We start from the raw sequence: 143282 nt of genomic DNA on the forward strand, positions 1-143282 counted from the left end.
TTTCTATTTGAGGGATTATGGGGCAAGTAGTAGGTTGAGGAAGCAAAAAGAATTATGGCAGCCTCTAAAAGAATTTTGGTAGTTTTGGTACTTCCAGCAGGGTAGTGAAGGGGATCGGGATATGCTACTCCAAAATATGCCACTTTGACCTAAGGATTTTTGGGGTTGAAGGCACCTGAGCACCAAGCCAACTGGGGGTGGGGTGGGGTGGGGTGGGCAACTCTAAAACCAGAGTATAAATTCCCCTTTTGTAAAGGTTGTTTACATTTATAAAGGCTTACATTTATTTTATTTACATTTATTACATTATAAAGGTTTACATTTATTTTCATTTGTAAAGGTGTCTTCCTCTCCCTTTCTAGAAAGAGAATCGCTGCCTAGATAGCCTTTATCACCGGAGACAACTTGAATCTGCTTAACAAACCTCACTGATGAGCCCTCATTTACCATACATTTCCTAGGAACTTCCCTAAAACCCACTCCCCCAAGGTCCAAATCTATCTCCACCCTGATCTGAGGCTATACTAGCTCCTGGTCAATCTGCCTTTTTGGGGCTCTCCTCCTTTTCTGTGAAGCTTCCATAGGCCTGTGCAACAATAGACTCTCTCCTCCTGTTAACCTTTTTGTCAATTCAGTGTGTAGGGCTCCAGATCCTGGACCTTAAGAGGGTGGAGGAAAAAAGGCCTTGCTTTCTCGTCAAGGCCCATATTCCTTGAATGTTAGGAGTTTAGCGGAAATTGAATTTCGCTTCATTGTTTTCAACAGCAGTGACAGCAAAGTTCAAGGATTTGGAGTCGTTTCCCAACACCCCACCAGCCCTCAACCTCTGTGCTGTGCGAGTCCCTCAGAAAACCACAGGAAGTTTCACAAGAGATGGGCAAGCTTGTTTGTCTGCTGCTCCGGGGGTGGGTTACAACACAGCTCCCCCCACCCGGCCCCCTGCCCCAGCTCCCTCTTCTCCAGGTCACCTCACTGGTAGTTCCCCAATTCCTTGCAGATAAAGTCTTAACTCCTCAGCTTCTCTTTCAACACCTTGGCCCTCACCTCTCTGGTCAGATTTTCTCTGACCCGTGTTTGCTTCAGCCCGAGAACTGGCTGTGCCTACTAAGTTTTTGCCGGAGGCCTTACCTCTCATCTCCGAACTTCATAGTCTCTTCCTGTCGGCCCGTCTTTTTCACGACTCCCCAAATCTCTTCACACTTTCTCATCTCTGGTTTGCATTTTGATGCATTTTTCATCAATGTATTGATTGCCTGATTCCAGCGTGTAATTTTTTTTTTAAGATTTTATTTATTTATTCATGAGAGACACAGAGAGGGAGGCAGAAGGAGAAGCAGGCCCCATGCAGGGAGCCCGATGTGGGACTCGATCCTGGGGCCCCGGGGTCACGCCCTGAGCAGAAGGCAGATGCTCAACCTCTGAGCCATCCCTAGAGTGGGTACTTAAAGTAGTAGGAAGGACTGATCAAAATAAATATTGGAAATTCCGTGTCCTGGTCAATTGAATAAAACCAGTCATGTTTCATTTCAAAGCTTCAAGTAGCAAGTATCTCTCACACAAAGACGCTATTAAAATTAATTCACTGCTAAGTATTTTTGACTGACAGAAAGCTGGTTTTTCTCCGGGATGGTCTGACGCTACTCCCCTTCTAGACTGGTTGAGCTTCACAGGCAGTGTTGGCCAAGGGTTGGGTGGGCGAATTTAGGAGCTAAGGCAGCTTCGTAATGTGGTCGCGGTAAGGGGTACTCTCTTTCATCAAGGGAAAATGAAAGCTGTCGTGAGGTCAGTTAATACTTCAATACTTTAATACCAAGGACTCAGAATCTAGCACACAGCAAGGGCTCAGTAAATGTTCAATAGATGTATGAATTTTTTCTTTATGGAGAGATCCTCTTTCAGAATAATGTCTTCGAAATGAAAAACCACAACACCATTCGCTTCCGTTTTTGGCCTATAGGATTTCTTTCACTGGACACGAACAAACTAGAACTTTAACAGACGCCAACAAAGTGTGTTTACTCAGTAAAATTCCCAATTATTTGAGGAAGAGCCCACTAAATTAAGTTTCAGTTTCAAATGCTCTTTGAAAGTCCTGTATGTTTGCCAAAATGATTCAATGTTAGTGTTTTCTTTGGGAGGGGGGGTTGTTATTCTATTGTTTTTGCTCATTTGAGGAAAGCTAGAATTCTCCACAGTGTACATTCAACGTGTGTGCATCCGTCCTGTTAGCCTGGCTGTGACGTACCCCTAACCGACCTACGTGGAGTTAATAGTAAGTGCAAATTGCCAATGAACATCTGAGACCCAAGTGCTTTTGTGTGGTTCTTTCTGGATTTTCTTAAAATTATGAAGCCATAACTTGGAGAAGTTTTATTGCTAGTATATTTGGTTTCTCAATTTTTATTTTTATTTATTTATTTTTTAAAAGCATCAGCACTTTATTTTTTTTTATTATTTATTTATGATAGTCATACAGAGGGAGAGAGAGGCAGAGACATAGGCAGAGGAGAAGCAGGCTCCATGCACCGGGAGCCTGACGTGGGATTCGATCCCGGGTCTCCAGGATCGCGCCCTGGGCCAAAGGCAGGCGCCAAACCGCTGCGCCACCCAGGGATCCCTGGTTTCTCGATTTTTAAAAACCTTTTTTAAAAAAATTTTTATTTATTTATTTGAGAGAGAGCAAGTGCACTTGTGAGAGAGCATGAGTAGGAGAAAGTCAGAGGGAGAAGGAGAAGCAGACTCCCCGCCAAGCAGGAACCGGATGTGGGGCTCAATCTCAGGACCCTGAGATCATGACCGGAGCTGAAGTCAGATGCTTAACCAACTGAGCCACCTGGCACCCCTAAGATTTTATTTTTTACTAACCTCTACATCCAGCCTGGAGCCTGAACATACAACCCCAAGATCAGGTCGCATGCTCCACTGACTGGGCCACCAGGCACCCCTTCTTCTTTTAACACCACTGCAAACCCTCACGGTGCCTATAACGAGGACCATATTAGATTTTTACCCATCTAGGCCTTATTAAAACTATTCTAGTAGTTATTGTGATTTTGAAATAAGATAATTTTCATGGTGCCTATTTGGCTTAGTCAGTTGAACATGCTACTCTTGATCTAGTGGTGGTGAGTTCAAGCCACATGTTGGGGAGAGAGATCACTTAAAAAAAATAGTTTCTTGGGATCCCTGGGTGGCGCAGCGGTTTGGCGCCTGCCTTTGGCCCAGGGCGCGATCCTGGAGACCCGGGATCGAATCCCACGTCGGGCTCCCGGTGCATGGAGCCTGCTTCTCCCTCTGCCTGTGTCTCTGCCTCTCTGTCTCTCTCTCTCTCTCTCTGTGTGACTATCATAAATAAATAAAGAAAAAAATTTAAAAAAATTGTTTCTTTTCACAAAATGTAAGAGAATCTTATGTTTTCAGATGTTTTAGGACTGAGGCCCCTACTTTGTTTCCATGATCTATGTGTGAAATTCCATGAAGCGGTAAAATGTAATTATTATTATTTTTAAAGATTTTGTTCCTTTATTTTAGAGAGAGAGAGAGAGAGAGAGCATGATTGAGGGGAGGGATAGAGGGAGAAGAAAAGAGAGAATCCCAAGCCAACTCTCTGCTGAGCTCAGAGCCTGGTCCTGGACCAATCCAGGACCCTGAGATCATGACCTGGGCTGAGATCATGACCTGAGCCAAAATCAAGAATTAGTTGCCTTTTTTTTTTTTTTTTTTTAAAGGAATTAGTTGCTTAACTGACTGAGCCACCCAAGCACCTCAAAATATAATTATTCTAAAAAATGTATTTGTTTAGAAAACTGGTATTTTGGGTATCTGGGTGGTTCAGTGATTGAGCATCTGCCTTCGGTTCAGGTCAGGATCCCAGGGTCCTGGGATGGAGTCCTGCATTGGGCTCCCTGCAGGGAGCCTGCTTCTCCCTCTGCCTGTGTCTCTGCCTCTCTCTCTGGGTCTCTCATGAATGAGTAAATGAAATCTTAAAAAAAATAATAAAGGATGAAAAGAAGTATAGCAAAATGTTAATGTGTATTTTATTTTATTTTATTTTATTTTATTTTATTTTATTTATTTTTTGTTAATGTGTATTTTATTTTATATGGGCACTGGAAACATTTTTTTTTTTTTTTTTGCAGTGTTGTTGGTATTTTCTATATGCTTCAGATGTTCCTTCATTTTGTAATAGTAAAAGGAAACCAAAGGACACATAAAAATTGCAATTTTCAGGCAGCCCGGGTGGCTCAGCGGTTTAGTGCCACCTTCAGCCCGGGGTGTCATCCTGGATACCTGGGATCAAGTCCCACGTCGGGCTCCCTGCATGGGGCCTGCTTCTCCCTCTGCCTGTGTCTCTGCCTCTCTCTCTATGTCTCTCATGAATAAATGAATAAAATCTTTAAAAAAAATTGCAATTTTCTTTTTTAGACTTTACTTATTTATTTATAAATAAGGGAGCCCGATGCTTGATCCCAGAACCTGGGATCACGCCCTGGGCCCAAGGCAGACACTCAGCTGCTGAGCCACCCAGGCGTCCCTCATCCTTTGTTTTTTTTTTTTTTTTTTTTTTTCAGATTAAAAAAAAAATAAAATAAAATAAAAGATTTTATTTATTTGACAGAAAGCACACAAGTACGAGGAGGGACAGAGGGACAAGCAGGCTTTTCGCTGAGCAGGGAGCCCTATGCAGGGCTCCATCCCAGGACCCTGAGATCATGACCAGAGCTAAAGGCAGACACTTAACTGACTGAGCCACCCGGGCTCCCCCAACCTTTTTTTTTTTTTTTTTTTTTTTTAAGATTTTATTCATTTATTCATGAGAGATACAGAGAGAGAGAGAGGCACAGACACAGGCAGAGGGAGAAGTAGGCTCCATGCAGGGAGCCTGACGTGGGACTTGATCCCGGGTCTCCAGGATCACACCCTGGACTGAAGAAGGCACTAAACCTCTGAGCCACTGGGGCTGCCCACCTTTTTTTTTTCTTTTCTTTTTTTCCTTTTTCTTTTTAACAAAATAAAATGCCACAGCTCCAATTAGCAGTTGCTCCCCATTCTTCTTCCCGGTCTCTCCTAAATTTGAGGTGTGGTCTTCCCATCTTTGTCTTTTATCTTTGAATGGAAACAGGCAATTATCATTTAATGATAAGATCAAGGGCTTTGAGGGTCTGAGATAGAAGGAAACATGATTAAGTATCAGAAGGATGAAGGACTTTTTCACCAGGTAGGTGCTTTCTCTTGGCCAGTTCTTATCAGAGTAATGAGGGGATGCAGAAGCCTGAGATGAAATCTTCTTGGACACAGACATCAAACGTGTGGTTACCCCTCACTCTCTAAATGTGGAACTGAGGCTCAAGCAGGTTAGACAATTTGCTGTGGGTCACACTGTGTTAGTCTGCATTTCATCATAGGGGTCTGATATTTATTTATTTATTTATTTATTTATTTATTTATTTATTTATTTATTTATTTATTTATTTGAGAGAGAGCGCATGAGCAAGGGGAGGGGCAGAGGCAGAAGGAGATGTGGATCCCCACTAAGCAGGGAGCCCTACCTGGGGTCCCGGGATCGAGTCCCCTGTCGGGCTCCCTGCAGGGAGCCTGCTTGTCTCTCTGCCTGTGTCTCTGCCTCTCTGTCTGTCATGAATAAATGAATAAAATCTTAAAAATAAATAAATAAATAAATAAATAAATAAATAAACCCCTTTAAAGACCGACCTTTTGCAATGGGTTTGTTGGTTGAAATGTTGAGAGAATGAACTTTCTAAATTATTTTCAGGCGAATAATTTAGCTATAATTTCAAAATCTTTTTTTTCCATTTTGAAAAATCTTATTTCTGATTCTCTCTGTGCCTCCATTGATTCTACCCAGTGTTGATAGAGAAGAATAGAACTTGGCTGGTGTATGATGAGAGGGACATTTCCAGCAGTAAAAATAAAGAAATGATAGGAACATAAAAGAATGACATAGGCTGACAATAAAGAAAATTCATTATAACAAGGAGTCCTGGGATGCCTGGGTGTCTCCTGTTAAAAACAAATCTTAAAAAATCTTAATTTTTAAAAATTTATTATTTATGATAGTCACAGAGAGAGAGAGAGAGAGGCAGAGACACAGGCTCCATGCACCGGGAGCCGGACGTGGGATTCGATCCCGGGTCTCCAGGATCACGCCCTGGGCCAAAGGCAGACGCCAAACCAATGCGCCACCCAGAGATCCCAAAAAAAATCTTAAAAAACAAAAACAAAAAACCCCAAGGAGTCCTAATTAGGGGAGCTTCAGGGTTGAGTAATTCAAGGACCCATGTCAGGTGACTCCATCATCCTGCATTGAACCTGTCAGTTTTGTCCATAAAATCGCTACAGAATTCCCAGGTACCACATTTAGGCATGACATCGTCTCGTGCAAGAAGAGAAAGTGTTTGGGTTGGGTTTTTTTTCTTTTTGGTGGTTGTTATTTATTTATTTATTTTTTGGTCTTTCTTTTTTTTTTATTTATTTTTTATTTTTTTTTATTTATTTATGATAGGCACACAGTGAGAGAGAGAGAGGCAGAGACACAGGCAGAGGGAGAAGCAGGCTCCATGCACCGGGAGCCCGATGTGGGATTCGATCCCGGGTCTCCAGGATCGCGCCCTGGGCCAAAGGCAGGCGCCAAACCGCTGCGCCACCCAGGGATCCCCTCTTTTTTTTTTTTTTTTAGATTTTATTTATTCATTCATTCATGAGAGACACACAGAGAAGAGGCACAAGTGTCCTTGTTTTTGTTTTTTTTTTTTTGTCTCTTTTCAAGGTGAGGAAACTTTTTCCAAAAGCCACCAGCCACCTTTGCATCAGAGCTCAATGTCCCAACAGCTGTGAGACCTCCTCACACCTAAAGCAATCCCCAGCAGGTGTCATGGGACCACTGGGACTGAGTGAACTCCGGCCTTACTCCTGAGCTGGGATTGGACCTCCTTCCCTGAGAGGAGAGGATTTCTGACCCTGGGGTCCCAAGATCTAGTCCCACATAGGGCTCCCTGCTGGGAGCCTGCTTCTCTCTCTGCCTGTGTCTCTGCCTCTCTGTGTGTGTCTCTCATGATTTAAATCCTTAAACTAACAGCATAAAATGGAAATTGTTATTCTCATTAACTCATGATGAACCTGAGGCCCAGATAAGCTAATTAAATTGTTAAAGGTCAAACAAGGGATCCCTGGGTGGCGCAGCGGTTTAGCGCCTGCCTTTGGCCCAGGGCGCGATCCTGGAGACCCGGGATTGAATCCCACGTCGGGCTCCCGGTGCATGGAGCCTGCTTCTCCCTCTGCCTGTGTCTCTGCCTTCTCTCTCTCTCTCTGTGACTATCATAAATAAAAAAAAAAAAAAAATTAAAGGTCAAACAAGACTTACGTTACAGTGTTATCATTCACATTCAGGTTGGCCTGACCTCCAAGGCCTCCATGGTCACACTTTTCCAGATGATATAAGTATCAAAGTGACAGTTTCTGTCACTGAGAACTTTGTGATAAATCTCCCTGAAAAATTAGTTCTTCTTCCCAGCACATCTTAAGAATATTATCTACAATTACAGTTATACAAATGTAATCATTACACATGTTGTTTCATGATCTGCTTTATTTTTTTATTTTTTATTTTTTATTTTTCATGATCTGCTTTAAAAATCACTTGCTGGGACACCTGGGTGGCTCAGTTTGGTTAAGTGTCTCTGACTTCAGGGTGGGTCATGAATTTGGGGTCCTGGGACTGAGCTCTGCATTGGGCTCCTGCTCAATGGGGAGTCTGCTTTTCCCTCTCCCTTTGTCCCTCGTGCTTGCTCATTCTCTCTTCTCCTTTTAAGAATAAATAAAATCCTTTAAAAAAAACCTGCCAATTTCAGGGGCACCTGGCTGGCTCAGTGGGCAGAACAAGTGACTCTTGATCTCAGGGTCCTGAGTCATGAATTCAAGCACCACATGGGGCATAGATCTTACTTAAAATAGAAAATGAAAAATACCAAAAAACCCCAAACCTTACCAATTTCATGGGTGGAAAATGTACTTTGTTGTTTTCATTTGCTTGAGTTATCATAAGTTTTTTTTTTTTTTAAGATTTTATTTATTCATGAGAGAGAGAGAGCATGAGCAGGGGGAGGGGCAGAGGGAGAAGCAGACTCCTTCCTCCCTGAACAGGAAGCCAGACATGGGGCTTAATCCCAGGACCCTGGGATCATGACCTGAGCTGAAGGCAGGCACTTAATGGACTGAACCACCCAGGTGTCCCGAGTTTTCATAAGTCTTAGTAGTCTATTTTCAACCCAGCAACCAAAGGAGTCCTTTAGAAAAGTAAGTCAAGGGGCACCTGGGTGGCTCAGTCGGTTAAGGGTGGCTCAGTGGGTTAAGCATCTGCCTCAGGCTTGGGTTGTGATCCCAGGGTCCTGGGGTGGAGCCTCGCATGGGGCTCCCTGCTCAATGGAGAGTCTCCCTCTCCCTCTCCCTTTACTACCCCTGCCCTTATTCTCTCTCTGTCAAATAAATAAATAAATAAATAAATAAATAAATAAATAAATAAATAAATAAATAAATGTTTTTTGGGGGCAGCCCAGGTGGCTCAGTGGTTTAGCACCAGCCCAGGTGGCTCAGTGGTTTAGTGCCACTCTCTCATGAATAAATAAATAAAATATTTTTAAAAATGGTTTTTTAAAAAATAAAATAATATAAAATAATTAAAAAGTAAGTCAAATCATGCTGTTTGTTTGCTCAGAATCTCCAGTGGTTATTCACCTCAAAGTAGAAACAAAAGCAAAACCCCTGTAAGTGTTCTCATGGCATTATAGAAACAGTAAGCTTTCTATCCCTGTTGCCTTTTTTTTTTAAAGATTTTATTTTATTTATTTATTTATGAGAGACAGAGAGAGAGAGAGAGAGAGAGAGAGAGAGAGAGAGGCAGAGACACAGACAGAGGGAGAAGCAGGCTCCATGCAGGGAGCCTGATGTGGGACTCCATCCGGATCTCCAGGATCAGGCCCTGGGCTGAAGGCGGCGCTAAACCACTGAGCCACCGGGGCTGCCCCCTGTTGCCTTTTGTACCGAAATTCCTATGACTTTATCCTCCAATCACTCACCCAGACACACTGGCTTCTTTGCTCTTATTCAAATATGCCAGCACACTCCTTCTCAGTGCCTTTGCACTTGCAGTTCTCTCTGCATGAAATACTTTCCCCAAGGATATCTGCATGGCCAGCTCCCTTAACTCCCATATGGCTTTGCTGAAAGGTGACTTTCTCAGCGAGAGCTTAGACAACAAGTCTCTATAAAACATTCTTTATCTTTTGTCCATGATTTATGCAAGACTACTTATTACCTTTGAACATACTATGTAATTGTCTTCTTTTGTTTTGCCAGTCTCCTAACCCACGCTAAAGCATATGCACTACTAGGACAAAAATTTTTGTCTGTTTTATCCAGTGATGTAGCCTTTGTGTTGAGGTCAGTGTTTAGTAGATAGTATGTGCTCATTAAATATTTGTTGACTGAGTGAAAATTTTATTATGATTATTATTTAAAGATTTTACAGGGATCCCTGGGTGGCGCAGTGGTTTGGCGCCTGCCTTTGGCCCAGGGTGCAATCCTGGAGACCCGGGATGGAGTCCCACGTCGGGCTCCGGGTGCATGGAGCCTGCTTCTCCCTCTGCCTGTGTCTCTGCCCCCCTCTCTCTCTCTGTGTGACTATCATAAATAAATAAAAATTAAAAAAAAGGAAGGTCTTCCTTTTAAAAAAAAAGATTTTATTTATTTAGGGGGTACCTGGGTGGCTCAGTCAGTTGGGCATCTGCTTTGGGGTCAGATCATGATCCCAGGGTCACTTGTGCTCTTTCTCTCTTTCTCTCTCTCAAATAAACAAAATCGAGGCCCACGCAGAGGGAGAGCGAGCGAGCGAGCATGATTGTGGTCGGGGGGAGTAGGGGGAGAGGGAGAAGCAGACTCCCTACCAAGCAGTTTACACAAATCTAGAAATCTTTTCCTTTATGATCTTGTGTTTTATTAGGACAAGTTAACAAAAGAAGAGTTTTACTTTTAAATATATTTTAGTTAAAGGGTGAGCAGTGCCAAAAACTTTTTTTTCTACATTGATTATATGTATTTGAGTTTCTACTATTTGTGGATATACAGTGCTTAAAGAATCTGAATAATGATTTGAACTTATTTAATCACTTTTATAGGATTATTTTTCACCTGTTTCTTGTTTTTTTTTTTTTTTTTGTTAAGTTCTAACCCAAGTGTGGGGCTTAAACTCACAACCCTTGAGATCAAGAGTCACATGCTCTTCCTCTCCTGGAGGGATTTACTGCGTGAACAAGAAGGGTTAAACCGTTACTAAAGCCTCTCCTTTTACGTTGATTGAAGGAAAATGATTTGATGTACAGGATGATTAAAATTGCAAAGCATTTGTGTATTTTTTGCATATACTTATTCTGTTTAAAATATATTCCCCCATTGAACATGGAAATAAAAGTTTACTAGTCTATAAATTTAAATCATCAGGCTCTCATAATATTACTGGAACATTTATGATAATGGAGTCCCCTTAGAAGTCCTGTTGTGTTTGACAGTAACTTCTTTCAAAACTGAACTTGGTTGTATACATTTTATTTATTCCACCCCCTTCCTTGAATTCTAAATGGTAAAAATGTCTAGTTGTTTAATGTGACATTTTGAATTTTTACAAATTCTAATTTTATGAACCAAATTTCAATAAATTCTTTAATCAAGAATACCATCAGAAATATTTAGAAATATGGGATCCCTGGGTGGCGCAGCGGTTTGGCGCCTGCCTTTGGCCTAGGGCGCGATCCTGGAGACCCGGGATCGAATTCCACGTCGGGCTCCCGGTGCATGGAGCCTGCTTCTCCTTCTGCCTGTGTCTCTGCCTCTCTCTCTCTCTCTGTGTGACTATCATAAATAAATAAAAATTAAAAAAAAAAGAAATATTTAGAAATATGATTATTATGCTTTTGGGAATCAGAATGCCAATTCTTTCTTCCTTCCTTCGTTTTTTACTTTTTGTTGCCTGAAAGTAGGGCTTCTACTTCATTATTCAGTTATGCCTCTTTGTTATAACTGATACTGATGGTGTGCTGACAGATCTAGTCCTTTGGGACTTAAAAATGACACCATGAAAAAAATCCTTTTTATGGTATTGTGGATCAGAAAACACTTCATTTTTAAAAAGATTTTATTTATTTATTTGAGAGAGAGAGCGCAAGCAGGGAGAGTTGCAGATGGAGAGGAAGAAGCATGCTCCTCTCTGAGCAGGGAGTCTGATGCTGGGCTGTCCCAGGACCTTGGGCTCATGACCTGAGCTGAAGGCAGCCGCTTAACCCACTGAGCCATCCACGTGCCCCAATCTTAAAACACTTTAACGCATTTTTCCTTTTAATACTTTTCTGCCAAGTATTCAGAAACTTTAATTAGCCCAGGTTGGGTTATTTCCCTGTCCCCATCCACCATAAAATAAGTGACTTAAAATCTTTAACCTACACATTAGTCTTATATTGGAGGTATTTATTTATTTTATTATTTTTTTAAATTGGAGGTATTTAATAAAGATTATGTGAATGTAGTAACAAAAACCAAAAATCTATCATAAAGTAATTAAAACATTGGGTTATGTGCATGGCACCAGGAATCAGTTTAGACTGGGTAAGAAGATACGGAGTTAGAATTCCTGGTCTCTAATTATTCAGTAGCTGTGTGGCTGGGAAGAGGGCATTAAGGTTGCAGCATCTTCAAAATGGGCGGTAACTCCGAGGCCAGCCTCTCGCAGCAGCCGTGAATCACTCGGGGGTAGTGCACAGCTTTGCTAGCTGGGTGTGTAAGCCTGAAGGTGAGCAGGTTTGCAAGGCTTAGTTCCGCCTGCGGTAGGTTGACTCAGGAGCCAGCTCTCCCGTCACTGGTGCATCAACAGGCACAGCCCACTGGAGGCCACGCTGAGGACCTGGAAGGGGCGCTGCAGACTTCAGACAAACAGCAAATCAGGGTGGCCCTCAGCCCTACCACCTGCAGCTGCTTTCCTCTTTATTTTTTTTTTTTTTAAGATTTTATTTATTTATTCATGAGAGACACAGAGAGAGGAGAAGCAGGTTCCATGCAGGGAGGCCCACGCGGGACTCGATCTGGGGACCCCGGGATCACGCCCTGAGCCAAAGGCAAATGCCCCAGCCGCTGAGCCACCTCGGCGTCCCTACTTTCCTCTTAAAAACCTCAGCTGCTCTGGGTGTAAAATGAGCAGAAATTAGTCCTACTTTTTTTTTTTTTTTTTAGTTCTAACTATTTTATTTTTTTAAAGATTTCATTTATTTATTCATGAGAGAGAGAGGCAGAGATACAGACGGAGGGAGAAGCAGGGAGCCCGACGCAGGACTCGATCCCAGGACCCCAGGGTCACGCCCTGGGCCTAAGGCAGGCGCTCAACTGCCGAGCCACCCAGGGATCCCTAGTCCTAATTACTTTAGAGTTGTTTTGAGGACGAAAGGAAATATGCATAGAAAGTTCCAGGATAATGGCCGAATATTCTCTTTGGCAGCCCTTCTCTTCCTCTTTTAATGACACTTCTAAAAAAGTAAAAAATAAAAAAGAAAGAAGCTTCTAAATTTAGGCAGCTCACCGCAGCAGCGGTGGTGAAACTTCAAGACCGCCTCCTTTCGGGCAGGATCTCCGCTAGGAAACTAGCAGGATTGAAATCAGTTCAATAACCCCAAGGTGTAGATGGTCCCCACAGGTGGCTAGGAAGAAAATGTTGCATTCTAAAAGAGGATTTAAAAAAATAAAAGGATTAACCTCCCGGTAGGATTTCAGAAAATATGGCTTTTTTGGGGAATAGAGTGCCCTGAACCCATCACCCCATCACAGCAACCCTGACACTGAAAACGCACATTTACTTAATAGATACCGGAACCGTAGGACGAACCCCCGCCCCCCGCCGCCTCCACCGGGGGCCGCCGAGATCCCGGCGACCTGGGGCGTCCGTTCTCTGACCCGGGGCCGCGGCGGGGGAGGCCGCAGGAGCCGCCCCTCCGCCCGGCGCCCAGAAAGGAAGTTTTCTTTTGAATAAAGTCTACCGGGTGTCACCTCGCCGAGGCTGCGGCCCGGGCGCGGCGGGGCGGGGCGGGGCTCCCCAAGGCGCCCCAAGGCTCCCCAGACCCGGGGGTCACCGCGGACTGCGCGGGAGGTTGGGGGCGACCCGGGGCACGGCCCGGCCACACGCGGGCGTCCCGAGTGCGCGTTCCGGCTGCGCCCCCACACCTGCGGCCGCGTGGTGGGAGGGGACGGGCACCCCGGGGGGCAGGGGGGCACCGGGGGGAGAAGGGGTGCCTGGGGGGAGGGGCACCCGGGGAGCGGAGGGGGCACCCGGGGGGAGAAGTGGGCACCGGGGGGAGAAGGGGCACCCGGGGAGGGGAGGGGCACCCGGGGGGGAGAAGGGGGTGCCTGGGGGGAGAAGGGGCACTCGGGGAGGAGAGGGGCACCCCAGGGGCAGAGGAGCGCCCCCGGGGGAGGGGCCCCCGCGGAGGGGAGGGGCGCAGCGGCGGGGGCGGGCCCCGGGGCGGGGCCGGGGCGGGTGGCCGGGGCCGGTGCCGGGGCGGGCGGCGGAGTGAGCGGCGGCCGCAGCTGCAGCGGGACGGCGGCCCGGGGGTGGCGGCGGGCGGGCGGGCGCGGCACCCCCTGCCTTGGCCGCCTGCGCCCCGGGGCGGCGGGCGGCGCGCGGCGGCGGCAGCAGCATGAGCAGCGGCTACAGCAGCCTGGAGGAGGACGCCGAGGACTTCTTCTTCACCGCCAGGACCTCCTTCTTCCGCAGGGCGCCCCAGGGCAAGCCCCGCGCCGGCCAGCAAGTGAGTGGCCCGCGCGGCGGGGACCGCGCTCCCGGGGGCCGCCGGGGCTGCCGCGGGCAGGGCGGGGCGGGGCGGGGCGGGGGCGGCCGCCGGGGGCCCGGGGTCGCGCCCGGAGGCCGCGCACGTGGGGGGCCGGGGCGGGGGCCGGGGCGGGGGTCGGGGCCGGGGGCCACCGGCGGCGGGAGCGCGGCGCGAGGCCGGCGTCTTCCTTTTTTGGAGGCAGCGCGGCTCGGAGGGGCCGGGGCGGGAGGCTGGCGGCGGCGGCCCCGCCGGGCCCGGAGCCTCCCCCGGGCGCCCCCACGCGCGCCCCAGCCCTGCCCGCGGACGTGCTCCCGGGACCGGAGCGGGGGCCTGGGGCCGCGGGGCGGAGTAGCGCCGGGGCTTCCTCGCCACTCCTTTGAACCCTAGCCGCTCTCTTGCTTTTTAAAAAATATTTTATTTATTTATTCATGAGAGACACCGAGAGAGAGAAGCAGGCCCCTGCACGGAGCCCGGCGGGGGACTCCATCCCGCGTCTGCAGGGTCACGCCCTGGGCCGGGGGCAGACGCTCAACCGCTGAGCCCCCCGGGCGTTCCCAAATTGGGAGACTTCAGAAAGTTTTTTTTTTTTTAAGATTTCTTTTTATTTATTCATTCATGAGAGACGCAGGAAGAGAGAAGCAGGCCCCCTGCAGGGAGCCCGGCGTGGGACTCGATGCCGGGACCCCAGGATCCTGCCCTGGGCCGGGGGCAGACGCTCAACCGCTGAGCCACCCCGGGATTCCCCGCCCGCCACCCCCCAACCGCTTTCTGAGGTCAAGTTTCTTTTCTTAGGATTCGGAAATGCTAGTCTTTTCACCCTCTTCAGTCCCAAAGCCGGAGGCGGGGGCGCGGCCCAGGGCGCGGGTGCTGTGGCCCTGGTCCCGGGGCGCTGGGGCGCTGGGCCGCCGGGCCGCCCCCTGCGGTCGCTACGTTAGGGCTGCGGGCCCGTAGCCGGGCGCTGTGACCCGCCGCAGGCCCGGGGGCTGCAGCACTGGCCCTGGCGGCTGCAGATGGTCCGGGGGCCCGGCCGGCTGCTGGGGTCTGGGCGAGGGCCCCTTCCTGCCTGGGCTTCCTGCTTGGAGGCGGCTGCTGCTGGCGGTGAAGCAAGGGCTGGCCCGTGGGGAGAGAGCCAGCCTCTTCCTCTTAGAAGGACGCCGATAGGGACGCCCGGGTGGCTCCGAGGTCGAGCCCCTGCCTTTGGCCCAGGGCCTGATCCTGGAGTCCAGGGATCGAGTCCCACGTCGGGCTCCCTCTAGGGAGCCTGCTTCTCCCTCTGCCTGTGTCTCTGCCTCTCTCTCTTTCTCTGGGTCTCTCTTGAATAAATAAAAAACAAAATCTTAAAAAGAATGCCTGAAAATTAAAAAAAACAAAAAAAAAAAACAAAAAAACACTGATCCCATCGTGGGAGGCCACCCTCGTGGCCTTTTATTCTGCCCAAAGGTGCCGCTTCCAAGTCCTTTTGCTTTTAGGGTTTCATCATTTGAATTTTACAAGGAGGATCTGCAAACATTCGGTTCATAGCTGATTCTTGATTTTTCAGTAGGGCGTCTTTTAACAGCGTGAGTTCGCTCTGAGGCTTAGAAGGCAGAAATACTGTTTCGTGTCTGTTGGTTAGGGAAGAATTGCTTTTCCTTGTGTGTCTTTCACTTGGCTTTTTCTTTCTTGGCCTCCTCCCCTGTCTTGCTCTCCTCTCTTTTTTTTTTTTTTTTTTTCCCCTCTCCTCTCCTTTGTATTTTCTCCTGCCGGTTACACTACTGTCACCTTTTGACTAGAACTTGATCGAGGTGGTTGTGCTAGTTTGAAGTGGATTCCAGAGGTGGCTCTCCTCCAGAAAACTTGCTAGTTCTCAGATTCTCCAGGTATGGGGTGTTCCATTAAAAAAAAAAAAAAAAATTGAGAATGTTGTAGTGCTTTGAAAAGTAAAAACATCTCTTTTTTTGCATTTACATATACAGTGTTTCTGCTCACTAATCTAGCATCTTTATTAAATAATGTTACCTGTTTAGCTTTTAGAATAGGTCTAACAGTAATAATATTTTCTCAAGGGTTGTGGTGAAAATCAGGACAGCAAGACCTAGTTCTTGGCTTAAAGGGCTTGTTCCGTATATTCCAAAGCTTTATGGCCTGTGTATTACCCCTCCTAACATAATAACGCAAAGTACTGAGTTACAGGACTTAATTGCCAGGTGGCAGAAGTATTTGAAACTGAATTTTTGTGGGCTCTTTGGTTAAAGTGACTGAATGAGCGCATTAAATTCTTGATAAGATTTGTGAGTTAAAGAAGTATAAAACTTGCAAATTTAAAAGCAGGCATCCTAAGTATAGAACACTTCTCTTACCTAAGCTAATAGATATGCCTGTTTTATTTCTTTTTATGATTATTTTAAGTAATCTCTACCCCCAGTGGGGCTTGAACTTGTGACCCTTAGATCATGAGCCAGCCAGGTGCCCTGCCTTATTCATTTTATTATGCTGGTGATTATAAGAATAAGATAAGCATTTCTGACAGCATAAGGTGAAATTTATCCTTTCTCTCTTTTTTTTTTTTTTTTAAAGATTTTATTTATGCATTCACGATAGAGAGAGAGAGGCAGAAGCAGTCTCCATGCAGGGAGCCTGACACGGGACTCGATCCTGGGACTCCAGGATCACGCCCCGGGCCAAAGGCAGGCGCTAAACTGCTGAGCCACCCAAGGGATCCCCTCTCCTTTCTCTAGAGAGGTGGAGATGTCATAAGGTCTATTATTGATCATAGTAATTTTTTGGGGGGTGCTTACCACCTGGTGAAAAAGCCAGGAAGGGATCCCTGGGTGGCGCAGCGGTTTGACGCCTGCCTTTGGCCCAGGGCGCGATCCTGGAGACCCGGGATCGAATCCCACATCGGGCTCCCGGTGCATGGAGCCTGCTTTTCCCTCTGCCTGTGTCTCTGCCTCTCTCTCTCTCACTGTGTGCCTATCATAAATAAGTAAAAAAAAAAAAAAAAAAAAAAAGCCAGGAAAATTCAGTTTCTAGGACTTCTGAAAGTATCCAGAGAAAGCAAGATGTTTGTGGTAAATGTAGGATAGAGAAAAAAGGGGTGGGGGATGAGGAATTTCTTTTCTTCTCTTGCCAGGCAAAGGAACTTAGCCCAATTTTTGTCTCCAACAAAAACAAAAATCATGAATATAAAGAAAATGTTATTGTTATCTCCCTTATGTTGGTACCCTCTTAAAAAAAAAAAAAAAGGAAAAGGCCTAAAAACCTGTCTGGAGGATATAAACAGGAATGAGAGGTGGTCTTTTTGTGGCAGTTTGGAAGTCCTGTTTATTGCTGTACCTTGGGCCTCCACTGGTACCAGACACACAGTGACTGCTCAGTGATTATTAGTTGTATGAATGCATGCTTTCCTGGTTTGATAATAATTGGCACATTACAGGTTTTCAGATGCACCCTGTCTTGTGATTCTTCCAAGAACCCCCTGGAAAATTAACTTACTGAAAGGTGAGGCCTTGTTAAGTGATTCACCAAAGGGCCCACACACTTTTCCTTTTTAATTCTCAGCCACGTGTTTTTTTTTTTTTTTTTGAGAGAAAACACGTGTGTGTGTGTGTGCACGCGCGCCCATGTGTGCAGATGTGTGTGCAAACAGAGGGGGGCTGAGGGATAGAGAGAATCTTAAGCAGGCTCCTTGCCCAGAGGGGAGGCCCCCAGGGACTCTATCTCCCAGCCCTGAGCCCAAATCAAGGAGTCAGACGCTTAACCAACTGAGCTACCCAGGCAGCCCCCCACCCCCAAATTTTAAAATTTGATTTTCTCTTTGCAAATATGGACATTTCTAATTCAGGAGTTCCTTAAAATGCTGACCCCCCCTAATCTGCACATATATTCTTTTTTTTTTTGCATATATATTCATTACAGTGTCCATAATTCACGCTTGTGAATTCACTGCTGCTGTTTTATGCGGGACCAAGAATGTGTGTGGTTCTGTAACTCATAATTCTCCTTTTCTACACATTCAGACTTCCAAGAGTAGAAATGGGCCAAAATTATTTAATGTCGTCTATTGGGGCATAATCTTACCCCAAAGCTATGGTAAACACTTTTCTTCCTGAGTCTTGGGTAGTTAAGTAATGGCACCATGAGTTAATAGGAATAAGGAAATGAGACACTTTTTGCTTTAGCAGAATAGTCAAGAAGTCTTAAAATTGTCTCTGAGCCACTCACACTTCTAACAAAGTTATACTGAAGAATTGTTTAATAAGGCAGGCCTGTGAGACTTCACATAGCAGGTCTCCAGTTTGCCCTGTGATTACTCTCCTTATAATTTAAATATTTTTCTAACTTGCTGTTTGGTTCTGCTAGAATCAACAGTAATGAGTTGCACTGTTTTATTCCGGGTGTCCATTAGAGGCTTTGGTGATAAGTCACAGGTGTGGGTTTGTGTGTGTAGAAGAATAATGGTTTACAACCTCAAAGATTTTTGGCTGTACTAACTCTTGCACTAATTTTTAATCCCTATATTGTCAAATACAAACATTCCCACCAGTCCTTTTGCTTGGTGCCCAGTGATCTGCCCATTTCATCTCCATGTCTGATAAATTCTGTTCTTACACGGTACATATTAATCCACTGGAATTTTGTGTTTGCGCAGGACTCACAAAGACATTCCTTTAACTCAATTTCAAGAGAAAATTAGTCCCTTCTTCTATGAACAATACATGCTCTACCCCATTTCTTCTTCTGGCCAACTTGCAAGATTTGGAATTATTTAGAAAGCAGTGACACAAAACATTTATGAAAAGAAAAGCTAAAAATATCCAATAATGTGCTTATTCTTTTTAGACTTCCTTTGGCAGACAGTGCATGTCATACTTGTAAACATTCATTTTCTGGGAGAAAAAAACCGAGGCAGACTGAGTGCTTTGTACTGTGGCGTGGTCCCCAACTCAGCCCTGCGCACCAGCTCTTGCCTACCCCCAGCCGCCCACATAGGTAGCTGTCTTTTGGTGATAAAGTCCCTGGTTTTTGTTTTTAAAGATTTTATTTATTTACGAGTGACATTGAGAGATTGGCAGAGACACAGGCAGAGGGAGAAGCAGGCTCCCTGTGGGGTGGGACTTGATCCCAAAACCCTGGGATCATGCTCTGGGCCCAAGGCAGATGCTCAACCACTGAGCCACCCAGGAGCTCCTGCTCTCTCTTTTCATAGTAAAAATTATAATATGTTTGGTTCAATGGGGACAGAGACTGCCATATTCACTGAGCTCATAAAAGAAATGTTCGATGTAAGCATCGAGGTAGGTGCCTGAAGGAATGAAAGCCTGCTGATTTTGGTTGGAAGTCACAGTACTTGGTACCATGAGTTTTCCTTTATACACAAATGTACACAATTTTTCCCTCTCTCCCAACTAGACCATAGCTTCCACAGTATCTTACACATTAGTAGTCCTTTAAAAAAACAGATGCTATTGTTAATAAATGTTATTAATTTAGGCAAAATGCACTTCATATATTTTCCCCCTTATTTTAAGAAAGCCTATCATTCATTCAATAATTTATTGAATATATTTTACAAACATTTTTGCTATGGAGGGAAAGTGCAATTTATTTTTTAAGATTTTATTTATTTTTAAAGATTTTTATTTATTTGAGAAAGCGAGCACATAAGTCGGGGGTGGGGGAAGGAGGTAGCAGAGAGAGAGGAAGAGGCAGACTGGATCCTGGGACCTTGAGATCAGGACCTGAGCTGAAGGCAGGCATTTAACCTACTGAGCCACCCGGGTGCCCCAAGAACAGAGGGTTTTAGGAGGGGAGGGATGCCTACTTTATTTTTTTTTAAGATTTTATTTTTAAGTAATAAAAAATACTATACTGTAGTATACTATACCCAACTAATACTACACCCAATGTGGGGCTCGAATTCAAAATCCTTTTTTTTTTTTTTTTAATATTTTATTTATTCATCCCAAATCATCGAGAGACACACAGAGAGAGAGTTGGGGCAGAGACACAGGCAGGGGGAGAAGCAGGCTCCACGCAGGGAGCCCGATATAGGACTCGATCCCAGGTCCCCAGGACCGTGCCCCTGGCCAAAGGCAGGAGCTAAACTGCTGAGCCACCCAGGGATCCCCTCGAACTCAAAATCCTGAGATCAAGAGTCGCATGCTCCACCGACTGAGCCAGCCAGGTGCCCCCAATTTAGTAATATTTTTAAAAAGCTAGCAAATAGAATATCTCCTTTTTTTTCCCCACAGAGCTGCTCCTTTAGTGCAAAGGAAACTCTTGCTGTTGACAGTTTTTCAGGGAACACCTCTATTGTGTAAAATGTGGTAAAGCTGTACATCTGTTTAGATGGAAAGGTTTACTGAGAAGTGTATCCCTGTAAAACAAGTCATTTTCCTGTTGACAACTGTCCAGAAACTATAGATGATTGTGTTCCAACAGAAACCTCGTCATCCATGAGGATATGAAGTGCATTAAAGAGAGTTAATATGAATACCACTAACCAGGGTTTACCAAACTTTCTCAAATGAGGTTTATTTTCCAGGTTTTTCTTAATACTTCTGGTTTGGCTATCAGTGGCTAGTCAAATGGTTTTTGGTTACTTGGTAATTTTTTTTTTTTTTTTTTTAATGGAGAGGGCCAGATATGCAGTAGGAAAGATGCCTGAGCTCATAAAAAATGATTGACATGTGATAGCGTGTAAAAATATTAGGAATAGAAGAGCCCACCATTCTAGATTTATTTATTTATTTTAGAGAGCGGTGTGTGAGAGCCCATGTGCAAGTGGGTGAGGGGTAGGGGAGAGGATCTTCAAGCAGACTCCCTGCTGAGAATGCGGCTGGATCTCAGGACCCATGAAATCATGACCTGAGCTGAAAGCAAGAGTAGGATGCTTAACTGCGCCGCTCGCGCAGCCCTAGAAGTGACCATCATTCCAAAACTGGACTGTCCAGTATGGTAGTAACTGGCCTCCTGCGGCTGTTGAGCACTTAAAATGTGGCTGCCCGAATTGAGAGGTGCTGTAAGTATGAACTACACTGGATTTCCAAGAGAAAGAAAAAGAGAATATAAATATATCACAGTGAGGGCCCTGGAATCAGGCTCCCCGCTCTGCTGTGGGGTGAGGCGGGGGGAAGCGGGGTGGATCCTGCTTCTCTCTCTCCACCTGTCTGCCACTACCCCTGCTTTTGTTCTCTCTGTCTCTGCAAATAGATAAAATCTTAAAAGAAAAATCATAGTGATTGTTTAATATTGCTTACGTGTTGAAGTAATATTTGGGATATTCTGAGTTAAATAAAATTAATTTTTACCTGTTTGTTTTTTAACATGGCTACTGGAAAATTTAAACTTTATCTCTGTGGCCCACTTTCTCTTTTCTGCTGGACAGTGCTTTTTGCTAAAGCGGAGCAGCTAATTCTTGCCAGGGGTTTCGATCTCCATCCTCCAGTGGCTGCAGATGGGTTTGCACTCTGGGAAGATTTCTCTGCATGAAGGGGAACTTGCCCTTTACTGTTGGGAATAGTTTTTCACCCTATCTTGGGTCATGCGTACCAGCATTTTGAGGTTGTGAAACCTGTGTGTGGGGAAGTTCCCTTTTTTCTGATACATGAGCTGATAGGATAAAACTGTCCTAATGGTATTTCAGACTGCAACTCTGCCTTGAGTTTACGGAGGGTGGGGGTCATTACTTCATAGAATATTAAAACAGCAAGAGTGATCCACATTTTATGGACTGTAATTGCTAACTGCTGCTACATGATTCAGTGAGCTAAGAATAATTTACTAATTATATATTGCAGCGCTCAGTTCTTTTCCCAGATGCTGAACAGTGCGATAATTAGAGGAGGAAAGATGAATTTGGGAATTGGAGACTAGAAGGATAGATTGAGAAGATCTGGGTTTGAGAGGTTGAGAAAGCAATCAGCAAGGTGTTTTTCATGAAATTAATGTGGGTTAGGCAAAGTGTGTGTTAAAATCGCGAAGGTGGTTTTTCTAAATTCATTTCCATGTATATGGTATATTCTCAATATGCTAGGCTGGTGCTGGGGTTTTGGTGAACAAAACAGAAACCTGCTGTTTACTTTGTAAGTCTCGGGGCACCTGGTGGGCTATGTCAGTGGAGCATGTGACTCTTGATCCTTGGGGTTGTAAGTTTGAGCCCCATGTTAGGTGTAGAGGTTACTAAAAATTAAATCTTTAAAAAAGATTTAGGGGCACTGGATGGCTCAGTCAGGTTAGTGTCTGCCTTCAGCTCAGGTCATGATCCCAGGTGCTGGGATTGAGTCCCTGCTCAGCAGGGAGTTTGCTTCTGCCTCTGCCCCTCCCATTGCTCATTCTCTCTCTCTCTCTCTCTCTCTCTCTCTCTCTCTCTCTCTCTCGTAGTCTGTATAGGTCATTTCTCATCCATGTAAAGAACAAGATCTTAGTCCAAAATTTGGCTCCCATCTTTGTTTTGTATATGCCAAAACAAGGAAAAATGGGACACTCGGTGGCTCAGCAGTTGAGCATCTGCCTTTGGCCCAGGACGTGAACCCGGGGTCTGGGGATCGTGTCCCACGTCGGGCTCCCTGCATGGAGCCTGCTTCTCCCTCTGCCTGTGTCTCTGCCTCTCTCTCTTTGTCTCTCATGAATAAATAAAATTCTTTTTTAAAAATAATTTTTCATAAGCATGTCATTTTTGCTGGAAATGTGTTAAGATTTTATGGGTCCCTAGAGCAGTATGCTTGTTTTTTTGATAATAAGAGTACTATAAAAATTGCATCATATAATTTTGAGGAAAATGGTCCAATATCTTACTGTCCTATTCCAAATACTATTTTGTAGAATTGTTTCCTAGTTTTTTCATTTGTCTTTTTTTTTTTAAGATTCTATTTATTTACTCATGAGAGACACAGAGAGAGGCAGAGACACAGGCGGAGGGAGAAGCAGGCTCCATGCAGGGAGCCTGACGTGGGACTCAGTCCCGGGTCCCCAGGATCACGCCCTGGGCTGAAGGCAGGCGCTAAACCACTGAGCCACCAGGGCTGCCCTATTTGTCTATTTTTTAGAGTAATTTCTACACCCAATGTGGGGCTTAGACTCACGACCCCAAGATAAGGAGTCGCATGCTATATAGATGGAGCCAGCCAGGTGCCCCTCTCTTGTCTTTTTATGTGCATATAATCATACTGAGTTTTTAAATCCCACTTGAAAAATTGTGTTAAAATACACCTAACCTAAAATTTGTCATTAAACAGTTTTTGTTGACAATTTTAAGCGTTCAGTAGTGTTAAGTACCTTTACATTGTTATGTCTCCAATTGCCAGAACTTTTTCATCTTGGAAACTGAAACTGTCTCCAGTAAACTGGGATCCCCTCCCCTGCAAATACTCTTGGAAATCAGCATTTTGTTTTCTGTTTCTATGCTTATGATTATTCTAGATCTCTCATATAAGGGAAATCATACAGTGTATTGATCTTTTTGTGACCGGCTACTTCACTTAGTGCAAGATCCTTAAGGTTCATGCTGTAGCATGTGATAGATACTTCCCTGAGTAGAATATTCCACTGTATGCGTGTATATGCCACATTTTGCTCATCCATTCATCAGTCAGCAGATATTTGGGTGCGTCCACCTCCTGGCTGTTGTGAATAAAGCTGCGATGAACATGGGTATGCAGGTAACTCTTAAAGACCCTGCTTTCAGCTCTTCCAGGTATAAACCCACAGGTGGCATTGCTGAATCATATGGTAATTATATTTTTAGTTTTTTAAGAAATTCAGCCCCAGCAAATTTGAATCTTGCTATTTAAACTTAGAATTATGAGCTCTTGGGACGCCTGGGTGGCTCAGCGGTTGAGTGTCACCCTTCAGCTAAGGGCATGATCCTGGGGTTCTGGGATCAAGTCCCCACGTTGGGCTCCCTGTGTGGAGCCTGCTTTTCCCACTGCCTGTGTCTCTGCCTCTCTCTCTCTCTCTCTCTCTGTGTCTCTCATGAATAAATAAGTGAAATCTTTAAAAAAAATTATGAGCTCTTGCTGAATGATTTCAGCTAGCACAGCTATCCTTTTCATGCCTGCCTTGTATTTTATCAAACGGGCATTATTTTCCAAATATTGGAAAACTGAAATGTTGCTGGTTTTTTTTTGTTGTTTGTTTTTTTTTTTTTTTTTTGCTCCTATACATAACAATTTGGTGAACATTATGAACGAGAAACCTTTTCCATCCTTTCCTGAAATTTTAGCTTTTCAGGATAGATGTACAAAATGGAATTTTGCTTGGCAGTGATGGCATGGCCATTTTTTTTTAAGATTTTTTTTTAAGATTTTATTTATTTATTCATGACAGAGAGAGAGAGGCAGAGGGAGAAGCAGGCTCCAGGCAGGGAGCCCGACGTGGGACACAATCCTGGGTCTCCGGGATCACGTCCTGCTGAAGGCAGCATAACTAGTTTTGTTGTGCCCTTAGCTCCACTGAGTATAGTCATTAAAATAGAGGGAACGCTGGGGCGCCTGGCCGGCTCAGTCCAGAGAGCATGCCACTCTTGGTTCATGAGTTCAAGCCTCACAGTGGGCCTACAGTATACTTAAAACATAGAGGAAAAATTTTGTAAAGGCACCTTATTTTTATTTAATTTGTATTCCTTTAACAGTAAATTTAATGTCTTTCTGTACTTCTGAGTGGCTCTTCCTCTTGCTCTGAGCATTGTTCATGGCCTTTGACCACTCGAGGTGGGCAGGAAGTCTCCAGAGAACACAGTTCTTGAGCCCTGTGCATATTTAGCTGGGTAGCTGGTTCTCCTTTTTTTGCGGTCAGCTAAACTTCAGGTTATTTTTGACTTGCCCTGTTTGTTCCAAAGGGACATTACATATTCTGGCATTTTGAAATACTTTAGAGTGTGTCTCAGGCTGACATCACTGAAACTTGGAGCAAAGAAAACTTGCCTTACTCCTGTAATTATGACACAGGAAAGGCATTACTAAGAAAGCATCAGTGTCCTAAGAATACACCGTGGAATACAGAGGGTGGGAGCTGGATGATATGTTTTGTTACTAACCATGTTAAAAAAAAAAAAAAAAAGTGCCGGAACATGCCTGCTTATCTTTGAATTTCAGTAAATTTAGTGCCAGTTTTCCAGCCACTCGATAGAATTCAGAGGAACCTGTTTTATAAACAGACTAGGTATTGAAAAAAGGGTTGTAGGACAAACTAAAAACTCCACCTACAAAGAGGATTTTTATACTGTTTACTTACAAGCTTACTGTCTTTTGTTGAAACCTTGCAATTAGATGGAATCTGGCATTGCTGTCTACTTTAAGCCTTGCCTGTGTTGAAAATTTTTTGTTTAATCTTTTATAATCTGATTAACTCCTGGTTTGCCCTCATTTAATTTTTTCTCTTGTTAATATTTTATTTTTTTAAATTTTTATTTATTTTTTTGAGAGGGAGGGAAGGGGAGAGGAGCAGACTCCCTGCTGAGGACTGCGGCTCCACTCCAGGACCCTGGATCACTACCTGAGCCTAAGGCAGCCAGTAACCACTTAATGGACTGAGCCACCCAGATGCCCCTTGTTCAGAATATTTTAATTAAATTAATCTTTTAAAGAGATGTAAAGCATTATTTCTGACTTTAGATTATGAGCCATCCTTAATCCTCATATTCTTTTTTTTGTTTTAAAGATTTAGATTTATTTATTTAAGACACCACAAGCAGTGGGGGGTGGGGAGCAAAGGGTAAAGCAGGCTCCTCACTGAGCAGGGAGCCCATAGGGAGGGGGCTCCATCCCAGGACCCCGAGATCATGACCTGAGCCAAAGGTAGATGCTTAACCCACTGAGAGCCACCCAGGGGCCCCAGTCCTCATATTTGTAGGCAACTCAAACAAATACACTCAAATTTCTTATACATTTTTGTTTCAAGGAATATTTTTTGATATTTTGCCAGTGAAGTCCTAGAAATTTATGTGTATCTGATCACAGTTCTCAAGCAGCAAACCAAAACCCAAAAAAGTTGTATGAAAATAGAAAACAGAATAGCTGTATGCATTTCATAGGAGGAAACAAATACCAATACTAAAAATGAAGTTTAGCATTCCACGGTATTTTACAGTTGATGGAGCTTTCCAAGGAAGGGAATTAAAATGCAGTTGGTTTATTTGAATTCTAATTTTTTTTTTTTAAGATTTTATTTATTCATGAGAGACACACAGAGAGGAAGAGACACAGGCAGGGGGAGAAGCAGGCTCCATGCAGGGGGCCGATGTGGAACTTGATCCCCAGACCCCCGGGGTCATGCCCTGGGCCACATGCAGATGCTCAACCACTGAGCCACCCGGGGATCCCCTATTTGGATTCTAATCTCAGAATTTGGAGAGGAGAAATTAAACCAATTACAGTTTTATTGGTTTAGACCTTCAGATTTCAGGTTTTAATGGCATTGCAGAGGTGAATTCAGGGATCCTTGACTAGTCAGTGACTTCCCAGCTATGGGAAAATGTACATATTATGTAGGTGGTTTAAAGCAACAGTGATATTTTTGTCCATTTAAGGTCTGTTTCTGTTTGTTTAAACAGGCTTGTGGATAGCTTTTTCTTGCCAGTTTTCCTTTGGGGGCAAGTTACTGCCCTTTCAGATCTTTCTGAAGTTTGAAAATTGCTTTCTCTAATGACCAGCATTGGCCCCGTGGTGCAGGCCTTTGGAGGGAGTGTGGTGGTGGGGCTGCTGCTGCTGCTGCGCTCCGATGGGGTTTGATCCTTGGCTGTCCTGTTGGTCTCTGTCTGGCAGGGGAAATGTGTTCTAGGAACTGTACTCAAAGCATAATTATTCCTGCTATTTGGTGCAGAGGAGTGGAGGTAGGTCATGTAGGGCAAAGTAGTACCTTTCAAAAAGGCAAACATAGCGCCAGTATCAGCAAATCAACTTAAAATTCATTTTCCCTGGAGGTGGTTCTGTAGCATTTTAATTAACAGTGGATCTTGGTCTTTTGAGGCGAGGCCTATTGAAAACAAAAAGGGGAACTGGATTTTGTTACGGGCTACGAGGGGGTGTGTTCTTGATTGATGACAAGCAGCTGTGTAAGGCAGCCTGGGTTTAAATCCGGGCAGGCTGGTGTTCTGGGCAAGTCCAGCAATGCCTGGCACATAATCTGTGATAAATATTAGCAAATTAAAAAAAAAATTAGCTATTTATTTTTAAAAGGTTCTTTCCTATGTGGTCACAGACTTCATTTGAGTTTTGATCCGAGTGGAGAACTGAATGACCATGGATGGGAGATGTGAAGCCAAAGAATGACCGGTAGCGCGAAGTTAGGTGTGTCTCTGGTTTTATTGACCACAGTGTCCTCTTCAGGAAGAAGCTTCATTCCTGGAGGCTGCATCCCCCGCCCCCCCCTTTTTTAAAAGCCGCTTTGATTCTCTCTGTAGTTCCTTTGTTTTCTAGTAAAGGGGTAGTTGTCTCCTGACCAAGCCTGAGGCCACCTATCAACATCTTAACCAACTTCTTTTTCCCCTTAAAGCAGGCCAGCCCAGCAGGAAGAGGATGATCCGGCCTGTGCAAGTGCTGCCCTTTTACTTAAAAGAGTTTATGTACAGGTTAAGAAACTAGTGAAGTGTTTGCTGTTTTTAAATTTTTATTTTTATTTTTAAAATATTTTATTTATTTATTCATAGAAAGAGGCAGAAAGAAAAGCAGGCTCCATGCAGGGAGCCCGACGTGGGACTCGATCCTGGGTCTCCAGGATCAGACCCCGGGCTGCAGGCGGCATTAAGCTGCTGCGCCACCGGGGCTGCCCTTAGATTTTTATTTTTTTAAAAATATTTTATTTATTTATTCATTAGAGACAGAGAGAGAGAGGGAGAGACACAGGCAGAGGGAGAAGTAGGCTCCTTAAGGGGAGCCTGATGGGGGACTTGATCCTGGGACCTCAGGACCACGCCCTGAGCCAAAGGCAGCCGCTCAACCAACTGAGCCACTCAGGCGTCTCTTATTTTTTAATTTTTTAAAAATAAGATTTTATTTGAGAGAGTGAGAGGGAGAGTCAGAGAGAGAAGTAGGCTCCCCGCTGAGCTTGGAGCCTAATGTGGGCTGGATCCTAGGAACCCCGGGATCATGACCTGAGCAGAAGGCAGATGCTCAACCACTGAGCCACCCAGGTGTCCAAATTGTTGGTTTTTTTTTTTTTCTTTTTCTTTTTCTTTTTTTCTTTTTCTTTGAACTTCCTCTGTTCTCCCCTCTTACCTGCCTGCAGGACTGGCTGCTGGCTTGGCCTGGTGACAATTTTGCTTCTTCCTGGGGGCTTTTCCTTTTTCCTCCAGAAAGTGTAAATCGCCCTGTGCTCATTGTTTAGGGACTTAGTCACTGTTTTGTTTCTGGTTTTGATGAGATCAGATCAAATGAGGTAATGCGTGTGAACTGTGTCACTCACTGCGAGGGAGGGCTGTCTGGCTGTCCACTGCAGTGGCTGGGGTCCCAGCGCCCCAGTACCCCCCACCCGGACCCCGTGTCAGCACTGCTGCCAAGGCCACAATTTGGAAACAAGCCCACTTCTGTACAGTGTGAGCACAGGCATTGTCATGTGATCTGTTTGGCCAACTCTTCAGAGATCATGTATGCTCTATAAAACTGGCATGAGTGTTGGAATCTGGTGGGAAACCTCTTCCTTCGGACCACGTGAGCCTCTTGGGGTTTGCTGTTCCCTCTCTGTCCCCAGTCTCCCCTTCCTTTTGGTTGTGTTTCTTACAATAAATTGATTGTCTAAAACTGGCTTTATATTCTGAACGCTGCTGTATTTTTAATCGCTTGAATTGTAAATTAGCTGAACTGTAAATTTTACTGATACACTTTATGTAAATATCCTCACTCGTATAAAAAACTTGGGACTTTAATCCCACATGTGAGTGCATGCTCAATAAATGTTAACTATGGCTTCTAATAGTCTTCCCCTGCATTATTAATTAAAAACAATTTGGCAGGAGCTTTTACTAAGATAGTGTGGATTGGGAAATCATCTTGGATTCGAATCTGTCATTTGCCAGATCTGGGAGCTTTGGACAGGTTCCTTGAGTATCAGCTTGTTAATCTTTAAAACAGTTATTCTAGAGGAGTTAAGTAAAATAATGTGTGTGGAAATATTCCTAGATTATAATTGCAAATATGACTACATCACCAGTGTGTTTAAAGAGTACTATAAAATTGTTTTCTTAATATATATTGTCTTATAAATTCTCAACCTATGGTATTGGAGATGACACTTGATAGTTACTGAAAAATGAATGTATTCCCCTGGCTCATTCCACATAGGTCTATTTTTAGTTGCGAGGTAGTGATTTGTATTTGGGGACCTGAACATTTTACATCTAAGCAGCAAGTTTAAGTTACCTTATGAATGGTGTTTATGAAGCACTCTGATGCTTTGGAGAAGGATGATTTTCTAGCTCATTATGGAACAAATGCGTTGGGGGCTTCAAGTAAATGTGGTCCTTAAGCCTTCCTGTTATCCTGTGAGCTTCACAAGCGCAGACGTGTCTCTCTTGTTCACCACTATACGTTCATTGTAGAGTGGTACTTGTCACAGGGCATAGAGTGAGGTCTGTTCTGTAAAAAAAAAATTAGTTTTTTAAAAGATTTCATTAGAATGAGCAGGGCAGAGGGAGAGGGAGAGGGAGAAGCAGACTAAGCAGGGAGTCTGGTGTGGGCTCAGTCTCTTTGATCTTGGGGCTGCAGGATCATGACCTGAGCCACCCAGGGAGGGGCCCCATTTGATTTTTTTTTTTTTAAGTTTTTATTTTTAAGTAATTTCTGCACCCACTGTGGGACTCGAATTCACAACTCCCCATGCTCCAGAGTCACATGCTCCGCCAACTGAGCCAGCCAGGCACTCCTGGTTGGTTGTTTGTTTTAAAGTAGGTTCCATGTCTGATGTGGGGCTCTGACTCAGGGCCCAGAGATCCAAGAGTCACATGCTCCCCTGAGCCAGCCAGGTGCCCTGTCGTCGTTGTTAATTGATCACCTAGTTTTCATTTGATCAGATGTGTATCAGAATCCTAATCAAGAAAAAGAAGTTGGGTGAAGGCAATGGAACATGTTTATTTCAGGGGATATAATTATAATTATAATTATAAACCAATGGTAATAAATTCTGTGTCATGTGAAATGGAAAATACACTGGGCTGGGGATGGGGAGACCTGGGTCCTAGGCCTGTACTTTGTTCCAAAGGAAGTAACTCTGGAAGTTAATGGTTAATGGATTCTAGAGCTGAATTCCTGATTGGAGGAAAAGTAAGTCTTAAAAGGGATAAAAGTCTTGAAAGGGATTCCATGAAATGTATTGAGATGCCAAATGAATGAGTTTGGAAACGGCTGCATTAGGTCATATCTGGTTGGGTGGGGTTGAACTTAAGTGAATTGGTTAGTCATGGGTGTTTGAGAAATGAGTGGAATATGTAGAATTTTTTTTTTAAAGGAGTATTTTTATTCATTTGAGAGCGAGTGAACAAGAGTATGAGCAGCCTGGATGGTTAGAGGGAGAGGGAGCAGCTGACTCCCCACTTTGTAGGGGGTCTGCCCTACTTGGGGCTCAATCCCAGGACCCTGGGATCATGACCTGAGCCAAAAACAGATGCTTAACCGACTGAGCCACCCAGGCGCCTCAAGATAAAATCTTTTTTAAGATTTTATTTATTTATTCATGAGAGGCACAGAGAGAGAGGCAGAGACACAGGCAGAGGGAGAAGCAGGCTCCATGCAGGGAGCCCGACGTGGGACTCGATCCCGGGACTCCAGGATCACACCCCTGGCGGAACCAAGGCAGGTGCTAAACCGCTGAGCCACCCAGGGATCCCCAGAATTATTTCTTTTCCTAAAGAGGGAAAATGTCTTGGGAAAGAAATCAAGGGAGTCCTGGCTGGTTTATCAAATCCGTCCCTGTATAGTGCCAGCCAAGAATGGGTTTCATGTAAGCCAAAGGAAACACTTAAATGTTCTGAACTTCTAGATTGCAGGAGCTTTAAACAGTGTCAAGAACTATTTAAGAAAGCCCACCAGCAATGCCACATTCCTCAAAATAGGACAGGATGAATTTGTGAGAGTCCTGTTCTGAGGGAGAATGCTAGGGCAGTGGGGGCAGTTTCCTGAAGAATGAGTGCTTGTGGGCAGGTGTGCATTCCTACTTGGGGGTGAGGAAGTATATTCATTTCCTTTGGAAGATTAAATTTTGTCTTTTGTTTCCAGTGTCTCTTTTATTCCAGTTGGTCTGCATTACTGTTGCTAGGTAAATGTTCCAGATTTCTTTTAGCAAGTTAAATTCTATTACAAAACATCAGAGTTGGGCAGCCCGGGGGTGGCTCGGCGGTTTAGCACCGCCTTCAGCCCAGGGCCTGGTCCTGGAGACCCGGGATCGAGTCCCACATCATCAGGTCTCCTGCATGGAGCCTGCTTCTCCCTCTGCCTGTGTCTCTGCATCTCTCTCTCTCTCTCTCTCTCTCTCTTTCTCTCATAAATAAATAAAATCTTTAAAAAACAAAACAAAAAAACATCAGAGTCTCTTGTCTAATACAATACATCCAAATGTGAGGCTTCCAGAGGCTTCTGTCCCCTTGCCCGCACCCTGTATAGAGTGCCTCGCTCAGCCTCTCCATTCATCGATCCATGGATGGCCAGTTCAAGGCTCATTTCTTTCCTACAGTGTCTTGTCCTCTGATTGCTACAGGTAATCTTGAAGTATCACCTTCCTGACAAGAATGAAAACTCCTGAGGGTTAGGGGTCTTTGCTTTAGAGAGGCCGTATGGAATGATTTGTGAGTGGGATGGTTAACTGGATTCATTATTGTCTTTACTGAGAAGAGTTATTTTTAATCTGAGCAATTCATTTAGAACATTCATCTGTTTCTAATTTCATACAGACTTTAGGAGATACTTCAGCAAGACCCTATAGGGAAAGATATTCTTTTAACATTGGACTTTTATTTTTTTATTTTTTTTAAAGATTTTATTTATTTATTCATGATAGAGAGGGGCAGAGACACAGGCAGAGGGAGAAGCAGGCTCCATGCAGGGAGCCTGATGTGGGACTCGATCCCAGGTCTCCAGGATCCTGCCCTGGGCCAACGGCAGGGGCTAAACCGCTGAGCCACCCAGGGAACCCCTTATTTTTTTTATTTTTTAAAAAGATTTTATTCATTCATGAGAGAGAGAGAGGGAGAGCGAGAGACATGGGGACACAGGCAGAGGGAGGAGCAGGCTCCATGCAGGGAGCCCGACGTGGGACTCGATCCCGGGTCTGCAGGATCATGCGCTGGGCCGAAGGCAGGCACTAAACCGCTGAGCCACCCAAGGACCCCTAAAATTGGACTTTTAAATACTTGAGGGATTTCTGATAATTTAGGAAGACTCACTGTAACTCTAAAGGTATGTACTGGGTGGAATGGTTCCTTTTAATGTGAAGAGTGAGGTTTTCTGCTATTAGTTAGAAGGATCATGCTTCAGTGTGCAATTTTAGGAAGTTTTGTTTTGTTTTTTAAATTTCTTTTTTTTTTTTTTTTAAGATTTTATTTATTTATTCATGAGAGACAGAGAGAGAGAGAGAGGGGCAGAGATACAGGCAGAGGGAGAAGCAGGCTCCATGCAGGGAGCCCGATGTGGGACTCCATCCTGGGACTCCAGGATCACACCCTGGGCCGAAGGCAGGCACCAAACCACTGAGCCACCCAGGGATCCCCCGGAAGTTTTGTTTTTTAAAAAAAAGTATTTTTCTAGTGACTCCTGTTCTTTTCATTAAGCACGTCCTCATGTCCCTGAAATTCTGTGGTGCGTTTTAGATTTGGAAAATGTGTGATGTGATAATACACATGGCAGGGTTAATTTATTTTTTAAGATTTTATTTATTTATTCATGATAGACACAGAGAGAGAGAGAGAGAGAGAGGGGCAGAGACACAGGCAGAGGGAGGAGCAGGCTCCATGCAGGGAGCCTGATGCTTGACTCAATCCTGGGACTCCAGGATCACCCCCTGGCCGGAAGGCAGGCGCTTAAACCACTGAGCCACCCAGGCTGCCCACATGGCAGGTTTAGTAGCTGCTCACATTTTGTGTTCATTTTATTTTTTTGTTTTATTTTATTTTATTTTTTTTGTGTGTGTTCATTTTAATTTGAAATGCTGGCTGTATGAAAAGGAGTATTGTATTAGAATGGCTTATATGAACTAAAATGTTATATTAGCATTTTGTGGCATAGTAGGATACCAAGACTCGTTAATGTTATGTTTTTAAACATTATTTGAAGTATCTCTGAATTTATATATAGGCCTTACATTCATTTAGGCACTGATTTTTTTTTCTTTCTTTTTTTTTTTTAATAAAGTTTTATTTATTTATGATAGTCTCACAGAGAGAGAGAGAGAGAGAGGCAGAGACACAGGCAGAGGGAGAAGCAGGCTCCATGCACTGGGAGCCCGATGTGGGATTCGATCCCGGGTCTCCAGGATCGCGCCCTGGGCCAAAGGCAGGCGCCAAACCGCTGCGCCACCCAGGGATCCCTGATTTTTTTTTTCTTAACGATTTTAGTGATCAAAAGGGAAAATGTGGGCTGAACTATAAAGTAGTAGATTCCCCCCAGCTGTATAATGTATGTCACCGAAAAAGGTTAACACGTGGAGTTAAAAAGCTGCTTCAAAATACTGACCTGTGCTTTGTGGCCATCAGGGCTCGCGGAAGCGAGTTCTGGCCAGGCTCAGCAGCTGTCCAGTTACTGAGGTGGGATAAAGTGAAGAGGCCCAGGCTGCAGATACTGGTGAACTGTGGGGGGGGCTTTGGTAGCTCTGGATGTGTGGGTGTTGGGGTGGTGAGAAAGGACACGGATGAGTCGTGGGTTTCTTTTTTTTTTTTTTTTTTTTTTAAGATTTTATTTATTCATTTGTGAGAGACACAGAGAGAGGCAGAGACACAGGCAGAGGGAGAAGCAGGCTCCATGCAGGGAGCCCAACGTGGGACTCGATCCCAGGACCCGAGGATCACACCCTGGGCCGAAGGCAGGTGCTAAACCCCTGAGCCACCCAGGGATCCCCCGAGTCCTGGGTTTCTTGGCTTGGGTGACTCAGGAGGTGATAGAGAAGGGAAGAAAGGGAATAGAGAAGAAAGGGAACAGAAGAAAACTCCGATCTGGGAGTGCGATGCGTTCAGTGTGCCGACTCCAGCGGCCAATGAATGAGCGAGGGGACCGGGTGTAGTGCTCTGAGCTGCCCGTGGGGCATCGGAGTTTGTTGAGAGGAGAGGAGGAGGGCCCGATCTGGGGAGACGGCTGCGGCCTGTGCTGGAGGGGGGGGGGACCAGGCGAGGGGCCACCCCGGCAGTGCCGGTAGGCCGCGCAGGGTGTGCCCCAGAGATAACCTTGAGCCGGGCTGGAGGGTTGGGCGGGCGGGGCAGTGCCTTCGGGGAGCCCAGGGACGGCCCGTCCTGAGCTGGGCCTTGGTCAGTAGGACGAGTGCAGCGTGCACAGAAGCCAGGCACTGAAGGGGAGCCAGGGGGCCCTGGGGGCGCCTCTCGGGTGGGGGACACGGGCTGCCTCGCTTCGGAGCCTCCGATGAGGGAGGCGGTGGCTCGCTGGCATCCTTTTTAGATGAGACCCTTGAGTAGAAGGAAAGTGGCTGGGGACTGGAGGACACGGGAGGTGGGGGTCCTTGAAGCAGTCGGCTGCCTCGGCAGCAGCGGAAGGGATGATGCTGTGATGCGTGGACCCAGGAGGACAGGGGACTGCTTGGAAAGGAGGTGGCTGGTGGGGGGGGAGGGTCAGGCTGGAATGATGTGGGACTCCCTGGGCCAACGGCAGGGGCTAAACCGCTGAGCCACCCAGGGATCCCCTTATTTTTTTTATTTTTTAAAAAGATTTTATTTATTCATTCATGAGAGAGAGAGAGAGGGAGAGAGAGGCAGAGACATGGGGACACAGGCAGAGGGAGGAGCAGGCTTGATACAGGTGGTGGTGACGAGCAGCTTGAGTCGAGGCAGGTGTGTGCAGAGAAGGCGGGGGCGCGGAGGCAGAGGCGGGGCGCACAGCTCCCCAGGGCCGGGTCGCGCCCAGGGTGGAGCAGGGGGAAGGGCTCCTGAGGGTGTGGTGCGAGGCAGGAGGGAGGCGGGCTCTAGAGGCCTTGCTTGCCGGCCCAGGACTCTGGACTTTCTTTTCTGGATAAGGAGGAAGCATTTAGGGAGAAGTAGTGAGGTGCGACCCACGATCCCGCCGATAGCTGCGGGCAGGGCCACCGTCTGGGGGGCTGTCATGGGGGGGGCCGTCGCGGTAACCCGGGGAAGGTCAGTAGGGCTTGATGGGCCAGTTGCAGTGGGAGGGCTCTGAGGGTCCCGACGGCGGCAGGTGGGTTGGCACCTGGTGGAGCAGGTGGGGAGGGAGGGGAGGGGGAAGGCCTGTGTGGGGCGGCGAGGCTGGGACTGCCCTCGTGGGACCGGGGGCCAGAGGCCAGGCCGGGCAGGTGGTGGGCAGCTCCGATCCAGGCACGTTCTCAGAACACTGGTGTAGCGTCCCGCTGGCAGCTAGAGTCCCGGCCGGAAGCTCAGGGTGGAGGTCTCTGCAAGAAACGGATTTGTTGACGGATTTGTTTTTTTTTTTTTTAAAGATTTTATTTATTTGAGACACAGACAGCTGCAGAGACACAGGCAGAGGAGGAGCAGGCTCCAGGCAGGGAGCCCGATGTGGGACTCGATCCCAGGTCTCCAGGATCAGGCCCTGGGCTGAAGGCAGGCACCAAACCGCTAAGCCACGCAGGGATCCCCTAAGAGACGGATTTGGAAGCATGAGATCATTGTCCTTGGATTGGAAGTGGTTGAGATTTATTTGAAGGAACAAGAGGAAGATAAATCTTGATGTGGATATAGACTGTAAAACGTCAACTTCTCAGGCCGTTTCAGTATATTATTCGCTTTCTTAGAATAAAATCTTTGACGACCACAATGTGGATGTGTTCCCCAAATAGCTCAAAATTAATGAACCAAAAGATGTCAGGAAATAAATTCAAGAAGGTTTTGATAGGAAAAACAATTTTTTAAAAAATATTTCATTCATTCATTCATTCATTCATTCATTCATTCATTCATTCATGAGAGACCCAGAGAGAAAGAGAGGCAGAGACACAGGCAGATGGAGCAGGCTCCATGCGGGGGACCCCGACGTGGGACTAGATCCCGGGACCCCAGGATCAGGCCCTGGGCTGAAGGCGGCGCTAAACTGCTGGGCCACCCAGGGATCCCTATAGAAATGTTTTAATCTATCTATCTATCTATCTATATATTTTTTTCTATTAGGTTGAAATCCCTTTGTTAATATATATATACATATATATATATTTTTTTATGAGAGATTTGAGAAAACTGGGGACTAGTTGTATTTTAAAAATATCTTTGAAGGGACGCCTAAGGGGCTCAGTGGTTGAGCATCTGCCTTCCAGTCATGGTTGTGATCCCGGGGTCCCGGCTGCATCAGGTTTCCCGCAGGGAGCCTGCTTCTCCCTCTGCCTATGTCTGCCTCTCTGTGTCTCTCATGAATAAATAAATGAAATCTTTAAAAAAAATCTTTGAAGATGAAATACACTGTCTTGAGTTGTGGTATCACCATGTTTTATTGCCCAGGTTTGGCAGCAGTGGATACCTAATAATTAGATATTCTAATGCAATGTCCAGAGATGGATTATATATATATATATATATTTTTTTTTTTTTACTTATATGTATAAACAATATATTTATATATATATATATTTTAAGATTTTGCTGACAGAGCACAAGCAGGTGGAGTGGCAGACAGACGGAGAGGGAGAAGCAGGCTCCCTGCTGGGGAGAGAGACCCCAAGGTGGGACTCAATCCCAGGTCCTGGAATCGTGACCTGAGCTGAAGGCAGATGCTTAGCTGACTGAGCCACCCAGGTGTACCCCCAGAGATAGATTAAAAAAATAACAATAACATACTAAAGTGGTTTTCAGGAAATAGACTGATTATAGTTTGTATTTAGCTAAATACTGGTTTGCAGACCCTTACTTTGGATCTGCCATAAAATAGGCATTTTTCTGTTTGTCTTCCCAAAATGTAGAAGCAAGTAATATTGCTGATCTGTGGAAATGTTAACAACTAAACAGAAGTTAAGGGCAGCCCGGGTGGCGCAGCGGTTTAGCGCCGCCTTCAGCCCTGGGCATGATCCTGGAGCGCTGGGATCGAGTCCCACGTCGGGCTTCCGGCATGGAGCCTGCTTCTCCCTCTGCCTGTGTCTCTGCCTCTGTTTCTCAAATAAATAAATAAAATCTTAAAAAAATAAACAGAAGTTAAGTCTTTATTATTATTTTTAAGTTTTATTAATTTTTTAAGTTACATTTTTTTTTAAATTTTTATTTATTTATGATAGTCACACACACAGAGAGAGAGAGAGGCAGAGACATAGGCAGAGGGAGAAGCAGGCTCCATGCACCGGGAGCCCGACGTGGGATTCGATCCCGGGTCTCCAGGATCGTGCCCTGGGCCAAAGGCAGGCGCTAAACCGCTGCGCCACCCAGGGATCCCTTAAGTTACATTTTTATTTAATCTCTATACCCATCTTGAGGTGCAAAGTCATGACCTGGAAGTCAAGAGTCACTATCTCTTCCAACTGAGCCAGCCAGGCACCACCCACCCCCTTGGTCCCTCCCCCGTTTGGGGGGAAATCAGTCTTAGGATCCTTTGGAAGTTCCAGCAGTGTGGTGGGTGCTCTAGAATTTGTATAGACATGTGGGTGATTGAGGTTATTCTTACCCCCAGCCTCTAGACTCTTCTGAACTGTCTGTACTACTTTTTGATTTAATGCTATAGAAGAGAGAAATCCTGCTTTTATGGTATCAACAGGCATTTATTTTTTCATAGATTTTATTTTTTTTTAAAGATTGGATTTATTCATTTGAGAGAGACCGAGATAGTGACAGAGAGAGAGGAGTGGGAGGAGAGGGAGAGAAGCAGATTCCCTGCTGAGCAGGGAGCCAGACACTGGGTTTGATCCCAGGACCCCGGAATGGGATCCAGGCCCCGGGGATCGTGACCTGAGCCCAAGGCAGATGTTTAACTGAGACACCCAGGCGCCAGGGGAAGGGGCAGAGGGCCAGGGAGAGAAACCCAAGTGGCCTCCAGGCTGAGTACTCAGCCTGACACATATGCAGTGAATTGGTGACACAGTAATGATGTAAAAGCAGCATGAATATCTTTATAGCTGTCATCCAGCTTTATTTATTTTTTAGATTTTATTTGAGAATGAGTGGGCGGGTTATGCACCTGCACATGTATAGGGGGTGGGGCGGGGTGGGGGAGAGGAGAGAGAAAAGCCCAAGCAGGCTCTGCACTGAGTGCCCAGTTTGTCTGGAGGCTCAGTCTCCTCACATTGAGCTCGTGACTTGAGGGGAAACCAAGAGTGGGACACAACCCAACAGAGCCACCCAGGCGCCCCGAGCACCCAGCGTTAGAGAACACCTTGAAGACGGAGTTAAAGCCCCTGGGTCTTCCTGGCCCCATGTTCTCTCCCCTTTCTCTCTCCAGTTCTTTTCTTACCATTGCTGTCCGTGTCTTTAATACTTTGATTACTGGTGTCTATGTAAATATTAATCATCAGAGTTAGTGTTCCTTTGCTTTTTTTTTTTTTTTTTTTGTGGCTGTGGTGTCATATTCCATGTTTTCTTCTGTGGCTCACTTCCATTGTTCAACTTTGTTTTTGAGATTCTTGCCACTCCAGTTCATTCTTTTGACTTGCTGAACACGATAGTGTGTCCATTTTTCTGTTGATGGACATTTAATTATTATTTCCTCCCATTTTTCTCTATTATAAATGACCTTGCAATACGTTACGTGTCTCCTTTCACGTGGGCGCGAGACTTTCTGTAGGTTATAATCCCAGGAGTGGACTTGCTTTAGTCATGGGGAAGGGAGTGTGTGTCTTCATGAGTTTGTTGGGTAGGTTCTTCGGTTCCGTCTTTGCATTGGGAAGCTCGAGGACTTAATTATTTCTTTTTAATTTGTATGTTAATATTTTCTTGAAACTGTCATGGACCTATGGAAATACGTGTTTTGAGGAAATTTTGCAATACAGAATAGGTAATATTTATTATGTGCTAATGATATCTAATGTTGGTGATTTGCATAAAGTTCCATTTAATTGGATACTGTGTGGGCAGCCCTGGTGGCCCAGCAGTTTAGAGCCTGCCTGCAGCCCAGGGACACCCGGGATCGAGTCCCGTGTCGGGCTCCCTGTGTGGAGCCTGCTTCTCCCTCTGCCTCTGTGTGTTTCTCATGAATAAATAAAATCTTAAAAAAAAAATGGATACTGTGTGATTGCATATATTCACCTAGGATTACAATGAAAGACTATAAAGAAATTCCTAAGCTGTATTTCTTTGGTTATCTGTGCTCACCTGAAGTGACATGGCGTGTGGCTTGGTGGGGCAAGAGAGACTTTGGATTAGATAATATTTTCTGTGGTGTTTAAATTTTCTTTTTTTTTTTTTTATTTTATTTTATTTTTATTTTTTTTTATTTTTTATTTTTTATTTTTTGTGTTTAAATTTTCTATAATTTATTTGAAATTGTCTTTTTTTTTAAAGATTTATTTTTTTTTATTCATGATAGACAGAGAGAGGCAGAGACACAGGCAGAGGGAGAAGCAGGCTCCATGCAGGGAGCCCGACGCGGGACTCGATCCCGGGTCTCCAGGATCGTGCCCCGGGCCAAAGGCAGGCGCAAAACCGCTGAGCCACCCAGGGATCCCCTGCCCCCCCCCCCTTTTTTTTTTAAAGATTTTTATATATCCATTCATGAGAGACAGAGAGACAGAGACACAGGCAGAGGGAGAAGCAGGCCCCCTGCAGAGAGCCCCATGTGGGATTCCATCCTGGGTCTCCAGGATCACGCCCTGGGCTGCAGGCAGCGCCAAACCCACTGAGCCACCGGGGCTGCCCCTCTTTCTTTTCTTTTTTAAAGGCTTTATTTATTTAACATAGGGAACAAGTGTGGAGGGAGGCAGAGGGAGAGGGAGAAGCAGGCTCTCCACTGAGCAGGGGGCCCAGCAGGGGGCCCAGCAGGGGGCCCAGCAGGGGACCCAGCAGGGGACCCAGCAGGGGACTCAATCCCAGGACCCTGGAATCATGTCCCAAGCCAAAGGCAGACGCTCAACCCCTGAGCCACCCAGGTGTCCCTGAGATGGTCTTTTAAATTAAACAGTTTATATTGGGGCGCCTGGTGGCTCAGTCGGGTAAGCATCTACTTTCAGCTCAGTTCATGATCCTGGGGTCCTGGGATGGAGGGGCTCTGCGTCCTGCTCCCTGCTCAGTGGAGAGCCTGCTTCTCCTCTCCCTCTGTGTGTTCACACATACTCTCCATCTCGCTCTCTATCTCTCCCTCTCCCTCTCTCTCTCTCTCTCTCTCTCTCTCTTTGTAATAAATAAATACTAAAACATTTTTATTGAGGTATAATTGACATGTATTTGTTTCAGGTGTAGACCTAATGATGCAGTGTCTGTACATGTTACAAAATGATCATCAAATCACTTTACCTTGTTACAGAATGATTTTTCTTGACCTGAGAACCTAAGGGCTTAAGTACCTTGGCTGCTACTCTCTGAGCCACTTTCAAACATGTGCCACAGTGTTAGTGACTTCAGTGTCCAAGCTGTACTGCAAATCTCTTCTGTCCTCCTCCTATCTCTGATCAAGCAGAATGGAATGAATCCTGATGGGATCTTTTTGAAGTAACCTAGCACGCTCCCTTTGGGTGAAAGAGGGTTCTCTTTTCTTATCATAGTCTTCCTCAGGCTGCCTAGGTTTAGTTTGTGGTTTCCAGGAGACCTGTTGGACTGGCTTTAGGCTGATTCTAATCAGTTCTTTGATATTTCCGCCAAGACTTTTTTTTTTTTTTTTTAAATAGAGGTACAGGGAAGGGTAGAGGCAGAGAGAGAGAATCCCAAGTGGGCTCCATGCCCAATGTGGAGCCCGACACGGGCTCAGTCTCATAACCCTGAGGTCATGACCTGAGCTGAAATCAGGAGTTGGACACTTAACCAACTAAGCTTCCCAGGCACTCCTTCCCCCACAACTATTTATTTATTTATTAAATTTTATTTATTTATTCATGAGAGAGAGAGAAAGAGAGAGAGAGACCCAGAGAGAGAGGCAGAGACATAGGCAGGGGGAGAAGCAGGCTTCCTGCAGGGAGCCTGATGTGGGACTGATCCCAGGACCCCAGGATCACGCCCTGAGCTGACAGCAGACGCTCAACCACTGAGCCACCCAGGCGTTTCCTTCCCCCCGCCCCCCACAACTTTTTAAAGAACTTCTATGCAGCTCTCTTTTCAGTCACATCCAAAAACCATTTGCTATTATGGTTTAGTGGTTTCTCCAAACCTTTATTTCCTTCTGGCAGGAATCAGAGAGCTACTTCTCATGAATCCTGTCATGACAAGACAAGACCTTGGCTACAAGTCCTGCAGTGAATCTTGTCATTGTTGACAGAGGCTTTGTGCAGGAATACAGAATGAAGGGTCTCCTTGCCATTGTATGAGGAGATGAGGGGTGAGCTTTGCGTTCCTGCGGATTTAATGTCGGTCACTGACTGATCATCTGAGGCTTCGTGGGCCTCTTACAGATTCTCCACTCTCCTGCTAGTTTATACTACAAACTTTAAAGCAGGTGATGGTCAAAATAGAGAACAAATGGGAAATCCTGTGGATGTGGGGTCCAACGAGTGCACAGTTGTCAAGACTGGGCTTGAGAAGTGATATATTTTTTTTAAATAAAATTTTTATGGATCCCTGGGTGGCGCAGCGGTTTAGCGCCTGCCTTTGGCCCAGGGCACGATCCTGGAGACCCGGGATCAAATCCCATGTTGGGTTCCCGGTGCATGGAACCTGCTTCTCCTTCTCCCTGTGTTTCTGCCTCTCTCTCTCTCTCTCTCTCTCTGTGTGACTATCATAAATAAATAAAAATTTAAAAAAAAAATCTTAAAAAAATAGAATATTTATTTATTTATTTATTCATATGAGAGAGAGAGAGGGAGAAGCAGGCTCCATGCAGGGAGCCCTACGTGGGACTCGATCCCGGGTCTCCAGGATCACACCCTGGGCTGAAGGCGGCCCGGCTGCCCGACACAAGGGGATTTAATGGGCAGGTAATGTGTTGTGAACAGCATTTCCTTCATCCTCTTTAGCCTCCTTTGATTCCCTGAAGTACATAGTGACTTTTAGTCCAATACTTGGAGCCATCAAATTGCAGTTATTTGTTGCAAATGATCTTTTCTCTACTGTATTAGGCTTCCTGTAAGCTGGTAAAATAAGCTCAGGTTGATAAATCACCTGCTTATATATTTATTTTTTAAATTTTTACTTGAAGTAGGTTCTGTGCCCAGCATGGGGCTTGACCTGACAGTGCTGAGATGAAGTCCCATGCTTTACCCAGTGGGGCAGGCAGGCACCCCTTACCTGGTTTCTTAAGTGGTTTGCTTTCTCCTCTGACCTAGCAATTCTACTTCTCAAAATTTATCCTTCAATTAAAAGAAAAAACAACAAAACCCACCAAAACCCATGGATATATGAAAAGATTTGTCATATAAAGGCTCATCAAGCATTTTTTTAAAAAGATTAAACAACTCTTATTTTTATTTATTTATTTTTTTAAATTTTTTTAAAATTTTTATTTATTTATGATAGTTACAGAGAGAAAGAGAGGCAGAGACACAGGCAGAGGGAGAAGCAGGCTCCATGCACCGGGAGCCCGATGTGGGATTCGATCCCGGGTCTCCAGGATCGCGCCCTGGGCCAAAGGCAGGCGCCAAACCGCTGCGCCACCCAGGGATCCCTAAACAACTCTTTTAAAAGATTTTATTTATTCATGAGAGAGACACAGAGAGAGGCAGAGACACAGGCAGAGGGAAAAGCAGGCTCCCTGCAGGGAACGGAACGAGGGACTGGATCCCTGGTCTCCAGGATTAGGCCCTGGCCTGAAGGCAGGTGCTAAACCGTTGAGCCACCCAGGATCCCCATGTGGGCAAGTTTCTTAATGGCTCTGATAATTGTAATCACAGCTTTCTTTAGGTCATTTTGAATGTGACCAAAGTTAATGAATGTAAAAAACAGACAGGGCCTCGTCCAAAATAACATTCACATATTATCTATTACATTTTTTTTTTTTTTAAGATTTTATTTATTTATGAGAGACACAGGCAGAGGGAGCAGCAGGCTCCATGCAGGTAGCCGGATGTGGGACTCGATCCCAGGTCTCCAGGATCACACCCTTGGCTGAAGGTGGCACTAAACCACTGAGCCATCAGGGCTGCCCTATTACATGTTTTTTTATTTTAATAAAAATTTTATGGGGCACTTGGGTGGCTTGGTCAGTTAAGCATCTGCCTTCAACTCAGGCCATGATCCCAGGTCCTGGGATGGAGCCCCGCATCAGCCTCCCTGGTCAGGGGGGAGCCTGCTTCCCCCTGCTTGTACTCACTCTCTTGCTCTCTCTCTCTCAAATCCTTAAAAATCAACAAATAAAAATTTTATATATTTAAGATCTACAACATGACTAGGTATCCACAGTGTACGGATTATTACAGTCAGGCTAATTCTTATTTATTTATTTATTTATTTATTTATTTATTTAACAGGCTAATTAACGTGTCATCTCACATTGACCTTTTTTTTTGTGGGATGAGAGCAACCGTGGTAACATGTTTCCTGTGTGCAGTAGAACATTAACTATAGTTATCCTGCCTGGACATTCTCTAGACTCCCTCATTCTACAGAATAGAAACTCTGTACCCTTTCACCAACAGACATTAGAGATTGTTAAAGTATTCAGTACACAGATACTACAAAACTTTTTAACCGGAAAAGATTTTAAAAACAGCATGTATAATTTAAATACAAGACTAGGGAAAATAAAAAAACCCCAAAAATTTTACCTCTTCGGATGATAGGTTAATCTCATTTGGCTTCTGTTTTTTTTTTTTTTTTTTTTTTTCCTCCTGTAATTGTCTTGTTTTTCTTTTGTAATAGAAAAAATTTGCATATGATTTTATTTTGGTGCCTGTGGGTAAAAATTACCCAGAGGTTCCTGGCAGTTTAGTCCTAAACAAGGACTATTTAATTTTTTCACTTTATCAGAGTTTCATTTGTTCCCCTTGATTGACTAATCATTTAAATGAAGTTAAGATTCATTGTGGCATGCAAACAGTTGTGTCCAAAATATGCTTTCACACAAAGGCAACTTCCTAAAGGTGTCCTTAAAATTGCATATAGTTTGTTAATCTTATTGTGGTATTTTGTTTTTCTTAACTGTAGTTTCCTGTTCTTTGGATTTTTTGCATGTCGACATTACTGAATATAAATATTTTGCTTTGCAGGGTCAGTAAGCCATAGAGAGTGGTGTTGATAATTCAAGGAAATAGCCTAAACCATCATCAGTTAAAATTGCCTACAAAGCCATGAGTACCTTGATAAGAGCTTTCTAAGGTAGAGAGCCAGGAATATTCTAAATTCCTGGTGCTCATGCTATTAAAACTGTTCTAGAAATGAAGGTGGGGAGAGCAAGAGTACAAGAGTGGGTCTGGAGGAGTGAGGGCCAGTGAACCACACTCGCAGTGCCTGCAGCTGGGAGCTTACGACTTCTCAGCAGTGCTGTGTGTTAGCAAACGTAGTCTTAAGGTCAGCTTAAATATAAATGGGTTTTCTTCTGAGTTGTAAGTAAGCCTGCCTCAGGTTTATATGCCAGCTTTATCCCAACGACCTCTGGTACACCTGGGCGTGCCCAGAGGATTTTATAGACCCAGGTATGATAAGTGTGGCCTAGACAGCTTGGGTATCCTGGAATCAGGTGGGGATTGTTTATGGCTTGCATGGTTTCAGAGAGCTTCTGAGTTTATTCTCCCCCTATCAGATGCCTGCTAGGCTGAGAACTTTTGAGGGCTGGGCTGAAAGAGATTGAAGGACATGGACAGATGATTCCTGCAAGCTGATAAAGTGATGAGTAGATACTGTACTGACCAGTAGGCACTGTATTCAGTGCTTTATTATGTTATCTCTGTTGATTAGCATCACAGCAACCCTGTGAGAATTGGCATTGTTACCCACTGTCCTTTACAGGACAGGACGTTACAGATGAAGTTATCCTTTCTGTACAAATATTTTCATTTTGAACGACACCCCGTGGCTTAGCGGTTGAGCGTCTGCCTTTGGCTCAGGGTGTGATCCCTGGGTCCTGAGATCGAGACCCGCTTTGGGGTGGAGCCTGCTTCTCCCTCTGCCTGTGTCTCTCCCTTTCTCCCTGTGTCTCTCATGAATAAGTAAATTAAAAAAATCTTAAATTTATTTTTATTTTTTATTTTTTTTAATTTATTAAAATTTTTTTTTTTAATTTTTAAAGTTTTTGGGTGCTTTTAGGTATAGGTTTTATAAAGTAAAACTCTTACTAGCCTTCTAGCCTGCCTTCTCTTACCAAAAAAAGAAAAAAGAGAAGAAAAAAAACCCCACGTTGTTTCTGAGGTTAAGAATGGAGCTTGTTTTATCTTCAGACACAGAATCTTCATTTATGTATTTGAATTTTGAAATTTGAGGTATAACTAATATAAAGTAAAATGTGCAAATCTCCATCACAGCTTCATGAGGGTCTCTTTCTCTCCACCTTCCCCTACCAACTACCCCCCAGCTCAAAATACAGTACATTTCTGACACCCCAGAAGGTTCTTTTGTGTCCATTCCTTTTTTTAAATTTATTTATTTTTAAAAGTTTATGTGCTTCTGAAGCAAACACTTTCATGTCTATTCCTAATCAGTAATCCTTTCACCCCTTGGCTAGAACCACTATTCTGACTTCTGTTACTATGAGTTAACTTTGCTTCATCCCAAACTTTTTATATAAATGAAATAATTCAGTATTCTTTCTGCAGCTGCCGTCTTTTGCCCAGTGCTATGTCATGTGATCTATTATTCATCAAAAGTAAATGAGGCCTATATTTGTTTTATTCACAGGGTTGTTCTTTTTCTGGGGGTGGGGGGGTCCTTCTAGGAGTATAAAACAGAGTAATTGGGAAATAGGTCCAGTTTTCAAGAGTGCTGTATGAGGTACCCAAAAAAAGAAATGCACTTGGCTGACCATGACACAGGAAGTGTGGAGGAAAGGGCCTGATGGTGTGCTGTGCTGTCCTGGTACCAGGCTCTGTATAGAAGGAGGAATGAGGCCTGTACTTTGAAAGGCAGCTGGACCTCAGACATGGGGGCACTAGAGGTTGGGCTAGGGGGTGGGGTCTGTGCTCCCAACGGATTCTTGTGTTTGATGCACACATGAGATATGTGGCAGGTGTAAACCTGGCCCCCAGTCCTGGACTAGGTCCTGGAGGTGCTTTCTTGATTCTGTGGCCACGAAGCCTTTGAGATATTTCCCTCTTCAGAAAGATGCATGGGGCAGTGGTAAGGACATTGCAGTAGAGCTGAAGGTCAGAAGGGTTGTGGCCAGCCACTGGCTGTGGCTGTGAGAGTGGACCAGGGCTCCTGGCTAGAGCTCTGGAGAAGTAGAGTTCACCAAGGGTGGGCGTCTGAATTGCTCCTAAAAGCTCTTGGAAGTGTACTGGGTGGGTCTGCCCAGGAGCTTTGATTGGTGGCTCTGGGGCCCAGGAGCCTCTTGGATTTTTAAAAATGCCTCCGTTGGGGATCCCTGGGTGGCTCAGTGGTTTAGCGCCTGCCTTTGGTCCAGGGCGCGATCCTGGAGTCCCGGGATCGAGTCCCACGTTGGGCTCCCGGCATGGAGCCTGCTTCTCCCTCCTCCTGTGTCTCTGCCTCCCTCTCTCTCTCTCTCTATGTCCAACATAAATAAATAAATAAATCTTTAAAAAAAAAAAAATGCCTCCGTTGATTCTAACGTACTTGTTCTCCCCCTGCTGTAGGTTGGAGTCAGTGAGGAAAGTGGGTCTTGTGACCTCTAGGACACACTCACATCCTACGGGCAGGAGAGTGAGAAGACAGGAAATTTTTTTTTTTTTAAAGATTTGTTTTTACTCATTCATGAGAGACAGAGAGGCAGAGACACAGGCAGAGGGAGAAGTAGGCTCCCTGCGGGGAACCCAGTGCAGGACTCGATCCCAGAACCCTGGAACCATGACCCTGAGCTAAAAGGCAGACAGACGCTCAACCACTGAACAAACCCATGTGCCCCAACGTGTTTTTTAAAATATTTTAAAGGTTTTAGTTTTTTTTTTAAGATTTTATTTATTTATTCATGATAGACATAGAGAGAGGAGCAGAGACACAGGCAGAGGGAGAAGCAGGCTCCATGCAGGGGGTCCGACGTGGGACTCGATCCCGGGACCCCAGGATCACGCCCAGGGCCAAAGGCAGGCGCTAAACCGCTGAGCCACCCAGGGATTCCCCCTAAAGGTTTTAGTTTTAAGTAACCTCTACACACCCAATGTGGGGCTCAAACTCACAACCCTGAGACCAAGAGTCACATGTGTCACCCCCTGTGCCAGCCCTGCGCCCCCAGACAGTCTTTTTGAATTACTGGAAGTGCTAAGGCAGCGGCTTGAAATGTACAGTAGACCAGTTGGTGATAACCGTGCTTTTCGGTGTATCAGCAATTTCCTTTGTGCAGAGGGATGGAGGAGGGTGGAATAGAAGCTACAAGGTAAAGAGCTGAGGTGCTAATCACAAATAAACGTGGTCATCTGAAGGTTTCTTGAGTAGTGTAGCTTTCTGAGAAGACGACATACGGAAATATGACCATATGTTTTGCTTTGTAGACCCAGATCTGTGACTCCTTCCAAGGCATTGTTTTTAAACCTTCTGTATTGTTCAGTGTACACTGTGGTACGGTGCTCGCTTCATGCCAGGCCTCAGGCTTTTTTTTTTTTTTTTTAAAGATTTTATTTATTGATTCATGAGAGACGCAGAGAGAGGCAGAGACCCAGGCAGAGGGAGAAGCAGGGTCCCTGCGGGAGCCCAACGTGGGACTCGATCCCGGGACCTCAGGATCCCTCCCTGGGCCAAAGGTAGATGCCCAACCGCTGAGCCACCCAGGGGCCCATGTTTTTGTTTTTAACACACTTTAGGACCAGGGCTTTATGGGCACTAAGTCTTTTGTAGAAGAAAGATGATTTTCCCAGCCAGCACTTGCACAGCCCCCAGACTTGGGGACTTCTTTTGACTTACGGAGGATTGTCTTTTGCTTCCTCTTAACTCCAGGAGAGTTTATGAATATGTGGTCACCTTATGTCAGGTTTACCACAGAAATCACATACTTATTGCTTCATGATTTCGTTACTTAGAAAGCTGATTGTTTCAGTATATAATTCTCAGCATAATTCTCCTTAAAGTCTCGGGATCGTCAGGAACCAATCAGCAGCATGTCTATGGAAGGATGTCTAAGGGTGATGACCATGGATTCCCAGCTCAGGTTTACCCTCAGGCATCACCAGGTTGGTAGCGGGCAGTTGTTAGTGGAGCTTCTCTAAGTCAAGAGCAAATTTATTTCGGAAAGTGGTGTTGTTATTGTTCACTGTCAGAATGCCAGTTCTCCCTCTGTTTTCTCCATTCTAAAACCCAATAAAATCAATTTAGCAGCAGTGGGAGGAGTAATTTCTAGCTTGGCACAATAATCTGGCCACTAGTCTGACTAATATATATTTTTAGTTTTATTTAGAGCTAGAGAGAGAGAGAGGGAGAAAATGCATGCACATGTGGGGGGAGAGGGAGAGAGAGGGTGAATCTCCAAGCAGACTCTGCTGAGCATGGAGCCTGATATAGGGCTCAATCCCACCGCCCTGAGATTATGATCCGAGTTGAAGCCATGAGTCGGATGCCCAACCGTCTCAGCCACCCGGGTGCCCCAAGATTTCAAAGTAATCTCAACACCCGGTGTGGGGCTTGAACCCACAACCCCAAGATCAAGAGTCACTGTGCTCTACTCACATAGCCAGCCTGGTGTTCCTGGAATGTAAGACTATTAGATAGAAACTCTGGAGTGGCATAATGGGAAGGAGTGGGGTCCACGTACTAATGGGGACAGGGTTTCTTTTTTTAAAAAATTATTATTCATGAGAGACACACACAGAGAGAGGCAGAGACACAGGCAGAGGGAGAAGCAGGCTCCGTGCAGGGAGCCCGATGTGGGACTCGATTCTAGGACCCCAGGATCAGGCCCTGGGCCAAAGGCAGACGCTCAACTGCTTAGCCACCCAGGCTGCCCCTGGGGACAGGGTTTCTTTCTGGGTCTGAGAATATTGTGAACTTAGATCTTGGGGGTGTTGGTACATATTGTGAGAATACTAAAACTACTGACTTGTATGCTTCACATGGGTGAATTTTATGGTGTGGGACTTTTTTTTTTTTTTAAAAAGATTTTATTTATTCATGAGAGACACAGAGAGAGAGAGAGAGACAGAGACATAGACATAGACATAGACGGAGGGAGAAGCAGGCTCCCTGCAGGGAGCCCTATGTGGGACTTGATCTCAGATCCCGGGATCACGACCTGAGCCAAACAAAGGCAGATGGTCAACCGCTGAGCCACCCAGGTGCCCCTGGTATGGGACTCTTATCTAAGTAACTCTAAGAAAGAGATCTTATTAATGAATTTTTAGTGCAAAGAAGAGTGCAGAATTGCTTGTGCTTTCCTGCTTTCCTTTTTCTATGCCCCAGACCTTCCAAAGTAGTTGAAATGAAAGATAAAGAACATTAAACACTCTTATCTACTGGTGGTGGGGAAATGCTGAATGGGGGTGAATTTGTGCAGTGAAAGCTGTTTACACAAGCCTGCGTCTGTAAGCCCGGTGATAAGAAAAATCAGGCTGAAGGCTCATTCAGGCAAGAAGTGATCAGAGAATCGGGCCTGTCTGCCCCATGGAAAATCTGGGATTTCCTGATACTGGTCCTTTTAATTTATGGACCATTCATTGCAGGCTGTCAACAAAGTAATTGTCTAAAGTAAAATTCTGACACTTGCCTCATTGTGGAGGAACCTTAGACATTAAGCTTAGTCAGAAGAAGACTGCGATTCCACTGACTTGCGCTGCCTCGAGTAGTCAGATTCCACGAGTAGTCAGATTCCACGTGGTAAAGTAGGATGGTGGTTGTCAGGCTGAGGGAGAGGAAGAGGGGGAGATAAGAAAACATTCTGGAGGTGGGTGTTGGTGATCACATTAAGTAGGGTTTACAACTGTGAACCGTGCTCAAGGCCACTGAACTTAAAAATGGGTAGCGTGTGGGACACCTGGCAGGTTCAGAGCGTGCGACCCTTGATCTCGGGGTCATGAGATTGAGCCCCACGTCGGGCTCCATACTCAGCGAGGTGTCTGCTTGAGATTCTCTTCTTTTCCTCTGCCCCTCCCACTCATGCTCTCTCTCTCTCTCAAATACATACATCTTGAAAGAATTTAAAAATGGGTAAAAGGTTAAATTCTATGTCATGTGTATTTGACCACACATAAAAGGAACTCAAGAGTACGATCACTTGAGGGGGTTCTGGGTGGCTCAGTTGGTTGTGCCTCCATCTTTTGATTTCTACTCTGGTTTTGATCTCAGGGTCCTGAGTTCAAGCCCAGTGTTGGGCTCCACGCTGGGGCATAGAGCTTACTTTTTTTTAATATTTATTTATTCATGAGAGACACAGAGAAAGGCAGAGACCCAGGCAGAGGGAGAAGCAGGCTTCCTGCAAGGAGCCTGACATGGGACTCGATCCCGGGACTCCAGGATCAGGAGCTGGGCTGAAGGCAGGTGCTTAACCACTGAGCCACTCGGGCGTCCCAAGAGCTTACTTTTTTTTTTTTTTTAAATTAATTAATTTATTTATGATAGTCACAGAGACAGAGAGAGAGAGGCAGAGACACAGGCAGAGGGAGAAGCAGGCTCCATGCACCGGGAGCCCGATGTGGGACTCGATCCCGGGTCTCCAGGATCGTGCCCTGGGCCAAAGGCAGGCGCCAAACCGCTGCGCCACCCAGGGATCCCCCCCCCCCTTTTTTTTTAAAGTAAATTCACTTTAGGAGCAGAGAGGGTGGGACATGGTGTCCAGGTTCCCTACCGGACTGGGCACCGGTTCCAGTGGCTCAGCCTCCGCTCCTGCCCTGAGTGTGTGTGAGGGACCAGCCAGATGCTCAGTGAGGCCTCCACCTGCTGTAATCTTGCTTTTGATCCTTCCACCTGTCATTTGTGGAGCGTCTCCCGTGTCCCCGAAATTGAGCTCTGCACTGGAGAAAGATGAAAGTGTGCTCCAAGGCATTGATAATCCTAAGGGAGCTTGGGAGAGATGCATTTGCTTTTTAAAAAGTGTCACGTTGCATAGTGCTCATCTGTGGTGCAAGTGTGGGTGGCACTATTTATTTAGGTAGTATTTGGGGGCTGACTGCGAAGTGTCTGGAAATCTAATTTAAAGTAGTAAAATCAATACATGGCTGAAATTTGATACCCACAGATGCACTCTTTAAAAAGACCGTGTCTATAAAAGAATAAGAGTTTGCAGCCTGAAAATTCTTAGGGGGGGTAAAAATCCTCTGGTGCCAGAAGAGCAATGAATTTTTTTGTGGGAGTCCCCAGGATGAGGACGAGGCGAGCTATCTGGTGGCTCCTATTCCTGAGGCAGCAGGAGGCAAACCCAGGCAGCTCCTTGAGGAACTGATGGGCCGGGCAGTGGAGGGCAGCGAAATGCCCACCTGAGGCAGCACATGCTTACAGAGGGTCCTGTAACCATGGGCAAGGTGGCATGTAACCACAGGAGCTTATTTCTCACAGTTCTAGAGTCTTGGAAGTCGGAGACCAGGGGCCTGGCAGATGGGGTGTCTGGGGGGGCGGGTGTTGCTTCTGGCTCACAGCTTGCTGTGTCCTCACTGGGTGGTTGGGGGCGAGGGAACTCTCTGGAGTCTCTTCTCTGAGGGTTCTATCCCTTTAGGCCCTATCACCTCCCAAAGGCCTCACCCCCTAATGCCATCTCCCTGGGGATTAGCACTTCAACGTACACATTTTGGGGAGGATGCGAACAACCCCGTCTGTAGCACAGAGCAAAATAGAATTATTTGAAAATTGATAAGAACAAATTATGGGAGGGAGGCATGAGGGGCCGATGGGTCAGCGACCATGAGCTTGGACAGTCTAGTTTCAAAACACATTTTTTATGCCGTTAATGTTTTTAGGGAGAGCTCATTCTCAGAGGCAGTCCATCTGTTAAATAAATTCTTCTCCCCAGGGAGGAGGAGGTGAGGGAGGTGGCAGAGAGGTGAAGCGAGGCAGGGGTGAGATATTTTTGGAACAGTTTGAAATACAAAGCAATTTCCTGATAAGATTAGTTCCTCCTAAATTAAACCCCAACTGGTGGTTGCTCTCTGAGTAATGAAGAAGTCAAAGCACAGTGGCCAAGCCTAGAGAGACCGGGTCCCTAGCTCTTGGGCTGAATGCCAAGGCTGTCCTAAGCCCCCGTGCAGTTCACTTTAGGATCCGGGAGGGATCGGTTTTTGTGGAGTACTTTATCCTGATTTGATCTGTTTGCGAATTTTATAATAAAAGTAAATGAGTCTGTTTCCCTGTCACTTTTCCAAGGGGTGGGGGGAGATGGGGGGTGTACCTTTTCAACATACAGCAAATCTTGCTTGTCTTTTAAAGATTTATTCAGTTATTTACTTGACGGAGACAGAGCACCAGCTGGTGGAGCTGCAGGCCAGGGGAGAGGAAGAAGCAGGCCCCCTGCTGAGCAAGGAGCCCAATATGGGGCTCGATCCCAGGACCCCGAGATCGTGACCGGAGCCGAAGGCAGATGCCTAACAGACTGAGCCACCCAGCGCCCCTTGTGTTTTTAATATAGCAAAATTTGAAAGAAAGTATAGATAAATCAAATGCTAAGGGTTAAGAATTATTAGCAATGTTTCTTTTTTAAATTTTTTAAATTTTTTAGTTTTTAAAATTAAAAAAAAATTTTTTTAAAATTTTTTTAAATTTATTTATGAGAGTCATACACACAGAGAGAGAGAGAGAGGCAGAGACATAGGCAGAGGGAGAAGCAGGCTCCATGCACCAGGAGCCTGACGGGGGACTCGATTCCGGGTCTCCAGGATCGCACCCTGGGCCAAAGGCAGGCGCTAAACCGCTGCGCCACCCAGGGATCCCCAGTTTTTAAAAATTTTATTAGCAATGTTTCTGGAAGCAAATCCTGTCCTCCGCCCCAAGGGACACTAGAAAATAATTCCACGGGCAGCCCAGGTGGCTCAGCGGTTTAGCGCCGCCCAGGTTCCCTGCATGGAGCCTGCTTCTCCCTCTGCCTGTGTCTCTGCCCCCCGCCCTATCTCTCATGAATAAATAAATTATTTAAAAAAGGAAAATAATTCCACTAAAAGCAATACCTCTCTTTGCTAATTCCATTATCCTTCACCAGTGACCTTACGAGCTGTTGTAATAGGCATTTAAAAGGAAATTATTTTAAAGAACTAGCTCATTGTGTTTAAGGGTATGAATCCTGAGAGGTTTATGTTGGCTTGTCTTGTAAGACAACTGCTGCCCAAACCTGGAGAGGTGCTATTAGGGACAAGCGCAGCTTCGTATTTCCTGAGTAAAGTTACCAGTAGGTCATTAATCTGATTTCTTGACCTTTAAGGAGGAGGCCAACATCAGATCTTAATTTTAAGTAGGTGATGGTGCTGTCATTTGTTTTATCTTTGAAACGCAGGGAAATTTCTTTTTTTAAAATTGATGCAGTGACTAAGATAACACATACTCAATGCACAATACTTGGAAGTTAGAAAAAAAAAGCTGGAGAAGTTTCTGGAAACTCTCTTCCTTTCAGGCAGTCTGTTTCAGGATAACTGTTGGTTGTGTTTTGAGGAAGCATCGTCCCTGCTGGTCTGCTTTAATCCAGACTAGCCGTCCTTTCTGCTTCGGATGATGCATTTGCGCGGAGGGCCCGTCAGGGACACCACTGTCCTTTCCCTGCCTGCTCTCTGGCCTCTTGAATGCGGAGGATTTGGGAGGCAGTCCCGGAGCCTCACCCCATCTCCCCCCTGTCTCCATGGATGCACAAGAAGCTTTACTTTGCATTTGTTAAACATTAAAGTCAGCGGGCACCTGGGTGGCTCAGTGGGTGGAACATGCGACTCTTGGTCCGGGCGGGGCGGGGGGGGGGGGGGGGGGGGGGGGGGGGCGGGGGGTGGGGTGAGGTGGGCGGGGGGGGGGGGTTGTGAGTTTGAGCCCCACTCTGGGGGTAGAGGTTACTTAAAATAAAATGTCAACTAAAGAAGTCAGCAGAACCTACTGCCCCAGCCCTGTACTTGGGAAGGTCTGTTCTCAGGGTTTGTCTCTGGGGCTTTCTGTACAGGGGAAGAGCCCTCCGGTGGGAGGCTTTGGGTTCAGATTCTGCTCCTGCCAAGTGGAGCTGTGTCTGTGACCCACAGGTTGGCCTTGGCTTCTCGTGTGGAAGGGCACTAATGTTTCTTAGGTAAAGTTCTAGCGTTTGCTCGATGCATAGCAGGCTTTCAGAAAGTGTTCTCTCCTTTGAGGTTATGCCCAGCAAAACCTGTTCGTTTCTTTCGTTCAGAAATGCGTATGGAGGGGCGCTTGGGCGGCTCAGTGGTTGAGCATCTGCCTTCAGCTCAGGGCGTGATCCTGGGGTGCCGAGATCGGGTCTCCCATCGACTCCTGCCTTGAGCTCCCCCTGGGCAGCCTGCTTCTCCCTCTGCTTCTGTCTCTGCCTCTCTCTGTGTGTCTCTCATGAATCAATTAATCTTTTTTTTTTTTTTTTTTTAAATGTGTATTGAGCACCATCTGTATGCCAGGCTTTGCTCTAGGTCTTGGACACCAAAACCGGGACAAAAAATACCTGTGTCCCCCAGAAACTCAGATGCTTGTGGGGAAGCCTGTAATAAGATAAATGCCTAAATTATATATTAAATAGTGGTAGTGGTAAGGAGAAGAGAGTAAAACAGCATGGAGCGTGTGTATGTGTGTTGGGGTGGGGGAAGGAGGAAATACTGAGTTATTTAACCCGTAATGTAGCTGCCTGGTGTTGCCCTGTGTAATGGGTCTTTATGCTTCGGTTGGAGGCCAAAACTTGCCTCTTTGTTGAAGCGGAACTCTGCTGTCCTGGATGTTTCTGGGAGGGCGTGGGCCTGGTGCTGGCAGGCTGGGAATGCAGGCTCCAGGAACAAAGGGTTTGAGAGGTACATGTTTGTGGTGTCTTTGGGTATACCCTGGAAAGTTCAAGCATTTAGTAAGTTTTAGCTATTCTAGGTTAAAGCTGCGTAGCTAATTCTGTGTCTTCTGTGGGAAAACTCAAAAGTTTTAAATAGAAACCACAGGGGCTGCTTTCTTGGAGGAGTTGCCCAGTGCTGGAAGCAGGAATGACCTAAGTGTGAGATTTGGAGCCCAGACATAACTGTGGACCCTCCTCCCGCCAGTTCCCCGCACTGGTCACTTCTTTCCCTAAATCTCTCCTCTCCCCTTTCTTCCCTTTTGAAATGACCCTGTGGGCATCTGGAGGAATAGATTTTGAGGCGGGAACCATGTACATAACGAAGACCATCTTGTGTTGCTCTCTGTTGAGTCCGCAGGCAGAAGGAAGAAACACGTTTTCAGAGCCGTCAGGTTTCTAACAAAATGTGCTTGGATAAAGAGAAGAGGATAACAGCCCTAGGGAAGGTGTGGTGCCTGCTGATTGGTGGAACAGCAAAAGCAGTGCTTTCCCTCGACTTGAGCCCTACCTTACGACACAGCTACATGCGAGTTTTGGGAATTAGCAGGAATCCATTCGGGGATGGGAGCTTGCTCTGTGCGATTTACACCTTCAGTTTCTCATTATTCCTCAGTGGTGGTTTTCTTAGTTCAAGGAATATGGGTTCTATTACTGGTATTAAAAAAAAAAAAAAAAAACTGGGCAGCCTGGGTGGCTCAGCGGTTTTAGCGCTACCTTCAGCCCAGGGTGTGATCCTGGGGTCCCGGGATCGAGTCCCACGTCGGGCTCTCTGCACGGAGCCTGCTTCTCCCTCTGCCTGTGTCTCTGCCTCTCTCTCTCTGTCTCTCTGCCTCTCTCATAAATAAATAAAATCTTTTTAAAAAATTAAACTTTATTGAAGGCCACTGCTAATTTTTTCAGTTCTCTATACATTATGTCTGCCCCAGTTTAATAGTTGTCACTAAGTCAGTTTTTGTTTTTTGCTTTTTAAAGAATTTATTGTAGAACATGCGTGAGCTGGACGGGCAGAGGGAGAGGAAGAGCTCAAGCAGATTCCCTGCTGAGCTCAGAGACCCGGGCAGGGCTGCATCCCAGGCCCCTGAGATCAGGACCAGAGCTGAGACCGACAGTCCCGATGCTTATACCAACTGTGCCCCCAGGTGCGCTGTCAGTAAGTTAGACTGATTGATTGATTGATTTATCTATTTTTTAAAGATTTTGTTTATTCATGAGAGACATGAGTGGAGCACACAGCTCTTGATGTTGGGGTTGTAAATTCAATCCCCGCGTTAGGTGCAGAGATTGCTTAAAGAAGTAATATAATTTTTTTAAAAAAGGTGCCAGTAGCAGTGGTAAGGATGACGGTAGGCCCTGACACTGGAAAGGGCTTCATGTGTGTTACCTCCCTTACTCTCAACAAGGACCCTCTGAGGGCAGGTATTTTTATGATGATCCTTTTTGCTGACAAGCAGGTGAAGAGACTTAGAAGGTAATGAAAGAGGAATGTTAAGCGATCACTTTTTGTTGGTCAAGAGTACGTGAGTTAAAAAGTCACGGGAGGTTGCTGATAATAGTCGGCAGCGGGAACTTTCTTCTGGAAGCATTTCAGTGTTTTGCAGGACAGAAGCCGGGCCTTGCTCTGCCCGCCACGTGGACACCCATGGTATTGGGGTCTTTGAAGGCCGATTGAATGGCATCCCGAAGGTCTGGTGTGGTTGCAGAGTCTCGCTGAAGGTTCCCAGAAAGTGTCTAATTTTGCTTTCTTCACAGCTGATCTGTCCACCTGGGAAATCACTGGCTTTACCACTGGTTATTATTAGTTCCCACAGGGTTGAGAGGCCAGCCTGTAATCTCTGCGCAGGGAAGGGAGTAGGCCGGAACAGCGCAGCAGACAGTTGGGTCGCCAGATGCTCTGGGCAGGCCGGAGACGCTCATGGTGCGGATGGTCCTTCGGGATGCCTGACGTTCGCTCGGGTTCTCTGGGCTGCTGGGGGCTTGGGGTGCATCGGCAATTGGCTGTCCTTACACTTAGCAATCTAGAACTTTTGATACACCTGATACCCTGGTTACCTGGGAATGAAAATTCTGAGTTCTAGAATGCAGCAGTATTTTTTCTCTTTATGTTTGTGCCTATTTCATCTTTGAACGCTGACATTTTAGTGAAAACAGAAGTGGATTGAACCGTGGTTTAAAATAAGACCAAAGAGACCTAACAGATCAATAGGAGCACCTTGATTGGATCAAACACAGCTATAAAAGGTATTTCTGGAACAGATGGGGAACTTTTAATACGGAATGGAGATTAAGCTCTTCCCAGTTTTCTCAGGTATGATAAAGGGGTTTTTTTTTTTTTTTTAAAGATTTTATTTATTTATTCATGATAGTCACAGAGAGAGAGAGAGAGAGAGAGAGAGAGGCAGAGACACAGGCAGAGGGAAAAGCAGGCTCCATGCACCGGGAGCCCGATGTGGGATTCGATCCCGGGTCTCCAGGATCGCGCCCTGGGCCAAAGGCAGGCGCCAAACCGCTGCGCCACCCAGGGATCCCTGATAAAGGGGTTTTGATGATGTAGGAGAACAGCTTTATTCAGAGATTCATGCTTAAGGATGTGGAGTGTCATCATGTCGTCAGTTTGGAAAAGGTTCTACAAAAATAAATGGATGAGGCCCCCCCCACCTCCCCCATGCAGGGGGTGCACTTCAGTGCACTGGGGCCAGGACGGTGTCTGCACTAGTACCTGACACGTGGCAGCGTGCACAGTATTTGCTGAGAGGGAAGCCGTTCCCAAGAAACCACCTGCTTCTCTCCCTTCCCTGAGCTCCTCAAGGGCAGGGTCTATATCTGGGAAGTGCCCTGGCACAGGGCTGGGCACTCGTTAACCTGTTGAATGAATGGGACTAATATGAATAGCACAACCATTTGAGGGTCTTAGCAGCGAGCATTTCAGAGTGAGCTTGTTGTGTTTTCCTTGCAGGCTTCCTGGCTGGCAGGAATCCAAGACCCAGGGGCAGTCTGCTTGGTGCCTCATGGGTATTTTCAGGAAATTAGGCTGAGATTGTAACATCTGAAAAAGGAGTGGCAGGGCCTTGGGTGGTCCAGTCCAAATCTCCAAGACTGATGTATTTTTTGCAGAAAATAAGCAGGTGCCACTGTGCGCAGTGGAAGCTGAACTTTCTGGAACTTCTTATCCTAAACTTCAGAGTTTGATTTGTTCTCAGGCTGAGCCAGTAGTCAGGTTTTAAGAGCCTAGTGGATAGGCTTGGCGTTGCTCTCTGCTTATGAAGTGTTGTTTAAACTGTGTTTGGGTGGTTTGGGAAGGGAGGGAAAACTTAGCATTTTGTGCTAATTTATTGCCTGTTGCTCATATGTGCTTCATCGTTCAGTGTTTCCTTTTTTTTTTTTTTTAAGATTTTTATTTATTTATTTATGAGAGAGAGACAGAAGGAGAAGAGGGCTCCATGCAGGGAGCCCCAGTGCAGGACTCGATCCCAGGACCCCAGGATCAGGCCCTGGGCCAAAGGCAGACGCCACACCGCTGAGCCACCCAGGGATCCCCTGTTCAGTGTTTCCTTAAGAAATACAGTAAGAAAGAACAGCTAGAGTCAACTTTGTTCCCTAAGTGCTTAGCAGGTACTTAGAGTGTTTAGGCATAGAATGGAATTAGTTGCAGAATGCCGATTGTTTATTTTCTGTTTAGGATGAAAGCCATGAGGCACAAAGGAAGCCGTTAACTTGCTTTGTAAATTTGAAATTTTGTTTTTTTTTTTTTTTCCTGATGAGATGTTCAGAGTGGTTAACTGAAACAGCCTTCTAAAAATACCCTGTAGCAGCACAGAAAGTATTTTCTCTTTGTCTAAAATTAGCTGATTTGAGGTCTGTCGTCTGGTTTTCTAAATCCTTCCATTAGGAGCTCTGGCCGCTTCTCTCTCTAGTTTTATGGGCTCTGGGTAACTTGTTTGATGGGGAAGCAAACCAGGAATGACTTTTATCTTTGACAGAAGAATTTATAAACACCTGAGGCTGGATCCAGTTAAGATCTCACCTCTCCCAGGAAGCCTTCCCAAGCTGTTTCTCTCCTTTGCTTTCCTTTCTGTCCCCCGTCTTCCCCGATGATACCTCTTTCCATGTCCCACCCCGACCCCCAAGCACATAGAACCTGTGCTCTGCTCCCTGCTCCACCCCAGGCCTCGCGCGGCTATTTGCTAAATATTAGGCGCTTGGCAAATATTTGTCAACTGTCAGAATTGATGCATTTACCGAGCAGAAAGGGAAAAACATGATTTGGTGGTGGTGTTGACAGAGACCTGCAAATTCAGGAAGTGGGAACTGAAGAAAAAGCTAGAGAGAGAGAGAGAGAGAAATACTAGTTGAGGTTGGGAGCGGCTCCCAGGTGGTGGGAGGTCAGGGTGCGGGGCTCGAGGCAGAGGCCTGTGCCTGGGGGCTGAGCACACGCCCCGAGCTCCCTTTCCTCCGCCAGCCCTAGATGGTACTGGACATTTTTTTTTTCTAAGATTTTATTTATTTATTCATGAGAGACACACAGAGAGAGACAGAGACAGGGAGAGGGAGAAGCAGGCTCCACGCAGGGAGCCCCACGTGGGACTCGATCCCGGGACCCCAGGATCACGCCCTGGGCCGAAGGTGGTGCTAAACCGAAGGTGGTGCTAAACCGCTGAGCCACCTGGGCTGCCCAGCACTGGACACTTCTAAGGTGTGTTTATGTTTTGAAAATACCACGAGGTTTTGAAAAATGTGGCTTATCTGCCTCAGGTGGGAAACCACAGTGATTTTGTGAAAGGCGCACCCAGGTTACGGTTTGTATTTGTCAGTTTCTGAAACCGTTTTTTCAGTTGCTTGGAGTGTGTGTGCTTTCTCTTCAAATCCCTTGACAGAAGGGGGGGTCCTAGGGGCACCCGGGGGGCTCAGGGGTTGAGCATCTGCCTTTGGCCTGGGGCGTGACCCCAGGGTCCTGGGATCGAGTCCTGCGTCGGGCTCCCTGTGTGGAGCCTGCTTCTCCCTCTGCCTGTGTCCCTGCCTCTCTTTGGGTCTCTGATGAATAAATAAATAAGATCTTGAAAGAAAGAAAGAGAGAGAGAGAGAGAGAGAGAGAGAGAGAGAGAAAGAAAGAAGAAAAGAAAAAAAAGAAAAAGAAAAGAAAAAGAAAGAAAAGGGCAGCCCAGGTGGCTCAGTGGCTTAGCACCACCTTTGGTCCAGGGCAAGATCCTGGAGACCCGGGATCAAGTCCCACGTCGTGCTCCCTGCATGGAGCCTGCTTCTCCCTCTGCCTGTGTCTCTGATGAATAAATAAATAAAATCTTAAAAAAAAAGAAAAAAAAAGGGGTCTTTCATTGTCTGAGACTAACAGAATTTCTCTATCTTAGAAATAGTCCCATTTCGTACCAGCTGGGATAGTCCGGGAGGATCCCCTGTCATCCCGGTGCCCCCCCTGAGTTCTGGATCCGGTGGTGGGGAAGGAAGATGGGGACCAAAGTTTGCTTTAACTTTCTTTGCCAACAGCGGAGGAGGCTGACAGGGAGCTGGTGGCCTGTGTCTGTGGGCAGGTCCCTTCCCGGGGTGACCTCCCGGGCTGGGCTGAGGTGGCCCCCCTCCGCGTTCAGAGCAGAGTGGTGGCTCTGAGTGAGGGCGGAGGGAGGGGCAGAGGTCTGCGCACCCGATTTCCCCTCCAGCCCCGCCCACAGGTGGCCCTCGGGTGGCCCATGGGTGGCCCACGGGTGGACGGACGAAGCCTCCTTTCTTAAGTCGCACACAAAGCTGGTTGGCAACTGATTTTCCTCCCAGGCCCTGGAGGAGCATGCTGCCCCGGTGACCTTTGCATTGGCCTCTGCATCCTCATCAGGGGTCAACAGCCTTCCCAGGTCAGGGCCCTCTGGGGAGGGCGACACATGTAACCCATGTTTGGACCTGGCCCAGAACTCCGTGTCCTAAGGAGCAGTGCAGAGCTTACCCAGCATGTACCAGTCCCTGTGTCCTTTCTTCTTAATCCTGCCTCAGGGCCTTAGGAGACCCGGTGATCGGAAGGGGGTTCCCGGCAGAGTGGGACTTGGAAATGGAGTATTTCAATTTTGATATTTTTGGGAAGGGAAACCGTTCCTAAGGAAGGAAAGTGCTAAATTGGAAGACTCTCACATGTCACACGCACCATAGGACTGGCCTGGAATTGGTCGTGTAGTCGGGCCTGGACAGTGTGGCCCTTGGGGATCAGATGCTGTTCAACACCAAGTGTTCTTTTCTAGAGCATTCTGGAAGTGGTGGTTTTAAAAGGTGTGTTAGACATGTTAGAGGACTGTGAAAACCTTCCCTGGTTTTCCTCCCTGAGAGGAGTGGAGTGGTGGCTGGGAGAAAGGACGAGAGAGGGAACCTTGACATCTGTGTGCTGGGGACCTGGGGTCCACCGTGCAAGATGAAGCCCCACATCTGCGTTTCTCAGGAGGTCCCTTTCCCGGCCCCCAGGGACCCCGCAGCGTGCATTGCTGCGTGTGCTGACCTCCCCCTGCAGGTCTTCAGGTTAGAGACGCGCGGCTGGAGGATTGCCCCAAACCCTAATGCTAATAAGCCTCCTTTGGCCTCTCTTCTTTCCACTTCAAGGCTGCCTGGGGCTCTCTGCGCCTGTGTGCATCTCCCCCTTGCAGGCAGCTCCCCCTGCACCGCCCTGGGCTGGTGTGGGGGGGTAGGCAGTGTGGGGGTAGGCGATCTCCAGCCTTGAGGAAAGGTGGGGCAGGAAGGCACTTCCTCGCAGCCTGGGACTTCCTGTGCAGGCCCGAGAGGGTGTGCAAATCCTCAGGGTTGCACCAGCAGCGCCCTGCCCCCCTCCTGCTGCCCCCCCCCCCCATGCTGGCAGCTGGATTTCCGGGCCAGTTTTTGGGAGGGTAGCTTGTTTTTTGGGGATGGGGAGGGGAGGGGAGGGGAGCTTTTTGATTTTATAAATTGAAATTGGTTGCCTTGATGGGGTGATGTTAAAGACCTGGCTTTTCCCTTTGACAGCCTTTGGCAACAGTTTGGCTTTTGTTTTTTACGCAGAGAGGCTCCCTCACTCCCCGGCCCTCCGAGGGCCTGTTCTCACCTGGCACCTCTGGGTGCCGACCCTGGCAGCCTCCCAGGCGGGGGTGTGGGTGCGGCGGGCTGTGCATGGGTCACGGGGAGCCTCGCGGTGCTGTGCTGCAGCCTCTGCACCTCCTCTTGAACTTGTTTCTCTCTCTCTCTCTCTCTCTCTCTTTTAAAGTAATTTATTCACTTGTTCATGAGAGACACACAGTGAGGCCAGGACACAGGTGGAGGGAGAGGCAGGCTCCCTGCAGGAGCCGATGGGGGCCTCGATCCTGGACCCCGGGATCACGCCCTGAGCCCCCCAGGGGCCCCCGAATATCTCGAGGTGGCCCCTCCGCCGAGGAGCAGAGTGTCCATTTATGCTGACATACGTGCTGAATTGCTTGTTTGTTTTTACTCGTTTTTAAGGATCTAATTTTTTAATGCGTGGAAGTCTTTTTATTTTCCCGATCAACAGTCCTACAGACTTCCAGAGAAGCTCTTGAAAATTTTGTGGGAAGTTTTGTGTAGAAAGAAAACCCACCTCCAATCTCAGCAGACTGGCGTAAGCACGGTTCTAACATCTTGGCTTGTTTCTCTCTTGTCCGTGGGCACGTTGACACCTTAAAAGACAAAATTCAGCCGAGTCAATCTTCCATGATCTCACTGGCTCTGGTCCGTGATTCAGGAATTGAGTGAGCTGCATCCCATCTGGCCCATCGGAACTCTGAAGAGCTGTAACAAGAGGAAAAGATTTTGGGGTGGTGGGCACAGTGGCGGTGGCACTTGCAGGGAGAGGCACATGGAACTGTGGCGAGAGAGAAAAAGCAAAAGGGGCAGATTGTGGCAAGGTCACCCTCCTTTAGGGGACAGCAGGGATCTCTCAGGCTGATGACCTCACTAGTGCTGACCCGGTGTAATCGGGTCGACTGGTGTAAGGTTCCACTCCTGGGGGGAGGCTGCAACTGTAAGTTCGGTATTTGATCTTAGTTTGGGGACTTGGGCTTAGCACAAGTGACTCCACTTTGGGCTTGGTGTCCAGCTAGGCACGTAGTTTGTCTTACGGTTTCTCTTCCAATTTTTTTTTTTCTCCTCCCATTAAAAAGTCTTCTGTAGGGTTCCCATTAACAGCTCCTGTATGGCCCCTCTTGAGATTTGGAAGTATTATTTAGCTATTTCCTTAATGCGGGGAAACAATTTCTGATTTTTTTCTTTTTTCAGTTTCTGATTTTTAATTCTCTGTGGTCCTGGCCAGATTACTAAGTCTCTCTCTCTCTCTCTTCCTCTTTCCAACACAGGGGCTTGAACTAATGACCCTGAGATCAAGAGTTGAGCTGGCGGGGGGGGGGGGGGGAAGAGTTAAGCTGAGGTCAAGAGTCTGATGGTGACCTGACCAAGCTACCCAGGTGCTCTCATATGACTCTCTAATAAACTGCTAGTTGTATTAGGTTTTCACTCTTCCAAATTTTAGGTTGGACACAGTGTTATCAGAACAGCCTTTGGAAGCCAGCAGTGCATAGACCCGAGGGTCTCTCCTCTTATTTTCATCATCTGAAGTTCATGGTTGGTTCTTTCCTCCTCCTGCTTTCTTGGCTTCATGGGCTTTGAATCGGACGGACCCACTATGAACCTTACTTGCTAGTTTCTGCACTAACTGCACGTCCTTGTAAGCCTCCATTTCCTTATCTGCAAAATAGGGCTAATAGTGGCGTACCCAGTTATAGGGTTATTAGAAGACTTCAGAGTCTGGTTGTGAAGGGGGTGGCACAGAGTCTGGAGTTTGGTGATCAGATTCACTAAGGGCAGCTCTCAGAGGGGAGGCAGTAGGTCTGGGCTGGGGGTGGGTGGGCGCGGTGGGCGCCGTGCACCAGGCCCTTGGGCATCCTTCTGGCAGGGGCTTCTCCCAGCTTCTCTCCTTCTGATCATCTCTGGGTGTCACCTAATTCACCCAAGCCTCTGACTGTGGCCAGCCTTGTATCCCTGACACACTGCTGGTGACTTAAAAAAAATTTCTTTTTTAAGATTTTATTTATTCACGAGAGACCCATGGAGAGAGGCAAAGAAAGACCTAGGCAGAGGGAGAAGCAGGCTCCCTGCGGGGACTGGATCCCAGGATCACAGCCCCTCTTCTGGTGACTTCTGTATTTCTCACCCCCTCTGCAACTAAGCAGGAGGGCAGGGGAGGATTTCTGTAGAAAAAACGGTCTCTACCGACTGCTTATGTCAAACGCTTTTAAGGTGATAATTCGCCTGAGTCGTTATTTGAATTGATCTAACCTTTTAGTGACTCCAGAGTACTTTTAACTCCTTGGTCGGAAGACAAAAGGTGACTCCTCACCTGGGGCAGCATTTGTAAAAATGGGGGGCTCTCTCTTTGTCCTTCATCCCGAGTTGCCTGTGGTGTAGAAGAACCAGTCCTCAAACACTTCAGTGGAGCCTTTTAAGAGCTCTGAACAGACTTACTCAAAAGAGCAGCCTGGAGTGGTGGGGAGGCTGCTGGGAGAGGGAGTGGATGGGAACTGGAGGGATAGAAAGCAGCTTTAACCCTTGCGGCCCCCTTCGGACTTTCAAGTTTGTCTAATTAAAATCTTTCTTCATCCGGACATCTGGCCTGAAAGGACTGACGATTCTCTCCCTTCCTCTCGTGGTGCCAGTTGCTTTCACATCTTTTTATGGGGTGTTAACCTAGACTCCAGACTATAATTGGCAAGGAAGATCGCCAGGTATCTTTTGGAGAAGCTTGCTGCTGATAATTTTTCTTGGAGTGCTGACCTATAGACATTTCTAATTTTTTTAAATTACATAATTAAAAAAAAAGACCATTTATTTGAGAGCACAAGCAGTGGGAGGGGCAGGCAGAGGGAGACTGGGAAGCAGGCTCCCCAGTTGGCCAGGGAGCGTGACCTGGGGCTGGATCCCAGGACCCTGGGATCATGACCTGAGCCAAAGGCACACATTTAACCGGCTGAGCCACCCAGGCGCCCACATTTCTGGTTTACTTGAGACACTCCGTTCTCCATCCAAATTAGGTGATGGCTCCTATTTGCTGGGAAGCCACTGCCCTGGATTTTCAGATTCCTGCTGTTGGTGGAGCTGGAGCAACCCGGCGCCTGCGCAGCTTCCCTGGGCTCCACCTGCCTCCCCCTGGTTGTTGCAGCCTTCGGTCCCTCACGCTTCCTGTCTGGCTCCCCTCCAAATGAGCCTGCTCATTTCCTTTCTCTGGAACCTCCCTCCCCTTGTAGCCAAGGTTCAAAGGTTCCATAACCAATCAAAGGATGTGAAGGTCACAGACCTGACTGGCAAACTCTGACCTTTGTAAGAGCCTCTAGTGTCCCTGGGCTAAGCTGAACTAGGACTGTGGCTCTGGAGCTAGTTTTTTTTTTAAAGATTTTATTTATTTATTCATGAGAGACAGAGAGGCAGAGACACAGGCAGAGGGAGAAGCAGGCTCCATGCAGGAGGCCGACAAGGGACTCAATTCCAGGACCTCGGGATCAGGCCCTGAGCCGAAGGCAGGCGCTCAACCACTGAGCCACCCAGGCATCTCCGGAGCTACAGTTTTAATTGCTCTTAGCCAAAGGCAGTGCCCAGATGACCCTCGGATCCTTGAGCAGTGAGCTGTTTTATTTTATTTTATTTTTAAAAAATTAATTAGTTTATTTATTCACGAGCAACACAGAGAGACAGAGACACAGGCAGAGGGAGAAGCAGGCTCCATGCAGGGAGCCCGACGTGGGACAATCCTGGGTCTCCTGGATCATGCCCCGGGCTGCAGGCGGCGCCAAATCGCTGCGCCACCGGGGCTCCCCCAGTGAGCTGTTTTAATCTAGAACTTAGTGTCACTTAGGGTCGACACCGTGTCACCACTTACCAATGTGGTGCCTTTGCCTTTCTCACTTCCTTCCTGGCTTCTCAGTGATTCCTTATATTACTTTTCCAGTTAATTTTCCTAATACCCTTACTTTGTAGGTACTTGATTAGGGCAGTGGTGTATATAATATAGAACATTAGAAAACTGGGGTGCCGGGCTGGCTCAGTCAGAAGAGCATGTGTGGGTCTTGGTCTTGGGCTCATGAGTTTGAGCCCCACAGTAGGTGTGCAGATTTCTTAAATAAATTAAAAAATATATATTAGAGAACTCAGTGCGGAAAAGGACAGGAACCATAGTCCAATGGTGTTTTAATAATCAGGGAAGCTGTCCTTCGAGGAGGATGCACCTTTCTTTGGAAACCCCCAAGAGTCCACTGCGTCTCCCATTCTGCCCCAAACCTCAGGGGGGTGCTGACTCCCCAGGGGCCTCATTCTAATGATCTAATGATCACAGCTGAGTGGCTGGATTTGGATGTGCTTATCTCTGAGGCTGCTAATACTCTGTCACCGAGCTCACCCAGAATTTGAGAGCCCTAAAACCAGTTGTGAAAGTGTATCCCCTCTGAGCCTGGGGTTTCTGAGTCCGAGTGCGGTCGGGCATGCCTGGAGGTTGGGCTCTCCAGCTGGGGCACTCCGAGGAGACTGGTCCACCTCCAAGTTTGTTTTCTGGCTCCAGACAAACGAGTGGCTGTTTGACGATTGGCACACGACCCGGTTTTGAAAGTACAACCATATAGGGTATTGCGGACTGGTAACCAGGGGGGTTTAAGAAGTGAGGTCATGGGAGGCCCAGATGGGACGCTTCGGGTGGCTCACAACTGCAGTTAATCTTATTAACACCCTGGGCCCGTGCTTGCTCTCCTGCCCCGAGCGTGTGGGGGTGGCCAGGGGCTCCCCCTTCGGTGGTGCAGACAGGGAACAGAAGCATAGAAGACTTTCTGTCTGGTGTCATAAAGGCCTTTTGTGTGCCCTTGCAGATCCGTTTAGTTTTGAGAAGCCAACAAAAAACCTCATGCAGATTGATAAGAATGTATACAAGCGGGGTTGGATTGCAAATGCAGTCTTGTAGATGTGGGCTCCGGACCCGCTGGATTCCGGTTGAAAAGGAATGTGTGGCAGCCACTTTGGGGCATCGAGCCCGTCCCAGGACAGGATCCCCGAGTGCAAAATTCAAAGATGCTGTCGGGTTCCTTGGAGGCAGGAGGGAGCACCGCAAGCAGCCCACCCACCGCGGAGGGCCCGGGATGCATGGATGGGGTTGCCTGGGGGCTCCCGGGATAGAGCAGTGGGGGCTCCTGTGGTTAGGACAGCTTCCTAGTGGGGTGGACCCCGAGAAGGGGGGTCCCAGGGGAGGCGCGGGGTGGTGCAGTGCTCTTGGACAAGTGGAAGGGGCGAGGCTGGGGGGGGGGCGGCTGGGAGACTTGAAAGGCAGTAGATGGCACACGTGCGTGCAAGAGAGGCCTACTACACTGTTCCATCCTTATAAGGTTGCTGCCTGCTTCTATTTTCAAAGTCCCTTTGAAAGAAAAAAAAAAGTCCTCTAAAACACCCACCTAGACTCCCTTCTGCTGTTCTCTTTGTTATTTCACAAGTAGCCTTGAGACAAAGGTGGTTTAAAGCGGTCAAGTTCAACAGGTGCGGGTCGGGTGCGCTAATATCCCCGAACGGATACAGAATCCGCTCACGAGGTGAATAATTGATAAGAGAAATGTCCGTTGTTATGTAATGTTCCATCTGCTCATAATTAATGAGCTCACACCTCCAACAGTGGCGCCGGTCTGTTTTCTTAGTTTCCTGCCGGGTGCTGATACCGGTTGGTTTTAACCTGCTGGTCTTCCCGGATCCTATAGCATCCTAATGTGCTTTGGGGCCTCTGAGGGCGGAGGCAGAGGAGGAGGAAGGCGCCCTTCTGGCTTGGGGAGCAGTGTCCCCTCAGCCACCCCCCTCCTCTTCCCTCTGCCTTTCCTTGCCCTGAGCTAGCAGTGGTGCAGGTCTCCCGACCCCGAGGCCGAGTGGGGGGAGAATCGTTCCCTTTTTCTTGCTGTTGGAGACGTGAACGGCCTACGTCCTTCCTGGCTGCGCAGAGGCTACAAGCTGAAGTCGGGCAGGATGGTTCCTGAGCCCTCAGCCCCAGCCCTATAGCCAATATTTATAAAAGATCTTCCCAACTGGCAGGGGGAGCAACTGGACTGGCCAGAGTGAATCCGCGTGCCATGGCCGTGCCCCAAGATAAGCGTGAGCTTCTGGACGTGGCATCTGGCCGACTGTCCGCGCTGGTGCCCTGAGACCATGGCAGCAAGCAGCACCCTGTACTTTTAAGGTCAAGAACAGCAGCACCGAGCACCCCAGAAAAAGTGTTCCTATTCTTTTTTCAGGAATAGAATTCCGTTTGCTCCAGAATGGTTCTTTTTTACATTGACCTATTATTTTACATTGCTGTCTTTTAGGGTTTCCCTGTCTTGCTCTTCGTTGGCAGCCGTGCACGTTATAGTCCAGATTCACATTGTCCAGTCGAGTCCCCCAGGCCACACATCAGTATTTACATTTAGATTATTTAAAAATAATAAAAATGGGAGAAGGGGTCCAGGGGACTCTGGGGTAAGCATCTGCCTTCAGCTCAGGTCACGGTCGTGGGGTCTGGGGATGGATCGAGCCCCGCATGGGGTTCCGTGCTCCGCAGTTTAGCGCCACCTTCAGCCCAGAGCCTGATCCTGGAGTCCCGGGATCGAGTCCCACGTCGGGCTCCCTGCATGGAGCCTGCTTCTCCCTCTGCCTGTGTCTCTGCCTCTCTCTCTGTCTCTGTGTCTCTCATGAATTAAAAAAAAAAAAAAAGTCATTAATCAAGACTCCATTCCACTCGAGCTGTCTGTGCATCCTGTTTGCAGCAGGGGCCCATTGCTCCGAGACCGGGCACGGGTCGGATGCCGGGTGCCTGATTTCTGTTCTGTACCCAAGACTGGCACCTGTTCCGTAGCTGGTGCCCCTGGGTATCCCAGTCCGTTTGGGACCACAGTAGGTGACTGCCCTGTTTCCACATCTGGAGGGTGACATTCAAAGTAGGGATTTGTGAATTTGGAATCTCACCTCACTTGGAGTGAGCACCTGTTGGCCAGGTAAATACACACTTTTCCACTGGCACGGGCTGAGCTGCAGCCCGGCCAGGAGCCCGAGCGGCCCCACACGGAGCTGTAGGACCAGCGACAGAGAGGTGGTGACAGAGAGGTTTACCTGGCGTCTGTCCGTCCGTTGTCAGGTGCTGTGCCTCTGTTGTTCCCCACCCAGTCAGAGACACTATGCTAGTGGTGGTTTATAAAGGGTCAGTGGTTTTTTATTTTTTTATTTTAAAGAAAACAGGGGGGGTGGGGCAGGAGTAAGACCAACTGCATCAGGCTGTCCGGAAAGGAGGGAGAGGCCGCGGCCCCAAGACTGTGCTGTAGCTTTAGGCGCTTGGCCCAGAGCCGGGCGCCAGGGGCACTCAGTAGAATTGTTGAATAATGAGTTGTGTTATATTTTCTTTTTCTTTATTTTTTCTTTTTTTTAAAATGATTTTATTTATTTATTCATGAGAAATCCAGAGAGAGGCAGAGACGTAGGCAGAGGGGGCCCGATGCGGGACTCGATCCCGGGGCTCCTGGATCGCGCTCTGGGCCAAAGGCAGGTGCCAAACCGCTGAGTCCCTGGGCGTCCTGGTGTTCTCTGTGCTGTTGCAGCTCTGGCCTGCTCGTCGTACGGGGGGTGGAACAGAGGGGTTGAAAGGCCTGCCTTCGGTCACACAGCAAGGACGGGGCCAAGAGGTGATAGGACCTAGCTCATCCCAGGCGGCGGCAGCGCAGCGGGTCCTCCGGGTGCTTTAGCTTCTGGTTGTTGTTAGCTCTTTAGCTCAAACCTGTAAGTTGAGCTAAAATTTCGAGTTACAGAGGAGTTAGCAGGAAGGGCATTAACAGCCCTCAGACCCTGGGCCCAGGCTGTAGGAGGGGTAGGTTCTGGGGCGGTGTGTGGCTCTAACCCGGGGATAGGGACGCAGGCAGGGCGCGGCCCTGGGGAAGTCCATGGGGGAGCCCAGCTCTGTGACCCCCAGGAGCCAGCAAACCCCAGAGCGGCCCCCGGGCTTGCTGGAGGCAAACACTAGCGAGGCTGGGGTTTATGCCCCCCTCCCCGCCCCCCCCCCCCCCCCCCGCCGCCGGGGGGGCGGGGAATGGGTGTACCGGAGGGTATAGTGGGGAGACTGGGAAAGCAAAGCAGCTGGGAAAAGAGAGGACCCGGGCAGCCCGTGCAGCCCCAGTGGCTCAGCGGTTTGGCGCCACCTTTGGCCCAGGGTGTGACCCTGGAGACCCGGGATCGAGTCCCTCGTCGGGCTCCCTGCATGGAAACTGCTTCTCTCTCTGCCTATGTCTCTGCCTCTCTCTCTGTGTGTGTCTCATGAATAAAAAAGGACCCGTGGCTGCTGGAGCACCTGGGCGTGGCCGGGACAACAATAGGGACGCTGCCCGGGCGTTTCCTGCCCTCCCAGGTCAAGGTCAGTGTCTGTACTGTTTTATCTCTTCTGCACTCCCATTTTTTTAAATTTTTTTAAAATGTTTTTAAATTTTTTATTTATGATAATCACACAGAGAGAGAGAGAGAGGCAGAGAGAGAAGCAGGCTTCATGCACCGGGAGCCCGACGTGGGATTCGATCCCGGGTCTTCAGGATCGCGCCCTGGGCCAAAGGCAGGCGCCAAACCGCTGCGCCACCCAGGGATCCCCCCATGCAGGTTTTTAAAGACCCCCTCCTCCTTTGCACCTTTGCACCCTTGTGCCCAGCTCTGGTCTCCTGGGCTGCTGCATGCCGCTTCCCAAAGGCATTGTGCCCGCAGGAGGAGGGGCAGGAGGCTTCTTCCTGGTGTGTGTGGGGGGTGCAGTCTCTTTTAAAGGGGTAAAGATTTGGAAGTTCTCCAGCTCTAGAGACTTCCTTCAGTCCTGACACTGAAAGAAACCAGTGTTCTCCACTCCAGGGCCTGAGCTTGGGACTCATGTGCCTGTCCCTCCGCTTCCAGAAGCTTCCGCCCCACCTTTCCTCCCTCCCCTTGTACTCCACTGTGCTGGACCCACTGTGCTGGACGGTAAGCACCGTGCAGGTGGACGTGCCGTGCCTGACATCCCCACGCTTGGGCGAGGGCCTGGCGCCCAGCAGAAGCTCAGCAAATATTTGCTCAGGGCAGCAGGCCTTGCTCTGTGGCCGTGCTGGGCGACATCAGTGGACTTGAACAGTGCAGGGTCCCAGCAGACGGTGGATCTTGAACATTCTCATGGCAGGGATAAAGAATTGTAATCACGTGAGGCGAGGATGCCTGTTACTTGTGGCAGTCGCTGCAGTACATACGCCTGTCCGGTCCTTTCGCAGGGCACCTAAAACACGTGCAGTGTCCTATGTCAGTTCTGTCTTCATAATAAAAAAAAAAAATCAGGGTCGCAGCCTTTTAGGTGTCAGCTGCTTCTCTGGGATCTGCTTTCCAGCTGACCCTTTAACGAGAGGGGTCTGCCTTGAAAGGCTCTAGGAGGTCCCTTGGGTCACCTCTTTCCTGGCCTTTTGATCTCTGAGAGGGAAGGAGAGTTGGGGCACCAGCGTGTCTCATTCACGCCTGTGTGGGTGATCCAGGGGGAGTTTCTCTTTCCCAGCCAGCTCGCTCCTTCAGTCTTCCTCAGGCTCCTGGGAGGCCTGGGTGCTGAGCTCAGCACCTGCAGTTAAAAACTCCCCAGGGTGGTGGCGCAGCGGTTTGGTGCCTGCCTTTGGCCCAGGGCACAATCCTGGAGACCCGGGATCGAATCCCACATCGGGTTCCCTGCAGGGAGCCTGCTTCTCCCTCTGCCTGTGTCTCTGCCTCTCTCTCTCTCTGTGTGACTATCATAAATAAATAAAAATAAAAAATAAAAAAGAACTCCCCAGGGATGCCTGGCTGGCTCCTTGGCCAGTAGAGCACACTGCCCTTGATCTTGGGGTTGTGAGTTTGAGCCCACACTGGGTGTAGAAATTGCTTTAGAAAAAAAAAATCTTAAAAACAAAACAAAGAAACAATTTACTGAATTGTCTTGACCCTGCCTCTTCACTCTTAACCACTCTTCTCCCTCCTCTTCATTCTTTTTTTTTCTTTTTTTTTTGAGTTTATTTATTCATGAGAGACACAGAGAGACAGAGACACAGGCAGAGGGAGAAGCAGGCTCCACGCAGGGAGCCTGATGTGGGACTTGATCCGGGTCTCCAGGATCACGCCCTGTGCGGAAGGCAGGTGCTAAACCCCTGAGCCACCCAGAGATCCCCCCCTTCCTTTTCATTTTTAGGATCATCTCTTATTTAGGCAGCAAGCCTCGAGACTGGACATATGCTCCAGTATTTGTGCAGTTAGCTATTTTGTTCATTTTTATTTATTTGTTTAAAAAATTTTTGGGGGGGGAGGTGGAGTGAAGGGAGAAGGGTGAGAGAGAATCACAAGCAGGCTCCATGCTCGATCCCCTGACCCTGAGATCATGACCTGAGCCGATACCAGGAGTCGGATGTTTAACTGACTGAGCCACCCAGGTGCCCTTATTTTCATACCTTTTTTTTTTTTTTAAGATTTTATTTATTTATTTATTTATTTATGAGAGAGGCACAGAGAGAAGCAGAGACACAGGAGGAGGGAGAAGCAGGCTCCCTGCAGGGAGCCCGATGTGGGATTCCATCCAGGACCCCAGGATCACGCCCTGGGCGGAGGGCAGATGCTAAACCGCCAAGCCACCCAGGAGTCCCTATTTTTGTACATTAAAAAAATTTTTTTATACATCTTTAATGATGGGCCTTTGGTTGCCTTGATTCCTTAAATGGCACCATCCTGCTCTACAGGTCACACATGAGTGAGAGCAGCCTCAGATCTCTGCAAAATTCTCCTGTTAGGCCAGGAAGCACTTTCGAGATGATTCACTCTGGTACCTTTATTTGAACGGAAATGAGGGAGTGGACTCAGGTCACTGAGCTGAGGGCATGGGATTAGTTGGCGACAGACTTGGGATCGGAGCCCTGGCCTTGCTGGTATTGGGCATACTTTTCATAACACCCTCGTGCCCCATCTCACTGTCTACTTTTTAGTATTGGCTTTGAAGAGTCTTTGGACTGTCTGGACTGAAAAATAAATGTCGGAACAAAGCCTCATTATTTTTTTCAGCTATGGCTCGTGGCCTGCTAATTGTGGATTGGAAAAAGCCGGACAAGCAGAAAGGTGCAATATTTTTGAATTTCTTTAGAAATAGTCATTGAAGGGACACCTGAGTGGCTCAGTGGTTGAGTGCCTGCCTTCGGCCCAGGACATGACCCCGGGGTCCGGATCAAGTCCCACATCGGGTTCCCAGCACGGAGCCTGCTTCTCCGTCTGCCTGTGTCTCTCTGCCTCTCTCCCTGTGTCTCTCAGGAATAAATAAATAAAAGGGGATCCCTGGGTGGCGCAGCGGTTTGGCGCCTGCCTTTGGCCCAGGGCGCGATCCTGGAGACCCGGGATCGAATCCCACATCGGGCTCCCGCTGCATGGAGCCTGCTTCTCCCTCTGCCTGTGTCTCTGCCTCATTCTCTCTCTCTCTGTGACTATCACAAATAAATAAAAATTAAAAAAAAAAAAAAAGGAATAAATAAATAAAATCTTAAAAAAAAATCATTGAAGCTTCTGAAAAATTCAATCTATAGCTTTTTTTTTTTTCTTTCCTAATAACCCTTGACACCAAAAATAGGATTGCTTTGGGGTTTTATGTTGGCAGACAGAATGGTCCCCAAGGGATTTGGGGCTCACTCCTCATGCTAGGGAACGAGCAGGTGTCTCGTGCTAGTTCCCCAGCATTGTCACCACTGACCCCTGGGACACCTGGACTTGGATGCCACTGAACTTGAGAAGTTACCGACATACTTTATAGTCCGCACACCTCAGCCAGTTCAGGGTGTGAATTCAAGAAACTCACGACCTGAATGGTCAAGAGCCATTTTATGTTCTTTTTTCTCTTTTATTTTTTAAAGATTTTATTTATTTATGAGACAGAGAGAGGCAGAGACACAGGCAGAGGGAGAAGCAGGCTCCATGCAGGGAGTCCGATGTGGGACTCGATCCCGGGACCCCAGGATCACGCCATGGGCCCAAGGCAGGCACTCAACCCCTGAGCCACCCAGGGATCCTCCCCCCACCCTTTTTTTTCTTTTTTCCTTTTAAAGATTGTATGTATTTGAGAGTGAGCACGCGCATGTGCACCTGCAAGCAGGGGGCATGGGCAGAGCGAGAGGGATGAGGAGCTCCATCCCATGACGTGAGATCATGACCTGAGCTGGGATCCAGAGCCAGACAGCTAACCCATGGAGCCACCCCGGCGCCCCTAGAGTCATTTTAGGTTCTTTTGTAACGTGTTCCTACAGGTTCCTTGGTAGCCACTCCGTGGGGCCTGTGGCACCAGCTCCTGGGGACGGTGGGCACAGACTGGCGTGGATAGCTTCCGGCTGTGAGGATGATCCAAAAAGAGACACCTGCCTGGGGGTTTTGTGGGCGATATATCAGTCCATATTAGTTACTCTTCCTCTTCTTGCCTTGAAGGTTGTTAGGATGCTTCGTCCTTTGGGTGCTACTCAGGGTTGAGTATGATCCATAGCCTTTTTGCAGGTTTTCAGACACCCATGGGGGAACAGTGGGGACCTATTCGTGTTCGTGGAAACAGCCCCTAGAGGACCTGGATTAAAATTGGATTTGGTGTGTTAACTAGTGGGGTTGGCCCCGGCAAGCCACGTCACCTCAGGAACGGGAGTGACTGAGGGTTGGTGGGCTTTGGGACCAGGCTTCAGGTAAGTTCCATCACTGCCACAGAACAGCTAAGTTTCTCTTAGCAGGTGAATTCACTTAGGACTTGATCTCCTTTGGAAACTGGAACAATGTCGTCTTGGTTAGGTTGGTGGGAGACTTAAATGCAGTACACGCCAGGTGTCTTGTCCACCTGGCTCCGGGGGGGTTGTAGCACACAAGCTTGGGCCCTGTGACTGCATATTAGCCATTGCACAACGTCCCACACCGGTTGAGCTCTTGAGACCGTACACCACTGGCGAATCCTTCAGTGGTAAGAGGGTTCAACCAATACCGTCCTGCCCGCAGTGTAGAGAGAGGTTGGGGCCTGTGAGAATGGGCGGTTAGGGGAAATCCGGACACGAGGATTTGTTTGGAACGGAAGTGACCCTCTGGTGGGTGTCCTTAACCAGGTCCTTGCTTCGTGCCAGGTCACGTCATTAAGTCCCATACTGGGGGACGGTAGGTCCCCTTCTGCTTTGTAATGGGACTTGTGCTTTGTTTTGCTTTGTAAATGGGATGAAGCTGTAAAGAACATAAAGTTGGTAGAATGTGCTAGAGAAGCTTTCGGTAGGTGTCCTTAAATGTCGTTTCAAATGAAAATAGCCAGTCTTGCAGGTGCTCGCAGCGAATGGTGCTTGTGCAGAAGGGAAATTCAGCAAAGACGGTCTGACCAAAGGACCACGTTGAGGGAAGTGTTGCTTTTAGCTGCTGACAGATTAGTTTTATTGGCTCTACAGCCCTCGGGGAGACTTGGCCTGAGGAATGAAAGCTGTATTTGGTGTGTGACCCTGAGAGTTGAAGGGGGGGGGGGGCATGTGTGTTAGTGTCTGTGGATTTCAAGGTCAAGTGCTCCGAGCCCTTGTGTGGGATGAGAAAAGAATCCCGGCTTATCTGCATCTCTTTCTGTGCCTGTTCATGTGCAGCATGGCCTATTTTTCTTCTAGGATGTGGAGAAAGAGAAGGAGACGCACAATTACCTCAGCAAAGAGGAAATCCAAGAGAAAGTTCACAAATACAACCTAGCAGTCACAGACAAGTTGAAGATGACCTTGGTAAGCACCCATAGTATTCTTTACGCTGACACATGTCAAAAGACAAACCTCAGTCGTCGGTGTTCCCATCTGTATGTTTTAAAAATATCTGAATGGGGCAGCCCGGGTAGCTAAGTGGTTTAGCGCCGCCTTTGGCCCGGGGCGTGATCCTGGGGCCCTGGGATCGAGTCCCACGTCGGGCTCCTTGGGTGGAGCCTGCTTCTCCCGCTGCTTGTATCTCTGTGCTTCTCTCTTTCTCTCTCTCTGTCTCTCTGCCTCTGTCTCTCATGAATAAATCTTAAAAAATCTATGAACAGCATCTGCAGAAGTTTAATGGTCAAGGCACGCGGGACAGTAACGTGGGAGTATCTCTGCAGCGCTCAGATTAAAACTGTTCTTGAAGTAGCTTTCTCTCTACATCAGTTAACACTGGCAAGATTTATTGTAAAAGTTGTGTGACCCCTCCAGAGGATTTTTGGCGTTGAGTATAGCCGTTGCCCGTTGACCACACAGGAGGTAACTCCTTCTGGTAAGGCTTAGATAAGTTTTATCTTGGGCAAATACATTTGCAAGTGGCGGCAAGAGGACTTCATGGCCCTGGATTAGAATACAGTTGAGCTAAGACTCCTCGGGGCTGGTTGTCCTGGAAGATGGCAGAGGTAACCCTCAGCTGCTACCCACCGTTGTTCCGAGGGCCGTGGGGAGTGAGGGTACGGGGGAAGAAGGCCCAGGCCTTAGTGCCCTGGACGGAGAGCCCGCAGCGAGGCCGGAGTATCCCGGGCCTCCCCCTGGCCTGGCGTCTGCCTCGGCCTCTGGCTGCACCTGCCAGCCCTCGGTGCGTCCCCGGGGCCCTTGGGCTCCTGCCTCTCAGGCCGTTGACTGTGAACTGACCGTTCAGCAGAGGACCGGGCGACTCGCTTAGACAGGCCTTTGGGAAGGAGCATGACCTATAAAGCCTCGTGAGAAAGCATCCCTCCCCAGGGGGACTCCCCCGAAAGCGGGGAGCCGGACACACGATCCCAAGATTAGTCTTCATTACTCTGGCAGTGATGCTTCTCTGGTTTCAAATGCATTTTGCATCGAAGGAGACCTATTCTGCTTGCCACGGGTTCTTCTTCCCTCCCCCGTGGAGATTAAAACACGCAAGGTCGCATCTCATTACAAACCTAGAAGACTGGGTTTTTTTTAGATTTTATTTATGTATTCATGAAAGAGAGAGGCAGAGACACAGGGAGAGGGAGAAGTAGGGTTCCCTGCAGGGAGCCTGAAGCGGGACTGGATCCCGGGACCCCAGGATCGCACCCTGGGCCAAAGGCAGGTGCTAAACCACTGGGCCACCCAGGGATCCCCAAACCTAGAAGTTTTAAGTGTTGTGTGATACTTTGCACAAGAACGAGCAAGTCAATCAGTGTTGTAAATTGATCTTGTGGAAAGGAAGAAAAATAAATGGGCTTAAAAGGAGGTTTTTTAAAGTTTTAGTTTAACTGTCCCATTTCTATATGACACCTGATGATTTGTTTTAATAAAAAAAAATAAAACATTAGAATACTTTTTCCCCCCTAAATACACTGGATGTGTATTTAGAAATAGTTTTAGAAAAAAGTGAAGACTAGGCCATCGTTATTATTTTTGGCAACTAAGAGACCGTAAGTCTACCATCATTTAGGACAAATACTAATAAACTCAGCAAGTCGTGTATATTAAATATGTGCAGTTTTCCTGTATAAAAAGCATCCCTCAATAAAACAGAAAATAGTATCCAGAAGGGAGGTATAAATACAGGGTAAGACAAAAAGGACAAGGGCTTAGAATATCCACAGGTCACACTAGCTTCTACTTGTTTTACACTTGCTGCTGGAGGCACCCGAGATGCATCATCCCGCGCCCCACGCTGTAGGGGACAAATGCTGTGCCTGGACATTTCAGTGAAATTGATTTAGGACACCCATTATTGCCACCAGGAATGACACCGTGTGCGGTGCCTGGGGGGCTCAGCGGTTGAGCGCCTGCCTTCAGCTCAGGGCGTGATCCTGGGGGCCAGGGATCGAGTCCCACATCGGGCTCCCCAAGGGAGCCTGCTTCTCCCTCTGCCTGGGTCTCTGTCTCTGTCTCTGTCTCTGTGTCTCTGTGTCTCTCATGAATAAATAAATAAAATCTTAAAAAAAAGGAGGGGGGATGAGCTAGCTTGTTTGCATATTGTCCCCTCCAGCTTTGCTTGGCTGTTTCCAGGTACCCTAGCGACCTTCTCTTCTTTCTCTTTTCCCTTTCCCCTTCTTTTCTTTTTCCTTTTCTTTTCTAGAGAGCTGAGCAGGGGGAGAGAGAGAAGCAGGCTCCCCACTGAGCAAGGACACCCCCGCCCCCAGCCATGAGGGGCTCCATCCAGGACCCCGGGATCGGGACCTGAGCCTAAGGCAGGTGCTTAGCTGACCGAGCCAGCCAGGCGCCCCGTGACCTTCCTTTTCTGGGTGATAGCTGGCCCCCAGCTGCAGATGTTTGCTCTAAGCAGCTTGCCCCGACGTGTCCCCCACGCACAAGTGCCCCTTGGGAGTCTCTGGCCCCTGCTCCAGGCCCCTGCTCTGGGGGACGGGAACCCTTCCGGCCACCCCCACCTTCCACCGGTGGCCGCAGAGGCGTCAGTCTCTGCTTGGTCCCCGCAGCACCAGGAAGCGTCTGTCGCCGCATCTGTCCTGCAGACCCCTTCCGTCCGTCCCTGGAAGCACTGCCTGCTGCCCGGTGGTGCTGACCTCCCGCCCAGATCCTGCCCTTAGGGGCAATCTTTAGTGAAGCTCTGCGGCTGTAGGAGCTCAGATTGAGAGGAAGGGGGTCTCCTAGTCTTCCGTCCTGCTAGGCTCCTTCTCTAGAAGGCCACGGGCGGCCCAACCAACGTGCGCTTTTTCTTCCTGCTTCAGAATTCAAATGGGATTTACACTGGCTTCATTAAAGTCCAGATGGAGCTCTGCAGCCCCCCCCAGACTTCTGGAAAGCTCGCTCCCAGCAGCAACGGCTGCATGAACACGCTTCACATCAGCAGCACGAACACCGTCGGGGAAGTGATCGAGGCCCTGCTCAAGAAGTTTCTCGTGACCGAGAGCCCTGCCAAGTTTGCACTTTATAAGCGTTGTCATAGGGAAGACCAAGGTACGCTGCCAGGCCTGGGATGAAGTGGCCTCTGCTTTCAGGTCTTTGTCCTCCTCAGCAGAGGGAACACGGCTGGGTGTGTGGATCCCAGAGCCCAGGGACAGATTCGGGAAGCCACGGTGACTGGGGCGTACCCTGGCAGTGCTTCCCGGCCTTCCGTAGTCTCGAGCCGGGCAGTTGTGGCTCCGGGGAGCTCCGAGGTGTCCACACATGATGGGCATTTGCGGCGGGTTTTGTGATGTGTTCACGGGGTGGGGGGCATAGCTTAGAGTTTTTTTAAGCCTTAACTTTAATGCCCTTCAGGACAAAAAAAGAATGCCTCTGTGCTTGGAGGTTGCACGAGCGCACTCCAGCAGGAGTGGCTTGGGGCCTTGCCCCGGGGGCCTCCAGGATGGGGAGGCGCACGCGCGTCCCCGCAGGCCTCAGACTTGCTGCGCAGAGGCAGCCGCGTTCTCTCTCCCGGGCTGGGCAGCGGCATCGGGCTCCCCAGGGGCACGTCCGGGGGATGCAGGACGCTCGGCTGCCGTCGGCCTCTGACCTCATACCGCGCTCAGCGGGCAGGCCGAGACGGTTAAGCGAACCAACACTGGAAGAGGCGCTGAGCGGCGGCTGTCCCCCGCGGTGGAGGCCCGGTCCGCTGGTCACCAGGGGCTCCCTTGAGTGTGTCCGTGTGTGCGGCGGTCAGCTACCTGGGCTGTTGCGGGAGGAAGAGCTGCTGGGGTGACACGCTCGAGGTGTCCTCCATTTGCCCGGGGACGAGCGCAGCTGGATGCCGAGCGTGCACCTCGCCCCAGCTGCGGCCTGGGCCCTGCAGCACGCAAAGAGCCACAGGCCCAGGCTTCAAGCGAGGGGATTTACACCTGCAGGGAAGCCCGCAGCTCTGAGGCCCTTCCCTCCAGGAGCGCTGGACTAACGTGCACGAGCTCGGGTGGCATCGCGTCCTGCCGGCTGCGCTGCCTGCCCGCCTGGACTTGAGCTGCACAGACGGACAGCAGGAGCATCCTGTGGAAATACTGCCCTCCTGGACGGCAGCTTCTTTCAGCAGTGCAGGCGGTGCTGGGTCCCTCGTGTGTGTGTGTCTGTCTCTCTCACAGGAGACACGCACAGCTGTGCCTAAAGCCATCAGAGCTTGCGTTCTGACTGCTTGGTTTGTTTGCAGCTGCTAATAATTCTAAATTAATCTACAGAGAGAGTTGCTCTGATTTTGTGTTCTTTGGATGGTATATTTTTACTGTTTTATTTATTTATTATTTATTTTTCTATCTATTTATTTATTACTGTTTCTTAAAGGGGTTGCAGGTGCTTGCGTAAAGCGTATTGCTTTCTAAATGGAGCAGCAGAATGCGTTCTGAGCCCATCTTGGGACTAACTAATACCTGTTTGAATTCACTCCTGAGAATCATTTCCTTTCTAATTAAGACATAGCATATACTGTGCAGCTGGAACGTAAATAGCATAGATTTCATTCCACTGCCGGCCGTTCAAGGGGATAAGATGAGGAGGAGGGCGACCTGGGGGCTGGGTGTCGTGCGCTGTGGCCTGGGTCGGGAGGAGGGGATAGAGAGCTGGGTGTGGGGTCCAGGGAAGGGCGCGATGCTGTGTAACGGGCTGCTTGCTTCCTTACGCAGTCTATGCCTGCAAGCTCTCAGACCGGGAACATCCGCTCTACCTGCGTTTGGTAGCTGGGCCCAGGACAGACACACTGAGTTTCGTTCTTCGTGAACATGAAATCGGAGAGGTAAGTGATTGTTCGTTCTTCCTTTAAACCACATAGAGCAGCTGGCTCTGTTTTACTGCTGTATTCCCAGTGGGGGGTGGGGATGAGGGGGAACAGGAGGAGAGAGAATGTGCACGCACGTCTGGCCGTCTGTCTGTATCTCTTGGGATGGGGAGAGCTGGTCTGCAGAGGACCATTTTCTGTGTGTTTTTGAATTGCCAGAAATGAACCCAAAGTTAGCCTACAATGTATCTACAAAATACAGATATCTAGGTCTGTACGTTTTTTGCAATATCTATTGTCTTGGTTTGTAATTCTCAGAAGTGGGAAGAGAGCGAGTAAGAAACTTTCCTCCCACCCAAAGAGCCCTTTTCACTCTTTCTACCTCCAAATTAGCCTAATCCAGCTAAACCATGAAAGTTGATACTCTCCATATGTTTGCTACTAACAGACCTCTCCAGGCTCCTTCGTTTGAAGGGAAATGAAAGGAAATGTAATCAAAAAGTACAATGTCCTACGCACAAAAAGGAAATGCAGCCTTTTTTTTTTTTTTTAAACCATGAAGGACATAAAACTTTGTAGAATCTTTTTTTTTTTCTCTTGCCAAAATGATTTTTATTTTTTTGCCAAAGGGATTTAGAAATTACGTTTGTATGTGCATCATTTGCCATTTTCTCTCCAGGGAGGATTGAATTTAGGCCAGTTCAGTTGGAGGAAGAAAAGCCCTTCATACAGTCCTTCTCTAGATCAAATGCCAGCTTTAAGACGACACTTGAGTCAATCTTGTAAGCCCTGGGTGTCTGTCTGCTGTCTGAACAGGAAATGGTATGAATTGTCCGTGTGCAACATTGTGTGATGCAGTGAGAATAGTTTCCAGGGTAAAAGCTAGGAAACCGGGCCTCTGCTTCCTACTGTTCCTCTTGTTAGTTGAGGAGCATGACCTCGGGTAGAATTTCTCATCTTTTCAGTCCTCGGGTTTGAAATCTGTGAAGTGGGACTAAAGACTTTAAAAGGTGGTTTTGAGTCACAAATTAAAAATATATGTGAACATGCCTTGTAAATTATGGTCCTAGATCTGTAAGTTGCAACCTGATTTGGGGAGTTTTAGGAAGACTGCTACTTTAATTAATAGAAAGTAGAAAGTTCTTTCCTCCTACTCCATGTTTCTTTGATAACCAGGTCAGAATTCTTCTCCAGGAAGCCTTCTGCCATTGTGCCTACTTGGTGGTTTCATTCTTTCTGTTGCATCTGTCCCATTTGTATTAGGCTGTCTCCTGTCTTTTCCCTCCCCACGCCCCTGGGAGTTCCCATCAGAAGTTGTTCCCGGGGCACCTGGGTGACTCAGTCAGTTGAGCATCCAACCCTTGGTTTCAGCTTGGGTCATGGTTTTGGGGTTGTGAGATCAAGCCTGGCATGGGATGGGGTCTGTGCTCTCTGCTCAGTGGTAGTCAGGCTTGGGATTCTCGCCCCCTGCCCCTCCCCCTGTTCATGTGCGTATACTCACTCACGCTCTCTCTCTCAAATAAATAAATAAATCTTAAAAAAGGAGAGAGAGAAAAATTGTTCCTGGTTAAGGCAGTGATTCTCAGCGGAGGTCCCAGGGAGGATGTGGTGGTTGGAAAACAAACAAAAAACCAAAATCTTCCCCAGTGATGGCAAGCACCTTTCTTGACTTTTACTGATCAATCAAGAAAATTTTTATTTATTTTTTATTTTTATTTATTTATTTATGATAGAGAGAGAGAGAGGCAGAGACACAGGCAGAGGGAGAAGCAGGCTCCATGCAGGGAGCCTGACGTGGGACTCAGTCCTGGGACTCCAGGATCGCGCCCTGGGCCAAAGGCAGGCACTAAACCACTGAGCCACCCAGGGATCCCAATCAAGAAAAATTTTAAACCCCACAGTGTTTATTTTGTGCCTTCTGTGTACCCGGTGCTATTGTGGAAACAAGTCAGAGACTCGGGCAAGAGGCTCAGCCTGGATAGTGAGAAGCTCCACAGCTGCAGCGTGGGTAAAGTGTAGGTGAGGGAGATACTAAGCAAATAATCATCATAATTTTTAAATCTCTTGTGATCAGGGCTGTCATTGCTCAGTGCAGGCTTCTAGTAGACCACGTCCTGGGTGGGAAGGGAAGGAGGAAGGAAATCGTGGAAAACTTCTTTTGAGGAAGTGGCATCTAAGCTGAGACGTGAAGGTTGAGTAGGAGTTCGCCAGGCAGCGTGGAGAGCGTGGGCAGAGCTACTGAGGGAAATGTGAGTAGGACAGCGTGAGAGAGGGGAGCCGAGAGGTTAGAGTCTTGCAGACTTATCAGGAACAACCAGGGGAAGCCATCGAACAACTATAGCAGGGGCCGGGCATGCCTGGATTTGCGTGTTCCAGAGAGTAGTCCGGCTGGCTGTTGGAGGAACAGATTGGGGAATGGAAGAGTGGAGTCGGGGTCATGGGGCGGGTTCTTCCGGGGCCTGGAGAAGAGGGCAGTGACCGAGGAGGCAGCAGAGGTAGCAGAGAAAAGCAGGCCAATTGGAGAGCCACTTAGGAGCTGGTGAGATGGGGGGAGTGGGGAGGCAGCAGTGACCGTGGGGGCTGCAGGGAGAGGGCGGGGGGAGTGGCTCCTGTTGCTTCTGGGCTCAGGTGGAGGGGGGCCAGGTCAGAGGCCAAAGTGTCTAGTGTACCTGGGGCCCTGAGGCCTGTCCTCGGCCCCAGTGAGAGCTGGTGTGGAGAGCTGTGGGAGGCCTGAGTTGGCCTGGGTGCCCTCCCGGGGGCCCGGGGCTGTGTGGGTGCCCTCCCGGGGGCTGGGGCTGGGGCTGGGCCTACATGTTTTTCCAGGGGTCCATCCTGGGTGCCCTTCCTGGGGGCCGGGCCTGGGCGCCATCCTGGGTGCCCTCCCCGGGGCAGGGCCGGAGCGGGAGGGGTGGCCGCCCCCCACGCGCTCAGGCCGCCCCCTCCGTCCCCGCCTTGTGTCCCCGCAGTGGGAAGCCTTCAGCCTCCCGGAGCTGCAGAATTTCTTGCGCATCCTGGACAAGGAGGAAGCCGAGCAGCTGCAGAGCGTGCGGCGGCGCTACGCGGCCTACAGACACAAGCTGGAGGAAGCCCTGGGCGAGGTGTGGAAGCCCGACTAGGACGCGGGGCCTGTGTCCGAAGCGGCCGCCGCGGGGCTGTCGTCGGGGCTGTCGTCACGGCTGTCATCGCGGCTGTCGCCTGGGCCCCTCGGCGGCCCGCTGCCGGGCAGCTTCTCGGTGGTTCTGCGGCACCGACCCCCCGGCAAGCTGTGAATCTGCTCGTGTGGCCCGGAGCCGCCCAGGCTGCTTGGAAGCAGGGACTCTGGGGTTTTTGTTTTTGGGTTTTATTTCCTTACTCTGTTTTAGTTAATTCTGTGATGAGGACGTTCAGCTTCAGGATATGCAGGTGATTTTTTCCAGGCTTCACAAGGAATCTATCCGAATACTTGTCCCGTGTTGAAGTTACCTGTCCGGGTGACGTTTTTCTTCTTGTTTTTAGATGTCAGGGGATGCGATCCGTGGGAGTGGAGAGGCCAGGACCAGGGACCCTGAGGAGGTTGTGAAGGGAGACTAGGAGCTCGACTGAGAAGGTGCCGAGCAGGTGTGGAGGCAGTGGCCTCGGCAGGGCAGGTGCACAGGCAGGTGCATGTAGGTGACGCGAAGGCTTATGGTTTTGAGGTTAAGCTTGCTGTAGGATAGCTGGATTTGCTGGTAAGTGAAATGTGGGAGCAGAGCCAAAGAAAGTAGGAGCTGGACCCAGAGGAGGAATGGGAAGTCTGCAGCTGACCGGAGACTCAAACCTTCTGGCAGGTGGAGCTCGTGGGCCCAGATGGAGGGGGAGCCCTGCAGCCGGGTCGCCCCCTGAGGACCGGCCTGGGGGGTGGTGCAGTGATCACCTGCTAACTTCTGTCCTGTGATGCGCCCCTCCCCCCCAGCTGTTTTCTGAGTTGAAGAGGATTCTGGGTCCGGGGGCAGGGGTGGTGGCAGTTTTCTTGCTAGCTGGGAGATGGAGGTAGAGAGCTCATAGCATCCATGTGTGACAGTGACTCCCTTCCTTTCCCTATTTTTCCTTCTTCCTCGCACTTTCCCCTCTTCCTGCTCCACTCCCACCTCTTTCCCCCTCCCCCTCCTCAGCGACTGCCCTCTGCTTACCTGAGGATATAGTTATAGACTCAGGGCCTTCAGATCCTCCTGCCAGGAGTCCTGGTCTGTAAAGAGGAGGGTGGCCAGGGACGGAGGAGTCCCCCGCCCCCAAAAGCCAAGCACACAAGAGGGGTTCTTTGCGGAAATGCTTTAACAAAAGTGCATGTTCCTACCCACCAAAGAAAGGCATGTGCAATGGAAGCCTTCCTTTAAAGCACAGTAAATAACCTCATTTTCTTTGCAGCAATCTGAAGACAATGGGAAAGATGTGCTGTGGTTCTAAAGGGGCCTTATAATCTACTTTTCAGTCTAGATATATTTGTTTTATAAATTCCCAAGGAATTGTCAACACTCTGGTGACACCTAATGGATTCTTTTTGAAATTCCAAGGTGCTTCATTTCTTTGCCTCTTAAGTGAACTGTGCCTTTTATTGCATTTCTGTTCCCCTCTTGGTGGCGCTTCTGACTTTTCAGAGACTGCCCGTCCTGGTGGAGGCAGGTGTAAGCCGTGGTTCTGCGGCGCCACATGAGTTACTGAGACAATCATATCTTCCTAAGCATTTTAAGGAGAGTTGGAAAAAAAATAAAGTAGAACTAGCTATAAAATATGTATGGCACATCTTGTTTAATTTTGCATGGAACTTCTTTTTAGTGCATTGATGAGGTTTTAGTGACATCGTCATCCGACACTTTACCTTTATTGTTCAGGGAATGCCCTCATGATTTTTATACTGGTTTTACTGTTCAGACTGTGGCTTGGGTTTGCGTATACTGTTATCAGCCAGCTGGTCTTTCGGTTGCCCACTCAGTAAGCTTATATTTTGTGAAGCATTTGTTTCTCAGATTAAGACACTGTTAGAACCTAAAGTAGTAGCTGATGGTTATCTGTGAATTTTTTTTTTTTTTTTTTTACTTGAAATAGATTGTCTAAAATAGGCATCCTCCTCCGTAGTATCCAGAACCTCGCTCGTTGCCGTGTGCACTACAAGTTGCAGTTTGGAGAACTTGCCGTATTGAAAAATCTGTCAGTGAATATAGTTCGATACTGATGTTCTCTGCCAAACACTGGTTCCTGCAGCAGCATTTTTCATGCATAAAAGAAGAAAGGCCACGATGGCCAGAGATTTAAAAAAAAAAATCATTGTACAAATTGTTATGTTAAATTAAACTAAGCTTTGCTGTAATACTGTTTTCTCTTCAATAAGTGATGGTACCGGAATGTTGTCTAAGTGAAGGGGGGGTAGTATTGCAGGGGAGCAATCTAAATCGCAGAAGTAAAAAAAAAAAAAAAAAAAAAAAAAAAAAAAAAAAAAAAAGGTATATTTATAATTTTGATGAGTTTATTTTTATAGGGAAGATTTTTCTTCCCTACAGTTGTTCCTGGAATGGCAAATTGTTTCCATTTATTAAAAGTCGAAGTTGTTCGTTGATGTTTGTTCGTGTGTTTTTATTTACGATAATAACGTGCCGGGTAAACGGAGGCCACGGGAGTGGGACGAGCTGCAGGAGGGTGTCCTGGGCATGGGGGCCCGCGCGCCCTCCAGGTGCTGCCTCTCCTGTTTTCTTACCCCTCGGGGGGATCCCTGGCGGCGGCTCTGCTCCCAGACGCGGCCTGAACAGTTGCATCGTGAGGTCTCCGTCTGTCGGGGTGAACCAAGAATCGGTGGCGGGAGGGCACCTGCGGGTTCCTGAGAAGGCCTCGCCCTGTGCCCTCCGTTCCCGCCTTCAGGCCTCCCGTCCTTGACGCACAGCCACCTGGGTTCACCCTGTGTGTGTCCGCGTGAGTGTCCCTGGTGGTGGCATGGGGGGCATGTGGTGGTCAGCAAGGGGCACCGGGTGCTGACATGGGGGGTGACCTGGGCACCTGCTCCAGGCCGGCGTGTGTCCGGCTGCACGGCCCCTGGAGGCGGGGGGTTGGGGGCAGGAGCGAGGCTGTGGCCCTGGGCAAGGGGAAAGCATTTCGGGTCCGTAGCTGCTTTATTGATGTATTTATAAAGATTTTTATTATTTATTTGAGAGCGAGCCAGAGCATGAGCAGCGGGGGAGGGAGAAGCAGACCCTGACCCCCAGCGGGGAGCCCGATTCAGGGCTCGATCCCAGGACCCTGGGATCACCACCAGAGCTGAAGGCAGATGCTTAAGTGACTATGCCACCCAGGTGCCCCCCCACAAAGCTGTTTTATTTATTTTATTTATTTATTTTTTTTTTTTTTAATTTTTTTTTTTAACTTATGATAGTCAGAGAGAGAGATGCAGAGACATAGGCAGAGGGAGAAGCAGGCTCCATGCACCGGGAGCCTGATGTGGGATTCGATCCTGGGTCTCCAGGATCGTGCCCTGGGCCAAAGGCAGGCGCCAAACCACTGCACCACCCAGGGATCCCTATTTATTTTATTTTTAAATTTATCTTTTAAAATATTTTATTTATTCTTGAGACACAGAGAGAGGCAGAGACACAGGCATAGGGAGAAGCAGGCTCCACGCAGGGAGCCCGATGCGGGGCTCGATCCCGGGACCCCAGGATCACACCCTGGGCTGAAGGCAGGGGCTACACCGCTGAGCCACCGGGGTGTCCCCCAAAACTGTTGTAGAAGTGAAAATATCAGGCTAGCAAGGACGGCTTGGTATAGGTCTCTGGTGAATTAGCCAAGGGAACCTAGTTTGGGAGTTGGGCCTGGGTTACTACCCAAGGACACGGTGGGTTTTTAGGAATTTTTATCTTTTAAAGGGAGTTGGTTAGCTTCTTGCTCTAGGCTTTTTGTCAGAATTTGTCACCAGTTGGTAACTTGTTTAAATTTCCTTGTTTTGCAGAATCCTCGTGAATGGCAATCCTGTGCGTGCGTGTGAAGGGAAGGGGAAGGTCCCTTTACTGTGGCACGAATTCAAACCAAGTGTTGACGGTGTGCCGGGCGTTAGTCTAAAAACCTTAATAACACGTATTCATTCATTTTCTCCCCCGTGAGGTAGGTGTCCACCTGCCTGGTCCTGCCCCGCTGCTCCCCCGTCCTGGGGGCTCTGATCCAGTTTTCCAGGTCACCTGCCAATTAAAAGCCCAGAACGAGCAGTTCGTCTGGAAGCCAGCCTCTCAGTCGGTGCAGTGGGGATTTGGGGACATGAAAGGACAACCGTCCTCCCCTGTGGTTGTGCATTTAGCATCCCGTCCAAGGGATTACAGGTCACACGGTATTGAACCATCCACGTGCGTTTTCATTCCACAGGTTCTGTTGTGTGGGATGGGCTGACGGGGCAGGGAGCTGGGCCAGTGTGCCCCACCCCCCATGCACTCCGTACCCCCGAAGCACTAGAAGCCTGGCTGGGGGGGTGCAGGGTTCCCACGGTGCAGGGTTCCCATGGCGGAGGCGGGAGCTCCACTCCCTGGTGCAGGATGAGCCTCTCCAGAGGAGCACAGGAAACCAAGTACTCAGGGTCCTCAAAGTGCACACTTGTCTGGTGTGACTGACCACATGCCTAACTGGGTGTGCAGAAGAGCAGCCTTGTGCACAGATTAGGGATGGGGATGGGAGCGGGTTGCATTAAATCACTTCCAGGTGAAGCGTCATCGGTGGGGTTGTGTTGGTTTTGCTTGCGTTTTTTGGTTGGTGCCTTTTGGTTTCATTTTGGTTTGGGGCAGCCCTTGCCCTGGAGTTCTGCAAGGTGAGGGTGGCAGGGTGGAGGACAGACCCTTTTGATCTCAAATAGCAGTCTCCAAGGACACTTGTGACTCATGTGCGGCTCACGTAGGACTTGGCAGCAGCTGGACCCCAGAAGCGCCTCTCTCCTTCCCCTCTTGGAAATGTGAATATTGGAATTTTTAAATGTTTATACACAAACAGTGGAGCGCCGGAGCTCTTTGTACACTTCAAAGGAAGTTGGGGTTTTTGGCTTTGCTTCTGGAAGGGCGTTACTGCAACCAGAGTAGTTCCTTTACATCTTTCTACGTGAGTCTTAGTTTTTTAATGCATCTGGGTCTTGGGTGGGGGGGTGTCTGGGGGCCCCCCTTGTTTCTGGCAGCCTTTATTAGCAGGAGGGATTAATGAAATCCTGTGTAGTTCCTTCTCTGAAGTGGAGCCCCAGGCGGCTTTGCTCTCCTGCTCTCTGATTTTCTTCTCTCACGCCCCGTGCCTTTAGAGAGAGACAGAATGTCAAGCAGTGGACTTCCCACTGAGCGCAGAGCCTGATGCAGGGGTCAGCCCCCCCACTCCCCCAGACCATGACCTGAGCTGAAACCAAGACTAGGAAGCTTAACTGACTAAGCCACCTGGGCATCCCGAGGGCTTTCTGGTTTTCAGGTGCAAGAAGATTTACTTAAATTTTAGGAACCCTGGAGCTGCTAGCATTCTTGAATTACTGCTGCTGCTGATCGCAAGGCAACATCTTAAAACTCGAGTGGTTTGCACTGAGCCCAGTGGGTCTTCAGATCCTTTTCAGAAGGGTAGACGCCTCAAGTCTTGTCTTGCACGTGTCATCTCTCACGGAAAATGGTCAGAGTTGGTGATTTTCAGGTGCAGCAGTCGGGGTAGCATCTGACGCCGCCTCGGTGAAAGACGCTGGAGACACCTGGTGACCGGGCCGCCCAGGTGTGGGCCTTCAGAGGAGTCCACCTGCCGTCGCCTTCCTGCAGATGGAGTTTGTGCCGGGAGGGGTGTGAGCGCCGAGGACAATGACCTGGAGGGGTGTGGTACGGCCAGGAACACCGTTCCTGCTCCCCGGGGGGCCCTGTGCCCACCACCCCCAGCTCACTGGTGCAGGTTAGTTCCTTTGTACCTAAGGCAGCGGAGGCACAGTCGGTCTCGGGAAGGACATGCACTCGGAGGAAGCTGGCACCTGGGAAGGGCAGCCTGGGACCTGTAGGAAGAGCTTTCAGGGCAAAATGAGCTTTCCGTGCCCTTCATGGACTGTCCCCACACCTCCCGGAGGTGCTGCTGTTAGTTGATTGTTCTGCGTCTCCCCCAGCATGGGGTTCTGAGGATCTGCCGCCCTCACCAGCGCCCCGAACTGTTCGTAAACTGACTGCGGGCCCTCCGAGGGATCCAGAGGCTGGAGGGACACATCCGTGGGCACGGACATCCCTCTGGATGCTTTTTATAAAACCCCCTTTCTTACTGCAGTTGACACAAGGTTAGGTTAGTTTCAGGTGCACAGCACAGTGAGCCCACAAGTCACACCTGCTGTGTCTCCCTGGTGCAGCTACCGTGTGTCCCCATAGAACACGGTTGTTGTTTTTTTTTTAAGATCATTCATGAGAGACACAGAGAGAGAGAGAGGCAGAGACATAGGCAGAGGGAGAAGCAGGCTCCCTGCGGGGAGCCCGATGTGGGACTCAATCCCGGGACGGGGTCATAGCCTGGGCCGCAGGCAGTTAGAATACCACACACTGCACCCCCTGCGGGCTCTTTGTCCCCAGACCTGTTTATCCCCTACCTGGAAGCCCATGTCTCCCCTTTGCCTGTTTTGCACAAGCCGCCTCCCCTCCCCGTCCTGCAGCCACCAGTTCTCTGTGTTTATGGGTCTCTTTTTGCTTTTTTTTTTTTTTTTAGATTCCACATACATGTGAAATCACATGGTACCTGTTTAAACAAATTTTAAATTGAGCGTAGTGGGCTGGCTGCACACAGGCTCCGTGACCCCAGGCCCTTGGCTCTGGAGGGGAGCTGTACGCGCAGTACGGCCCGGTGGCTACCTGAGTCTTTGGCTGGTACAGGCTGTTGATCAACTGGAATTTTTTGAAAAAAAAAAAAAATTTTTTTTTAAAGATTTTATTCATTTGTTCATGAGAGACGCGGAGAGGCAGAGACACAGGCAGAGGGAGAAGCAGGCTCCATGCAGGGAGCCCGAAGCGGGACTCAATCCTGGGACCCCGGGGTCACGCCCTGAGCCGAGGGCAGGTGCTAAACTGCTGAGCCACCCAGGGATTCCCCCCCTTTTTTGATCAGTGATATTCTAACATCCTTTGCCTTTCGTATGATTGGAATTACAGGCGGTTTAGGCTTATCAAAATGACAATTCTTATTATGGCTCCTTCCCTCCCTCCTGCCCCATCCCTCTCTCTCCCTCTCCTCCCCCTCCCTCCCTCCCTCCTCCTTCCCCTCTGCTTCCCCCTTTTTTCCTTTCCCAGCCAACAGCTTGGAATTAATTATATTTGAAAAGTGAGTCAGTCTGGGGCACCTGGCTGGCTCACTCACCCAGCAGGACACGTGAGTCTTGCCCTTGGGGTTGGAAGTTCAAGCCCCCTGTTGGGTATAAGAGCTTACATAACACAAAGAGAAAAAGGAGTCGATCTGACATCCCGTTGGGTTCTGCGATATCTATATCCTTTAACCGCCTGTTGGTATATTTTTTTAAACTTTCACTTTCTACTGCTTTGTTCTGTTCTTTGCAGAAAAAGTTAGAGTAGCACGCGGAGTGTTTTAACTTCTTTCATTCGCCATCTACCTATAGATCGCCCTGGAGATGTTGGGTACTGGGTGGATTATGGTGGGAAAGAACCTGACAGCCCCTTGCTTCACGGAAACCATGTGAGATACAAACTGGTGAGTGCTGTCATGGGGACGTACAGAGCCTTATGAACATTTAACGGGTGGGAGAGGCCTGCCTTCTGCAAGCGATTTAGAGCTGAGATCTTGAGGAGTAGGCGTTGCCTAGCAGGTCCCATGCCCTACGTGAACATGCTCGACACAGCGGGGACCGGTTTCTGAAGACCGTCCTTGGGCAGCACGTGAGATGAGCATCACACACCGAGATTCCAGGCGGTCGGGAGCCCGGGCTGTCCCCAGCCGCCTGCGCTGCCCGGCAACGCCTTAGAGCCGCGGGACAGGGAGAACCGGGCCGGCCCCTTGCCAGAGGCCAGTGATGCCGAGACGCAGAGCACGAGACGCAGAGCACGGGCGGCGTGAGCACGGGCGGCGTGGGCGCCCCCGGGGCCTTCAGCCTGCTTTCTAGTGGGTGTGGGTGCGAGCACCGCCCGGTGGGAGCCCCTCCACCCCCAGCACGGCTCCGGGCCTGCAGCCACTTGGCAGGGGTCCCGGCTGCAGGGCTCGGCTTGCACGCTCCTGCCTGGGAACCGGTGTCCTCTGCACCTGGCCGGGCTCGGGGCTCTGCGCGGGCCCCAACCGTGCTCCCCAGGCACGCTCGGGACCCCCGCCTCCTCTGCTGGGGGAGCATCCGCGAAGGCGCAGAGGCCCAAGGCCACCTGACGGGTGGTGGCGAGTCCCGGGTGTCCCGCTGACCGCGGGCCCAGCGACCTTGCCGTTCCCCTGATCTGGGACGGGCCTGGACGACGGGCCGCGCAGCACTGTCCCCCCCCCAACCCCACCCCGGCCGGAGCCCCCCAGCCTGACGTGTGCCGAGCCCGGGCAGGCGACCGTGGCAGCAGGAAGCCTTGGCCTGGCTGTGGGGCAACAGCCGGGAGCCTCCTGTATGTGACACACGGTTCTCGCCCACCTCGGACACCAGGTGAGCCTCGGCCCCGGACAGCATGGCCCTCTTGGGCACCCTCGGCTGAGTCGGTTTAAGATTTTATTTATTTATACATGAGAGACACAGAGAGAGGCAGAGACACAGGCAGAGGGAGAAGCAGGCTCCCTGTGGGGAGCCCGACGCGGGACTCGATCCCGGGTCTCCAGGATCATGACCTGGGTGGAAGGTGGCGCTGAACCGCTGGGCCACCGGGACTGCCCAGTTGAGTAGGTTTTGACGGAAGGCTTGCCTCGCCTCGGTTGCTCACTTGGTAAACCAGATTTTGTCATCATAGGAGTCCTATGTTGCTGCATGACGAATTACTTCAATATCAGCTTAAACCTTTTTTTTTTAAAAACTATTTATTCATGAGAGAGACACACAGAGAGGCAGAGGCCCAGGCAGAGGGAGAAGCAGGTTCCCTGCAGGAGCCTGATGTGGGACTCGATCCCGGGACCCCGGGGTTATGCCCTGGGCTGAAGGCAGACACCCAACCGCTGAGCTACCCCCCGCCCCCGCCCCATACCCCAGCTGAAACATTTGTTCTGTCACATGGTTTCTGTGGGTCAGGAGTTTGGGAAGCAGCTTAGCTGGAGGGTGCTTTGGTTTGGGCGTCTCTTTGGGACACCGTAGTTCAGACGATGGCAGCCCTGGTCAGCATCTGAAGTCTCGACTGGGGCTGGAAGACTACGGTGGTTTGCTTGCATGGCTGGCTGGCAAGCCGGGGCTGCTCACTGACGGGCCTCGGATGCTCACCATAGAGACCCAACCATCTGGCTGCTTTGGGGTCTTCATAATATGGCAGCAGGTTTCCTCCCGAGCCATCCGATAGAGCGAGCAAGGACAAGGACAAGTGGTGGGGTCTTCCATGATTAGCTTCTGGTGTCACCCAGTACCTGCCACACATGCCTGCCCTATTGGGTGCGTGGACCAGCCAGCTGGCATGTGGAAAGGAACCACACAGAATCATTAGGAGCCATCCTGGCTGCTGGCTTACCCCAGCTGTTCTGGAAATACAGGAGGTGTGAAAAAGGAGCTGTTTTGACCTCTCCAACCACCATGCTGTGGAGTGGGGATAGGAAACCACTTGTACGGTTGTGGCTACTTCCCCCTTAGTCTGAACTAGTTTCCCTGTAAATCCAGGTAGTGGGGACAGGTTCCCCCTTTTTTTGCATTCAGTTAATATTTCCTTTGTATCTTTACATGCGCTTGTGTTGGGTATGCAAACGTTACAGAAATGTTTAGAAACAAACAAAAAAGGAAAGGTTTAGAAACATTACCTTCTCTTGCTGGATTGACCCCTTAAGTGTTAGGTGATGCCGCTTGGTCTACTAGCCTTTGCTTCAAGTCCATTTTGTCTGATGGGTGTATAGCTGCCGCTTTCCTTTGGTTGCTTGTGCATGGAATGGCTTTTTCATCCATTCACTTTCCTGTGTCCTTACAGCTGAAGTAAGCTCCTTGTATGCAGCATGTAGGTGGGTCACGTGTGTGTTTTTTCTTTAAAGATTTTATTTATTCATGAAAGAGAGAGGCAGAGAAACAGGCAGAGGGAGAAGCAGGCTCCATGCAGGGAGCCCGATGTGGGACTCGATCCAGGACTCCAAGATCACACCCTGGGCCAAAGGCAGGCACTAAACCACTGAGCCACCAGGGATTCCTGGTCATGTGTTTTTTGATTGGAGAATTTAGTTCTTTTACTTTTTTTCTTTTTTAAGCAGGCTCCATGCTGGGTATAGGGGTTCAACATGGGTGTTGAACTCGAGATCCTGACATCAAGACCTGAGTTGAGATCAAGAGTCGGGATGTTCAACTGACTGAGCCACCCAGGAGCCTCAGTTCATTTACATTTAAAGTAATTATTGACGGGTATGTGCTTACTGCCATTTCAAAAATTTTTTTTCCTGCCAATTGTTATTTTCTGGCCGTTTTATAGCTATTTCTTCTTGCTTTGTGGTTTGGTGACTTTTCTGTGGTGGTTTCTACAGCTACTAGTGTTTTTTTGCATGATGTTTACTACAAGGCTTACAGAGAACATATATTTATACCAGTCTATGTTGGTAACTTGAACACATCTTTACTATTCCCCCAACTTTTAATGGTTTTGATGTCACATTTTACATATTTTATCTTGTGTATCCCTTATTGTACCTATGCTTTTACTATTTTTTTAAAAAGATTTTATTCATTCATGAGAGAGAGAGAGAGAGAGAGAAGCAGAGACACAGGCAGAGGGAGAAGCAGGCTCCATGCAGGGAGCCTGACATGGGACTTGATCCTGGGTCTCCAGAATCACGCCCCGAGCTGGAAGGCAGATAGTCAACTGCTGAGCCACCCAGGCCTCCCTACTTTTATTACTTTTACCTTTTAGCCTTATACTAGCTTTAAGATTGATCCACTACCTTTACCAGTGAGATTTATACTTTCATATATCTTGTTGCTAATTAGCACCCTTTTCAGCTTAAAAAAGTCCCTTTCAGGGCAGCCCAGGTGGCTCAGCACTTTAGCACCACCTTCAGCCCAGGGCGTGATCCTGGAGACCAGGGGATCAAGTCCCATGTGGGGCTCCCTGCATGGAGCCTGCTTCTCCACGCCTGTCTCTCATGAATAAATTAAAAAAATCTTTAAAAAAAAGTCCCTTTCACATTTCTTGTAAGGCCAGTTTAGTGGTGATGAACCCCTTTAGCTTTTGCTTGTCTTCTGGGAAACTCTCTTCCTTCAGTTCTTTTTTTTTTTTTTTTTTTTTTTTAAAGATTTTATTTATTCATGATAGTCACAGAGAGAGAGAGAGAGAGAGGCAGAGACACAGGCAGAGGGAGAAGCAGGCTCCATGCACCGGGAGCCCGACGTGGGATTCGATCCCGGGTCTCCAGGATCGCGCCCTGGGCCAAAGGCAGGCGCCAAACCGCTGCGCCACCCAGGGATCCCTCTTCCTTCAGTTCTGAATAACTTTGCTGGATAGAGTCCTCTTGGTTGGTAGTTTATCTGTTGTCAGTCTATATGCTTTCCTAGATGTCATGGACAGAATAATTCCATTTCATAATCTACCTCACTGCCGGGCACAGTAGGCACTCAGATGTGTAATAGAAGAGGGAAAAACCCTTTTTTTGATCAGAGACAGTGGAGTTTAGCAGAAAGATGGCTTTGAAGCCAGATCTTCTTTGGAATCCTTATTCTCTAACTTTGTGAGCTTGGGTAAATGCAGCATAAGGAAAAAACCCATCCTGCAGAGGTGTTCTAGCACAGTAAGTACTGATTACGAACATCCTTTGAGTCTCTCGATCCTATCAGCATCAGATCTGCAGGTTCAGAGAATGTTTTTTTAAGATTTTAGAGGATGCAACTCTCCTCCTTGGGGTCGAGTTCAAGCCCCCCCACGTTGGGTGGAGAGATTACTTTAAAAAATCTTAAAGAACATTGATCCATCAGAGCCTGTACTTTACCTTACTTTGTCTATACAAATAAATGTTTTTTGTTGGCTTCACCTTGTAATATACTCAGGTTACTTTTCTAGAATTTAGCTAAGCATTCTTTTTTCAAAAAGATTTTAGATAATCTCTCTACCCAAAGTGGGGCTCAAACTCATGACCCCGAGATCAAGTCGCATGCTCTACCAACTGAATCAGCCAGGTGCCCCTCAGATTATTTTTTGATAGAGATTTGGCAACTTTAAAGGTGTCCTCTAACATGTTTTTTCTACCTGGTTTTCATAATTTGGAAGATACGTGACAACCTCCTAGGTCAGGGATTGGCAAAATCTTGACCTGTTTTGGTAAATAACATTTACCAAGCACAACCACTCATATTCTTTTACGTATTGACCAGAGCTACTTTCTGTGTTCCAAGAGCAGAGGTAAATGGTTGTGACAGAGACGTTCCTTTAAGAATAAGTCTGTCTTCATGTAGGGCAGTGGATCACATGAGTGGACATCAAAAGAAAGCATCTTGGAAGTTCAGCTTAGTCTTATCTGATTTAAAAGTCTGCCAAGATAAGACCTTTTTTCCCAGCAAAACTGTAAATGCATATTTTCTCTGTGGTACGCATTCAGGTCAGCAGGAGACCACGTACAGAAGAATGCTCCGGGTAGAGATTACAGCACCCAAGGAGGAAATGGCCCATCCTCCAGTCTTAGGTGACCAATGCAAACATTAACCAGCATCAAGAAAGAAAAAAAACATCCTGTCAAAATTACTACTTGTGGACTAAAACAAAGGACACATTCCCACTAGAACAGAAATAAATTTTAATTTGTTGAAAAGTGCAGCAGTGAACAGGGTCTTTTTTGAAGGGCACTTTCTAAGTCAGGTGACTGAGATGACACAAAGCCAGGGCAGAGTAATTTCTAGGAACAGATGACACAAACACAGGAATTCACAGAAGTCAGTGGGACCTAAGTGGTGGTGAAAGTAAAGAACCCAAGTATTCCCATCTCGTTCAGTGATACCAGCTGAAATACCCTTTGTGTTCTCTTAGTGAGGACCCTGGAGCAATCCATCGTCTTTTGTTAAAGCACCAATCCTTAGACACCAGAAATAAACAAGTTTCTCACAGACCAAGGTATAACTTCCATGGCTACGGTTACTATTTTGTACAAAAACCTTGGTATTGTGAATTAAAATGTACTTTGGAACAGTACGGTTGGTCAAATTCAAAGATGCTCAAAAGGGGTTCCCCCCCGCTTGGTATTTGAAGGACAGCTTTTAATAGGACATCTTATAAGGCAAAATCTCTGTTCATTCTGTGGCCTTGGATCACTGCTAATGGTTATATAGTTTTCTACTCTGAAGGGCACCAACCAGTCCAGACCAGGCCTTCTTAAAAGAGAAAGTAATCAAAATCCAAGTTTGTACAACTAAGGGAGAAACAAGCCGAGCCTCTTGCAGTGTGTTCCTTGTACATATACATTCGGAAAAGTTCGGCGTGTTTTACAGTCTCTTAAGCTATGGCCCATATCCAGAATAAAGCCAGTCTAAGAGAAAGTCAAATTATAGGCCATTCCCAAGTTAGGAGATGTACCAAGTACATGAGAGGTAGACACAGCAGGCATCCCATCCCTACCACCCACGCAGAAGTCCGCTGGATGGACGAGCAGTGTGGCAGGGTTACTCACTACGGGCAGCTGACTTGTGTCACTCTTACGACTTTATCCTGCTCTCAGGAACCAGCATCATAAAACTGAATAATAGGACATCACAATATACGACCTGGTAAGAGTTGATTTCTTTTTATTCAGGAATAACTATGGTCAACTTTCATGAAGGTAGAAGTTGACTGAGAAATGTTAAGAATCAAAGTGTAGAATAAAGCTGATACCCATATTTAACATTGTAGTTGGCTTTCAGTTACAAAATATTTAGAATTTCTCTCCCTAAAACATTCACAGCAGAGGTGTTCATCTCACTTGCCTATTTCACCTCTAAATACCACCACAGTTAACTGGGATTGTGTGAGGTAAAGGAACAAACCCAATGGCTATTAACCCAGCGTGGCTCTCTGGAGTTCTGACAGAGAAGCTGCTTACAGCCAAGTCTTACAAAGTGCTTAAAGCTCAACCTAAGACCTTAAATAAAGCTAAAATCACTATTGCCTGAGTTGAACAGGTTATAAACCACAGCTCTTCCTCCTCGCCCTGCCGTCCCACCACAGATTAGCTTTCTTGTGAAGAAAACAATAGAAACGGGATTGGTTTTGGAGCCCAGAAACCTACAACTGTAGGTGTTCTGAACAGTGAGGAAATGTCAACAACATCTGGCTTTGACAGGGGAAGAGTGAGTGAGGCCCCAAAATATGCAAGACTCCACTCACAAAGAACTCTGAAAGGGAAGAAAGAAAGGAGGGTGTAAAGCAGCTGGAACTTTGCACCAACTATACCAAATGAACAGAATGTCAACAAAATGCAGAGAGTCAAAACAAACCGAGGCTCCCTGCGAGACAGGCACTTAACTATATCCCAACTACAGCCCTTCCACCTGTCACCCCGAGAGCCCTGTCTACCAGGGCCCTCAGAAAATGCGACCTTCACCACCCCTGGAAGTTCTTTTCTCTGCTGAGATACTAAGCCACTTTGCTTTGCAGATCTCGGAGGGGTAGTTATCGAGAGAAAAGACATTCCTTCTTGTGGTTAGCAGCCACCAGGAAGGAGATATAAAAAGATCACTTTTTTTTTTTTTTTAAACTACCTGGAATTAGTCTTTACCAAAAAATAACTACTTGGAATTAGCCTTTACCAAAACCTTACTGTTCTATTTCAGTGTAGCACCAGCCCAGGATGAAAAAACAAAAAACAAACCAACCAAAAAAAACCCAGTGCTTGGTTGACAGGCAAGTTTTGAATTTGTGACCTTATCACATTGTGATGGATATTATAAACAATATATTTCTACTAATCTGGAAATGGTGGTACTTGTTCTTGCTCTGATGGATACTCAAGCTGTGTGATGTTGGTATTTTTGATAGTGAAGTGGTCAAGCTCTAAAATATCCCCCCCGCCCCCCAGCCCTACGTATTGCCATTTATCTGAATGGATTTACAAATTCAGACTTTGACCTCATGGGGAATAATCAAGAACTCTAACCCCAGGACAGAAAGGGTATGGTGAGGACAAAGACCTCAGGAGCATTCCTTATTAGCTGAATGAAGGGACCAGGGCCAGCCATTCCTGACACAAGGGCAGAGTTCACAGTTTAACACATTGCACAAGGAAGTCAGCTGATTGGGTTGCTTTTTCAACAGGACTTAGAGCCAGTCCAGAAACTTTTCCAGGCGTGGTCCTGAGGACTAGCTACAGATACCTACTACAATCACTTCATCAGACAGAGGCGTGCAGGGATCCAACTGCAGAGGTTGCTACAGAGGGTGTTTTGAAAACCTTCGAGTCCTGACACTGCCCTGATTGCTGAACATGAGACGAGGGTCAAACCTGTATCTGTGGGAGGAGAAAAAAAAGGATGTCACATTGAGCACTTCACTCAGAATGTTCAGTGGAAAGGATGGCAGAAGGCAGATAAAGGAACAATTAAATCACCAGAGAGGAATCCAGTGGTAAAGGCCGCAGTACAAAACAGAAGTACTGCATAAGTGAGAGCGTTTCCATCCAAGGAAGAGAGCACAAAACAATGCAGTAGCAAGCAGAGAGAAGAAAAATAAGCAAGGTTAATCTCAAGGCATCAGGAGGAGGCAAGATTTGAGGTGTTTTCTTTTCTAGCCCTTGCTGGAGCCCTACCAGCAGCTTCAAAGCCCTTTCTTTCACAGTTCAGACGGAATGACAGGTAAGAACACAGGTGTGCACCCCAGACATCCAGACATGTTTCCAGCTGGCTCATTATGAACTCACAGAAGTCATTAAGCTCTGGCTACCAAGAAAATAGTAAGGCAATGCAATTCACGTAAACTATCTGGCACATCATAGAAGTTGGCCAAGTGTCAGGTATCAGCATTTATTCTTTTCCTTGGGTGGTAAAATTAAAGAAGGTAGATTGGCTGCAAAGATATGTTACACGTGTAGGCTAGACACAACGTCGTATTTTACTTTTACCTGCAATCTGTGGGATAAATTATTTAGCATTATTTTAGACCAAGGGCAGGCCATACACTCTTTGTCCCAACATTCAACTTCGTTGCTGTATGTAAACGAATGTTTGTGGCTGTTTTCAAAGAGTGGTGACTGGATTGGGCCTGTAGGATCTAGCCTGCTGACCCCCATTTTCAAAGGATCCTACAGACCTCAGTGTTTGGTGGGAAAGAATAAATGACTGCTAAGGAGCTTAAAAAGAAATCAGGTGGTTTAAATAGCTGAGGCTAACATTAGTGAAGCCAGCACCTACAGTGTCAGTAATATGCTTCTTAGAACACGAGCAAGACAATTATAGTTACCACAAATGAAGCCTGCCTGAGAGTCACGAGGTCTTGCTGTATCTCTTCTGACAGGGTGACCCTTGGACAAATGTGCCTAAGGGCTCTAAAGGCTGGATGGAAATTCTATGGTTAAGTCCTAACACTTGCGGCTTGATGCTCAAGAAAACCAAGGGGGATGCTGCATCCGGCCAACCAGCTGCCGCAGAGCAGGTAGGTGCGTGTTCTAGCAGCAGCTTGGGCAGGGACCGTGTGGCCAAACACCACACCAAGAGGTAGAAGACCTGACCCTCTTCCAAGAGTCATCCGGAGACTGCTCTAGAGCTCTAATTTTATTTGGTAAAACATTCTGAGCAAAGTAACTGTTGCAAACTGCAAAATCATCATTTGTCAACTATTTTAGAGACTGACACTGGCATAAGAGGATGCATTTCACTAATGTGGAGGAAAGCTCCAAGCTGGGCAGTTGGAATGCCTGACCAATTATAGCATTAACAGGGTTATCTGTATTTAAAAAACCCTTAAGTGATAGAAAATTATGATTTTCTAAAAAAAATGTCTAAAAATGTGGTCTTTTTATACTGTTACCTAATTGTAGTCTACTGGTCTCCATGTCTCTTTGGCTCTATTTATAGCATTTAGAAGCAAAAGATTTTTTTGTTGTTGTTGTTTTTAAAGATTTATTTTAGAGTGAGTGAGCATGCGAGAGGAGAAGGGGAAAGAATCTCAAGCAGACTCCCTGAGCTGAGCACATAGCCCCACTTGGGGCTTAAAACATGACCCTGAGATCACGACTTGAGCTGAAACCAAGAGTGGGACGCTTAACTGGCTGAGCCATCCTGGTGCCCCTACACTTAACAGTCTATACACAGTTTTTCTGCTCAGTCACAAACATTACTCTCTAATGTGTACTGAGGATATTTCACACTAAGACAGCTAAGTAATTGAGTTACTACTTTCCATCAGCTTAGGACACGAATTTCCCCCTCTTTCCTATAATTGATAGAAGAACTGAAATAATGAGGTTTCATAATCTTCAAGCACAAATTGACAAGTTTCATGCCACAGGCAGCTCAAATGTATGGTGTCCTGTGACCCAATGTCACTGGTGAAAAGTTCCTATTTCAGGAGTGAGTGGGAGGAACAGAGCTGGCCTAGTAGGTGATAAAAATCTTTTCTGCCTTCATATACTACAGTGGTCTTACGTATTTCAACATTTCAGAGTCTAGAGCTTCTAATTCATTTTGTGTGTTTAGCATATTAAGTTTACTGGCAAGCATTCAGTCTAATTGGGTTTTCTCCGAAATGAAATGAAGGCATACCCCCTCTCGGAAGTGCTATGGAACAGGGTAGCACTTGGTTGGCTTAAAGAAACCCCACGGTCACCAGTGCAATCAAGTTGGTACCATGACAAGAATCACACGACGAAGAGGAGGAAGAAGAGTCCCACATGGCAGGGAATAGGGCTAGGCCTGCAGCTAAAGCAGCGACTGGCACTGAAGAGCAAAAATCTTCCCAGCACAAGAGGTAACGCACTAAGACACAGCATTCCTACTATAAAGCAGAACAATGAGAAACACAGCTTAGCTGAAGGCAAGAAGGGCCATCAGGCTCCCTTCATGTATTCAAGAATGACATGACTGCTACAGACAACTTGGCAAAGCCATCGAAGAAGATGGAAACTTACCCAGGGTCAAACACCCCTGGAGTGCGGCAGGTTGGTCCAGAACAGGACTGTAACATCATCAGCCGGTAGTTCATTTTTCCTAAAAGCTCTGGGTCGATACTTTTAGCAATGTTTGTGATTTGGTCTGGGTCTGCAGTCAGGTTATAGACTTCTACAAACACCTATAAGAATGAAAAGATGGAGGAAAGAAAAGGGCAAGCATTATATTTGAAATACTCCTTGTGTGGATTATGTCTAAATGGGGCAGGAGGACAAACTACCTTATAAGAGCAAGAACAGAATGCAGGACCCTCAAATAGCAAGGTCACAGAAAGTAGACTCGGTGGTAATACTGTTTCAGAAGTGAGTTGACATTTGAAGGTTTATTGATGCCTTAGAATTGTTAAGTTAGATATGGAAAGTTCTCTGACCTGTGTTGTACAGATGCTGAAGTTTCCTGTCTTAAAAAGCAGTTTTGGATGTCCCACACCAATTGGGAAAGGACACAATCCCATTGTTTCTGACATTAGATATATCGAATGTATCACCATTCTCTCCCCCTCCCCTGTACTTTGTTCTCCAAACTGGAGTTAAGTGATAGGCTAGGAAGATGACAGGTAAATGTCACGGGAGAAGGAGGAACAAGAATTGATTCCGAACGATGCTCTTCTGCCTGCTGTCCAAAGTGCTCATGAGCCACAAACGAGTGGCAAGTGAGTCCATTTCTGAGAAACACAATGAGCATCGGCTCCATATGGCAAGACGTGGGTTGCCAGATGAGCACATGCTGAGGAACAGTAGAAACCACAAGGGACTGCAGTGCATGAGATCCTCAGACAATCCATACTGATCTCTGGTAGCTAAAAGCCACCTTCTTACATGGATGGGGCCTCCTGGTCTTGGTTTTGATGCCCCCTGCTTATCTATTTGAGCAGCTCTGGACTGCGATGCTGTGGAGACATAAGGTTCTGAACAAGCTGGTTGCCAGTAAGCCTTCTAGCAAATGTCCCAACTCCTTTCACCTTCATAGAGTAGAAGTGTCTTACTCTGATCCCAAACTATTAGGGAAGCAAACAGACCAGACCTGTAGCAATCTCAAAAGTGGATGGTGCGTTTAAAGCATGTTTGGGTGGTAGTGGGGGTGAGGAAAATCTCATCCAGAAAGGGCACAGTTAGAGGGGTGTAGTATGGCTTTGTGGAATTCTGTTTCTTTCTTTCCTTTTCTTCCTTTCCTTAAGATTTGAGAGACAGAGAGGGCGTGGGTGTGTGTGCAGTGGGGGGGGGGGGGGGGGGGGGGGGGAGGGAGGGAGGAAGGGAGTCCCAAGCCGACTGTGCCGAGTGCAGGGCCCAATCGCAGGACACTGAGATCACAACCTGGGCCGAAACCAAAAGTCGGATGCTTAACCGACGAGCCATCCAGGCGCCCCTCTATTTTCTTAACTGAAGGAAGCCTGAGTGGAAGTACAGATAAGAAACCTATCTTCCCTAGGGAACATCCCTGGAATTGCTCTTCTGCTGCCAAGTCCAGCTAATAAGGCACTGGCACTAGGACACGCAGGGGCAGGGGAGGCAGAGGGCCTTCTTACCTCCTGGTCATCAAACTCACAATACTGTAAATTCCACCGTGCTGACATGGTCCTCACGCAGGCGTAGGTGTTATTGTAAGCATCTTCACAGACACAGTCTGGGAAACATTGCTGTAGGGATATTTAAAAAGTTAAGTCAAGAAAATTCTTCTATAGTAACAAATACCACTTGCCTTCAGGGGTAATCAAGTTGGCTCAAGCCAGACCTACCACTGGACAGAAATGAGGAAACCTTCCACAGAGAAGTCAATTACAAATAGATGTGGGCTTTGTTCCTTACTTGTGGCTAACTTGATTAAGGACCATGTTTGTGGTGGTTTGTATAGACCGTCTGCTGATCTCCTGACTAGAATCTGTTGTAGCAAGCAACTGGAAAATGGATGGAGACCAAAGCAATCTCCTATTCAGTCATGTCTAAGGTATATTAACGGGCTGGAGAAAAAGGCTCAAGTGAGCTTTGTGGAATCAGCTGCAGGTAAATTCTTCATGTCTTCCTTACCAACTTTTGGTTGGTTCTTTGCTATTCCTTACACTTTGGTATTAGGCTTCCCAGACTTTCCTATTTCCCATTATCCAAAGTGAGGCCAACGTTGCCCTTACCACCTCTGGGGCCAGCCTCGCTGCCCCCAAGCAAGACACGTATGATGGCACTTGGATATAACTGTGGCAACCCTGCATCTCTAACTCCATGCCACTGATAACCTCCCTTAAAAACAATGGTACTGCTTTTGGGAAGGGTAGAAAAACACGGGGAATAAATAACATGGGTAGATACACGTAACTTGTTACAGAAACTGAAGAAGTCAAGGTGGACATTCTGACAATAGGTCAGAAACATTTTCAGGATTATTAAATTTGCCTTGTTTGTCTACAAATCTCTACAGTCAACTGACCAAGTGAAAGGATTGAGACTCAGATTAAGGGTTTTAATTCTTGACCCCTCTAAACCAATGCTTTGCTGTGCTATTGCTAAGGAAGCTGTCTAAGCCAACTCAAGCCATTACTTACAGATACTCCAGGACTCAGGGAAGGACAGGTTGGGTCGGTGACATCACGGCCTTCTCCTTGATATTCCACCAAGACATCTGATCGCCAAGTCAGATTTCTGGCACCTTTCTGGAAGGAAGAGCAGTAGTGGTTTCTGTGAGGCATACAGACTGTGATAAGGATCACAAAGTTATATATTCTTACTGCTAAAGGGGATGTGGGAGTCCAAACTCACTGGACTGTTAAGTAGCTAAAGAGAACGGCAGAACTTGATGCAAAGGCTTCTGAGTATCACGTTTCGTAATGTGCAGAGCCTTACGAGTGACAGTCCAATGGTTTGAGCATTTAATAGTTACTTCCCAAGACTTTCTGTGAAGCAGGTTGGCAATGAAGCCATAAAGTCTGGGAATTCTTCCAAGGGTGCCTTGATGGTGTGGTTGGTTGAGTGCCCGACTCTTGGTTTCAGCTCAGGTCTGATCTTGGGGTTGTGGGATCGAGCCCTGCATTGGGTTTGGCACTCAGGGTGGAGTCTGCTTGGGTTTTTCTCCCTATCTTTGTCTCCACTCCCGGGCATTTCCCCTCTAAAATAAAATCTTAAAAAAAAAATTCTTCTAAACTCTGATGAAGAAATTCACAGCCTAATTCAAGGACAAAAATTAAATAAACATGGCTGGTTCAAAGTTCTTCTGGTTAGAATAAAGATACTGTACACACATGAACTCATTTATTCTTCACTGCACATTAGTGGAGTGAAAGGAAAGAAGCAAAAGCATTTGAGATGGGAAAGTTCAGGACAGGTACATAAATGGCTAAAGAAATAAAGGAAGTTTTGTATCAAAAGGACAATACTGGGATCCCTGGGTGGCGCAGCGGTTTAGCGCCTGCCTTTGGCCCAGGGTGCGATCCTGGAGACCCGGGATCGAATCCCACGTCAGGCTCCAAGTGCATGGAGCCTGCTTCTCCCTCTGCCTGTGTCTCTGCCTGTGTCTCTGCCTCTCTCTCTGTGTGACTATCATAAATAAATAAAAATTAAAAAAAATAAAAGGACAATACTAACACTGGAAGGAAGCAGAACACTTGGTAGAAAGTTTCCTGAAATCCAGCTGTCAGACAAGGAATAGAAAGACGTGGTAACCATACAGAAAAAGGTGCTGACAGGAGGCTGCTGTGGCTACTTGTTCTGTAAAGAAGAGCAGATGGTGGAAAGCAATGGGAGGCTTTTAAGCGGGGAAGGAACACACTCAAGACTGCTTTAGAAAGGTCATCCTAGTAGCAGAATCTAGAGACGGAGTAGAGAGATGAATATAGGGAGATCAGGTCAGAATGTACTCTTAAAATGGTCTATACTCTTACTAATCAAAGTCTGATTTGTGGTTTTAAAAAGGGGACAGCAAGCCCAAAATGGAGTCACTTGTGCTAAACCCGCACCAACAAACCAGGACTTAATACCTAACCTAGTTGCAGTTTTAATCCTCCAGGAATGTAACTTTTGCCAGTTAACTTGAAATCGCCTGGTTAACACAAGTGAGGTAATCTGCCCCATACGCCTTTCCGTTCCCCTCAGGAGAGTGACCTTACCCAAAACAATGCATTCTTTGCTAATAATTTCCATTATGCACCCCCTTTCTACCTTAAAAACTTTCCCTCTTCTACAGCTCTGCAGAGGCTACCTTCTATTGTAGAGGAGCTGCTGCCTGATTCATCACTGAATAAATTTTTAACAGATTGCGTGGCAGTGCCAGGAGCTCAACCAAACTTCTGACAGCATTCTGGGACAGTGAGAACCACTGGCATGATACTTGCAAACCCGTTTTTTGTTTTTGGTTTTTTTTTTTTAATAGGCACCATCCCCAGGGTGGAGCCCAACATAGGCCTTTGACTCACAACCCTAAGATCAAGACCTGAGCTGAGATCCGAGAACCAGATGCTCAACCAACTGAGCCAACCAGGTGCTCCCTCACAAACCTAATTTTTGAGTTCACGGTTCTTTCACCATTTCTGAGGGCTGTGGGTTGCTATCCTCATCTAATTGGCTTTCCTGTCTAGGGCTTAGCTGGTCACCTTGGGCTAGCAGAATGTTCCATTCAGGACTCAATTTCCCAGCCCTTGGTTATCTGCAGTTCCACAGTTATATGGAATCTCTTTCTAGTCCTCAGTCCCCATTTGCTGGAGTTTGCTGGTTTAGTCCATACTGGGACCTGCTGGTGGTGTGCACAGCCTTCTCTTGGCCAGTCCCCAGTAAATCACTCTTGGTCACTGCTAGTATGTTAAGAGTGTCAAAATCTCACTGCTGAGTAAAGATAGTGACTCAACCACCTACCTACCTAAAGGTTAAAAACAGAAGTAGTAAAATAATCTAGATCTACAATAATTAGTCAAGAGATACAAAAAGATATAAAATATAACATCAAGAATATAAAACCCGGGGAGGGGGTTTTACAAATGTAGTGCTTTTAAAATGTAGTTGAACTTACATAACTATCAACTTACAATAGACTGCCATATACATGGGATGTTCTACATGAACCTCATAGTAACCACAAACCAAATACCTGTAACAGATACACAAAAAATAAAGGAACAAACACTAAAGAATGTCACCAAATTACAAGGGCAAGAAAGAACACAATTACAAAAACTACCAGAAAACAGATGATGACATAAGTACATATCTATTAATAAGTACTTTAAATGCAAATGGACTGAATGCTCCAATCAAAAAACACACCTAGGTCAGGGTGGCTGAATGGATAAAAACAAGACCATATATATGTGGCCTACAAGAGACTTCTTTCAAATCTAAACAACACATAGGCTGAAAGCAAAAGGATGGAAAAAAAGATATTCCACAAAAATGACAACTAAAACAAAGCTGAGGTAGCAATACTTACAGGGGAAGACTTTAAAATTAAAGGCTAGAACAAGACAAAGAAGGGCACTACATAATAAGGAAGGAATCGGTCCAACAGGATCATATAATATTTACGCAGCCAGCATAAGGGCACCTAACTACATAAAGCCAATATTAACAAAGATATAAATGGACAATGATACAATAATAGTAGGGGACTTTTAACACCTCCATTTACATCAAATGGATACATCATCCATCAATAAACTGATCTTAGGTGACACCTTAGGCTAGATGGATATGTACACAGCATTCTAGCCCTAAAACAGCAGGATACACATTCTTTCAAGTGCACATAGAACATTCTCTGGTATAGATCACATGTTATACCACAAAACAAGTTTCAATGAATTTTATGAAGACTGAAATTGTATCAAGCATCTTTCCTGACCACAATGGTATGAAACTAGAAATCAACTACAAGAAGTGTAGTCACTATGGGAAACAGTATGGAGGTTCCCCAAAGATTAAAAACAGAACTACCATACTCTCCAGCAGTCCCACTTCTAGGTACTTACCCGAAGAACTTTAAAACATTAATTGAAAAGATATATGCACCCCTATTCTCTGCAGCATTATTTACAACAGCCAAGACATGGAAGCAACTTAAGTGTCCATTGATAGATGAATGGACAAAGAAAATGTGTATATATACAATGGAGTACTACCCAGCCATAAAAAAGGAATAAGATCTTGCCATTTTTGACAGCATAGATGGATCTAGGGGGTATTATACTAAGTGATATAAGTCAGAGAAAGACATACTGTATGCTTTCACTTACATGTGGAATTGAAGAAACAAACATAAATACAGAATCGGAGTCATAGAGACAGAGAACTGGTGGCTGCCAGAGGGGAATGGGTAGGGGAATAAGTGTAGTTGATGAAGGAAATTAAGAGATAAACTTCAGTATAAAATAATTAAGTCATGTGGATGAAAAGCACAGCAAATGGAATATACGTAATCAGTACTGTCACAAATGCTGACAGTAACTACACTTGCCATGGTGACCATTTCACAGTGTATGTACATATATGTCAGGTCGCTAGGATATGCACCTAAAAGTAATAAATTATTGTAGGTTAATAATAGGTTCAACTACAACAACAAAAGTAAGATGAAAACTGGAAGAAACACATGCAGGCTAAGCAACATGATATTAAATAACCAATGGGTCAACAAAGAAATAAGAGGAAGAAAAAGTACTTTGAGACAAATGGAAATGGAAGTAAAACAGTTCAAAATGTAGGAGACACAGCAAAAACAATTTTAAGAGGGAAGTTTAGGGGTGTCTGGGTGGCTTGGTCAGTTAAGCATCTGCCTTTGGCTCAGGTCATGATCCCAGGATCCTGGGACTGAGCCCCACCCACATCAAGCTCCCTGCTCAGCAGGGAGTCTGCTTCTCCCTCCCCAACTCTGTGCACGCGCGCGCACACACACTTACTCTCAAATAAATAAAATGCTTGGGGGGGGGGGGAGTTTATAGTGATACAGGCCCATCTCAAGAAACCAAGATCTCAAACAATCTAACCTTACATCTAAAGAAATTTAAAAAAAAGAACAAAGCCCAAAGTTAGTAAAGGAAATAATCAAAGATCAGAGCATAAATAAATGACATTGAGACTAAAAAACAATGGCAAGATCAGTGAAACTAAAATCTGGTTCTTTGAAGAAATAAAGAAAATTTATAAATGTTTAGTAAGAATCATCAAGAAAAAAATACAGAGGATCTAAATAAATATAATCAGAAGTGAAAGAGAAGTTACACTAAAAGGGACAATCTAGAAGAAATGGGTAAATTCCTAGGAACATAAAATTTTCCAAGAATGATTCAAGAAGTAGGAAATCTAAACAGACCAATTACTAGTAATGAAACTGAGTTAGTAATCAAAATCCCATCAAGACCAGATGGCTTCACAGATGAATTCTACCAAACATTTAAAGAAGAATTAATACATATCCTTCTCAAAGTTTTCCAAAACTCAAAGAGGAAGGAATGCTTCTAAATTTTTCATTCTACAAGGCTGGCATTACCTGGATACCAAAAACCAAGACCACCCCCCTCCCATACCTATGCACATGCATGCACACGCATGCACACACACAGATTATAGGCCAGTATCCTTAATGAACATAGAGGCAAAAATTCTCAACAAAATATCCGTAAACTGAACTAAGCAATACATTAAAAAAAAAAAAAAATCATACACCATGGTCAAGTATCCATGGAAGCAAGTATGGTTTAAGGCCCGCAAATCAATCAACATGATATACCACATTACTAAAAAGAAAGATAAGAATCAGGGGTGCTGAGTGTCTCAGTTGGTTAAGTGTCTGCCTTTGGCTAAGGTCACGATCAGGTCAGATGATCATTTCAGCAGATGCAGAAAAAGCATTTGATGAAATTCAACATCCATTTATAATAAACTCAACAACGTGGGTATACAGGAAACATTTCAACATAATGAAGGCCACGTATGACAAAACCACAGCTAATGTCATAGTCAATGGTAATAAGTGGAAAGCTTCTCTCCTAAGATCAGGAACAAGACTAGGATGCCTACTTTTGCCACTTTAATTCATAGGATTGGAAGTCCTAGTCGCATCAGACCAGCAAAAGAAATAAAAGGCATTCAAATTAGAAGTGAAGGAAGTCAGCGAAGGACAAATACCATACGATTTCACTTCTATGCACAATCTAAAAAAATCTGAATGAACAGAAACAGACTCCTAGAGACAGAGAACAATCTGGTGGTTGTTAGAAGGAGGATGGTGAGGGGGTGGATAAAATAGGGAAAGGGATAAAAAGATACAAACTACCAGTTATTATATAAATAAGACAGGGATGCAGTGTGCAACATAGGGAATACAGTTATTAATGTAGTAACTTTGTATGGTGATGGAAGGTAGCTAGATGAACTGTGGTGATCTCTTTGTTTCCTATGTAACTGTTGAACACTATGCTGTACACCTGAGACCAATGTAATATTGTACATCAGCTATATTTCAATTTAAAAAAATTGTACTTGAAAGTAAGGGTTCCTGAATTAAATGAAAAGAATGGGAGACCTATTTTAATCGGTATAAAGAGGCTTCCAAAAGGTTTCAAGATTCCAAAATAGCCTCACTAAAAGATTCATTTCAGAAGACAAGGAAACATGAAAGACAGAGAGGTATCTAAAATAAAAGATGATAGGACTGACTCCTATGCTCCTCTCTATCCTTCTTAACGTGAGTACTCCTGTGTTTACTAGTTCTGTCAAAAATGCCTTTCCACTCCAAGGAGACTATTAACCAGCTACCTTTACAAATAAAACCACCACCTTAAAAAAACAAAAACAAAAACAAAAACAAATAAAACCACCTGAGCGCGCCTGGATGGCTCAGTCAGTTGGGTCTGCCTCTGGCTCAGTTCATGATCCTGGAGTCTCAGGATCGAATCCTGAGTTGGGCTCCCTGCTCAGTGGGGAGTCTGCTTCTGCCCCTCACCCCACTCACGTATGTGCATGCACTCTCTCTCAAATGCATAAATAAAATTAAAACAAAACACAACCACCTGAGGTTGCAAGTGATCCTTCTCAGGTCTCTTTCACTTCTTGGTCAAAGACTGAGTTAAGGGCCATAGCTAAAAGAACTTCCTAAACCTCAGGAAGAAAATCCAAGTTTTCTGAGGGGTTTAGAATCATTATGAGGGTCTGTGACCCCAGGCTGCTAGAGATTTATCAGCTTGTACACATGTTGGTAGAACCTCATGAAGGCCAAAAATGTATTTGGGAAGCAGAATGGCATAATCCTAAGGATGATATTCAAGATCCTCAATCACCAACACAGTCCTCTTATGGACCACAAAAACCTGGAAACATACAAACTGGTATTTTAACAGCCATTCCTACAGTCTTCCCTGCTACACTCATTGGTCTGTTATTCAAACATGAAAATAAAAGATGAATCTGCAGCAGAATCTGAAGCCTGTTTGGAGGTGTTCTTCCTATGTACTCCTGATTCCATACAACCTGCTCAAGCTGCCCTGTTTGTAAATGGATTATTTCCTAAAATGAATGGATTAATAAAAAAGAAAACAGGATGAGAGGCCACCGGCCTGATTGAACTTGTGACCTCAGCCAAACACTTTGAAAAGATTTGGACCAAGATCATAAACAAAGGTCTGCCAATCTAAGGGCCTTACTGGGTCTCCCACATCATACCCTTCTAGAAAAATCCATCATCAAATGGCTGGTCCAGAGCCAAATATCTCATTTGTAATCAACTGGGGCACTTTACAGAAACTGTCCTCAAAGGCCCTACACAGATCTTCAATGTCCTCAAGAAAGAGCTCCTATATGGGTCATTCCCAAAACTGACAGGGCTCCAAGGGACCCTCCAGTAAACTGCTATCAGTAATACCCTTAAGCACCCAAGGGGAAAATAAAACTAATCAAGTACTTTGCTCAATTTTGATAGATATCAGGGCTATACTTTATATTTTAAATCCCACTCTTGGGGTACCAGATGGCTCGGTAGGTTAAGCATGACCAAGTCTTGATTTTGGCTCAGGTCATGATCTCAGGGTTGTGGGATCGAGCCCCACATCAGGCTCTGCACTCAATGTGGAGTCTGCTTCGAATTCTCTCTCCTTCTGCACCCCTACCCTGCTTGCATATGTGCTCTTGAAAATAAATAAAATCTTAAAAAAACACAAAACAACAAACCCCGCTCTCATAGCAACAAATCCCTTAAGAGTGAAAAGGTTTATTACTAGAGGTATCTAATAAAGACAGAATTTCTATCTTGATCAGTATAAATGATTTTGGGACTTTTTACTAAAAAGCCTCCTTTTTCACTCTGCATTACAGCCCCAATTTATAGAGATCTGTCTAAATTAAAAGGGCTAAAAAATTTTGCTGCTAATGTGACCTCACTTTAGAATCTCCTGACCAACCTGAACCTGATCTGATGTTCCTTATAATCTGTCTTTGTTACAGATGAAGAATTGTTCCAACAGAAATCTATTTTTTTTTAAAGACTTATTTATGATAGACATAGAGAGACAGAGAGGCGCAGAGACACAGGAGGAGGGAGAAGCAGGCTCCATACCGGGAGCCCGACGTGGGACTCGATCCCGGGACTCCAGGATTGCGTCCTGGGCCAAAGGCAGGCGCCAAACCGCTGAGCCACCCAGGGATCCCCGAAATCTCTTACTTTAACTGAGATGCCTGAAAAATCTGTGGGCCACTTCAAATTCTGACATTGGGAGAATAACAAATGCAGACCCTATAGAAATTCAGACAGATAGGATTAAACTTACTCCTGTATTGCCCCAATATCCATTAAGGCATGCACACCTTGCCCCAGGGTCGCTCATCCCCCGTTCCAGCCCCTGCAACATGCAGATTTTGCCAGTCTGGATACATGATGGGGAGGGGATGGCAATTTGTCTGGGACTTCAGAGTCATACTGAGTTATTCCCTATTTCCCAGTTCTTCCAAATGCAAACACCCTTTTGTCACAAGTTCTTCCAGACTCAAATGGTTCACTGTTGGAAGACCGGTTTGGCCTTTTCAGCATCTCTGGAAACAGCCAGTATCAATTTGCTTTTACTTGAAACAATCAATAATACACCTGGACAGGCATGCCTCAAGAATTCATCAAGGTCCCTTATCATCCCCATGTACTCCATCAAGATTTCATTATCCTCCAGTTCCCAGGGAGATCAATCCTTTTACAATATGCAGACCATCTCTTTCTATGCTCAGCTACCAAAGGTGTTTATAAGGATTCCATTTACCTGTAGCAATTAGCTGAAAAGGGACTTCCAAATCAAACTGCAGAAGCACAGAAGCAGGTGACATCAAAGTACACTGCTTCCCTCTGGATCAAGACTTCATACTTTAACTGAACATGAAAAATTTTTTCTTGGGACTTCTGGGTGGCTCACTGGTTGACTGTCTGCCTTCAGCTCAGGGCATGATCCCAGAATCCTGGGATCAAGTCCCTATCAGACTTTGTGCATGGAGCCTGCTTCCCCTGTCTCTGCCTCTCTGTGTCTCTCAAAAAAAAAAAAAGAAAAGAAAAGAAAAGAAAAATTTTTTTCCTTCTTCTTTTCTTTACTCTGGTCTTGGCCTGGAAAGATAATGCCTTTGATCTGTTATCTCCCAGGCCAGTCCTAAGGAAGATAACCTTTCAGACCGCTGGATTTATCATCAAAAATTCTAATCTATCCATGAGGCTAGAGATCCCATGGTCTCCCTGTGACCAATTTCTCTTCTCTTCCCAATGTTACTACCCATCCCCTCGCCCCCTTTAAAAAGCTTTGACCAAGTTCAAATCTTATGGTTAGACTATCCTGTGCCTTTTTACCTTTCTCCATTTATAACTATTATGTGCGCAATCAGAAACAAGTATCTATGTAAATCTTAGTACACCTGCACCACCACGTTCTCATGATCACGTAGGTCATACCTGTTCCTTTTCACGCAAAGATCTCACGAACAGCACACATCGTTGCAAGGCATTTAGAACGACTCTATTTCAAGCTAGGAGATTTTCTTCCCATCTGTGCTGAAAACCTAACTGACCCCTGGCTTGATTGGGTAAATGTCACAAACTGTAAATGAATCCATCAATACAACCACTTTAACCCAGACAGGGTTTGTCTTTTTCTGTGATTATCACTCTCCTTAGGCCTATGGATGCCTAGACAGCTGGCACATTGCTGGGCAATGTTTTAGGTTATCTGTGCCCCTAACTTTTCATAATGAATGAATACCTCATTTGTTGACTCCCTTGGGTTTATACATCAAGTTAGAAAGAAATTACCAGGAGACATTCATGACTCAGGATTCACCTCCTTTGGCAGGGGCATACTTGTCTTATTCTCAGAAAATATAAATTAGAATATGATTAGAAACTTCTCCTTAACTCAAAAATATTGCAGAATCCATAGCTAAGACAAAGCTGTCCAATAAAGATCCTTAGACTCTCTGGCCAAAATTGTTCTTGTTAATAGAATAGCCCCTGATTATATTTTGGCTGAACACCGAGGTGTCTGAGCTATGGCCAAAACCAACTTCTGTGCTGGATTAACACTTCTGGGGAAGTTGAAACTCAGTTATGTAAGATTACTGAGTAAGCCACTTAGCTCAAAAAGGTGACTCCTTCACCTTTGACTGATTTTGATTGGTCTGGGTCTTGGGGACTCCAAACATTGGAGTTAATTATGAGTTATTATGAATTAATCCTGTTCATAATAACAATAACAATCTTCCTGGCGTATTGTGCTTTCTCAAAAGCTTCAAGTGTGTGTTCATTGCCACTAACCATCAAGCAAATAACCTCCCCAAGATTGGAATGTCAGAAATGGGATGAAGAGAAGGACTGATTTAAAGATGGTCAACCTGAAGTCATGGCTTGCAAGTATCAGAATAATAAGCAAAAGACGTCATGACCTGTGCATACCACACAAAGGATGGACAAAAGCTGCGAGAACTAGAGCAGAAGCTAAGAGCAACACTGATGCCGCCTTAAATTCTTATCACATCTCTCAGTTAAGCTGAGAGTCTGATCAAAAGGAAGTAAACTGTTAAAAGAGATAATCGGTCCCAAATGGAGTCACTTGTGCTAAAGCCCACATCAGCAAACCAAAACTTAATACCTAACCTAATTACAGTTTCACCACCCCTCTCCCCCTTCACGCCTCCTTAATTTTTAATTAGTCAAGCTGGAATTACCCAGTCACTACTACTGAGGTAATCTGACCACTAGGCCCTTCCATTCCACTTAGGAGGCGACCTTGCCTGAAACAATTCATTCTTTGTTAATTTTTTCTGCTCCCTTTCTGCCTTTAAAAACCTTTGGTTTTTTAATAGCTTGGCGGAGCTCCTTTCTATCACCAGATGAGATGCTGCCCAAGTAATGAATCACTAAATGAAGCCAATTTGATCTCTAAATTTACTCAGTTGGATTTTTAACAGCAGTCTACCAGCAATCCCCCAGAGCTTGTTAGATATGCACAATCTCAGGCCCCACTCTCTCCTTCATGGGTAATGGGTCTGCGTTTTACTAAGATCCACTGGTGATTCATATGCACAGTAAAATGTGAGAAGCATCACTGAAACAGTGGTTCTCAAGGTGCTCCCTCAGCAGCATTAGCATCATGTGAAAACTTACTGCAAATGGAAATTCTTAATTCCTAGTTGAGTTGGGAAACCATTTCTGGTGAATGCTAAGCTGCACTAAGGATGTAAGTGGACTCATCTGATGAGCACAGCAGGCATGAGGGAGAACCTGTACAAGGCCTAGGAATGCCACAGCTGCCTGGAAAGCAGGATGCAGAGAAAGGAACGCATCTCCTAACCTCTGGTCTATAGTGAATCCTGAACAACCCCATGCAGGTCAGGGGCTCAGAAATCTAAGTCACAGGAGAGTTCAGAAGCCAACAGCTCCTCTATAAGTACCCGCTATGCCAACTCTGAGCCATGGAAGCTGGGAGTTGGGGAACAGCTTATCTGTCTAGAGCAGCAGTCTCAAACCTTGCTACATATTAAAATCACTAGGGGAGGGGATCCCTGGGTGGCTCAGCGGTTTAGCGCCTGCCTTTGGCCCAGGGCACAATCCTGAAGTCCCAGGATCGAGTCCCGCGTCAGGCTCCTGGCATGGAGCCTGCTTCTCCCTCTGCCTGTGTCTCTGCCTCTCTCTCTCCCTCTCTCTGTGTCTATCATGAATAAATAAATAAAATCTTAAAAAAAAAAATCACTAGGGGAGCTTTACAAGTCCCCAGAGCCAGGTTATATTCAATGTTAAGACTAATCAGAATCCTGGGAATGGGACCCAGGCAAAGTAAGCAGTCCTCACCCTTATCTGTGGGGGGTACATTCTAAGACCCGCCTCCATGGATGCTGCAAACCATGGAGGGTACTGAACCCTAGGTATACCACTTGTTCTTATACATACATACCTAGGAGTCTTATTTTATAAGTAAGGCATAAGAGATTCACAATAACAAAATAAAACAATTATACTATAAGGTATGTGAATGTGATGCCTCTCTCTTGAAGTATATTTTGTACTGTATTCACTCTTCTTGCGATGTGAAATAAGATGACACAAGACACTGTGATGTATTACGGACACTGTAATGTCAGGCTACTACTGACCTTCTAACAACACTTCAGAAGAAAGATCATCTGCTTCCAGACCATGGGTAACTAAAACCATGGAAGGTGAAATCACAGATAAGGGGTGACTACTGTATTTTAGTTTCCCAGGTGATACTATGTGGGACCAAGTTTGAGACTAATGGTCTGGAAGGGTCATTAAGCATTTTCTGTTAAAAGCCAGACAGTAAATATTTAGGGTCTATGGTTATATGGTCTCTACTGTAACTACTCAACTTTGCAGTTGTACCAGGAGAGTAGGCCTAGACGATATATTCATGGAAGAATGTGGCTGTGTTCTAATAGAACACTATTTATGGAAATGTGGGTGGGCTAACTTTGGCCCATAGGGTCAAACTTTCTGATAGAAAGGTTCTGTATCTGTACAATCAAAACAATGGCTTCTGAGCACTGGTTATGTGGCTAGTGACACGGAGGAAGTGAATTTTTCATTTGATTTTAGTTTATTTAAATAGCCACATGTGGCTGGTAGCTACTAATCAGGGCAGAACTAGAGCTGTAATGGCAATGCAGACTCTGCTGCTCTGCAGAATACATCAGTACTTTCACTAGAATAACTTCCAAAACAAAACATGAACAAGGAAAAGAACCGAGTCCTGGGCAGCCCCAGTGGCACAGCGGTTTAGCGCTGCCTGCAGCCCGGGGTGTGATCCTGGAGACCCGGGGTCGAGTCCCACATTGGGCTTCCTGCAGGGAGCCTGCTTCTCCCCTCTGCCTGTGTCTGCCTCTTCTCTTCGCTCTCTCTGAATGAATAAATAAATCTTTAAAAAAAAAAAAAAAAAAAAAGAACCAAGTCCTAATGGCATTTCCACAACTATGCAGAGAAATTAACTACAGGGTACCCTCGAACACAGGGGTTAAGGGAATGTCACAACACCCCGCGTGGTCAAAAATCCGAATATAACTTTTGACTCTCCAAAAACTTAACTGCTGACAGCCTACTGTGAACTGAAAGCCTCCCTGATAACACAGTTAATTAACACATGTCTGGTGTATGTATTATATACTGTATTCTTACAGTAAGTGAGCTAGAGAAAAGAAAATATCTTAAAAATCATGAGGGAGAGAAAATATATTTACGGTACTGTAATTTCCCACACCGGTAAGTTTGTCTTCTGTTTACAAGATGATCTCTTTCGTGCCTATATTAATACTGTCTTACATGATACAAGGCACTGCACATCTTATATATATGGCCAGCACTAGATATGAAAAATGAAAAAAACATGAAAAAGAAATTCATGTTTATTTACAGATATAATGATTCATGCACTGGTAACAAAGAAGCAGAAATATGGTTGCTTTTGATGGTAACCTAGTGTAGGTGACACAACTGCTTCATGGTAGCCTAGCTCAATGAATGGTTATAAAAATTTTTATGGCAAAAGAAATTTATGGCACACAGTGTTATAGTCATATTCATAACATAGCACTGGAAACATTATTACATTAAAAAATTCTTACCGGTGATGATAGGCTGATATTCAGTTTCTCCAATTATGAGAGAGCAAGAGAGCCATGGGCACAATAATGTAATTCTTTGAAAGCAAAAACAGTAAGCAAACTAACACATTATTAATTTTATATTAAATATAAAATTACCTTACGCCTATGTAAGGATAGGCTATCCACTTCCGTACAAGTCTTGTAGACAGTGTTCTACATGGTGAATACTTGGGCAATGATGCTGATACAGTTCTTGCCACAGTTATATTTTTAAACACAAAGACACAGACCTTCGTATTAACTGTACGGCATGATGACTGTTCAACTATTAAACAGTCCACCATAAACGTCCTCATCCTAGTCATCTTGTTGACTAGGCTGAGGAGGAAAAGAAAGGGTCGGTCTCACTGTCCCAGTGCTGGCAGAGGAGGGAGGAGGCAGGAGCACTCAGTGTAACCTTACAAAATAAACATCCTAATTTTTGTCTTTTTTGCCTTTTCATTTCTCTAAAAATGTTTCCATATGGTACCAATCCTTCTTCTACTGATTGACATAGAAGGGTCCTGTCACTAAAGAAGTTAAAAGCAGTCTTGAATAATCAAAACCCTTCTGCCAGATTGTCTGATGTCAATTCTCCAAGATCCGTATCCTGAAACCCTTTAACACCCCCATGTACTTTTTGCCATATCCATAATTTCTTTCACAATTTCCTCTATTCTTAAGTCTCGTGAAGTTAGGCACATCTGGACACACTTTTCTCCAGCAGGAATTTATTGTTTTGGCCTTGATGGCTCTTTCTATAACAACATCTTCAATAGTGTAATCTTTCCAGACTTTCATGATATTCTACTAGAAGGCTTCTCTTCCAGTGTTGACAATCCTTTCCATAGAGTACTGTGTGTAATGAGCCTTACAGGTTTTTATGACCCTTGACCTAGAAACTGAATTAGAGACACTGTGTTTGGGGGCAAGGTTCTGGGTGGGCATCTTCACTGTCCAATGTCAAAAGGACTTTAAAAGGCAGTCCCTTATTAGCAATGTATTTTCTCGTGACTTCAGGAATAAAACATTGATGGAACCAATCCAGAAAATGGGTTCCTCACTGTCCAGGTCTTCTTATACAACCGAAAGACTAGCAGCTGGTATTTACCTTTTCCCTTAATGGCTCAGTAGTCCCGATATAAATCCAACTGCATGTGCACAAAATAGGAGTTAGCCTCTCCCTTTCTGCCTTCAGTCTTGATGTTTGCTTCTCCTCCTTACTAATAAATGTCCTTTGTAGCATTTTTCTCCAGAATAGGGAATTCCTTTTTTTTTTAAATAATTTTTTATTGGTGTTCAATTTGCCAACATACAGAAAAACACCCAGTGCTCAACCCGTCAAGTGCCCCCCTCAGTGCCCGTCACCCATTCACCCCTACCCCCCCGCCCTCCTCCTCTTCCACCAACCCTAGTTCGTTTCCCAGAGTTAGGAGTCTTCATGTTCTGTCTCCCTTTCTGATATTTCAGAATAGGGAATTTCTACTTGCATTAAAAACCTGTTCAGGCAGACATTCTCAATTATTTTCTTTTTCTTTCTTCTTTCCTTTCTTTCTTTCTAGCTTTTATTTGAGAGCGAGCACAAGCCAGGTTGGGGGGGTGGGGTGCGGGGAAGGGAGAAGTGAACTCCCTGCTGAGCAGGGAGCCTGATGCAGGGCTTGATCCCCAGACCCTGAGATGAGATGAACTGAAGGCAGATGCTTAACCAAATGAGCCACCCAGGCGTCTCTCAAGGGTTTTCTTAATGGCATCTGGGAAACTCATCCATTGCCTCTTGGTCAACAGAAGCTGCTTATTCTGTTACACTGACATTTTTTAAGCCAAACTACTTTCTCAAATTATCAAACTGTCCTTTGTTGGCATTAAGTTCTCCATCTTTAGATCCTTCATCTTCCTTTTGCTTTAGGTTCTCATATAAGGACTCTGCTTTTTCTTAAATCATATTAGAATCTATAGGCCTTTCTTATATCAATCTTGCTTCCACATGAAAGCTACATTTTCAATACAAGATAAAAAGATATTTTGCAAAGAGTGTAAGGTTTTCACGCCTGTTGGCATAGCTACAGTGATGGCTTCTTGAATTTCCTTTTTTTCCCCCCCACAGTGGTCTTCATGCTGGACTAATTTATCTTGAAATGGTGAACAACCACAGTGGCAGACCTCAATCTACAGTACATATCAAGCAATTCAACTTTTTCTTATGATGTCATGACTTTTCTCAGCTTCTTGGGAGCATTTCCAGAATCCCCAGTGGCATTTTGCATCGGTTCCATGGTGTTATTCAAGGCTCATGGTATTGCAGAAAATACAATGAAAAATACACGAGAACCAGAAGAGAGAATTTTTTACCATGATCCCCAATTTATTGGAGAGACAAGCCATTCATGCAGAGATGATTAGCATCACATGGGATTTTAAGCAGCTACAACACTTAAACTCAGCAATTGGAGGCGGCTAGGAAATTACACAGTACGTACTACAGTTAATTTTATGCAGTTATGACTTAATACTACATTGTTTATTTATATTTCTCTTGACTGAACAGTGCCGTGTATATTCTGTGTAAGTTTTAACTTTCTACTAACTTTTTAACTTTTTAACTTTCTACTTTTATGCATTTGTGACATATCTCTCTTATTTTTTCAATTCTTCTAAGCTATGTGGTATGTCTGCTAGTTTTTAAAAATTGTCACATATCTCCAAAAAAGTTTTCCAATGTTTATCAAAAAATATTTACGTGTAAGTGGACTCACACAATTTACACCCATGTCAATCAAGAATCAACTGCATAGTAGTTTACTGTGTAATGCATCGTAATTTCACTTCCACAGTGAAGATTTTTTTTCCTAACTAGAAATAAGTAAGGCACATAGAATAAAATTTGCATGGGGAACATTAAAAGATATAAATTTTCCTCTTACTGGACCTATAGATTCAATGCAATTCCAACCAAAAATCCCACATGAATTTTCAGTTAATTTTAAAAGCTGTTTTCAAAATTTATATGGAAGAATGGTAGCCAGGATCCCTACAAGGACAGAGAGGTTTGCCTTTATAAAGATTTAATTAGACAGCTTTATAATAAGACAAAATGATAGTGGTAAAAAGGATAGACAGACTTGTGGAACAGAAAAGACAACCAAGTAGATATGGAGAAAAAAATGAGATTGGATTTCTGACTCATACCATACCAGAAAATGGTTTCTAGATACATCGAGAACTTTCATGTAAGAGGTAGAAGTACAAAACTATTCCAAGAAAACCTAGGAGAATTGTTTTTTGATCTCAAGGATCAGAAGCAATTTTATAAACAAGATACAAAGAACACAAACCATAAAATAGATGATTTATACATTTAACTCCTGTGTTCTATATCTTTTTAAAGATTTTATTTATTTATCATGAGAGACACAGAGAGAGAGAGAGAGGCAGACACAGGCAGAGGAAGAAGCAGGCTCCCTGCAGGGAGTATGATGTAGGACTTGATCCCAGGACCCCAGGATCGCAGACACTCAACCACTAAGCCACCCAGGTGCTCTGTGTTCTCTTATCTTAATGTAGAGAAAAGACAAGTCACAAACAGGGAGAACAGGATGGGCAATAAGCGGCACTTCACGAGGGAAGCAATACAAAAAGCTTAAGTGAAAAACTGATTCACTGAGCAAAAACTCAGTTAAGGGGTGCCTAGGTGGCTCAGTCAGTTAAGCATCTGCCTTTGGCTCAGGTAATGATATTGGGGTCCTGAGATCAAGCCCCACATCAGGCTTCCTGCTCAGTAAGGAATCTGCTTCTTCCTCTCCTGCCCCTCTACCCACCATCCCCTGCTCATCTCTCTCCTGTTCTCTCAAAATCTTTAAAACAACCTTCAATTAAAAAACGGGCAGAGGATTCGAATAAATATATCTCCAAAGAAGATACACAAATGTCCAATAAACACAGAAGATGTTCATCATCATTACTCATTAGGAAAATGCATTATCAAAACCACAATGAGATACTACCTTGTACCCACTACAATGTAATAAAATGACAGTTACCAAGTGTTGGCAAGGATGTGGAAAATTTTGAACTCTTGTGCACTGTTGGTGGGAATATATAAAATTGTGCAGTTGCTTTAGAACAGTCGGACAGTTCCTCAAAAGTTAAACATACATCACCATCCAACCTAGCAATTCTATGAGGTATATAGGTTATGTACCCAAGAAAACTGAGAACATTTGTCCACACAAACACTTGTATACAAGATGTTCTCAGCTGCATTACTCATAATAGCAATAAAGGGAAAACAATCTACCAAGTGAGGAATGGATAAACAAATGTGGAATATTCATACAATGGAGTATTATTTGGTAATAAAAGGAATGAAATACTGATACATGTTACAACACGATGATTTCTCAAACTTTATTCTTAGTAGAAGCTAGTCACAAGAGGCTACAGATATGCAAGATTCTGTTTATACAAAATGTCCACAATAGACAAATCTACAGCACTAGAAAGTAGATCAGTGCTTGCCTGGTGCTGGGAGAGGGAGCAATGGGGGAGAGACTGCTAATGTATCTGCAGATTCTTGTTGGGATGCTGAAAATATTCTAAGTTTATATTACGTACGGTGGCACAACTCTGAATATGCCAAAAACTACTTGAATTACAAACTTCAGTGAATTGTATGAATTAAGTGAATTAAAAACTGTTTAAAATGATTCATCTCATCAATAAACAAGGAAATGCATGGTAGGACCAAATGGAATTTTGGTCTTTTCTACCAGCTAGATGGGCAAAAATTAAGTTGTCTCAAAGTTTCTTATAGAGAACAAAGGGAATTCTCATACATTGCTCGTGGGAGTGTAAATTGATGACCATTTTATAAAAATAACTTGGAAATATCTGTAGAAATGAACAATGTGTAGTTCCTGTACCTTGGTATACACACATGTACACTGAAAGACATGTATAAAAAGGCTCTAATGGCACTATTCCTAAAACAAAACTAGGATAACAGAAAGGTCTATTGACTGACAAGAAAACAGATAATTAAGTTGTGTGCGTTCATACAATGGATTATTAGGCATCTGTGAACATGTGAACATGAACATAGAATAATAAATTCTAACAGATTGACAAATCAATAATAGTCACCTATAATGAGTCATCATAAATGGCTATCATATTTTAATATTGATCCTTTCAAGTGAATATTGATCCTTTCACAGATCCTTAGTTCTGTGCAGTGAGAGGCACACAGTAGATACTCAAGTATTTCCTGAGTTAATTTTCTTTAGAATGAATTTCCAGATGGAACCGCTTAATGTATGTATTCATTTTTTTTTTAAGATTTTAATTTTTTAAAGATTTACTTATTTGAGAGAAAGAACAGGGGGAGGGACGGAGGAAAAGGGAGAAACAGACTTTCCGCTGAGCACAGAGCCCTACATCAAGCTCAATCCCAGGACCCTTAGTTCATGAACTGAACCGAAATCAAGATCTGGTCATTTAATTAAGTGAGCCATCCAGGCGCCCCTAAGATTTTATTTTTAAGTAATCTCTACACCCAGCATGGAACCTGAACCCACAAGCCCAAGATCAAGAATCACATCCTCTACCAACTGAGCCAGCCAAGTGCCTCTTAAGATATGAATTCTAAAGTGAAAGGTCTTGTCAAATTAGCCTCCTGATAGCTCACAATGATCACACTTTAATGAACCCAGACTGAGTAGTTTTCATTTTCTCAGACTCTGGCAAATACTTGGGTATAAACCTTTTTAGTCTTTGCCAGTTCTGAAGGCAATAAAGGCCTCCTTCAGTTAAGCATTTCTTTGATCAGCTCTTTTTGCATTCACTGTGGCCATTTCTAAATCCTCTGTGAGTTGATTAGTTCCTTTTTTTTTTTTGCTCATTTTTCTACTGGGATATTAAGCTTTGCTTTCTAGGAACTCATCTATTATGACCAAGTACCCTTTTTCATATATGTCTCAAATATTTTCCCATTTGTCACCTGCCCTCACTTTGTTTAGGATAGGTTTTTAGGAGGGGTAAAGAGGAAGAAGGGAGGATACATATCTGTTTATATGTGGTCCAGTCTTTTAGAAGACTCCTTCCCACCACAGAGAAAAATTCTTTCTCTGTTCCCCAAATTTCATAGTTTAAAATTTAAATTTTTAATTCTAAATTTGTACAATGTGGAATTTATTTCAGAGTCTTGGCTCAGGCATGATTGAGGGCTTTATACTCACCAAAATGGGCAATAAAGACATCCCATCCATCTGTGTCTTATTCAGGTTATATCCAGCAATATCCAAAATAGTAGGACCCAAGTCAATGTTGGCAACGAGCATCTATGAGAATGAGGAAAAAACAAGATATCTAATACACAGTTGGTCTGGTTTTCCTTTTCTATCTATAATAAAGCTCTTCCCCCCACCCCATGAGACAAACTATTATTTACTATTATTATTTTTTGTACAGTCCAGACTTACTAAGGTGTTACTGATTCATTGATTCAAATATAGAAATTCAAAAAACAAAACATAAAGGTTTATAAGACTTGTAATACATGCCCCTGGGAAGTTGTGTACCTATTCAACCCATACTGTTATTGATCAAAACATTTTTCAAAATTTCTTTGGGACTGCCTGAAGTCTGATGGATCAGGAGAAAATGTTGGGCTAGTTATTTTATACAAAGTATTTATAGCCTGTATTTCTACAGTTCACTAAACTTGATTTCAAATGGGCTCCTGGTATTTTTGAAATCCTAGAAGGCTGAATGATTCTTACCAAGGAGGATATTAGCCCTTTTTTTAGTTTCTCAAAGTAATAACACTACTAAAAAATGTTTGCAATAGCGGGTAGAAGAGGAGGATTAAAAAAAATGTCTGCAAATGGCTTTGGAGACTGGAGAAAACTCATTCCAACACTGCATCGATAAAAGTTTCCTTAAAGAGCACAAAATTTAGATGTGCTAAATAAACTCTAGAAATTAAGGTTACTGTCCTGCATTTATGCCTTGCCTTATTCCTTTCATTTATGAGATGATTTTCCTTCTATATACAAATCCTGTTTGGGACTTAAACCAGTAGAGTCCTATAGAAATATAATGGGACCACATATGTAATTTAAAATTGTCTAGTGACAACATAAAGTCAAAAGAAAAAGGGGCAGAAATTCACTATGTATATTTTATTTAACTTGATATGTCAAAAATGGCACTATTTCAAATGTAAGCAATATAAAAAACTTAATGAGATTTTATTTTTTATTTTTGAACTAAGTCTTTGAAATCTGGAATGTTATAATTATAACACATCTCTGTTTGGACTATCCCATATGTTTTGGCTCAACAGGCACAGTAGCTGGTGGCCACTGTAGTGGACAGTGCAGACATACATAGGACCTAAGCATACACTTAAAGTCATTTAAATCACAGGCTAGTAAAAAAGCTTTCAGAGTGGTGAAGACAATCCACCAGGGAAACCAGGGGAACTAATGTTTACTGAGCATCTATTCTGGGCCAGTCCTTATGGTTTATCCATTAATCCTCACCATGACCCTAGGATGCAGTATTTCCATTTTACAGATGAGGAAATGAAAGAAGTAAGGGAAACAAAATCAATGGCTTAAAATTGAAAAGCTACCATTTACTGAAAGGATATAACAACTCAGCTATTAGAAATGACAAATACCCACCATTTGCTTCAACGTGGATGGAACTGGAGGGTATTATGCTGAGTGAAGTAAGTCAGTCGGACAAGGACAAACATTATATGTTCTCATTCATTTGGGGAATATAAATAATAGTGAAAGGGAATATAAGGGAAGGGAGAAGAAATGTGTGGGAAATATCAGAAAGGGAGACAGAACGTAAAGACTGCTAACTCTGGGAAACGAACTAGGGGTGGTAGAAGGGGAGGAGGGCGGGGGGTGGGAGTGAATGGGTGACGGGCACTGGGTGTTATTCTGTATGTTAGTAAATTGAACACCAATAAAAAATAAATTAAAAAAAAAAAAAGAAAGGATATAACAGTCTTCAGGACTGCTGAGAAAACTCACAGCATCTTAGGCAAGGCCAAGGAGAGATTAAAAAAATAAAACTTAATCCAGGAACTTTTCATTTAAAAACAAAATCAAAAGTACAGACATAAAAGGCAAGAATACATCTTTATTTATTTTTTTTTTCAAGATTTTATTTATTTATTCATGAGAGACACAGAGACAGAGAGAGACACAGGCAGAGGGAGAAGCAGGTTCCAGGCAGGGAGCCCGATGTGGGACTCGATCCCAGGATCTGGGATCACGCCCTGAGCCAAAGGCAGACGCTCAACCACTGAGCCACCCAGGCGTCCCAAGAATACATCTTTAGAGCACTGTTCATCAGGGGTCAGGTTTCCTGGCAGCTACGATGGCTCTTATAAGGCATAATAATAAACTTATCTGGGGTCTGAATCAATTAGGGTAACCTTGCAGCTGTCAGAAATTACTATTCAGTGGCAAGCCACTCATAGGAAAAGCAATCCTCTCTTACCTTTATACTTAAGTGATAAAAGTGAGAAAATTAGAATTAGATTTCTAATTCTAGATTAAAGAATTAGAATGGATACTATGGGCCCATGATCATAATGACTTCTAGAGACACTAGTAAGTAATTCAAATTCCTAAAATGGTACTGCTTTTATCACTAAGTATAAAAGTTACTGAGAAAACCCCCACAAAAACATTGTCTCTAGGGATTATACAGGACCCAGAGTAAGAGATATCTTCCTAATTCCAAGTCTCCCAGGCAAGCTGAGCCACTTTGAATATAGTTCACAGAGTAGGTATGAATACAGAAAAGATCACACAGGCAAGAAGAGACAAGCAGAGACAATCTCCAGAATCAGATCAAGGTAATAAGACCCGGATGTGTCGCTAAAAGATCTTCAGTCAGGTCTAGAACATGAATGAAGCCAAATTCACAGGTATTACTAAGATGTCCAAGGCAGTTTTATAAGAAACAAAAAAAAAAAAAAGGAAACACCAAAATAACAAAACCCACAGAGACATAAAATGGTGACTGCCTATTTCACCAGGAGTTGCCTCAAGAGCCATTAGCTGTATGATGGGAGGCTCTCTCCAATGGCAGTCCCCTCTACGAGGGGTAAGGTCTGTAAGTTTCAGTACAAGTCAAGATCACTAAGACTTGTCCCAACTACCATAAACGCTATCCCAGGACTATTTGTTCCCAGATATCTGCAATAATAACATTTTCCCTAAAAATAACAAATTCTCTTCCCTTCGAGGCTTTGGTTTGAATAAGAAGAATCTCAAAATCAGAACGCTAGGTCAGAAGATAGGAGACTTCTAGTGGATACAGAGTATAAGTTAAGAACTCACAGAGAGGGCAGCCCGAGTGGCTCAGTGGTTTAGTGCCGCCTTTGGCCCAGGGCGTGATCCTGGAGACCTGGGATTGAGTCCCACATCGGGCTCCCTGCATGGAGCCGGCTTCTCCCTCGGTCTCTCTCATGAATAAGTAAATAAAATCTTTTTAAAAAAAGAACTCAGAGATTTCTACCTGTCTGGTTTTTACAAACAAGAATTAGAATGGATACTACAGACCCATGATCATAAGCACTTCTAGAAATACTAGCAATTCAAGTTCCTAAAATGGTACTGCTTTTACCACGAAGTATAAACTTAAAGATTCATTTATGGATTGGAACTTTTTGAAAAGCACTAACAAGACCAAAAGTAAATTATTTCATAAACCACAGGCTCCCAGATGTTTGGGAATGTTCTCAGGATTTATGTATGTAGGTATTCTCATCAAATAAAACCTCTTAGAAAATTCTGGGGCATGATATCAAGAGATATCGTGCCTTGGAGCTGCTTGTTAGCTCTAGAAGAATGACAGTGCTACAGAATTACTGAGGAAAAAAATAAGACTGCTCTCAGCAGGATACATCAGGTTTCCAAATAGACATTTAAGCCTTGATCTTAAAGAATTCATGTAGAGTTATCAAAGGAAAGACTCCAAGCACAGCAGAAAATCCATGTGGTGAAAAGCAGTGGAACTGCATAAGAAAGCAGAGGACTCCCCACATCTAGGGCTACTTCACCTGGATTAATGCCCTACAAGAAAGAAGCCAGGGTGTCACTGAGTTACACTGGAGAATTTTCCACTTAACCATTCTCCCACTTTCACATAGGGAAACCAGGCTTATTCGGCCTGTCTTAAAGCCAATATGCTGTCTTTTTCGCCCCTTAGTACAGTTCTATTTCACCCAGATCGTGCTGGGTCATTTTTTTCCCTACTAACCTTTTTCTTTCTTAAAACTCTTTTTGAAGAATTTCTACTACCAAATCTAAAGCTAGATTAACTTCCAATCAGGGGGGAAACCTTGATAAGCCAGTCTTTGGCATCCGCACAAACCACCTGCTTTTGCTCTCCAACAGCTAACACAAAGCTAAGCCTGCTGGTCAAAACAGGTCCTGTTTGGGCCGTCATCTTTTGACAGCTCAGCTTATTATGCCTAACTCATAACCCCGTGCCACTCGCATAGGACAACTGGCGCTGAGACAGCTACGCTGCCAACACATGAAGATTCACCCATCTCTGACGTTTTTTTGTGCTAGGTGGAGGCCGAGCATTTCACACTTCTCAAGCTACATCTGTCAGCACAGCAGCGCAACACACATGGATTTTGAGAACAGACACTCTTAATTTTCAGTCCTGGTTCTGCCACTATGTGACCCTGGTGGTGATAACTCAAGCAACATGGATATCTGATGTGTATTAAGGGCTGGGTATTCTAAGCTTAGCCATTGAGGAATTCCTTTTAGCACAAACCCAGTAGGGTGTGGTAAGTGTGAGGCCCACCAGGAACACGGGAAGAGCACCTACTCCAAGTGGGGGCAGGGGTCTGTAGTGACTTTCCAGACAGAAGCCCACAACCAAAGCTCTAAAGGACAATCGGTAAGGAGGAAGGGGCATGGGAGGGGGAAGCAATCTAAACAGAAAGAGCAATCAGCCATACAAAGGCCAGGTGAGAGAGATGGTTCCCTTAGAAGTGAACTACTGAAAGTAAGTAGTTCAGTACAGTTGCCACATTCTGTTCCCTGAACAAGCCAAGCTCATTCTCAGATCTGTGCCTTCACATTTATTGTTCTGCTCAGAATGCCCTCCCACAGATCTCTGTGGGACTAAATCCTTCTCAACACCAAGGTCTCCTTTCAAATGCCTCAGAGGCTTTCACTGACAACTGTAGCTAAAATATCTGGCTCTCCTGACATGTTAAGAACCAATCCTCCTTTGGATGCTGTGTATCCAAGGCTGCTGGCGCAAGAAGATACTTAAATGTTTCCTGAGTTATACTCTAATGGTTAAGTATAGACTCTGCAGCCAGACTGATACTTTTTAGCTACATTATCTTGGGCAAATCATTTAACTTCTATACCTCAGTGTCCTCATCTGTAAAATGGGGATAACAATATCTTTTTGGGAGGGGGCAGGGTGATAAGAGTACCTATATCTTATAAGGTTGTGAAGTTAAGTGAGTTGATATAGCTAATACACTTAGAACAGCACCTGTCACAAACTAAGCATCCAATAGATATTTTGATATTGTTGATTATATAGATATACTTTTTAAAGATTTTATTTATTTATTCATGAGAGACACAGAAAGAGAGGCAGAGACACAGGCAGAGGGCTCCTGCATGGAGCCCAACGTGGGACTCGACTCCGGGTCTCTAGGATCACACCCTGGGCTGAAGGCGGCACTAAACCGCTGAGTCACCCAGGCTGCCCTGAGTATTATATAGATATTATTATTGAAATGGTTTCCTAAGAACCAGGTTTTATTTACACTGCTTATAGGTGAACTTTTCTGATGTTAACATTTACATGCCACTGTTATCTTGAAGACAAAAGGAACAGTCTGTTTGATGGGCAGCTGGCTGACACATTCCATTCTATTCTCATTCAGCCTCCTTCCCTACACTGGTTAAAAGTGGCCCTAGGTAGCCCTGCTCCTTGGAAATGCAGAGCTGCTGACAGGTTCTCTTGAGTCAACTCCCAACACCAAGATCAATAAAACACTTTTAGACTTAATGGTCCTCCAAACCCACCTATGCCCTTTGAAAGGAGAGGCCCATTTACAGGGTATTGAATTTATAGTGGGAAGTGACTGGCTTTAGAAATGTAGGCTATTTATTTTTTAAAATATTTTATTTATTCATGAGAGACACAGAGAGTGAGAGAGGCAGAGACACAGGCAGAGGGAGAAGCAGGCTTCATGCAGGAAGCCCAGTGTGGGACTCGATCCTGGGACTCCAGGATCACGTCCTGGGCTGAAAGCAGGCACTAAACCGCTAAGCCACCCAGGGATCCCCTGTAGCAGGTCTTAAGAGAAAAAGAAAACTCAAAGGGAAATTATGAAGGCCATTTTACCTTTCTGAAAGAATTTCAACAGAATTCTATCATGAGCATTACAAAAGGATATAAGTGAATTGCAGACTTTTAAACAAAGTAAACATTAAACCCCAAAATTAAACTGAAGTACCCAGTATACCCAGAAAGTCTGGCCCATTTTTCAATTTTAGCTTAAATGATGTATTTGCTCATTTTTTTGTCTCACAGAGCTGGGACTGATTTGTGTTATCAGAAAAGAGGAGAACATAACTAGTGGAGTTTATCAATTCTTATCTTCTAAGCATTAGACCAAAGTGTTTTGGTTCAGAGTGCCCACAATCTCCAGGAACAAAATGCCTCAATATTAAATAATAAGTTTGGAAAAAGACACGGAAATCAAATGGAAATGGCAACATTTCCAAAAGAAAAGTGGTATATTATGATACTTTTGGAGAGAGAATCAGTAAAACAGAAATGCATTAGTAGGAAGAGTCCCAAAAGAGAGGGATGAAATCCTCAGAAGACATGCTTTCTATAGCCTTTTACTCAAAGTGGAGTCAGATCGGCAGCAGCTATCAGCTGGGAGGTCAGAAATGCAGACTCAGAATCTGAATTTTAACAAGGACCCAAGGGGATCCGCCTAAGGAGCTCTGACCTACAGGGTAGTAGGCCCCAAACTGGGTGGCCTCTCAGAATCATCTGTGATTGAAGGACAAAAGCAGAGGCTGGGTCCCCATTTTAGTCCAAGTGAGTCCATTAGAACCATTCTGGATGTTGAACCTTTCACAATTTCAGAAGGTGATGTTGATGAGGACCACGGTGGAGTCACTGCTTCAAGACAAAGATTTATATAGTCTTCAAGGTCAAGTAAAAACTACTCATACTGATATGATATGTATATATACGCATATGGGGGGGAATACAGTTAATAGAACGTGGCCAAGGGTTCAAAAAATAAAAATAAAAAAGGAAACCAGTATTTCCAAGGCTTATATATACACACTTACAAGATCTTAAGCCAATCAGATGTCATCCTCATATGAGGAGAAATCTAGTCAGCCTCCTTTCCAGCCTTCTTTACTCAGGCAAGTGCTATCTGTAAACACCATCAGTTTCTCAGGCACCTACCTTGCTTGTCTGATTTGGTTTGATCCCAGGTCCTCGAACCAGCAGTGGAACTTTGATATCAAACTCATACAGCTGTCTTTTGTCTATTGGCAAAGAAAACTGTCCTGAAAACAAAATACAGAGGATAAAGATGGAGCCAGGATAGAAATGTCACTCACACATTCATTCATTTAATCGATAGTAAGAATGAAAACAACTTTGTTATACTATTTATGGTGCCTTAATGGAAAGTTTACAATTGCTTGGGTTTCTTATTACTACAAGGCAGGAAATGAGTTTATCATCTTTAAACAAATGCCTAGGGGAATTCCTCTGGTTTATGACAGGACAAATTTGGCAAAACAATGACTGGAAAGTACTGAAACACAAATACATAATTTATGGATGACACTCAATCTGACCACAATTGAATGAGGTTACTCAAAAAAGTGTAAATAAAGGGACAAAAACATTTATCCAGGCTTTCTTATATCTGCATTTCAAGATAACCAAACAGTTGAGTTCTTCTCTAAGGAGTTCCAACTAATAAATGCAAAAGGAAGGACAAAGTTATGAAGTCAACATTTTGCCATTTTTGAAAGAATAGGAGATTAAAGCAACAGTCATCAACAGAAGCTTCAGCCACAAAAGGTTCATAGGACAGGCTCAGACTGACACCACATGAGCCATCAATTAATAGCAGCATTGCTAAATGGGTCAGCCAGACACCATCATGAAGTGATGTGATAGGAAGTACAAATCGGTATCACCAAGAAAGCATTCTCACTGAAAATATGAATTTCTGTTCAGACTCTATAACTATCAATCTATAGAAAATGCTGACTAAAAGTACACAAGGCATCACAAGACTGGGATTAGCCAAATCGAGAATGAAAATTTTTTTTTTTTTTTGAGAATGTGAGATATTCTAAAGAACAACAACAAACCCCTTTTCCAATAAATCAGTGGCAATAACAGCCTCAGGGAACATAAAAAACAAACAAAACCCAGGTAGGATGTGGACTTTGTCCAGATTTTGATACATAATAAACTAGTCAGATGGACAATGTAGTGTTGATGTACAGAATCACAATGTTTGAAGTTTCTCCAATACTGCCTAGCTAAAAAACAAAAACATGGGGAAGGCAGGAAAAATTCAAAAGACTGGCCACAGGTAGCTGAAAATCGAAGCTGGATAATGGAGATTATTTTATCAGTCTCTATTTTGAGTACTTAAAAAAAATCTCTTACCTCCATTCTATAAAGTCTATTTGCCCTTTAAATCTAGTTAAGTTTCTTACTTCTGCCTGCCTCCAATCTAGCAAGCTCACTCTGCTCCCAACTCCTCGAACATCATGTAATTTAGCATGTGAAATAGCAAATAATGAAACCTGGTCTCTCTACAGGCGAATGTGTTGGCCCTCTAATCACAGGGGTCCTGAAGGGGGCACCCTCCCTTTGGTCTGTCCACCGCTACAACAGGACTAGAGCTCCCTGCCAGTGCTACTGACTAGGTGAAAAAGGCACATCATCAAGGTCACAGGAATACCCCAGTCCATCCCTTACCTGTGTGATAGCCATTGTCTGACGTATAAAAGATATATGTGTTGTTAAGTTCCCCATTGAATTCCAATCTCTTCACCAGTTTCTCCACAAGGTCATCAACTGACAGTAAAGTTTGCCACCTGGATGTACACAGAGGGTGACAAGGGGACTTCAGAAACAATGGCTGAGGGAATGTATCTTGCCAACAGAGCAGGAGTGAAATTCAAATCAAAATAATACAAAAGCCCCCAAACCACACTCCCGGAAAGCTCAAAACCCAAATGTCCTTTCCTCAGACCACTCACTGAAAAAAAATTAGAAAAATCCCAGAACACAATTAGTTCATTCCAAATTTAACCATTTCTAAAGAAGTGAAGCTTTTTTTTTTTTCCTTTATTTATTTATGATAGTCACACAGAGAGAGAGAGAGAGAGAGAGAGAGGCAGAGACACAGGCAGAGAGAGAAGCAGGCTCCATGCAGGGAGCCCGACGTGGGACTCGATCCCGGGTCTCCAGGATCGTGCCCTGGGCCATAGGCAGGCGCCAAACCACTGCGCCACCCAGGGATCCCAGAAGTGAAGCTTTTAATAACCAGTTAGCTTTACTAAAACGAGTGATGAGAGCAGAAACAACTGGAAGGGAAAGCTGTCAATTCAGTACTGATTAACACAGATTAATTCAGACAGACCCACACTACAACATTTCAGGATCTAAACTAGGGGTGGGCAAGCAATTAGTGATGGGCCACAGCCTGTCCACTATTTAGGTTTGTTTTTATTTTTATTGTATTTTTTTTAAGATTTTATTTATTTATTCATGACAGACACAGAGAGAGAGAGAGGCAGAGACACAGGCAGAGGGAGAAGCAGGCTCCACGCAGGGAGCCCGACATGGGACTCGATCCCAGGTCCCCAGGATCCACCCTGGGCCAAAGGCAGCGCTAAACTGCTGAACCACTGGGGCTGTCCTAGGTTTGTTTTTAAATTGCGGTAAAAAACACACGAGATATAATTTACCATCTTAACAAATTTTAAGGGTACAATCATTAGTATTAAGTATATTCACACAGTGGAACAGATCTCCAGAACTTTTTCTTGCAAATCTGCAACTCTGTACCCATTAAATAAGTCACTGTTTTTATATTGTTCATTCATATATTGCCTAGTTTTGCTCCAACAGCAAAGCTGGGCAACTGTGACAAAGACCATTTGGCTTGTCAGGCTATAATATTTACTGTCTGGCCCTTTATAGAAGTTTCCTCACTCCTGGTATAATCTAAATACATCTTAAGAGAGTGTAATGGATTTTTAAGAACTGACTTAAGGAAATTCCTTAAAATTCCAAAAGCAAGTGCAAATATTCTGTTCTATTCTAAGCCTTTGGCTCTTTTTTTTTTTTTAATTTAATTTAAAAATTTTTTTAAAGATTTTATTTATTTATTCAGAGAGAGAGAGAGAGAGACACACACACACACACACACACACACACACACACACACACACAGAGACAGAGACACAGGCAGAGGGAGAAGCAGGCACCATACAGAGAGCCTGACGTGGGACTCAATCCCAGGTCTCCAGGATCACGCCCTGGGCTGCAGGCGGCACCAAACCGCTGGGCCACCGCGGGTGCCCTAAGCCTTTGGGTCTTATACAAATATTGAGTCTGATTTTTCACAAAGTGATCTTTTCTTCAGACACAGGGAAAAATTTTTTGTACCAAATGGCTCCAGTTCGCAATCATGTTTTAACAAGTTATACAAATGAATTGTTTTATTAGTCCTGAAGTCCAAAGACCATCTCCTATACCTCTGGGGGAGCAGACTCCCAATCAAGGAGTCTCTCCCACCAACCTGCTACCTTCTGATTTTGTTTCAAAGGTAACCACATTGTGCAGTCCCCCTGTTCATGGGCTGACTTGGAAGGTCCGTAACATCCATCCAGATTGAGAAAGTAGTAGCTCTCACCTTTTCCTAAATGCATTATCTAAAAACTGTATTGAAGAATTAGTCATTGGGGTCTTGGCTTGCCTAATTAACCAGTGCTTGTTCTAAAATTTAAAAGAAAAAAAAATGTTAGCACCAAGTCAATACAATCAAATAAACTACTACCAGAATACATAATGAAAAGCAGCATTTTATACTTCTACCAAGAAGGAATTCACCAGAGCATCTGAACAACTTCAGACCTCCCCTCCCCTGCTCCATATATTCCTAAAAATACTTTCTATAGATTATCATTCATTCTTAGGTTCTTCCCAGTAGCTCTCTAATGAAACAAGGCCTGGGCTCCTTGTTAGCAGCATTAATCAGCATTAAAAGATTTAGTGAAAGATATTAGAGGACTATTGGCTAAAAGGAGACTAAGTTTATTAACATTGAGTCTATGCTTTGGATCTACTACCCAAACTACAAAAGGGTAAATATTAATTTTACCTTCCATTAAGTATTGCCCTAATAAGCGACCATTCTTAACACCCTCTATTTTCCTGCCCAAGATACTGATCGTCCTAGAACTTTGGGAAAAAAACTCATCATTACAATTTCCTAAAACCTCAAGCTCAAATCTAGAGGGTTCTTCTCATTTAAATCACTTGCAGTTCTAAAAAAACCAAAAAACAATAAATAAAATAAAAAAAAACATAAACATTCCCATACATCATTAATTTTCTCCTCCCTATTCATAAAGTCCTAAGCCACCATCTCCCAAACTGTCAGTCTCAAAGGGTTCTTACTTAGTATTGAGAAATGTTATACAGTATATCCTCCTGTTGGAAATTCATCTTGGAACAGGAATAACTCTAAGAAATTCTGTAACAGAGTGACTGATTTAAAATTTCTACTTATTTGCTCATAGGAAATCCTATTAATTTCTTTTGGAACACAGAGAAAGGCCCTCTAGTTCAAAACTCAGTTCTCTCAGCCTTTAAAATCCTACTTAAGCACTTGCTTACAGTGTGCCAGGCAACATGCTGCATATTTCTATGCTCCTTAGTCCATATTGTAGCTGCACGAGGAAGTAAGACCTCCCACCTTATTTATTTAGATCTCTCACTTTAGATAAAAAAGCAGAAGTTAAGCATCTTGCCCAAGGCCAGGTCACTCGGCTCAGAAGTGGCAGTGCTGAGTCTAATCCCAGACTCATTCTACCATCTCACAAGCAATGAAGATTTCTGGGCAACACGCATGAGGCAATAGAGAACTTCTGCCTTTGAACCAGTGAACAGCCCACCCTGTGTGCCAAGGGAAGTATAAGTAACTGGTGTAGGAGGCAAATATTTAGGCTGTGGCCTTCAATTATATTCCCCGCTCCGGCTCATTTCTCCATTCAACTTCCTCTTCCAGCCATATTGCACTAGGTCACTGCCTCTTTCCTATGCCTAAGGCACGGCGAGGGCCACCCACAGGAAGCTGCTGCAGGCCTCGCTCAGCCCCAAGGGCTAGGTCTCAGCCACTGCCACGCAGGAGGAGAGCCAGCACAGAGATTAGCAGGAGAGCCTGTAGTCAGGAAAGATGGCGCTGCTTTACTATTTCCTCTGGACTCTCTTAGTTGCTAACTGGATGTGTGGCAGGAAGCTTATCTGTACTTCTGAAGCAAGGTTATACTATCTTTATACTTAAGACAGGTAAAATTACCTTTAGAAGGTCTGGAAGGAAAATCAAGTACGTGGCTCAAAGGTTCCCTGACAAGATAATATACAGTTACTTATATCAAGTATGGCTTCATTCAAGGATTAGGGGAAGCTACCGTTCCATGGATGTTGAAGTTCTTATTTCTTGGTGCAAAGACGTTCTGAAAGGTCTTCTGGTACTGAGGTGCGGCTGTCCAAGGAGAATGAGGTGCTGGTGTGGAGATCATCATGAAGAACGGCTCAGAGTTGGACTTGTAGTCCAGGAAGCCCAAAGAGATATTAGCCTGAGATACACAAAGATCTGTTATCTTCTACTCTACCCAACAGTGGAGAACTTGAGAGATGCACATTCTCAGGTATACAGGAGGCGGCACAGGGTCATATCCGCTTTTAAACAATCTTTAATTTTTAACCACTTTTAACAATCTTAATATTAACACAACCTACATCACAGTTATTTACAAGTGTATTGTAGGAACATATATTTGGGTTTTAGGCAATACTTATTTAAAAAAAGGGGAAAAGCATAGCATCCTAGGAAAACAAATAAGATTACAATGATCTTATACACGATCTAACAATTGTTAATACTTCTCATAAAGGAAAAAATAGTAATTTGACCTTTTAAGGATTAGGTTGCATTAATACAACTGCCTGAAAGTATATAAAATATACAGAGAGAGTGTTAATCTAATTCACCCAGTGGGACCAGTGGATTAAGTTATCTTAATCTTATAAAAATTCATGCAGTGTAGACATCCCAAGTTACACCAGCTATAACAGCTAAACTAAATCCAAATCCATCACACCAGGATTTTATTTTATTTTATTTATTTATTTTTTTTTTCAGGATTTTAATTTATATCGACTTACATTCATCATTTGCTTATCTGGAGATATGTTATCAAAATGAAAGCATCCCACACACATGCTACATGTTTAATTGTTCTAGTTGATTTACAGCTTCACTTATTCCCATCACTATACTCAAAAGGTACTGACTGAACCAATCTCCTTTCACCATCCCACCCACCTGCTTACTCTAGCAATGTCAGTAGCTGTGCGTTCCCCCAAATGCTGGGCACACTTCTGCCTCAGTGCCCCCACAACCGGTAGCTCTCTCTGTGGACCCTTTCCCCTGATCTACACAGCTCACTCACACCTCTTTAAACGTTATCTAAGTAACTCCCATACCCTGTCTTATTTCTCTATCTGATCACCCAGAGGGACTTTGCTTCATTCACTGAACACCTGCTATGCTGGGTGCTAAAAAATTTGGTGAATGAATACTCTGTGGAGGGCTGTCATTAGGAACACAGGAAAGGCAAGTCCTAAATTCACCCAGTTTCAGTAATTTTTATGTATAAAAATAAAAATATTTATATATGTTTATAAATAAAATTTATACTATGTATTTATATATATAAATAAAAATTCAGATATAAATCTTAAGCCTTAGGAACTCCCAGTCCCTAGCTCCCCACCCTCACAGTGAAGCTGCATCTCATAGCTTGTGAGTGAAACTGGGGTCAAGAGTAAGAACCTCTAAAGTAAGACCTCTTCAAAATAATCTCTACAGTCTCAGAGATTAGCCTTTGGAAAAGGATTTGTTGCTGGAATTTCAAGAACATTAGCTCTGAGCCTAGCTTATATACAAAGAAAAACACCCTCAGGAGTCTTTAATCAGTTGGAAATATTCTTTGGCAATTAAATGAAGTTATTATTCATTCACGTTAGTGAACATGACCAAGTCCAACGGGTTTCTAGGCAGAGGTTTCAACAACTGTGAGCCACACATGAGAGGACAGAGCTTTGATAACTCACCAGAACATCTGTCAGGTAGTCCACACTGTAGTTTTCACCATGTTTCCGTGCCTTCCCATTGATAGAGAGCGTATAATTATAGTATTTAGAATTCTTTTCCTATTAGACAGGAAAGTAAGATTTGTTAAGAGATCAGCACACCAAATGAAAAGTCAGAAATCATGCTGGGCTAAACCATACTGTTTAAATAGTGACAAGACAATCTGGGACACCTAGGTGGAGTGGCTGGTTAAGCATCTGACTCTTTTTTTTTTTTTTCAAGCATCTGACTCTTGATTTTGGCTCAGGTTGTGATCTCAGGATTGTGAGACCGAGTCCTGCATCAGGTTCCACGCTCAACATGGAGTCAGCCTGAGATTCTCCCTCTGCCCACACCACCGCTCTCTCTAACCCTGGGTCAAATAAATCTTTAAAGAAAAAAGGAGACATTTTAAAAAAAAATATAATTACTCAAGTTAGTACTGCATTGGATTTTTTGACTAGAGTTTTATTAACTACTAGCATAGTTTCAATCATATGTCCTAGTTTGAAGAGCCACGAGTGGATAAGATAAAACAGCAAAATACGTAACTAAACCTTATGTGATGCAGGAAAAACATCCCTCAGAGGAGTGACTCACAGATCAATAGACTTTAAGGAGATAAAATAGCTAATCATAAACGCAAAGCAACTCATGTAAAAATTAGAGCTAAATTAGAGAGTAAACATATTTTACATCTGCAGGGCTGTGTATAATTGTCGCTGATTTCAATAATCACTCACCAAGGCATACCAATAACTCCAGCCTAGAGGAACATGTTCTAGTCCACCTGCATCTGGGGCTCCATACTGAAAAGCAAGACAAGTAGGACGTCAGAACTACTCAGACTTGACCAAATCAGAAAGAAAGAGGAAACTTTTAGAATCCTTTTTGATCAGGGCCTGAAACAAGGTGCTCTATTTTCCCAAACACATAAAACCCAGTCAACAAGTAAAGAACACTATAATCCTAGGAACTTCTGAAGCAGGAGTTTGCAAACTATGGCCAGCAAGCCAAATCTAGCCTGCCAACTGTTACGTATGATTAGCAAGCTAAGGATTTTTTTCCAACCATTAAAAAAAACAACAGCAATCAATAGAGGAATATTTTGTGACAGAGGAAATTGGCATTTCAGTGATGAGGGATTTTTGGAACATAGGTGCACTCATTTTGGTTTGTGTAATGCCTATGGCTGCTTTCATGCTACAATGGCAGAGTCCAATACAGGAATCCCCCCTTATCTGCAGTTTCATTTCCTGTGGTTTCAGTTAACTCACGGTCAACCATAGTCCAGAAGCAGAGGAACTCCTGTCAGAAGGTCTGTAGTAGCCTAATGCTACATTGCAATGTCTGTCATTCACCTCACTTCATCTCATCAGGTAGGTATTATATCATCTCACACCATCACATGAAGTACAGTGCAATATTTTGAAAGAGACATCATTCACATAATTTTTATTGCATTATATGGTTTTAACTGTTCTATTTTGTTATTATTAGTTGTTAATCCCTTATTGTGCCGAATTTACCAGTTAAACTTTATCACAGGTACAAATACACAGGTAAAAACATAGTATATATAGAGTTCAGTACTATCTTTGGTTTCAGGCATCTACTGAGGGTTTGGGAAAGTATCCCCCATGGATAAGGTAGGCAAGGGGGAAACTACTGTCATCACAAAAGAGATGTATGGCCTGTAAAGCCCAAAATATTTACCTCTAGTTCCTTCCAGAAAAAGTCTGCATGGCTTAGGCCAGAAGGTTCATTTCCTGAGCTACTGATGGCACAAACTGAATACTCCAACTGACCTTGTGCCTAACGATAGCCAAAATAATCAGATTATGAGCTCTCAGCCTATAACTTCAGTTGTCCTGATGATGAATTCTACTTTTAGAGCTCAATTTATTTGATGAGATGAATAAGTGACCCCAGAACTATCACATTTTATCTCAATCAGGTTTAGTATTGCCCATTTAAGGAAGAATTTAACCCATGAGAAATCTCTGTATTTTAATGAATTTCTCTTAATTCTGTATACACATTAAATGGTCTTTCATATGCGTAGTATAAATTCTGTTTATGAACCACAGACTTATCTCACCTAGTATTTATACTTATTTCTCATGATTCTTTTCAAACTGACTTATCTTCCTTCAACCTCACAAGGCTGCAAATTCTCCCAATTATTGTGGGGAGAGAAAGTATGAACAGAAAATTCAGATCAGATATTAGTATCTCTAACAACCGTGGATAAAGTATATAAGTAAATGTGTATCTTTGTCCTGCATTCCCAGTTTTACTCTAAGATATAACCTAGATACTCTCAAACTATTTCCCTTAAGTTTGACTAAAAGCTAGGGCTAGTGTGGTGAAATCTAGCCTTGGTGGGCTGTAATGGGTGTCCCTCCACCCAGATGCACAACAGGCCAGCACATCAACCACTAAGCCATTTGCTTTAATGGCCCAAACAGCCCATGCTCTGGGTGCTTTCCCTTTACCACCGATCTCTTTACATTTTTTTAGGTTAGAAAATGGAGTTAAGTCTTAAGCTGTTATGGTGCAGGAAAGGTGGCAGGAGGAAAAACTTCTTCATTCTCATCCTAATAAAGGGGAAATGGAGAAAAAGATACCATGACAGCCACATGACATGCAAAGTTCTTGAAGAAAAAGAAAGAAGAAAAAGAAGGGGAAGATGCATCAGACAGCAGCAGTCACAGGACAATTTTTAAGTAAATGCTGTGAGGCCATTTAGAGGAAGAATAACTACAGTACTTAAATCATATAAATATATTCATGTAAGTAAATTGTTCAAAGAGCAAATTAGGAGAAAACATACACCAAAAACATTTTAACATGACTCAAATGGATAATTAAAAAAATGACATGAATTACATTAATTCACATTTATCAAGCTTTTTTTTCTAAAGGAATAATTAGATCATTCAACATACCTCATTTAAGTACTTCCCTGCAAAAAAGGTCTGATAACCACACATCGATCTGAGAATTGCTGGAAAAGTATTTGGTTCTTGGATCTTCTGCCAAGACTTACTACTGCAGTTTCCCTCTAAAGTGTTGTTAACAACGTGATGATTATGTGGGTACTTCCCTGTCAAGATACTGGCTCTGCTCGGACAGCAAAGAGCACTTGGCACATACTACAAAGGGAACAGAAGCAAAAAAAAACCTAGTTACACAAGAAAGATGGATTTCTCATCATTTCTAAAAAGAGCAAACAAAGCTACTTAATATTCTAACTTTGAATTTCTAGTTTCCCACGGAATAGAGTTTGCGTTTTTTTTTGTGTGTGTGTGTGTGTGTGTGTGTGTGTGTGTGTGTGTGTTTTGGTAACATACGACACACTTTAGAGCTGCTTTAAGTCACATAGTGGAGACAGTAAACCAGATAAACCAAGATAACAGATTTTTTTTTCAGTTGGTTTCTTTCTGCAGAATAAGAGTTACTCCAATCTCATCTGCTAAAGAAATATTTTTGTGGTAGGAATTAGGTTTTTTTTTGTTTTGTTTTGTTTTGTTTTGTTTTAAAAGTATGTTCCATGCCCAGTTTGGAGCCCAAAGTGGGACTTGAGCTCAAAACCCTGAGATCAAGACCTGAGCTGAGATCAGGAGATGGACGCTTAACCAACTGAGCCACCTAGGTGCCCCTAGGAGCTAGGTCTTAACCAAAGATAAAGAATACTACTTGAATCTAATGTAGCTGAGAGGTACAGGTTCATTTTCAGGAAAACCTGTAGCTTTATACATTTCCTACATCACTTAATACACTGGATACAGATTATTTTTTTCTACTCTAATTGCATTTCTAATAGCTGAGCCCCTTCTACCTGATATTTGTATAGGTCTTAGTACATGTTGCCAAGCCACCTTATGGAGAACACTAGTTTATACTCACACCAGCAGGGAAGGAATGCTCATGCAAGCATGCTCTTGCCAAAACTACATAGTATCCCTTTTAAATACTTGCATTTCTTTGGCCTTTCAAATTGGATTTGGCATTTTTAAATACTGTTGAGGATGAACATTCTCCACATGCATACTGACCAACTGTTTACGTGAATGATTTGTTCATGAATTTTGTATATTTTTTCCTCCTGGGGCATTAGCTTCTTATAACTGAAAATCTGAGTTAAGGAAGGATTCAGTCATGTTACAAATACTTGCCATTTTTTACTTTTGCTTTTTAAAGTTTGTTAGATATTGGCAACCCTTTTAAACCTTTTGCTTTTTTGTCTGCTGACCTATTTTTTGGTCAATGTCACAATGTTTACTGTATCTTCATATTGCATTTTATTATTTGGAAGGGCAATTTCCTCCTTTAAGAAATAATCTTGATTGTTCTAACCTACTTCTAATTCCAGATAAATCTGGAATCACTTTACCCGGCCTAAAAAAAATCCTGTTCGGATTCTGATTAACCTTGTGCCTTTCCATAGAAATGAATGTTACTTAATTCTTACAGTCCATTTTCAAACCTCAAACAGTGAGGTTTAAAAAAAAAAAAATTATCGGGATCCCTGGGTGGCGCAGCGGTTTGGCGCCTGCCTTTGGCCCAGGGCACGATCCTGGAGACCCGGGATCGAGTCCCACATCGGGCTCCCGGTGCATGGAGCCTGCTTCTCCCTCTGCCTGTGTCTCTGCGCCTCTCTCTCTGTGACTATCATAAATAAATAAAAAAAGAAATTAAAAAAAATTTATCTAGTTCTGAGCTATAAATCAAACTGGCTTAGAAAATACCTACAATTAAGGTTCAATTAGTAAAAATATTTCAATTAAAAGAATTTAAGTCACTTTAAATAAAGTCCTTCCTTTAGATCACGCATCTAACTAGGAAAAAAAAAACCATACAGATTACACTAGACTACCC

The 143282-nt window shown here is 45.5% G+C and overlaps 2 protein-coding genes across 5 annotated transcripts in view; one reads left to right on the forward strand and one right to left on the reverse strand.

The window, feature by feature from the left end:
* Positions 1 to 13673: 13673 nt before the first annotated feature.
* Positions 13674 to 86093, forward strand: RASSF3 (Ras association domain family member 3). Of its 4 annotated transcripts, none has more exons than XM_038549913.1 (6): positions 13674 to 13856; positions 75694 to 75801; positions 78690 to 78918; positions 80547 to 80656; positions 81318 to 81420; positions 83605 to 86093. In XM_038549913.1, the coding sequence occupies exons 1-6, from the start codon at positions 13746 to 13748 to the stop codon at positions 84042 to 84044; spliced, it is 1101 nt and encodes a 366-aa protein (XP_038405841.1). In that variant the 5' UTR covers positions 13674 to 13745; the 3' UTR covers positions 84045 to 86093. The 4 variants fall into 4 exon arrangements, with proteins under 4 accessions (XP_038405841.1, XP_038405844.1, XP_038405843.1 ...); XM_038549915.1 differs by lacking the exon at positions 13674 to 13856 and adding an exon at positions 56057 to 56175; XM_038549914.1 differs by lacking the exon at positions 13674 to 13856 and adding an exon at positions 57149 to 57274.
* A 10361-nt stretch (positions 86094 to 96454) lies between these two features.
* Positions 96455 to 143282, reverse strand: part of GNS (glucosamine (N-acetyl)-6-sulfatase) — a 52210-nt gene continuing 5382 nt past the window's right edge. The window contains exons 3-14 of the mRNA XM_038549917.1: positions 141350 to 141556; positions 139142 to 139207; positions 138380 to 138478; positions 136672 to 136839; positions 134892 to 134974; positions 132947 to 133065; positions 131402 to 131505; positions 124123 to 124224; positions 104341 to 104448; positions 103333 to 103443; positions 101768 to 101928; positions 96455 to 99154 (exon numbers count right to left, since the gene is read on the reverse strand). Of these exons, the coding sequence (XP_038405845.1) occupies positions 99076 to 99154; positions 101768 to 101928; positions 103333 to 103443; positions 104341 to 104448; positions 124123 to 124224; positions 131402 to 131505; positions 132947 to 133065; positions 134892 to 134974; positions 136672 to 136839; positions 138380 to 138478; positions 139142 to 139207; positions 141350 to 141556 (1407 nt within the window). The 3' untranslated portion in view covers positions 96455 to 99075. The remainder of the gene's footprint in view (positions 99155 to 101767; positions 101929 to 103332; positions 103444 to 104340; positions 104449 to 124122; positions 124225 to 131401; positions 131506 to 132946; positions 133066 to 134891; positions 134975 to 136671; positions 136840 to 138379; positions 138479 to 139141; positions 139208 to 141349; positions 141557 to 143282) is intronic.

The sequence above is a fragment of the Canis lupus genome, chromosome 10, assembly GCF_011100685.1.
Source record: "Canis lupus familiaris isolate Mischka breed German Shepherd chromosome 10, alternate assembly UU_Cfam_GSD_1.0, whole genome shotgun sequence".
NCBI lineage: Eukaryota > Metazoa > Chordata > Mammalia > Carnivora > Canidae > Canis > Canis lupus.

Excerpts from the sequence above, each read along its gene's own strand:
- RASSF3 (XM_038549913.1), top strand. The coding sequence starts at position 13,746 with ATGAGCAGCGGCTACAGCAGCCTGGAGGAGGACGCCGAGGACTTCTTC. Across the intron at positions 75,802-78,689 it reads ACAAGTTGAAGATGACCTTG|AATTCAAATGGGATTTACAC; the intron begins GTAAGCACCCAT and ends TTCCTGCTTCAG. Across the intron at positions 81,421-83,604 it reads ACGACACTTGAGTCAATCTT|TGGGAAGCCTTCAGCCTCCC; the intron begins GTAAGCCCTGGG and ends GTGTCCCCGCAG.